Source organism: Elephas maximus, chromosome 22, assembly GCF_024166365.1.
Source record: "Elephas maximus indicus isolate mEleMax1 chromosome 22, mEleMax1 primary haplotype, whole genome shotgun sequence".
NCBI classification, from domain to species: Eukaryota; Metazoa; Chordata; class Mammalia; order Proboscidea; family Elephantidae; genus Elephas; species Elephas maximus.
The window spans coordinates 76,157,755-76,301,933 of NC_064840.1; the positions used below are offsets into that span (position 1 = coordinate 76,157,755).

A 144,179-nucleotide genomic window follows, 5' to 3' on the forward strand; every position below is an offset into this window, starting at 1 on the left:
TTTTTAGCTAAAAGCCATCATAAAGTATTTATTCTTCATCTTACCTGCTCTTTCTAAAGGCCAAAGAGAGCCCTCGTTAGATTTGTTACTTCTACAGTTACAATGAGGCTCTGTGAGCTTGATCATGAAGTAATTTTCTCCAAGTTACATTGAAAACATTTGACAGTTCTTGCAAATACTTACTAAAATTAGACATTTAAAAATCATTGTGTTTTTGTTTTGTTTAGTTTTCAGAAGAGGGCACCTGGAGCCAGAGCTAAGGTGTGTTTGTATAGGCTGCTGGGAAGAGCATATTAAACCCACCTCCTCTCACATCTGCAGAACAGAAACCCAACATGACTAACCTAGCCTCCAGCTTGACAGACGGAGCTGAATACAACCAGTTATTCTCCCAGCGCCCTCTGTGACTGTCTGCTTGACCAACAAAATAGAAAGGCTGCTTACGGCCATTGGATGAAGATAGACGGTTCTGTGCTTCCACGCTGGAGTCACCCGGGGACAAGGGTGTATCTCTAAGTGCTATTGGTTTATAGGAATCTGGGTGTAACAGCCTGGTGAGTTTCTCCCTATGTACACTGGACTTCTCTTTGAGAGCAATCATCTGTGCACAAGCCTCAGGTTGAATAATCTGCAGTGTTACCTCTCATGCCTCTGTTAAGATTCAACGGGCTCCTTACTCTTCAGACTTACGTCTTCAAAGAAAGAAAGTTCATGATGCAGTAAACCTAAAAGTGTCAACTTCCTGTTACCACCAGTTTTTTGTGTCTATGGAACAGTAGAGTTAGAATTAGAGAGAGTTCTTTTCCCCCTGCATTTATAAACACAAAGCCTACCTTATGAGTAGCCAGAGGAGTCCTGGTGGTGCCAATGGTTAAGCACTGGGCTACTAACCAACAGGTTGACTGTTCAAATCCACCCAGAGACACCTCAGAAGAAAAGCCTGGCGATCTGCTTCCGGAAGTTCAGTCTTGAAACCCCTATGGAGGGCAGTTCTATTCTGCAATACATGGGGTCACCACGAGTCAGGATCGACTCAACGGCAGCTGGTTTGTTTTGCCATTTTGTTTGGTATGAGTAATCAGACAAGGTAAAATGTCTAGTCGGTGCCATCCAGCAGAACTTCCTGTGAGGATGAAAATGCTCTAGATTGTCACCGTCCAATAGAGTAGCCACTAGCCGCACGGGGCTATGACTGCTTGAAAAGCGGCTAGTGCAACAAAGGAAATAAATGTTTCATTTTAACTCATTTAAATTTAGATTTAGTAACTGCACTACAGTGCAGGTCTAATGAGTGTGGCTTGAAGGGCACCAAGAAAGTTCTTCCATCCCCAGAAATGCCTGTATCCCTATTTCTGTTCAGACATTAGCTGTCCAGCCAACCCTTTAAGATGTAGGATGCAGAATGAAATTAAAACTATGTGCCAGTAAGAGTTCTTGGTTGTAAACACAAGTTGACTCGAGTTGACGGCTACAAAAATGTGTTTGCAGGTAAGTAGACATCCCACAGAATCAACGGGAAGCCTGATGAAACAGGCTTGAGCTGGAACACAGGAAGCTGATGCACAGCCAAGATCCTGCCAGGAAGAACAGTCTGCCACGGATGTCATTGCTGGCCTTGACAACACTGGACACTTGCCACCACACGGCAGGATTCTGCTGCACTGGGTACCTTCTGCTAACCACTGAACACTCAACAACAACGGCTGCTTCTAATTATCTCTTGTGGAACCTGTGCCTGTGTCACCCCTTAGTGGTCCACTCCAGGGCCGCCATTTCATGAAGAGGAGCATCTGCCTACCTTTGGGGATCATAAACCAAAAAAACCAAACCCATGGCCTTCAAGTCGATTCCGACTCATAGAGACCCTATAGGACAGAGTAGAACCACCCCATAGGGTTTCCGAGGAGCAGCTGGTGGATTTGAACTGCCATCCCTTTGGTTAGCAGCTGAACACTTAACCACTGCGCTTCCAGGGCTCCTTTGGGATTATAGACACAGCCTTTTCCCAGTTTAGGGGTAGGACGGAGACGGGTCACTGCAGGCAAAAGCATTTACTTAAATAAAAATTTCCAATTTTACTTCCAAAAGTATTAGCTTTATGGCAAACTCCCAAGAAGCGGAAGCAGAATTAGAGGGATCTGTGTTACGGAAAGATATTCTTTAAAGCCTTTAAATTTTGTTCAATATTATTGGTATTTTTATTAATTAATCATTAGCCAATAAATTATAATATATAATTTTGTAATTATAGTATAATTATAATTAGTTATGATTATGTATAATTGGCCGCGAAGTTATAATTTATAACTGACTTGGCTATTGAAATCACTAGGAAAAGATGTCAAGAGAGGTGCACTGCTTGGTGTACGCCTGCCATCTAGTGGCAAGAGGCATTAATACAATCACGGAGAGCGCCCCGTGCCTGAAAGGCTAGGTAGGTCAGAGACAATTGTTCCAACTTCACGGTTTTCCCATTGTTTTGACCCAATCAACTGTACACTGAGGCATCCTTACCAAAAAACAAATCCGTTCCCATCGAGTTGATGCTGACTCATAGCGACCCTATAGGACAGAGTAGAACTACCCTATAGGGTTTCCAAGAAGCCTCTGGTGGAGTGTACTGCTCTTAACCACTGCGCCACCAGGGCTATGGAGGCATCCTTCATTCTTCGAAATTATCTTTTATTCTATTCCACTGTGTTCCAGATTACTTGCAAAACTGTAAATCAACTGCACAGCAGCTGGTTTGGCTTGGTTTGATGCTCCCAAGACATAGGGTGGGCCCATGTCGCCCCAGGCTTTGTTGGTAAGCCATTCTTAGTCCCTATTATGAAAAGGAATAAGTGAAAACTGTAGTCCATCTTGAAAAGTAGGAGGAAGATTTTGATCCTTAACGTGATGTGAAGATAGATTTAAGGTTTGGGGCCTTTAGAATCTGTAGGACTGGTTTAAATGAGATCTTAGCTAGAGGAGAGGAGGAAGACCAAGTTTCCTTCATGGGAGCATGTCTGATCACCGGGGGCTTGAAATTTTGTGAATTTTGTGAGTAACGTTGACCAGCTGCTGAGCAGTTGGAACATCCCGGCAGAGCCCCCCTAAGAATGGAGTCGGGATTTTCAGGAACTGGGAGGACCACGTAAGGGAGTCTTCTCCCCTTCGCCGTGCTCCCCTCACCCTCCTTCTTGTCCAGGCTGGCCCCTTCCCTTTACTTTATTGTGCTTTAGGTGAAAGTTTACAGCCCATATTAGTTTCTCATTCAAAAACTTACCCACAAATTGTTTCGTGACTTTGGTTGGGACCCCTGCAATGTCAACACTCCCCGTTTCTAACCTGGATCCCATTCCTCCATTTTTCCCTTTCTGCCTTCTTGTCTTTGCCCATCTGGTCTCATATACTTGATTGAACTAAGAAGTATGTACCTCACTTGTGTTGTTGTTTGTTTTATGTACTTGTTGTTGTTGAGTGCCAACGAGTCAGTTCCAGCTCATAGTGACCCTATAGGACAAAGTAGGGCTGCCCCATAGGGTTTCCAAGGAGGACCTGGTGGATTTGAACTGCCAACCTTTATGTTAGCAGCTGACCTCTTAACCACTGTGCCACCAGGGCTGTTTATAGGCCTGTCTAATCTTTGGCCGAAAGGTGGGCTTCAGGAGTGACTTCAGTTCTGAGTAGCAGGGTGTCCAGGGGCCATAGTCTCAGGGTTTCCTCAGCCTTTGTCAGACCAGTAAGCCTGTTTTTTGTGTGTGAATTTAAATTTTGTTCTACATTTTTCTTTCGCTCTGTCTGGGACCATCTATTGTGATCCCTGTCAAAATGGTCAGTGGTGGTAGCCGGGCACCATCTAGTTCTTCTGGACTCAGGCTGGTGGAGGCTGCAGTTCATGTGGTCTATTAGTCCTTTGGACTAATATTTTCCTTTTGTCTTTGGTTGTCTTCATTCTCCTTTGCTCCAGGTGGGATGGGACCAATAGATGTATCCTAGATAGCCACTCACAAGCTTTTGTCTCCTTCCCTTTTCTTTCCCTAGCGTGGCCCCCTCTTTGTTGTGGCTAACTCTTTCTCATAAATGACCATGACAGTTTTATCACAGTTATTACATGGAACCCACAATTCCTTGCAGTTACAGAATATCTAAATTAAAACTGGTGAGTTATGCCTTCTCGCTAAAGAGCAAATCTCCAGCCAAGATTTTTCTTGATTGTATATGATCTTCAAATTGTTTTCTGTGAATGACAGCCCTAAAAAAGAGGGGAAAAAAATCAAAGGCTCTCTATTCCTAAAATAGAAGTTATTCTTCCACTCTCATCAAAGCCTGGATTCTAGAGATTGGCTACCCACCAAAGAGCTTACCTTGGTGCCTGCATGCTTATGCCTGTCTGATTAGAGACTGTGCAGAGATAAACTGTCAGGTGTGGATTTAGCGACCATTCTTCCTGAGCTAGGCTTTTTTCTTTTTTTTAAGATAAGAACGATACCTTGGGAGAATTCAGTAATATTAAGTAAAAAACCCAACAAAACCCAGTGCCGTCGAATCGATTCCGACTCATAGCGACCCTATAGGACAGAGTAGAACTGCCCCGGAGTTTCCAAGGAGCGCCTGGCAGATTTGAACTGCTGACCCTTTGGTTAGCAGCCGTAGCACTTAACCACTACACCACCAAGGTGTCCTAATATTAAGTTTAAAAAAAAATTAAGTAGTGCCCTTAAAATGGCTAAATATGTGTTGAGATCATTCCATAAATATTTGCAGTAAATACCTCTGAAAGCTGGAAGGCGGAAACCTCTCAGAGAAGGAAAGCGCAAATATTTTCCACTAAAACCAGTGATAAGAAAGTGGCAAGACTGCATCCTGTCAAAGGCTAAAACTTTTAAGACCCGGAAAAAATAAAACAGTCGAGTTCTGGCTCTCAGGTTTCACTGTATTATAAATACGAACAATTAAACAACACTTTAGAGGAGTAACAAAAGCATAGTCTCTTCAAAGATGTTACACCTACATATGCCTCCAAAAAGGGTAAAGATGTGGAAAACGTGTAGGCTCGGCAGCCGGTGAGACTGATAGAAGAGGAGCTGCGCAGAGCACTGTTGTGCCTGGTATCCACCGAGGCACAATTTGTACCTTCTCCGCGGGCTCCAGTGTGGAAATCTGACCCCTTACTTTTCATTCCGTAATAGTCTCTATTGACCTTCAGTCACTGATTTGCTCATCTTCTTTGTGAGATTATTTCAGTCCTGGTTGTTGTTGTTCTCAGCTGCCTTCCAGTTGCCCCAGTCGTGGTGACCCTACGCAAACCTGAACCAGAAGAAATGCTGCCCAGTCCTGCATCACACCTATGACTGATTTCGGGTCAGAGTTTTGTGATTCATAGGCTTTCGTTGGCTGATTTTCAGAAGTAGATCACCCAGGACTTTCTTCCTAGTCCGTGGTGGTCTGGAAGTTCTGCCGAAACCTGTTTGGTGACAGCAACATGCAAGCCTCCGCTGATAGCCGGGCGGTGGTCATGCGTGAGGTGCATCGGCCAGGAATCAACCCAGGTCTCCGGATGGGAGGCAGAAAATCCTGCCACTGACCCACCCGTGTACTCCCAATCCTGATAGGGATTTTTAATTCTTGTTTTTAGTCCCTTCTGATTGGCTACCCAATAAAGTCAGAGTATAAGGGTTTTGGGTTTTTATAAGGATACACCAAAATAAAGTATTATAAATAAAGTGATACTTCTCTGGATCAGAGATTCCCTCATTTCAATTATATAAAGTCCCACAGAAACGTAACTGATATTTTCTATGCGTTTTTTAATAGGTAACCATTTTGGGGATGAACTATAAAGAGATTCGGCGTGTGTGTGTTATAGTAGCAATTTCAGGGGAGAAGATTAGTTTACTGTTTAATCCAGTCACAGAAAGATAATCCCAAAGACATAAAATCTTAGATTTCTTTGAATTCATACAAATAAGGACTTTATTTTTTCCACTGCCCTCAACATGGTTGTGGTGTGAGGTAATGTAAACATGGATATTCATTAACGTTAAGTGAAATTGTGCCCATTATATATAATAAAACCCAAACGAAACCCATTGCCACTGAGCTGATTCTGACTCATAGTGACTCTAGAGGACAGAGTAGAACTGCCCCATTGGGTTTCCAAGGAGCAGCCGGTGGATTCGAACTGCCGACCTTTTGGTTAGCAGCCAAACACTTAACCACTGTGCCACCAGAGCTCCATTATATACAGTAATTATGTATATAATTCAGGTATACTACATTTATCTTAGGTGTTCCCATGATTTCCCGATTAGATGAATGTGGGGAAAACAAACATTCGATTTTTTTTTTTTTTTTTCCGTTTTAAGGGTCACAAAACCAAGTGTATGTTCCAACTATATCTTCAGGGTCTCTTCGAGGATTTTATGAAACCACTTTAAAACCAACTGCATGAAGTTGTCAAATCGGAATCTAATCTGCTGCGCAAATTTTCACCAAAAACACAATAAAATACTAAAAACAAACAAACAAAAACCCTACATGCTAAGTTTAGAATTGCCACCACAAAAGAATACGTGGAAGCGAAAAGCGAGTCAGGGGAAGAGCACATGGAATGAACCACGGGGCTCCTGCGAGGGGTGGTGAGAGTGTTTACTCTTAACAATGGTTATGTAACAAGAGTTAAAATTCTCAGAGCAAAAAAAACCCTGTGTGGCTGACTCTGATCGCCCCTGTTTCTCCCTCTCTGCGCCGCCTTTTCTCCGCCAGAAGATGCTCCGCACCCTCTCTTAGTTGTGTTTCCGATTCCCAAACAATCCTTGTGGTCAAGTGGGCTTCCTTAAGGCCCAGCCGCGGCTGTCCTCCAGGTACGGAAAGCCGGCCCTGACCTCGCCGCCCTCAGCCTGTTGACCCGGGAGCGACAAGTTGAAGCCAGAATTTCCAAGCGCAGTGCAGGGACACTGGCCCCGGCCCCTGAAGACTTTCTAGGGGCGCGTTTATCGGGGTGGGCAACTCGCTCCGCACTAGTCCCGGACACGCGAGGGTCCCATCCGCCGCCACCCTGCTTCCCAGCTCCGTCAACCCGGCAGGGGACAACTGACGGCCTCCCTCCCCCATGTGCGTCTCCGCGCGCAGTGGGGCCGCTCAGGCCACCAAGTGCCCGGAGTTGAGGCGCCGCGGAGGGGCCGCCCTCGCCCCCAGCTCCGCACCGAGCCGGCCGCCGCCCTCGCCTCCTCCCGGTACCCGACCCCGCGGTGGGCCTGGCAGGGTGGGCACGTGCTCTCCAGGGCGAGCGAGGGGCGCGCGGGCGGGAAGGGCCCCGGCGCCGCGGAGACCGCCCAGGGCGCAGCCGGGGAGGTGCCGGGGGCGGGCGGGCGAGCAGGCGGGGCGGAGCGGCGGCTGTCGCCTCCTCCTCCTCCTCCTCCTCCTCCTCCTCCCGCCGCCCTCCTCCTCCCCCAGCCTCCGCCTTCGCTCCGTCCTCCCGGTCCTCCGCTCGCAGCCACCGCCCGCGCCGGGCTGAAGAGCCGGGAGTCCGCGGCGCTGGCTCGGGGCTGCGGGATGGGGAGTTAGCGCCACGGCAGCGGCAGTGGCCGCAGCGCGCCCGGCCGCCGTCCCAGGGCCGGTTCCCCCGGGGGCGCGGGGCGCGGCCAGCCCGGCACGGAGCCAGGCCCGCGGGCGGCGGCGGCGGAGCTGGGCAGGTGGATGCGGCTGGAAGATGGCGCCCTCGGGCCCGGGCAGCGTCAGGCGGCGCTGCCGGCGGGTGCTCTACTGGATCCCGGTGGTCTTCATCGGCCTCCTGCTGGGCTGGTCCTACTACGCCTACGCCATCCAGCTGTGCGTGGGTGAGTGCGCGCCCCCCGACCCGGCCCGGCCCGGCCCGTCGGCCCCGGAGACGGCACCGTCCTGTCGGCAGCCTCCCCTCAGCCCCTCCGCAGCCCACCCTGACAGTCCCGGGACTCGGAGAAGCGGGGCGCACAGTCTCGTCCTACTCCGGGGACTCCCTCCGTGCGCCCCGGGCACTGCCGGCTGAGCTGGCTCTCCGCTGCGCGGCGGCCAAGAGTAGCCTCCCTTCGCCCTACCCTTGCCTTCCCTGTGTCCAGTCTCCGGTTACGGGGTCACCTCCACTCCAGCCCAGTAGCAGCCGAGCCAGGCCACCCCAGCCACACCCCCTCGCTGGGCAGGACGGTCCCCGAGACAGAGAGCTGTGTTCCCGGTGCCAGCAGCCTCCGCCGAGGGCTGAGGCCGGGGAGGCTGCGCTGGGGGCCGGAGGACTCGAGGCTGGGCCCAGGATCCGAGCTGCGCCAAGCTCTCGCCGGCATGGCAGCCTCCGCCTCGGGTGTCGGCGACCTTTTCCTGCCTGTCCATAATCCACTTTTAAAATTTCGGTGACGGGGATCAGGGGCGTTTTCGTTGCCTTTATGGTCTGAGGATTGGACACTTTCTAGTTTAAGGGCGAGGGTGGAAGAGAGATACTAGAAAGTGTTTTCAAAGACATATGCAATATAACCAAAAAAAAAAAAAAAAGCCGTTGTCGTCGAGTCTACTCATAGCGACCCCAGAGGACAGAGTAGAACTGCTCCATAGGGTTTCCAAGGAGCGGCTGGTGGATTCGAACTGCTGATCTGTTCATTAGCAGCCGAGCTCTTAACCACTGAGCCACCAGGGCTCGGAGACCATAATTTAGATATTAGAATAATGGGGGGGGGGTGACCGTCTGAGGTTTTTTCGTTCAAAGAGCCAAATGGCCCAAATTCAAGTTTTCTGCTCCTGACGTGGTGGGGAAGGGTACTGTCAATGATGAAAAAAAAAAAGAAAGTGATTTTGCACAACGAGTGAATACAGTCACATCCTTTAATGAAAGCTGGCTTCAGCCTTCAGAGGTTTTGTGCAAAGTGACTGGGCCTGTGAGAAAGGCAGACCATTCCATCAGTGACACTGGGACGCCGGGAATGCTTGTCGTGTTTGGCGCTCCACCTACGGAAGTGTCTGTGTGTTTACCCTACCAAGCATTAGCCCTGGGTGGGACAAGGAGAAAGGTTAAATGGTTGAACCTTCCCAACTTGAGCATTTTCAGAGCCTCCAAGATCAAGACACAGAATCTTGTCTGAAAACATCGTGTCTCAAAATGCTCCTTGTGAGAAATAGTAGGTGCCAGAACTATACACCGAAATAAGGGCTGGCACAACTTTTAAGGGAGTTGATACTACTGATTTCATATGGGTTTTAGTTTTACTATCATTACTTTGTTTATTGCAACAGAAACAATTTTTCCGTACAAAAAATCCATCTGTTTATTGTAAAAAAAAAAAAAAAAAAAAATTGGACCGTACTGAAATCTTCAAGGCAGTGCATCTAGATAGGTGATATTTAAGTCACCTAAAGTGTGCAGGAAGGAAGAATTTGAAGCATTTCACAATTATTGTATTAACTTGTGATATCAAATAGCTTGTCTTGCTGGGATGCATACGATACGTAACTATTAGGAGCCTCTGCTGTGTTTTATTCCTTAACCTTCTTAAAAAAGTGAACTTTCAATTGATGTAACCAGTGGGAGGAAGGGAAGACCTAGAAGGCCTTGATTATGGAAACAGGCAGCTTAGCCTCCTATATTATCGCATTAAGTCAAGAAGCTTAGCATGGGGCAGTGCCCTGTGGCCATCAGGAGGAAGTGCTTGAAGGCAAGGGGTGCTTTCTCCCCTTCCCAGGGCCTCTCCCTCCTCCGAGGGGCTGCCCACGGAGGTCTGACTGTATTGGGTGGACAAGTGGCAAGGGTAGGAGAAGTGGCAAACTAGACAGAAAATTGCTGTTATATCAGTGTCACATTTTAATATAGATTTTCTGTGAGTTTAAGACATATGTATGTAAAATATCCAGAAAATCCACGGCGCTATTTTATCAAGTGGCAATTTGGTTAAGGGGGAGAATACCTCTTTTTTTTAAACTGCCTAAGTGACGTGGCCTATTATTGATACTTAGCTGGCAATCTTGGAGCAGCTGAAAGTGAAGTCGAATATCACTTGCTGTCACTGCCTACCTGGCCTGGCACAATGCCTGCCACGTGAAAAGCAATCGATGAATGGTGCTGAATAAACAAATAAATGATTCAGGAGCCATATGTCTTACACTGTCAGAAACTGGTTTTAAATATTCCTATTGCTATAGAAAAGGAGTCTGGTGGCACAGATGCTTAAGCACTCGGCTGCTAACTGAAAGGTTGGCGGTTTAAACCCACCCAATGGCTCCAAGGGAGAAAGAACTGGCAGTCTGCTCCTGTAAAGATTACAGCCTAGAAAGTTCTATGGAGCAGTTCTACTCTGTCCCATGGGGTCACTATGAGTCGAAAATTGACTCGATGGCACCTAACCACAGCACATGACTATAGAAACACGTGGTAAATAATCTGTCTAGAAGACAGAGCAAATTGAAAATGAATTTAAATCTAGAAATGACGGCAGTTTAGACGTGATAAACTTCAAAAATCTTGGATAGCTTTAGTTGGGGTGTTGTTAGCTGCTGTGGTATTGGTCCTCATATTATGGGGACCCCATGCACGATGGAATGAAATGCTGCCTGGTCCTGTGCCATTCCCGTGATCAGCTGTGGATTGGACTGTTGTGATCCATGTATTGGTCCTCAACTTATGGGGACCCTATGCACGATGGAATGAAATGCTGCCTGGTCCTGTGCCATTCCCGTGATCGGCTGCGGATTGGACTGTTGTGATCCATAGGGTGTTCACTGACTGATTTTCAGAAGTGGGTCACCAGGCCTTTCTTCCTTGTCCCTCTTAATCTGGACGCACCACCGAAATGTGTTCAGCATCATGGCTACATGCAAGCCTCCACTGACTGACATGTAATGGATGATGGCTCTTTGGCCAGGAAATGAGCCCGGACCTCCTACATGGAAGCCAAGAATTCCACCCTCGACCCACCACTGCCCCACACCTTGGTTGGGTTGTTTGTTGTTGTTAGGTGCCATCAAGTTGGCTCCAACTCATGGTGACCCTGTGCAGAACAGAACGAAACACTGCCCAGTCCTGGCCATCCTCACAATTGTTGTTACGCTTGAGTCCATTGTTGATCTACTGTGTCAACCGATCTTGTTGAGGGTCTTCCTCTTTTTCACTGACCCTGTACTTTACCAAGCATGATGTCCTTTTTCAAGGACTGATCCTTCCTGATAACATGTCCAAAGTATGTGAGACATAGTCTTGCCATTCTTGCTTCTAAGGAGCGTTCTGGTAGTACTTCTTCCAAGACAGATTTGTTCGTTCTTTTGGCAGCCCATGGCATGTTCAGTATTTTTCGCCAACACCACAATTCAAAGGCATCAAGTCCTTGGTCTTCCTTATTGTCCAGTTTTCACATGCATATGAGGAGATCGAAAACACCATGGCTTGGGTCAGGCACAGTTGAGTCCTCAAGGTGACATCTTTGCTTTTCAACACTTTAAAGAGGTCTTTGCAGCAGATTTGCCCAATGCAATGCGTCTTTTGATTTCGTGACTGCAGCTTCCATGTGTGTTGATTGTGGATCCAAGTAAAATGAAATCCTTGACAATCTCAATCTTTTCTCCATTTATTATGACGTTGCTTCTTGGTCCAGTTGTGAGGATTTTTGTTTTCTTTAGGTTGAGATGTAATCCATACTGAAGGCTGTGGTCTTTGATCTTTGTCAGTAAGAGCTTCAAGTCCTCTTCACTTTCAGCAAGCAAGGTTGTGTGCTCTGCATAATGCAGATTGTTAGAGTCCTCCTCTGATAGGAAGTTGAAATTAACAGTGCAGTCCCTTTATAGGCACTCAGAAAGACAACAACTAGTGTGACACACACACAAAACCAACCTCCTTGCCTTTTCACAGACAAAAATGGAATGCCAGCCCCCTGCCTCCCGCCCACCCCCCATCATTAATTAACGTTGTGGACTGCCTTGGCCCTGTGGATTCCTTTTCTCTTGAAAGTTGTATTTACAATCAGATTCTGCGAATTTCACCTGTGCAACTTTGGCCCAAAGTTGACACCAGAACATGGGGGTTAGAAGCTGGGAACTGCAGTAGGTAAGTGAAGGCTAGAACTCTGGTCCTCCTCTTCCATCTGCTGTCAGCTAGGGATGACCCTGAACATAATTGACTCTGTGCCCTTAGCGGAATGAACTGCAATTTAGGAGTAGTCCTTAGCCTGGTATCCTTGGAAACTGGAGATAATGATTCTCATTCCAGTTCATTTCTATATTTAACATCCTGGATGTATGTGGCTCGCTAGGCACTCTTTCAGTTATCATAATTTTTGCTTGATGTTTGTATTTCATAAAAATAAACTCATCTCTCTTTTCAGAGTGTGTGTATATAAAATGTATAGGGTACAATTTATAGTATGATAGTCCAGTGTTTTGGTAGGATTGTCCTGCTTGTAATCATTCAGATCATGGTTATCCATTTTATTATTAACTGGATCTTTTTATTCAGATTATTTCTGCCCCTCCTTCCTTCCCTCCCTCGGGCTCCTCTTCTCTCCCCCTCCTACCCCTCCCTCCTCCCCTGGTTTCTTTGTGTGTTATCTGTATTTGGTTGCTGTAATTATTACTAAGCTCATTTCCCATAAAGTAGGGTAAATTCGAAGGGTAAAATCTGCACTTTAGGATGGAGGTTAGAGGGAGCAGGGTAGTCTGCAGCCACAGGCGTGGTGATTCAGTGGGTTTCCTGCACGTGGTTTGTATGTTTTACAGGTCACTTAGGTTAGGGCAGTTAGTGCATTAAATTTGCATGTTGTAGAAAGTCACTGTATTTTCCCTCTGCAGTGCTAACATTTAAAATTATTTAACTATTTTTTCTTTCTTTTTTTTTTTTTATTATTGCACATTAGATGAAGGTTTACAGAACAAACTAGCTTCTCATTAAACAGTACACCTATTGTTTTGTGACGTTAGCTACCAGCCCCACGGCATGTCAGCACTCTCCTGTTTTAACTGTTTTCTGCTACTATTTATTTTGTTATCATTTCAAATTTACAGAAAAGTTTCAAGAATAGTATAAGAAACGTCCCCCATGTCCCTTTTTAACCACTTTGGTCATCATTTTCTGAGATATGTTAAAGCCTTCCTTCCTCCCTGAGGCGGGTGCTACAGAACGTTTGCGATTATATTCTGTTGTAATACAGTTCCCAGTTTGCTTACAGTTTTACTGAAGTCATTTTTAAAAAATAATAAAGATTGAAAAGCTTAGAGACCATCTAGGCCAACCTCCTTCCTCATCTGTATATGAAAAATTTATATGCCTAAGAGATGGCTAAAAGTTCTGTATTCTTTCACCAAGTCTCCCAGTTCAGAAGTCAGCTGTGATTTTAAGCGCTGTGGTGTGGAAGTTTAGAAGGTCTCCACTTTCCAGCCAAACCTGTCACTAAATCTCGCTAGCCCTAGGAAGTTGTTTAACACCTTTGCTAAACATTAGCACTGTTGCTTAATAAGAGTAAAATAGAGCTCTGGAAAATAAGCCAAGATCTTTTACACAACAATTTAAGTTTTAGAGGACTTTATCCTTTGGCCCAAATAGTGAATATTTGGGGCTTTGCAGGCCATATAGTCTTGGTAGCAACTACTCAACTTGGCAATTGTAGCGCAAAAGTAATTGTAGGTAATACTGAAACGAATGGGTGTGAGTGTTCCCATAAAACAGTTTGGCCAGATTTGGTACTTGGAGCATGTTAGAAGTTAGACCATTGGAATACTGGGGTTTTGCTCACAGTTTTGCAGTCTTCATGAATACACGTCCCTCAAAATGATTGTCAACCTCGTATATTCCATAGTGATCATTGAATTAAAAGCATTAGCACCTATCCTTAATGATCAGTTTGTGAGAGAAATGATCACGTTTTCCTTCCTAGAAGCGAACAAACATTCCTAAGGATCGAATATATGAAACCTCATACTTGGATTCTGTTAAGCTATGATCTACCATTAATTCAAGGCCACTGCAGTCTCAAGGACAGGGACTGACTTATTCCCTAAGTTGCTTTTCATCATGAAATGAATTCGAGCCACACAGAGAAAGAAATGTATTCGAGTTATTTGTAAACTGTCATTTAAAAATTATGTAGAAGGGCACTTAGGACTTTAAAAAAAAAAATTATGTAGAACATTAAAGCTTAAAAAAAAAACCCAACAAATAGATGATCCAGGAATAAAAATGTTACTACCTGTCATGATTAACATTAATTCCACATCCACAGAAAACAGATGATATAAAAAACATTTAATGCCTAAGTCACTTTGGAAATTATTTCTTGCTGACATTATTCATGCCAAATATATTAGTTCAGTGACTTTTCATAATTTTATCAAATGTTTTGAAGATCTGACATTATGTGAATAGGGTGATAAAAATGTAACATTTCTTCAAATCCAGAATTCAAATGTATAAAATATCAGACTCCCAAAATTCTGGATTTGTGCTGCCATTTGACTTTTATACAAATGGTCCCTGGGAGAATAGGGGAAAGGAGAACCTACTGAATGCTCTCGTGGTTCCATCGAGCGTGTCCTGGAATCCTTTCTCTTTTATGTGTTGGACAATGCAGGGTTACTGCTGCTTTTAAATCCTATTGGAGAGAAGATATGTAAAGCAATTAGCGTGTGCCTAGCATGTAGAAGTGCTCAATAAATGCTGAATGAATTAATCTCTGTGATTTTTATTTAGTTTATTCACCCCATTTTATATATGAAAACATCCAGCTGTGTCATGGATTGAATTATGTCCCCCCCAAAAATGTATGTATCGATTTGGCTGGCCCATGATTCCCAGTATTGTGTGGTTGTCCTCCATTTTGTGATTGTAGTTTTGTGTTAAAGAGGATTAGGGTGGGATTGTGACATCCTTACCAGGTCATATCCCTGATCCAATGTAAAGGAAGTTTCCCTGGGGTGTGGCTTGCACCACCTTTTATCTCTCAAGAGATAAAAAGAAAGAGAAGCAAGCAGAGATTTGGAGACCTCATACCACCTAGAAAGTAGTGCTGGGAGCAGAGCGCATTCTTTGGACCTAAGGTTCCTGTGCTGAGATGCTCCCAGACCAAGGGAAGACTGACGGATCACAAGGACCTTCCTCTAGAGCTGACAGAGAGAGCCTTCTCCTGGAGCCGGCGCCCTGAATTTGGACTTCTAGCCTACCAGATCATGAGAAAATAAATTCCTCTTTGTTAAAGCCGTCCACTTGTGGTATTTCTGTTACAGTGGCACTAGATAACTAAGACAGTAGCTATAAATAAGCTAGAGAATATTATTTTAGCAGTCAGAGCTCAATTTAAACTAAGGCTTGTTGTGGAAAATCTTTCTTTTAAAAATGCTTTCTGTGAGTGTCATCCATGCCATTAATACTTGCATGAGTGTTGCCAGTAATTAAACATAAGCTAAAAGGATGGTTTCTTAAATGAAGATAATTAATTATCTCTAGAGAAGGTGTATTTCCACAAGGTTAGAAAGAGGTCAGCTTCTGAAGGGCTTGAGTAGGGTTCATTCAAAATCATTTACTGACTTCTCATTGTGTGTTAGCCACGTTTCCCCAAAGAGATGATTTAGACAAGAAACTTTCTAATAGCTTTTTCTAATAGCATTGGGGGCGTGGGTGGGAGGGACATGCCTCCGGAAAAAGACTGACGTCTTCTGTCCAGCTTGGGCATGAGGAGAGGGTTGTTACCTTCCTGGTTGCCACCTGCACAGCAGAGAGATAGGAAAGCAGAAATGGAAATAACCCACTCCTAGAACTCGTGAATTGGTTGCTGGCCCAATGCAGGATCAAAAAAATCATCAACAAAGCAGGGAAAAATAGCTCTGAGGGGAGCATTTCAGGAGTAATGAATTTCAAATCATATAAGTCTTACCACGTATAATTATCTCACAGTAAGGTTATGACCTGTAATTTTTGCCCCAGCTGCAAGCTATGGAGCCCTGGTGGCACAGTGGTTAAAACCTCGGCGGCTAACCAAAAGGTCAGCAGCTCACATCCACCAGCTGCTTCTTGGAAACCCTATGGAGCACTTCTTTGTCCTATAAGGCCGATAGGAGTTGAAATCGACTCAGTGGCAATGGGTTTGGTTTTGGTTGGCAAGCTAAATGGTTGTTTCAGCCCTCTCACTTCTCACCTGATGCTTGGGCCATCAGGTGTCTGCTGGCAGCTCAGTGTCTTTGACTTAGTGAGGGAAGCTAAAGAGGGACAGGGAACACCTCACTGAGTCCATGGGAAGACTGAAGAACTTGCTTAGTAAATGGACAGAAACCAAGAGAAGGCGGTTGAAGCAGGGCCAACATGTTACTGGAGGAGCTGCCACCCTGTTGACTGGCTATCATGGAACCTGGAACCCCCACTTTCCCTATGACTTTGTAAAGATGGGTCCCTTGTCAAAGACTTGTGTGGAAGGAAGCACCCAGCTGGCTGAACTGAGGGTGTCTCTTCTAGACACCGGGGTTCAGCGAGAGCAGGCATTTGATCTTTTTGACTTCCGCGGTGTGAAGAAGTGTCAGGAAATGAAAATGATAATAATAGATAAAATAAAGTAAAAAAGACAAATACGTTCCTGAGATTAGTAGGCAGGTGAGGAGTTCTCAGTGAGACGATCGTGACTGATTTCTGTTTCTTTGTTTTATTTGTTCTTATTTTTCATCTTAAGAGAAACTTTCTGGTTTTTCATCTCAGAACGATGGGACCGTGACTTCCACTTAATAATTTATACTGCAGATTTCATGTATTTGGACAGTTGTATCACATCTCCCAGCCTTCTTTGCTGTAGGAAGTGGTGGGCTGACAGGTCCCCTGAGACTCCGGCCCTGTGTTTGTGATGTCTGTAGAAACAGGATCTGGTCTAGATAGCCAAGTGGTAAATGAGAACATGGTACAGACCCTTAATGCTCTCTGCTTGGGAAGCACTATTCCAAAGACCATTTAGAAAGACGTTTTTAATATTCTGTAGAATCTTATGATTTTGTATTACCCTTCAGAAATATGACAGATAATTAATAATAACAGGATAATTGAATTAAGTTTTTCAGTAGTCCACTAGAAAATTGTTGAAATATTTTTTCTAATTCTTCTAAGAGTAATTTTATTGTAATACCTTGAATGTGATTGCAATAAAATGCTGTTTGTTAAGGGCTGAAAATGGTGGGGCAGGGGTTGATGGAGGTTCAGAAGCATATGGTAACCCTAAAGAACAAGCTATGATTGCTTCAGAATTTTCCTCTCAAAATCGTATTACATTTGGTAACATTGTGTACCGTTTTTCCTAATTGGACTTTTCATCTGACTCTGACTTTTAAATTCAATTACAGACATTAGTGCCTCAAGTCTTACAAAATCCATTTTTATTTAGGAGGCACGCTTGAGCAAAAATAACCGCTACATTTATTACCTTAGCACTTCTCTCCACTCTAAAATATGTACTTGGTAGTGGTTCATTTATGTTAACTACATTTTAAAATGAAAATGAAGAAGTGCTTTATAGATGGCAGAGTTCTATTTCTTTGCCAGCGTTTCTCTGTGGGATCCTGGGATTTTCCCTCATGTGAAGTGTACAGTAAGTGTTCCTCGATACCTAAATATTTGACCCATTTGGGTTTGTTCGCTGGCCTGCTGTCTCAGAGGAGCAGGATGGTCTAGCAGAGTACATCAACTGAATACAGACTAAACGATAAACAAACAAAAACCTTTTTCTCCACGTCTATTAAAATCAAATATTCAAAGAGTAGAATAGTTTCAAGGTTGTTTGTCTATCTTCATGATCATCTTATAATAGTTATGATCCTTAAAAAAAGGAGTTTATGTAGTTTTAAGAACTGTATAGATTTATTCGACTGTAATTCAGTGAAATTTGGAAAACCAGAAGGCTTTGTCATGGTTACCTATTTTCTTGTATAAATACATTAGATTCTTGTCTCTGTGATTATTGTGTAACATGCATGTAAAGTTCGGATTAGAAGTACTTCAGGAAGAAAGCCAGCTTTCTCCAGAGCAGTTTATGTTGAAGCATAGTAAGAGATACCTAATGCCATTTATAGAGAAAGAAGAAGATGTCAGTTATGAGCTTCGAACTGACAGTCATAACTCTGTTCTGCATTACAGGGGCTTATTTTTGATCAGGTTTATTCATAAGTGGGCAAGTCATGTGACACGTTTCAGAAAGAGAGCCAGGAAGGGATTTATGTACTTAACTGTGACTCGTGATTCTCCAGGCCATCCAGGGAGACCAGTTAATATGAACAAAAGGCAGAGACCAGTTCTACTTAATAAAAGTTTTCATTATAGCATGTTTTTAATGAGACACAGCTTATTCCAGGAATAGTGCATACTGAAAAAAGTAAGGTATACAGAACTGAGAGCTGTATGTCAGTCACGGGGGGACAGGGGAGTCAGTAATGATTCACCATAAAAACCCATTGCCATCGAGTCGATTCCAACTCATAGCGACCTTATAGACAGAGTAGAACTGCCCCACAGGGTTTCCAAGGAGTGGCTGGTGGGTCCGAACTGCTGACTTTTTGGTTAGCAACCGAAGCTGTTAACCACTACGCCGCCAGGATTCTTAACCCATAAACTTGCCTTTTTAACACGTAATTACCAAATCCAAGACTTGAGCACATGTTAACTATATGTAATTTATTGGATGCTGTTTGAATTTTTTCATTCGTTCACAAATATTTATTGTCTGCTTTTGGAGCTTCCATCCTAGTTGGAGGGAGGAATGCAAACAGAATACATAGATAACAAATGTTACAACAGAAGGAAAAGCACGGAGCCAGGCAGAAGGGTCGGAATTGCCAAGGGAAAGTTGTAGGTCTAAACAGGGTGGCCAGGGAAGGCCTCTTTGGTTGGACAAAATGTCAGCAAAGACCCGAAAGAGCTGAGGGATTTAATCATGCCGGTATTGCAGAGAAAAGCCAGTGTCTCAGGCAGAGGGTACGAACCATACAAACCTCTGACCAGGAGTCTGACATGTTTGAGGGAGAGCAAGGACATCATTTCTTCTGGAGTGAAGTGAAATGGAGAGAAGGGAGTAGGTGATAAAGTCAGAGAAGGTGCAGATCAGGTGGGCCCTGTAGCCATGTGAAGGTTTCTTTCAACTTTACTTGAAATGAGGATCAATTGCAAAGTTTTGAGTAGAGTAGTCACATGCATATTCCAGGACACTTAACTGTGCTCATGAGGAACCTGTACATAGACCAAGAGGCAGTTGTTCTAACAAAACAAGGGGCTACTGTGTGGTTTAAAGTCAGGAAAGGTGTGCATCAAGGTTGTATCCTTTCACTGTACTTATTCAGCCTGTATGCTGAGCAAATCATCTGAGAAGACAGACTATTTGAAGAAGAACGTAGCATTGGGATTGGAGGATGACTCATTAACAACCTGTGATATGCAATTGACACAACCTTGCTCACTGAAAGTGAAGAGGACTTGAAGCACTTACTGATGAAGGTCAAAGACCACAGCCTTCAGTATGAGTTACAACTCAAAGAAAACAAAAATCCTACAAATGGATCAATAAGCAACATCGTGATAAATGGAGAAAAGACGGAAGTTGTCAAGAATTTAATTTTACTTGGATCCACAATGGAAGCACAAGTCAGGAAATCAAACAACATATCGGCATTGAGCAAATCTGCTGCAAACGACCTCTTCAAAGTGTTAAAAAGCAAAGATGTCAGTTTAAGGACTAAGGTGTGCCTGACCCAAGCCATGGTATTTTCGGTTGCATCATATGCATGCGAAAGCTGGACAGTGAAAAAGGAAGCCCGAAGAAGAGTTGACGCCTTTGAATTGTGGTTTGGCAAAGAATATTGAATATATCATAAACTGCCAAAAGAACGAACAAGTCTGTCTTGGAAGAAGTACAGCCAGAATGCTCTTTAGAAGCAAGGATGGTGAGGCTACGTCTCATGTACTTTGGTCATGTTTTCCAGAGGGACCAGTACCTGGAGAAGGACATCACGCTTGATAAAGTAGAAAAAGAGGAGAAAAAGAGGAAGACCCTCAGTGAGGTGGATTGACACAGCGGCTGCAACAATGGGCCCAAACATAGCAACGATTGTGAGGATGGCGCAGGTCTAGGCAGTGTTTCATTGTGTTGTACATAGGGTTGTTATGAGTCAGAAGTGACTGGACAACACCTAACAACAGCAACAACAACTTAAGGATAATTTAGAATTGTAAATTATTTGTCCCAATTTAAAATAATTGCTATAAAAAAATAAGTGAAATGCATTTTCAGCAAGTGGTCAAACTCAGCCCATGTTATTCAGAGAGGCCACACTCCATTTTAGTAGTTTCCAGATAAATGAAACCTTCCCCTTTATAATGCTGAAATTGTTACTCATTTTAAATTAAAAAAATTTTTTTCCTAAAATCTGTTTCAACTCCCCCACCTCCACCCAGACTTCTTAGAGTACAATGCTGAACATAATTTGATTTTGATTTAAGGCTATCAATCTGAGACACATACATGTATCAAGCTTGTATCCAAGTGTGTCCAAGACCCTTGGTGTCCTAGGACTTCACACCCAGTTTCATCTGTCTCTGTTGGCCGAGGAAGGTCAAGGAGACTGGCATTTGTGATTTTGCCCAGGCATTCATTCTTTTGAATCCCAGGCATTGACTCTGAAGACACTCATGAATGAGCCCCACTCATGGGTGCTAGCTCTGCCTCTGCACTTAGCAAAGCTTTTCCTTCGCGTATCACTTCCACAGTTACTTTTTTTTTTTTAATATTAAAACAACAACAGCAATAACAAAAAAAAGAAAAAAATCGTTTGTGGAAATGACGAGAGCTGAGATAGACCTTAGCTAGAGCTGAGCATTATTTGTGGTGTGTAGGTAGGCTGTGGAACACGTGATTCCAGAGAAGCCGACAGAAGCCCTGTAAACACGTCCAAATTTGAAGGCCTCTGGCAACATCCTAGGGGCTCTGGTGGCGCAGTGGTTAAAGCCTTCCATTGCTAACCCAAAGGTCAACAGTTTGAACCCACCAGCCGCTCCGCGGGAGGAAGATGTGGCAGTCTGCTTCCGTAAAGATTACAGCCTGGGAAACTCAATGGGGCAGTTCAGCTCTGTCCTATAGGGTCACTATGGGTTGGAATTGACTCAGCGGCAACGGGTTTGGTTTTGGCAGTATCCTTGGGGAATGTAAGTGTCACTGTAGCCATTTTTAACTGCCCTCTTCTTTCATGGTTCAGCATAAGAGCTGGTGGGCAGGAGATTGTGAACAATCCCTTTTTGTCCATGCAGCAGTCTCTTTTACTGGGGAGCATGTCCCTCAGGAGAACTCTGGCCATCAGGAATGGTAGGGCAGAAAAGCTGAGAGCTGCTGGCATACTGTATATAGTTAAGAATTCAACAAAAGGTTTTGAGCAAACAGTCCTGAGCACTAAAGCTAAATGCTGGACATTTAATCTTTTCAAAGAGCAACATGTTAGCAAGGGCAAATGGTACACAGACAGGGTAAACGAACTAGTAGGGCAACACCTGCTTATGTGGAAACGTCGGTAACCTGTGGTGTTAGCCATGGACTCAGTCCCCATCCACAGCACACAGACCTGAAAGTGACTCACGAATGAGTGGCAAGGTGTTTGTATTGCCTGCGTATCTAGGGTTAGTGAAAATGGTATTAGGAACAGAAAGCAAGGATCAACACAATATAATTGGCAGAGAAGTTGGGACAGGAAGTATGAGATGGTGCTCACACATTAAACAGAGGAAGAGACCCAGTCCAGGTATTAATGATTATCTTGTTCAATTTCTTAAATAATTTTTTAGAACTTCCCCCTTGCATTAACAAATACATCTGGTATATAATCAAACGGTATTTGTATAATATTGTGCTACCATAATATACTATGGAGCCCTGGTGGCGCAGTGGTTAAGAGCTTGGCTGCTAGCCAAAAGGTCAGCAGTTCAAATCTACCAGCAGCTCCTTGGAAACCCTATGGGGCAGTTCTACTCTGTCCTATAGGGTTGCTATGAGTCGGAACGGACTTGACAGCACCTGACAACACCAACAACATAACATACTGTGCCCTTCAGCAGGGGCTTCCAAAGCTTTCATCTGTGGGCTGCCCGGTGATGATTACGTCAAATTGATTTTTGCTGCAACTGAGCGTATATATCGTTAGAGCAATTTACGTCAGATTGGCCGTGCCAGTGCTGTAGGGCAAGGGTATGATTTGCAGCAGGTAGGAAGGAAAAGACATGGTGTAATTAAAGCTGGAACTGAAGAAAGATTGTGTGTGTGAGAACTTTACTTCATGAAGATACAACAGGGATGTTACAACAGAAAACAGTGCTTCCCGGGACCCAGTACTGAGCTGTGAGCCAGTGAAGTTTGGTTACCTCTGCATTTTTTAATAGATACTGTGACCCAGAGCTGTATTGCAGGAATTACTGCTGGCGCCAGCGTTTTAAATCTTTTAACCCGTCCTTTTGAGTGTGCCACTGTAAATTCTGTTCTGAGGCGAAACATAAACACAGAGGTTAGAATTACAGCTTTATACAGTTCCTTTCTCTGGTGAGTTGTAAATGTTATGTAAGTGTAAAACAATATATGAGGCAAGAAGTATTGGTTTCGTTTTAAATATGTTACACGCACGTGTATTCTGGTCACATAGCACCCAACGTGTATCTCCTAACCCTGGGAGGTAGTTTTAGAAAGCAGTCTGTGTCCTTGGAGAAGCAAAGAAGCATTAGTTTTCTACCTAGTAAATCAAACAGCCAGTGTCTTATTGTTGTTATTAGGTGCCTGCGAGTCGGTTCCAACTCATAGCGACCCTACGCACGACAGAATGAAGCACTGCCTGGTCCTGAGCCAGCCTCACGATCGTTGTTATGCTTGAGCTCTTTGTTGCAGCCACTGTGTCAGTCCACCTCGTTTAGGGTTTTCCTCTTTTCCGGTGACCCTGTACTCTGCCAAGCATGATGTCCTTCTCCAGGGACTGATCCCTCCTGACAACATGTCCAAAGTATGTAAGACGCAGTCTCGCCATCCTTGCTTCTAAGGAGCATTCACATGTCTGTCAGTTTTTCGTACTGTGGGGGCTTGCATGTTGCTGTGATGCTGGAAGCTATGCCCCCGGTATTCAGATACCAGCAGGGTCACCCATGGAGGACAGGTTTCAGCTGAGCTTCTAGACTAAGACAGACTAGGAAGAAGGACCCAGCAGTCTACTTCTGAAAAGCATTAGCCAGTGAAAACCTTATGAATAGTGGCTAGTGTCTAGCAGTGTAAAAGTACTCACAGTATTGCCCTCTCTGTGCTAATCCTGAGTGTACCAGGCAAATTAAGAGGTGGATCAAAGACAGTAAAATATACACTACAAAAGTTGTTTCAGTCTGGTCTTACAAATTTTCAAAATGAAGAAATAACCAAGAATATAAGTGAGACTTTTGCTTCCCACCAATACATACATACATACACACATAAATAAGGAAGATGAATGGTTACGTTGGGCAAGATAATCATTAAGGCCCTCTCAATTCTAAAATTTTCAATTTCTGACTGATGAGGAGAATGTTCTGAGAATCTAAAATCCCAGTTGACCTTCCCCTTGATAGTAGACAGCCCTTATGTGGGTACAGTGGATTAATTACTTTTGTGTGTGGTCATTCTAGCCATGGTTTTGTAACTCCCACCCAGGTAACTGTGTGATAGAGTGACTGTGGCCTACCAAGGGGATTGGCCAGTCTTGCCTTAAAAGAAAGCCAATTCCAGATCAGGGAGGAGAGGAGCCCACCACCACCGATGAAAGAGAGACCAGCAGGAGAGACCCAGCAATAGGAGAGGGTGTGGTGGGCTTCCCAGCCCACGGAAAGAGAAAACTGAGTGCATTTTGGCAGAAATGGAGGGCCAGGGAGAGGTATGCCTGGGGGCAGAGCTCAGGAGAGGCTCTCCTGTTGAAAAAACTGTGTCCTGAGTGTTCCTGAGCCTGAATTGTAATTGGTAGTTCCCTTATAATAAACCCCGTAATCGTGAGTGTGGTCTGTGAGTTCTGTGTGGCCAGTGCAGTGAATTATCGAACCCAGGAGAGAAGTAGAGAGTGCTGTGGGAAGAATAGTTGGTGTCAGAACTGGTAGAGATGGCAGAGAGAGGAGGCGTGTCAGGAATCAGCCTTGGGCTATTGACCTTGGTTCGCCTTCCCTCTTGTGAAGTTAGAGGAGGTCATATGCTGCCCACACGCCATTTTTACAGAGGGAACCAGGCGAACACTGCTGAGGGTGTGGTACACCACAGACTTAAGTGACTCAGAGGAGTCGGTAGCATCCTCTTTGGCCTTCCCTCAGGCCCATCTTAAAGAAAAAACCAAAAACCACACCCATTGCTGTCAAGTCAATTCTGACTCATAGCAACCCTATAGGACAGAGAGCGAACTGCCCTGTAAGGTTTCTAAGGAGCGCCTGGTGGATTCGAACTGCAGACCTTTTGGTTAGCAGCCATAGCTCTTAACCACTCTGTCAGCAGGATTTCTGTTTTAAAGAAAGGCATCTATAATGGGAAAGGAAGAAGGTTAGGGTAGAAAAGAAACATTATTGTAGGGACATGGAGTTGACCCGTAGCCACGTGTAGAAGAGGGATGACTCAACCTGGTAAGAAAACTTACCTGCACTGAAATTTGCACCACTTGCTGAAACTGTGGATCTCTCCTCCTATTTTAATTTGAGACAGAGGGCTTATGGGATTTCCTTGAGTAAACTCTGAAACGAGGGCACTAAGAGGAAGAGACCAGCTCCAAGATCAGATATCCTTGTTTAACTGCACAGCTTCGTACAGTCAGTGAGTCAGGAATCGCCTTTCTCTTTGCCAAGGGGAAAGCTGCAGTGAGTTTTTCAGGGCCACAGTCATACGACATTCCCTTCAGGACTGATACATTGAAAGCCTACACGTTCCTAATGATTTATTTATGTACAAACATTCCGTGAATGCCTTCCCAGCCTTCAGCTGGATTTTACCCTGTCTGTTTCTGAGAGTGAGTCCAAAACCAAACCAAACCAAACCCACTGCTGTCGAGTCGATTCTTACTCATAGCGACCCTATATGACAGAGTAGAAGTGTCCCACAGGATTTCTTTTTTTTTTTTTAAATCTTTACTGGTGTAGTGGTTAAGTGCTACGGCTGCTAACCAAAAGGTCGGCAGTTCGAATCCGCCAGGTGCTCCTTGGAAACTCCACAGGGCAGTTCTACTCTGTCCTATAGGGTCGCTACGAGTTGGAATCGACTCGATGGCAGTGGGTTTTTTTTTTTTTTAAATCTTTACGGAAGCAGACTGCTGCATCCTCCTCCCGCAGAACAGCTGGTGGGTTTGAACTGCCGACCTTTTGGTTAGCAGTTGAGTGCTTAACCATTGTGCCACTAGTTCTTATTTATATATTTGGAGAAATGGTTTGACCATTAACTTACTAAAGAAGTGATGTTGCTGAGGAAGGAAAAGAGAGAGCCTGCTGACTTGGAAGACTGTGATACTGTAAGAATTACCCCTCCGGGACAGATCCATGTTCCACTTCTCTTAGTACCGGTTTCTCCAGGTGAGGGATGTACCTGAGGGGCGGGTGTCAGGGCTGTACACACCTCAAGAATTCTCTCTTTCCCTATACTGCTGAGGATGGAGGTCAGGAGACCCCTGTCCCCTCTTCTAATCTTCTTCCCTATCGTATCATCTCCCTGTTGCCCTGGGAACACAGAGCCCTGTTCCTTCCCCAGCTAAAAGGATGTTACATGAGATGCTCAAAACCAAAAAAAAAAAAAACAAACAAACCCGTTGCTGTCACGTTGATTCCTACTCATAGCGACCCCATAGGACAGAGCAAAACTACCCCATAGGGTTTCCGAGGAGTGGCTGGTGGATTCAAACTGCCCACCTTTTGGTTAGCAGCCAAATGCTTAACCATCGTGCCACCAAGGCTTGCTTATGTTACCTAGGTTTAATTCTCAAAGCAGCCCAATGAGATAACTGTTGAAAAAGGCTCAGAGAAGCTACATAACTTTCCCCAGATAAAGCATCAAACAAGTGGCAGTGCCAGAATTCAAACTCCGTGAGGGACATGGAATGGGAACAAATTAATAAAAATAATCACAGGTTGTGCTGGGTGCTGAGAAAGAAACGGTGCACAGTGGGAGTGTTTGCTGGGGCAAAAGCCAGACAGGGATTTCTTCTTTGAGCGGCTGACGTTTAAACTGAAGCCTGAAGGATGACAAAGCGTGAGCCAGATGCCAAGGCAGGTGAAGAGCTTTTCGGGCAGGGAAGAACACGGAGGTGTAGCGTGTACCAGAGACGGTCAGGTCGGCGCGTCTGCAGCTCAGCGAGAAGGCGAGAAGTGAGAAACGTAACCCTGGAGACACAGGCAGGAGCCAGCTCCTGCTCCCCACTGAAGCCGAGCTAAGGAAATTAGATTTTCTTCTTAATTTAGTGCAAAGCCAGAGAAGGGCTGCAGAGAGGAGAGGAGATCCTGGTTTTCTCCTTGCAGAATGAATCTTTAAGGGATAGTTGCGGGATCAAATGAGGAAGTTACCCAAGATTGCCTGGCATGGTGTTTGTGGTAGCTGAGTTAGGACTACCTTTTCTGGTAACCAAGGGAACCCCAGCTGGAAACCAGGTGTTCTGATTCCCCGTTCTGTGCTTTGACGTCTTACCCGTACCCCTTTTTCTATTCTGAAGCTAGTTAGCTGTCGTTGAACAAACAGTCCCTAAAAATCCACTGGTTATTTTTGGCATGGCTTTTGCCCTAGATTTTTAAAAGTCAATTACTTTTTTTCAGAGCACATCAAAGTAGGATATAAGATAACTTGAGAGCCAGGGGAAAATCTTAGAGCCAGAGGTAAAGTGCAGACCTTCATCCAAACAGTGAAGTTGAAGAGCAGATCAGCTGAGTAGTTGATTGGTGTCGCAGATACTGAGAAGCTTGGACTAGAGTCCAGGTCTCCTAACACCTGGTGAAGGTCCAGCACAGAAGATCCAGGGAGGGGGCAGTGCTAGCATGTTTAAGAACCAAGAAAGCCCAGGGAAGCGGAAGCATCATGCACAGAGGAGGAGATGAGATGAGGCTGGAGGAGAAGGCAGGGATGGAAGTTGTTGATAAAATTACAACAGGTGCTCTGGGGACTTCCTAAGGGCGCCTTTCCCATCTGCAGCCTTGAAGAGCACTTTGGTTTTTACCTGTTATGTTTACTCAAGGATGCCTTCTTAAACATACATCAGTTCTACAACAAAAATCTTTCACCCTTATCAGTTGTAAGCTGGTATCCCATTGAGCCTTCTTTCTGGTGCCCACTCTGTTTCTTTGAGGAATGATTAAAGAAGGTAGGACACAGGAGAGCTGGCAACCCAAACCACCAGCCTTGCAGCATCTGTGATAATAGTACCAGATTCCTCAATGTAATTCTTGAAGGCCTTCATTTTGCTGTTGGTAAACAGGAACAGCCTTGGTAACTATGGGTAATAACTCACCATTCCCACTTCCTCTCTTCCTTTACACCATCTCTTATGGATTTAATTGTGTTCCCCAAAAATATGTGTCAACTTGGCTAAGCCATGATTCCCAGTACTGTGTCATTGTCTACCGTTTTGTCATCTGATGTGATTTTCCTATGTGTTGTAAGCCATACCTCTATGATGTTACTGAAGCAGGCTTAGAGGCAGTTACATTAATGAGCCCCAGTGACGCAGTGGTTAAGAGCATGGCAGCTAATCAAAAAGGCCGGCAGTTTGAATCCACTAGCTGCTCCTTGGAAACCCTATGAGGCAATTCTACTCTATCCTATAGGGTTGCTACGAGTCAGAATCGACTCGACTGCAATGGGTTTAGGGTTTTTTTATGTTAACAAGGCAGGATTCAATCTACAAGATTAGGTTGTATCTTGAGTCAATTCTCTCTTATTGAGATATAGAAGAGAGAAGCGAGCAGAGACACGGGTAGGGGACCTCCTACAACCAAGTAAGCAGAGCCAGTAGCAGAACGTGTCTTTTGGACCCGGGGTCCCTGTGCTGAGAAGCTCCTAGACCAGAAGACTGATGACAAGGACCTTCCCCCAGAGCCAACAGTGAGAGAAAGACTTCCCGTGGAGCTGGCGCCCTGAACTTGAACTTCTAGCCTCCTAAACTGTGAGAGAATAAATTTCTGTTTGTTCAAGCCGCCCAGTTATGGTATTTCTGTTATAGCAGCACTAGATAACTAAGACACCACCGTGCCAAAAAAAAAGTGCTGATAGTCCTTAGGTTCTTTCAACAAGTCAGGGACCCTGTTGCCTAGCTGTACCACAGTTAATCAGGGAAGAATTTTAGGTTCTGGAGGTTCCTTGGATAGTTACACAGAAATCTCTAAAGCACAGTATTTTCATTGTGGGCCATGGGTCTGAAAGAAATTAGGCTAATCCAAGATAAATCAGAAATTTTTTATATGAAAATTAAAATCGTGACCCACAACATGACTGTGGTTTATATTTAGTCACTGGGTATGCCAGGGTTTAAATATTTTACTGCAATGACAGTAGGATGAGGAAACCGTGGTGGCGCAGTGGTTAAGAGCTACGGCTGCTAGCCAAAAGGTCAGCAGTTCGAATCCACCAGCAGCTCCTTGGAAACCCTATGGGGCAGTTCTACTCTGTCCTACAGGGTCGCTATGAGTTGGAATCGACTCGACGGCACTGGGGTCTTTTTTTTTTTAAAAACAAAACAAAACAAGACAGTAGGACTGTTCCTAGGAGTAAATAGCACCTGACTTCTTTTGCAGTGAATATGGCATTTCGACCTTTTTTTAAAAAGTAGTTGTTTTTATTCAGCAAGTTAAACAGATAGTGTCACATCCTGAATAGATCTTCTCACTTTTAGGAGATTTCACACGCTCTAACTGCCTCATCAGGGATGAAGTCTTTATGTCTCATCGTCTCTCTGTGTTTAGAAGGAGAACCACCTTTTCTGTCTATACCGAACAAACTTCTGTAATGACGCAGCTTTATAAAAACAGCGACTGACAAGATACCAACATTTAAATTATTTCTTAGTTTGATTTTTATCTGTGAAGTCTGCCTCCCCTCTAAATCTAGTGTTTATTTCTTTCAGAAACCAGCAGCAGGATGCTCTGTACAGGTGCAGAGAGACGGAAGGTGTGGTCCCGGCCCAGGGGACCTTAGTGTTTTAACAATGCTGATGTACCATATCCTCTGTGGCTAAGCTTAAAATGAGCCTAGCCCACCACCTCCATGTTGTTGGGTGCCATCCAGTCGGTTCTGACTCATAGTGACCCTATGCACAACAGACGGCAACGATGCCTGGTCCTGTGCCAGCCTCACAATTGTTGTTGTGCTTGAGCGCATTGTTGCAGCCACTGTGTCAATCCATCTTGTTGAGGGTCTCCCTGGTGACAGTTAAGTGTTCAGCTACTCACCAAAAAGATGGAGTTTTGAACCCACCAGCTGCTTGCTGGGAGAAACAGGTTGCAGTCTGCTTCTGTAAAGGTTGCAGCCTTGGAAACGCTATGGGGCAGTTCTACTCTGTCCTATAGGGTTTCTGTGAGTTGGAACTGACTTGTTGACAATGGGTTTGATTTACTAAGTATGATGTTGTTCTTCTCTAGCAATTGGTCCCTCTTGATGACGTGTCCAAAGTAAGAGAGACGAAGTCTTGACATCCTTGTTATAAGGAGCATCCTGCCTGTACTTCTTCCAAGATAGATTTGTTCACTCTTCTGCCAGTCCATGGTCTATTCAATGTTCTTCACCAACACCATAATATCTATAAATAAAATAAGTTAATATAAAATGTTTGATACTGTTATTTACTCAGTGACAAGTGATCAAATTTTGCTGGTATTCATTAAATATTTGAAAATATTTATACATAATTTTATTTGCAACATATATAACAGATATGAGATTGTTGTCCAGAATATATGAAAGACTCTTATGAATCAACAAGTAGAAAATAAGTACACCAACAGGGAAATGATCTCACTCAGAAGAGAGAGGAAATACCATTCATTATGCTTTCTAAGAATCCCTGGTGGCACAGTGGTTAAGAGCTTGGCTGCTAACTAAAAGGTCAGCAGTTCAAATCTACCAGCCGCTCCTTGGAAACCCTGTGGGGCAGTTCTACTCTGTCCTACAGGGTCGCTATGAGTTGGAATCTACTCGACGGCAACGGGTACTAAATAAGCTTAGTTTCACTAATGACTAGGGAAATGAATACTAAAAAAATAATTTCTTTTGCCTGTTATGTTGACACAGTTTTTTAAAACTGATTTTATAGTTATGGGAAATTGGGCAGGCTCATAAACTTAGTGTAATTGGCTACAACTTCTCTGGAGCGTCCACATTTTACTCTATAAATGTTAAATGTTATCTGAAATATTTACTATAAGCATGTATCCATATAAAACTTGTTTCATTAAAAAAAAAAACAGCATCTGTGGATTTTGAAGTGTGTCTGGGAAACACAAGCTCTTTGAGTGGCAAAAATAGCTTTAATGAGATACCTTTGAATGCATATTCAGCCAGGATAGTCGTGACCCAAGTAAAAAGATTACCAACTCATACTAACTGCGCCTTTTTAAAGGTCATTGTGTTTCACTGTTTTCAGTTCTGACAGCCAAAGCCATGGCTTAGTAAATAACCTTTTTTTTAAAACACTAGGCCTCCGATTGGTCAATAACAGTCATTCTTACACAAATGCACAAATCCAGTCCAGTCGCTTTTCCGTTTCCTCATGTTAGCTCCACTCAAGGACTGGACGTTTTGATCCACGGAAGAGTTGTAGTCATTTTGGAGTATTTTGGAGGACGAGGAAGTCATGTCTAGAGAGAACTGCAGAGAGGGAGGTGAGAGACCAGATACCAGTGACAGGCTTGCTTCACTTTAGATGTGTCTCAAAGATCTTCCCTGACCACTTCAGAGGTTCTGTGAGAAAATGAACTCTGACTCTGTAGCCTCCGATGTGCAAGCAGATTTGTGGAACAGGCCAGCTGTAAGTCAGAGGTCATCTGGGCCTGCCTCTCCAGTTCTGGGGACCAGAATGTTAAAGGGTGTTGAGCAACTAGGAGATGCTTAAAGGAGCCACGTCCAGGTTGGTGACAAATCTGGAAATTATATTTGAGCGAACAGAGTACATTGAAGAGGGACACAGTAAATTCATATATTTGAAGTTGTGTTTGTCATCACAGTTTGAGAGCCTAGGCACCACCGGTAGAAGCTAGAAAGAGGCAAATTTCAGCATGCTGTAAGGATCGGTTTTCACATTCTTGGAGCAATCCGCTAATGGATGGGCTGCTCTCCAAGGCTGTGGGCTCCTGCCGGCCCTAGAAATGCCTCACCTGAGATCGAATAGCTCACTTAGAGAAAAGGTTGGTTGGATTAGGTAATCTGAAAAATCTTTCATGTTATCCTCTGATTCCAGTCCCTCAGATTCTAGTAGCTCTTGAGACAATGAAATTTCATTCCAGAAGAATACAGTCTCCCTTTAAAAAGCTGGGAGTCCCTGGGGGGTGCAAACAGTTAATGTGCTTGGCAGCTAACTGAATGGTTGGAAGTTCGAGTCCACCCAGAGGCACCTCAGAAGAAAGGCCTAGCAATCTACTTCTAAAAAATCAGCAATTGAAAGTCATGTGGAACACAGTTCTACCCAGACACACATGGAGTCGCCATGAGTTGAAATCTACACAAGAGTGACTGGTTTTAAAAAGCTGAAAAGGCACAAAAACACACAAAGTCAAACCTCTTTGTACAACTGAACTACGTCAAAACTTCCAAAAGACTTTGCTACAGACAGAGGCCAACTGGGACACCAAACAAATAGACAATACAGAGGTGGGAAAACTGTCAGGATTACTAAATACAGTTTCTTGGCCCAGCCTTTTCTTCTCATGGTCCCTGTCCTGATCCACCTGCTATCTTGTGAGAGTTAAAATGGCCCCTAAGGGACGGCCATTTCTCAGACGCATGGCCTGGCCCCTCACTGTATAGTAGGGAGCAGTTAGAGTCACTGGGCTTAAGAATTCCTACGTTCAGAAATTTGAAAAGAGCATGTACCATGGGCACTGCAGTTGATTCTTTCTAAAGAGCTGTGCAGGGTGGTTGCCAATTTATAAAAGGCAATAAGTATCTCTGGAATGGAATGTCCTGGAGAACGTTGCTTTTATCTGAGCTGTGTAGTTGGAAGGAGCCCTGGTGGTGCAGTGGTTAAGAGCTATGGTGAGTTACAGCTGCTAACCAGAAAGGTCAGCAGTTCGAATCCACCAGCCACTGCTTGGAAACCCTATGGGGCAGTTCTGTTCTGCCTTATAGGGTCACTATGAGTCAGACTGGACGGCGCAGGTTTGGTTTGGTAGTTAGAAAACTTACAATCCAATCCATGTAGAAGTTGGACCTACAAGGGCTATGCTTAAAGGGTTTTGTTTTGCTGAGTAGAAGCCAGAGCTGAAGTGCCGTCTCCCTTATTTACTGCTCTCCATATGGTGCTCAGCCTCTCTTCTGAATAAAGTTGGACAAACATTTGAAGAATGTTGGTCGGATGGGGAGCCAGACCATTAATCTACTCAAGCACCCTGTGCCTCTGCCAGGCCTTATGTTTGCCATAAGCATCATATAACCTGTTACCTCTCTATTTTTTTCTGTCTCTGTAGTGTCCATGGAAGACATTGGCGAACAAGGTAAAATATATTATTGTTGTAAATATAAAATGTTAGAAATAGCTTGAAAAACTATGATTAATTTAGATTGGGTTGGAATTAATAAATTATTCTTTGAGAATGTAGAGATAAAATGCAGGCATTTGGCATAGAACCTTCCCCTGAAATGGCCAAAATTGTGCCAAAAATTCTTGTGGCTTTGAGGTCCAGAAATCTCAACAATCTTCTGTTCTAACTCAGAGTATTACCCCATACCTGAGCCACCTACATAATTCATGGAAAATATCATTGGTTCTAAAACCATCGCATATTGATTTAAGTGCCAATAAGGATGGCTCATTTTTGTGTGTGTTTTATTTAATGGTCCTATGAATATGAGTATCATTATTCTTTAGAAAAATCAAAAGTTACTATTAAAATTTTAAAATACCAAATATGCTATATTTTAAATTAGCATATTTTATTCAGCTATGTCTTACAGAATTAAGTTGTACATTAGTGTTTTAAATAATCAGGATCACATTATCCAAACCTAATATTTTATATTTGTGTATTAGTACTTCAGGATTTAAAACACCACACACAGTGTGTTTATATACATTACCTGAGGAAAAAAAAATTCAGAATGCTTTTTAACAATTGGCCCATGTGATAGGTAAGACACTTGAACTCCTACTGGAGGAAATTTGTCCTTGTCCAGGTGGTCTCTGTTTAAATATGTTGTCATTCAAATCAATTAGGGCCGTTAGCTTTGACTAAAAAAAAAAAAAAAAATTTTTTTTTTTTTTTAAGCAAATCAACAAATGGCTTCACAAATAGGAACCGCTTTTGCCATTCTCTGTCAGTAAACAAAGTTCTTAGAGCCTGCGTGTCTTAATGTTTGTTTAATGCTAAGTTTATTGTTTACAGTTTCAGGTATAACTACTTAATTGTGCAATTTAGTAAAGGTCCCTGTTAGCCATTTTGCCAGTGGGTAGACCTGTCTAAGTCAGATGGGAGGGTTCCATACCCAGGCACAGAACTAACTATGCATTACTAGGGATTATTTTTGTTAATTCTTAGCTTTAGGTACAAAATTTAATTCGTTGACTTGTGCTTATTCCAATATGATGTGACTGAACTTTTATAATTTATTATAATTGCTAATTTGGTTGTTTGAGAACAAGCAGGTCTTTTTTGAATACTGTGATTTTAGAATATAATTTGCAGATTACAATGGTAATTGTGTTTCTTTTATTTTAGTTTTGTGCCTGATTGCTTATCATCTACTTTTTGCAATGTTTGTCTGGTCATACTGGAAAACTATCTTCACATTACCAATGAATCCTTCAAAAGAAGTAAGTTAAAGTATCAGTAAAGCTGTTCTAAAGATGGAAAGATTTTTATTAATGTTGTGAAGGTCCCTGGGAGCACAAACAGTTTGTGCTCGGCTGCTAACTAAAAGGTTGGCAGTTCGAGCCTACCCAGTGGAAGTAATCTGCCGATCTGCTTCCGTAAAGATTATAGCCAAGAAAACCCTCTGGAGATGAATTTTGTTCTGTAACACATGGGGTTTTTGTTTATTAATGTTGCAAACTTATTGTATGTAATCTTTGGATTTTATTTTTTTAATTAATATGTCTGTTAGTAAATAATTAAATTTTCACTTGGGAAATTGTATTTTTGTACCAGAGGAGTATTATGTTTCTAGAATTAAATCTGTTATGGGTTCCATTTCTACTTTAAAGTTAGACGTCAGAATGAATGGATGGATGAATAGATAGATTAGATAAATGGGTGGATGGATGAATAGATGGATGGATGAATAGATAGATGGATAGATGAGTGGATGGATGGATGGGTAAGTAGATAGACTAGATGGATAGATGGGTGGGTAGATGGATGAATAGATTGGATAGATGGATGGATGGATGGGTGGGTGGGTAGATGGATGGATGGATGCATGGATGGATGCATGGATGGATGGATGGATGAATAGATGGATAGACGAATGGATGGTTGGATGGATGAGTAGATAGATTAGGTGTATAGATGGATGGATGGGAATAGATAGATGGATAGATGAAAGGATGGATGGATAAGTAGATAGATTAGATGGATAGATGGGTGGATGGATGGATGGATGGATGGATGGATGGATGGATGGATGGATGGATGGATGGATGGATGGATGGATGGATGGATGGATGGATGGATGGATGGATGGATGGATGGATGGATGGATAATTAGATAGATTAGATGGATAGACGGATGGATGGGTGGATGAGTAGATAGGTGGATAGATGAGTGGATGGTTGGGTGGATGAGTAGATAGATTAGATGGGTGGAGGGTAGGCAGGTGGGCGGGGGACGGGCAGACAGACGGACGGACGGATGGATGAGTAGATGGATTAGAGGGATGGATGGATAGATAAATATGTAAATAGGTAGAATTGGAAGGTTAATATACTTCTATGATAATTATCACACTAAAGGTGTATTGCACCATCCCTGGGTGGCACAAATGGTTAAGCGGTCGACTACTAGCCAAAAGGTTGGTGGTTTGAGCCCACACACAGGTGCCTTGGAAGACAGGCCTGGCAATCTGCTTCCAAAAGGTCACAGCCTTGGAAACCCTTTGAGGCAGTTCTGCTCTGCATACACAGGGTCACCATGAGTTGGATGTGGGTCAGCATCAAATAACATCATCCACAAAGGTGTGTGTTAGTTGGCTGGCTAACAGGCACTAGAAACAACTACAGAATAATGGCTTAACTAATCTTCTATTCATTGGAAAAGTCTGTAGATAGTCCACAGCTGCCAGGTACTCAGGCTTCTTCTATCTTGTTGCTTTGCCATGTGTAGCCTTCATTCCCAAGGTCACCTTTTAGCCTAAAATAGCTACTCTAGCTCCAGCCATCACAACTACATTCCAGCCAGCAGGCTAAAGAAAGTAGGTAAGAGGAGAAGTAAATGTCTTTCCCTTTAAGGACACTTTCTGAAAGTTGCTGATGCCGTTTCCACTTATATTTAGAACTTAGTTATATGGCTGCTTCTACTTGCATGGAAGCTTTCATCCTTGACGGCTCTGTCACCCACTATAGAAGAAGGGAAGAATGGATATTGGTGGACAACTAGTAGTCTGTGCTAGAGAGCTTTTTAAGTAGGGTGATGTGATTAAATTTTCAGTTTGTAAAGACCATTCTGGTTATCTTTTTGTTTCTGGTCTCTTATCCTGGTTAATTGTTATAGAAGCAAAGGACTGTGTCTTACTGATTATTTTATTCTTGGCACTTAGTCCAGTATATGTTTGTTGAATAGCTGTAAATTTTGCTACCAGTAATAACAGTGTAGTTTCAGTAGGTCAAGTTAACAAAAAAAAAAGCAGCTCTAGCCGCAACACATTAGATTGTTTTCTGTAGTCATCCGTCTGAAATGCAGCTGTGGTCAAAAAGGCCAATAAATATGCCATATGATCTGAGGAAGGATATTAAAAACAAAGTATTTGCACAGAACTAATGGTATGCCTGGCCTAGAATGCTTCAGATTCAGCCTTTTTCTTCTTCTCCCCACTTCTTTTTCTTTTCCTCCACCTTTTTGCTCTCTCAAGCCATATTTGCTTCTTTCTATCATCTCTCTTACCTCCCTCCGGGCATCAGTTGTAGGTTTGAAGGAAAATGCTGAATTCTGCCTTTGGTGATTTTATCCATTCTTGTGGTTTAACTAAAACCTCTTTGCTGATAACTCCCAAATCTATTTCTAGCTCTGAATTCTCTACTGAATTTCAAATGTATCCATCTACCTGACAGGCGTAGCTTCTTGATCATTCCCTGACACCTTGAATGCAACACATCCGGAAACTGAGATCGCCATCCTCTCCTTCCCCAAACTGTGACTCATTTATTGCAACTACTAGTTAATAGCACTGCCATCCATCTCATCATTCAAGCCAGAAGCTTGGTAGCCATGCTTGAATTCTCTCTTTTCTTCATACCTCCCCCAGCATCCATACCCTACTGATCTTTCCATTTCTAATTTTTCTTTCTTAAATCTAACGCTTCTTTCCGTCATTGCCCTATAGCCAGGCTATAAGTGATCTCTCGTGTGTGAGACATTGTAGTTGTTGCCTACATGGTGTTGATGTGTGCAGTCTTGCCTACATTCTCTTCATAGACCAAACAGCTGAACCCGTTGCTGTTCAGTCGATTCTGACTCATAACAACCCCATAGGACAGAGTAGAACTTCCCCATAGGGTTTCCAAGGAGCGGCTAGTGGATTCAAACTGCTGACCTTTTGGTTAGCAGCAGAACTCTTAACCACTGTGCCACCAGGGCTTCTCTCTTCGTAGAGTCCCCTCTCCCCAAATGCATACTCCACCCTGAAGCTAGAGTGACTCATCTAAAAATAAATTTAAGAATTTCACTCTACTTCTTGTTTCTATCCAGAGACTCCACATATCCCACAGGTTACAGGCTAGTCTCCCTAGTTTGACAACAATGATTCTTGTCGAAATTTCTGACTTACCATTACATAATCTAGTAGTTCTTAACTACATGTAATTTCCTGTGTTATTGTTGTTGTTGAGTGTTGTTGAGTCGGTTCCAACTCATAGCAACCCTGTGTACAACAGAATGAAACACTACCTGGTCTTATTCTCACAATCATTGCTATCCTTGAGCCCATTGTTGCAGCCACGGTGTCAATCCATCCCGTTGAGAGTTGTCTTCTTTTTCACTGACCATCTGCATTACCAAGCATGATGTCATTCCTGATAACATGTCCAAAGTACATGAGACGAAGTCTTGCCATCCTCACTTCCAAGGAGCGTTCTGGTTGTACTCCTTTCCTGTGTACACAATGCCATTATTTTCTTTCTAGAATGTTCCTATTCCCTTTCTCACTTGATAATTCTTTTTTATACATATGGGCAGCTCCTTCTTGGTCTCCTCTGTTGGCGCCTCATCAGCTCCTGAACTTCTAAAACATTGGATTGTCCACGGGCTCCATCTCAGGACCTCTTCTATTACCTACATTGTTGATCTCACCCAGCCTTACTGCTTTAATATTATCCCATTGCTACGGCTCTCAAATCAATATTTTTAGCTTGGCCCCCTCTCCTAAACTCCAAACTCATTTCCAGCTACCAATTTAACATCTATTAGGCATTTCAAAGAGCCCTGGTTTCCCAGTGGTTAAGAGCTCGGCTGCTAACCAGAAAAAAAGGTTGGCATTTCAAACCCACCAGCCGCTCCTTGGAAATCCTATGGGGCAGTCCTATAGTTGCTATGAGTCAGAATCAACTTAAAGGCAATGTTTTTTTTTTTTTTTTAGGCATTTCAAATTTAACCTATCTGAAAACAAACTTCTGATTTCCCTAGCTGCCCCCCCAATCCTCCTGTTCCTATAGTTTTTCCCATCTCAGTAATGGCAACTCCAATCTTCCAGTTGTTCAGGCCAAAACCGTGGAGACATCCTTGACTACACTTTTGCTCGCACACCTTGCATGCAGTCATTCAGCAAATCCTATGGACTGTCGCCTCAGAGTATGTCCGCAGCTTAGGCTCATGCCCCCTCCCCTGGCAGCCACCCTGGTGCAGGCCACTTCCATTTCCACTTGCGTATTTGCAGTTGCCTACTAACGGGTTTCCTTGCTTTCATCCTTGCCCTCTTCTATGTATTTTCATCCTTTCAAAACACAGACAGATCATATCATCCGTATGCTCAGAACTGTCCAATGATGTCCGAGCTCGGTCAGAGTGAAATCCTAATTCCCTGCTGTGCGTTAAAAGTCTCTACACGGCCTGGCCCACTGTGACTCCCTGTCTGACTCACTTTCGCCTCTTTAATGCTGATTTTGTCACGTTGGCTTCTTTGCTGTTCCATCAGCATGCTGAACATGTTCCTACCTCTGAGGCTCAAAACCCGCTGTTCCCCATAAACCTGAAATACAGTTCCCACAGATAACTGCATGGCCAGATCCCTTAATTTCTTCATGTCTCAGCTCAGACGTTGTCTTGTCATTGCAGCCTCCCGTGACCACGCCATATAAAACAGGAAACCACCTGCCTCTGGCATTCCTTATGCACCTTACCTTTATTTTTCTCCATAGCACTTATAACCGTGTAACATACTGCATGTTCATTTGCTGTGGCTTTATTTATTTATTTTTATACCAGCACTAGAACGGAAGCTCTACAAGGGTGTGAACTTTATCAGTTTCGTTCACTTCTCCATCTCCAGTGCCTAGAACAGGGTCCGACCCATAAAAGGTACTTCAATAAATATTTGTTAAATGATTGAAAGAAAGGAACGGAAGAAGTTATGGGTAAAGATGGAGGCTTATGTTTGTGACTTTGGCAGGAAGTGGAGGTGACTTCTAATTTTCCAAATTATGTGTGAGATCATCTGCTAAGAATGATGAGGGAGATGGGTTGAGTAAGGTTTGGGAGAGTAGAGAAGGTCTGAAACAGTGCTTGGAGGGAATGGAAAAGTAAAATGATAACATTTATATTAATTGAATCATTCTATGTTTGTTCTGTAAGATGATTTTGGGGTTCAACATTATGTTGCTATGATTTCTCTTGTGCATAGTTGTAGTTCACTCGTTGTTAAATGCCATGTAACCCGTTGCTGTCGAGTTAATCATAACTCATAGTGACCCTATAGGAGAGAGTAGAACTGCCCCATAGGGTTCCCAAGGAGAGGCTGGTGGATTCAAACCGCAGAGCTTTTGGTTAGCAACCGAGCTCTTAACCACTACGCCACTGTAAATGCCATATACTATTCTGTTATTTGAATATACCATACCCTGATTTATTTATCCATTATCGTTTTGATGGCCATTTGGGTTGTTTTTAGTTTTTGATATTTCAAGCAGTGATGCAGTGAATGTCTTTGTATACGTCATCTGGAACACATTTATAGTGTCCCCATCTTATCTCACAGAGACACATTCCAAGGCCCCCAGTGGATGGCTGAAACCATGGATAGTACTGAACCATATACATACTATGTTTTTTCCTATGCATACATACCTATGATAAAGGTTAATTTATAAATTAGGAACAGTAAGAAATTAACAATAGCTGATAATAAAATAGAACAATCATAACAATATACTGTAACAAACGTTATGTGAGTATGATCTCTCCCTTGCACTTTGAGGCCATTATTAAGTAAAATAAGTGTCACTTTCAGACCGCAGTTGACCACGGGTAACTGAAACCTGGAAAGCGAAACCGTGAATAAGAGGGAAATACTATGTGGGAGTCAGACAGACTTTGCAGACTGATCTTTGTAATTGTCAACTTGGAACCCAAACAAATCTTTATTTTTCTCTAGTAAACGTTTTTCTTTTTCAATTTTTGGCCAAATTAGAAGCTTAAGAGGGAAAACTGGTAACTAGTAATGTCATGATTATCACTAGGTTAAACTCACTGAATTGCGGAAACTTGCTTGATAGAGTCACTTATATTTTTGTTCTTACTATTATCCAAGTGAAAAGCTCATCCATTAGGGTCAGATTTGTTTCTTCGTTCATTTTATCTATTAATATAACTAATATTTGGATAGAAATTTACAGTTTATGAAGCACTTTTACATACCCTGTCCTTTTGCGCTTCAAAAAGGTCTGGGAATGCGGTTATCATTTTTAGTATGGTTATTATTTCCCTTTTCTAGATGCATAAACTAATGATCAGTGAGGCTAAGAGGCTTACCCAGAATCCAACTCCATTACCTCACTGTGACTGTACAAATATATATAAAATAAACTGCTAGTATTTCATACATGCCTTTTTCTAGGAATAGTAGAATAGACCAATGTATTATTTCTTTGCAAATACTGATTAAACTTTAAATTCATTCCACAGTTCCATCTCTCCTATGCAGAGAAAGAGCTGCTGGAGAAAGAGCCAAGAGGAGAAGCCCATCAGGAAATTCTCAGGCGAGCAGGCAAAGACCTTCCCATCTACACCAGGACCATGTCTGGAGGTAAACGGTGATACTGAGCCCTTTGCTACAGGATCTGAAACCCTGGTGGTGTAGTGGTTAAGAGCTATGGCTGCTAACCAAAAGGTCGGCAGTTCAACTCCACCAGGCACTCCTTGGAAACCCTAGGGGGCAGTTTTACTCTGTCCTGTAGGGTCGATAGGAGTCGGAATCAACTCAATGGCAACGGGTTAATGGAATGATGAACTCGTTTTAACATTAAAAGCAGGTCCATATAGGGGTTACTGCCCAAAAAGAGCCTGTTGTGTTCCTAGCTTATTCCAACAGTTTCCTTTGTCAGGGGTAACAATATTAGCTAACATGGCTTTATTGGTAGTTATGTGTTGCAAGTAATTTGGTTTTACTGGGTGGGTTTAGTGGACTGCCTATTTAGCAGTTGCCTTTCTGTAGTTTTGGTAGAGGTTGCATCCTATAAGATGCTGACGTACTGAAATCATTGTTTCTGATACCCGTGCTGGGGAAGAATGGACCAGGGCTTCAGTTGCATGAATTAAAATTCTTTTTTGGAAACACTTCTTCTAATACTTACTTCTAATCTTGTACCTCAGAGAAGATGTGTGATTTTTTTCCAGTATAAGCAACTAGTGGCGTTTATTCATACATTTCTAAAATGTGTTTCTGTGGCTGTTTCCTTACCTAGTCATCCTAGCAGGGTACAGGAAATAATTTACTTAAGGGTGACATTGTGTTAACGTTGATGGCAATGGACATATTTGTAACCTCTGTGAGCCCACTGACAATTGAGAATGCCTTAGAATAATTTCCCCAAGAGGTTCTCTATTCTTGGGAAATATCTCTAGAGAACTCTGGCTGTAGGCAAGTCATTCCACTTTTGTATTTAAAGAGTCCAATATCTAGTTTTTATCAAATTTAAGCTCGGTATGCTATTTGGGGAAACCCTGGTGGCGTAGTGGTTAAGTGCTACGGCTGCTAACCAAGGGGTCTGCGGTTCAAATCCGCCAGGCGCTCCTTGGAAATTCTATGGGGCAGTTCTACTCTGTCCTATAGGGTAGCTATGAGTCGGAATCGACTCGACAGCACTGGGCTTGGGGTTTTTTATGCTATTTGGGATTGACGATAAAACCTTTTAATGGTAGATTCACTCCAGTGTTAAATCTGAGGCTAAGTAGAGCTTTTTGTTCCCAGCAATCCGGTACTGTGACAGATGCCAGCTCATAAAACCGGATCGCTGTCATCACTGTTCCGTCTGTGACAAGTAAGAAAATCTTATACTGCTTTTCTCACTGCTGTCTGGACAATCTCCTTTTCTTCTTATTTATGCTTCTCAGACATTTATTTAGGAAATATGATGCATATAATCACTCCCATCAATGAGAGCCTGGCTCAGGGCCACAGTCAGTTATGTCTTGTTCCCGAGACTCATGCTGGCATGAAGCGCACAGTATTTAGCCCTTCTGACTTGGCTGGTTCAATTTAGCAAATACTTCTTCCTGTTTTCCACTGTTATGAAGATAATTGGCTTCCTGACAGTCAGACGTTAGTATATATTTAATATACTACAGGGACAGTGCTGCTTGGCTTAAGGATCGATATTCAGGGAAAAGTTTTTTCTAGAATTTTTGCAAAGCTGATGATGTGTTTTACACTCTCTTTAGCGTAAAATAGTGGTATATTACCGTATTTCCTTGTTTGTAGAAAATGAGTCATTTGATTTGCCTTTTAAAACATGTATATTTTATCACCCAAAGCACCATAAAATTTTTTAAAAATGTGTATTTTAGGTGTAAGTTTCTATTATTATACCATCATTAGAATTGGTTATACATAGTGTTTATTTTAGATGAGGACTTTTGCTATTACTCAGTTTTTAGGTAAGTCAGTATTTTTGCAATATTTTCGTCACTATAATCTTGAAATAACTACATTTTATATATATATATTTTTAAAAATCTAATGCGATTAAAATTTTGAGGGGTGCTGAATTTTGTTTTGTTTTCTAGATGTATTTTGAAGATGGATCACCATTGTCCATGGTGAGTATGGCTCCGAATGTAAACAAGATTCTGGACCTTACAGGTTTTAATAAATTGAATCACTTATTTGTTTAACTCTTTTTGTAAGTGAAATACTGCCATAGCTGGCCTAACTGGTACGTTCACGTTTAATTTCTAAAGTTTGTTTAATTAGTCCAGAAGAGCCTTTCTTCAGGAGAATTCCCATGAAATAATTTTAAAACCAGTTGGTTACTAACATAAAAGTTAATTTCTCATATTTGTTCAGAACATTTTTTCTTATATGAACATAAGATTCTAAAACACTTCCCAGCAGTGTACACAAATACATATACATAAATTATACAGTACCTCAGTGGGAGTTTCTAATGAATAATTAAGTTATCTAAAGTTTTAACAATTTATTTTTTTAAAAAGCTTGATGTTAAGAAATAGAATAGCAAATACAGAAATACACAGATAATATGTTTAAACAGATTCCTCTTAGAATTCATTCACGGTTTGTAGTATTTATGAGTCATGAAATTAGAGGAATATTTGAAAGTCTGAATTAACTAATAAGAGCTCTGGTGTCCCAAGGGTTAAGTACTTGGCTGCTAACTGAAGGGTTGGCAGCTTGAACCCCCCAGTGGCTCCATGGGAGAAAGACCTTGCGATCTGCTTCTATAAAGAATGCAGCCAAGAAAATCCAATGAGGGTAGTTCTTCTCTGTCATGTGTACTCTTTCAGGTATCAGCCTATGTGTATGTGTACATATGTCTGTATGCCTTTTCCCCTTTTTTTCACAAGTGACTATATTATGAACGTGGTCTGTGTGGAGATTTTTCACATCAATACATACAGGATGTCCTTGTTCTTTTTTGCAGCCACGATGTGACTGTAACAGTCACTTATTAAAGGACCTTTAGGATGATCCCAGACTTTAGGGCAGCTTTTTATACAGGTCCTGTATGTGGTTTTGAAGTTCAGTATCTATCAACTTTTAGCATACGAAAGATTAGATAAACTGTGCCTCCCAGTTGTCGTGATCTCAGCGTATCTGTGGTGACCGATTAAATTACCCATCAAGGTGCAGTGGACTCACCTCACACTTGTATTTCAATGTAAATAGAGATTCTGTAGTGTTTGCTTTATTGGGTGTTTTAGCATAGAAGCATTTTTCCTTTGAATATAAAATTTCCATTTATTAGTAAACTATATTAATTCTGACATGTTTACCCAAAGGTTAGTTAGCATAAATAAAGTTTTAGCTTCAATTTATTGTCTATTATGTGTTAGAGATTATATGTCTATATATGTAAAATCTATAATTCTTGTAACAATGCTAGACATAGAAATTATTTGTCCCATTTTAAAGAGGAGGCAAGTAAAGCTCGTAAAAGTTTGAGTGGGCCCAGAGTCACATAGCAAGGCTTTTAGACTTCACAGGCCATATTCTTCGCAATATTCCAATTTTCCCATCTTCCTTTTCCATTTTGGACTCAGAAAACAACTGCTCTGAAACAGCCCAGAGCTGTACAGTGTTGGAGGGATATTGGCCCAGCATGTGTTTTGTTTGTCCACGTGAAGTCGCTCCTTTTCTAGAGGGAGGAAGCATGGGCTCAGAACAGGTTCTTTTCCTTTTCAAATTGAGTCTGTCAAGCAGCTGGCTGTTAAAATGTCTAACCAAAATCTGTTTTGAAGAGATTATTATTTTTTGAAGTAATTATTATTACTATATTTCCTCTCATATGCAATACATATCCAATGCTAAAATCCTTGGTCTTCAGTTACTGAGTCTCTCCGATGTTTCCTGACTCTGGCTTGGCAAATTATATCACGCTGCAATAGCTGTCAAACAGAAGTTAAAGTAAGCTACCAAAAACCAAAACCAAACCCACTGCTGTCAAGTCGTCGATTCCTACTCATAGTAACCCTATAGGACAGAGTAGAACTGCCCCGTAGGGTTTCCAAGGAGCAGCTGGTGGATTCGAACTGCCGACCTTTTGGTTAGCAGCCGAAGTCTTAACCACTGTGTCACTAAACCAAAAAAACCAAACCCACTGTCGTCGAGTCAATTCTATGACTGTGTCACTAGGTTTCCAAATTAAGCTCAACTAGATAAAATCTATCATCAAAATCATTATACTTTCTATAAAAATGCTAGTTATCATTTAATACCAAACCTGCATCTTGCATTCCTATACCATTGTATCCCTTCTAATTTTCCTCAGTCCACAAGAGTCGTTGTCTGCACCCATGTTGTCCAAAGTCTTAACAGCACCCCAGTCTTGTCTACCCCCTCTCTCCTCTTGAAACCGACACAAGGGAGCAAAGGGCATACTCTCTATCCTTTTGAGACAAAATACAATTACACTTGGCTTATAGAGAACCATGCCCGATATTTTTCCTTGCCATTATTTTATTACAGGCACCATACAAGGCAATCCCAGTGACTGGTTTGCTATTCACATGGGATCTCTAGAGCTGTAAACGTAACTGTTTTCATTCAATGTGTACCCATAGTTTTTGGCTTCTTTATGAATTTGTCTGCCATATAGAAGACCCTTACAATCCAAAATTATTGACTCTAGCGTTGTTCCCTTTATCTGACACTTTAAAGTGGTTGCTGTTAGGTGCTGTCGAGTCAGTTCCGACTCAGAGCAACCCTATAGGACCGAGTGGAACTGCCCCACAGGGTTTCCAATGAGTGACTGGTGGATTTGAACTGCTGATCTTTTGGTTAGCAGCAGAGTTCTTAACCACTACTCCACCAGGGCTCTGGTATTTTTTTTTTTTTTTTGGTAGAAATTGTAAACATTTTTCATGTGAACAGAGTTTCATTAAAAAAATCTAGGAAGAAAAATGTTTAGGTTTATTAGCAAAGTTAATAGAAAGTGATCTCACCAGCGTCAAAGAGGGAACAAAGACGTGTGAAGAGAGGAAAGCAGCATGTGTGTGTATTATGCGATACGTTCATTATGTAGTTAACGAAGGGTTATTTCAGCCAGTGGAGATGTCTGCCTGTTCCCACGTAGGTTTACACAGAATCATACAGTGATTGCCCTGTTTTTATGGGGGAAAAAAAAAACAAATTTTGATTGAAAGTGTGGCTATAAAATGAGTTGTATTTATGTTTATGTTTATTAATATGATAGTTTGAATTCTTAGCCTCCCCCACCTTCCAACAATAAGATTTTAGAGTAAGAACTGAGAATTCATCAATGCCCAGATTTGGAACCATAGAACATAGTGCCGGCTCTCAGAGCGCTTCTTTTACAGATAAGGAAAATGAAATCTTGATAGGCTATTTTGCTTCCTCAAGGCCATGTAATTATTTAGTGTCAAAGGTGCGTTACCAGTCTAGCTGTGTGGCTCCCTGTTCTTGTTTTCAACCTCCCATTTAATACGCTTTGACCCCCTGGTTGCTTCGTGGTATGCCGGCTGCAGGTAAGGTATAGTTTGGGAAGATATTTCATCTTATTTGAGGAACCTTGAGTGATCTTAAGTTCCTTAAGCAAAGCTGGAAGTCAAACCCAAAGATAACAGTAAACTCCTGTAATCGGCCTGACTTTGTTAGGTTTCTCACAGGTTGTGTGCTTTTAGACATGTGCTTATTGTGTTTTGTACCTGGGCATGAAATACAGTGAGAAGTTTCATTATTGGTTTAAAGCAATATTAAATGTCAAATTTTAAAGACCTAGACACAGAAATTCCCTTAGCAAAATGGATTTTTTTAAATGTTCATTTCTATATGTAAAGAAATCATATAAGCTGTACTTAAAGAAATGCAAATAAATTTAAAATGCTTTCAGTCCAAACACTGTTCGGGTTGAGTGTTTGCTGAGCGTACCTATTGTGAAGGCGTAAAATTCATTGGTAATGTTTTTGCTTTGTTCACAGGGTGAACAATTGTGTTGGATTTTCAAATTATAAATTTTTCCTCCTTTTCTTGGCATATTCTCTGCTATACTGCGTTTTTATTGCTGCCACGGATTTACAGTATTTTATCAAATTTTGGACAGTAAGTCATCACCTTAGTGACTTTTTTGGTAAACAAAAATATGTGGTATAGACTTTCAGCGGTGAATTGCTTCAGGCACTGATTGCATAGGTTAGAGCTAGTTTATACATAAGGTATAAGAAGATTTTTTCAATATTTAAAAAAGTGTTTTCTTTATGTATAAGAATTATTTTAAGTCATTTCCTCTGTAATATCTCAGATATTTATTGATTAGGCTCTAGGCAACTCATTTGTTTTCTGCACTTATAGATTTTAAATGTAGGCAAAACCAAATTAAAACTGAGTGCTTCGAATATCCAAAAATACTCCTCGTGAACACCAAATGATAGTAAAAAAACAATCTGCCCCTTGCTTGAACTGCCTTATTATTTTATATTAAACTTTCATTTATTATGGTAAGGCTTTCTGAATTGCTGGACCGTTTATGTGAGATTTGAACTAAATTCAATGCCAAAGATTTATTGAGTGCCTGCTGTGTGCCAGCTACACCATTAAGCACTAGGCACGTACTGTGAATGGACAGGCTCCTAGCATCCAAGGAGACTTGCAGCATCCAGCTCGCAGAGTGATCCCGAGTGAACGTCTCAGAGAACGTTGCCTTACCGCTCGCTCCTCGTTTCCCTGGCTGGTTTCAGTCCCAGACGATTTAAAATAGCTTGAAGCATTATTGTGGATGTGTTGTTGTTGTGTTCTTGTAGCTGACGCTGTTGTTTGTGGTAATGTAAAACGTCAATGAAAACAGTAGCTAAATTGTGCCGATCAGCCTCCATTTTCTGGCATTGTAATAAGACTAAACATTTGTGAATCTGTAGCATATTAACAACATGTGTTCAGGTAGTGAATTAAAACTGTATCTTATAGTTCCTTTTATTTTGACCCTTACTATTATAACTTCTACACATACTATGTTTTGGTTATTCAAAACAAAATAAATTTCCCAAATTTTAGTACCTTTTCCAGATATATATTTACATCGCAGTAAACATTTATTTTAATTTCATGACCCTGGTATGTGTGTATGGATAAATATACGTGTGTGTGTATATATATGTATATATTTGTATATTGTATATATACACACACAAATACACATCATCAGCTTAAAATAAATATATTTGGATATAAATATATATTTATATATATATGTTCCCCAAATTTTTAACATAAAGCCATGTATCTGTCTCCGTATCTAAATTTAAGAAAAAAAGTATCTAAGCAAAACAAAACCGTACTAACTTACTTACAAAAAAGTAGGGAGAATACTTATCCCTTTGACAAAATATTTTATTTTCTTCCTTTGTAGAATGGCCTACCTGATACGCAAGCCAAGTTCCATATTATGTTTTTATTCTTTGCTGCAGCTATGTTTTCTGTCAGCTTGTCTTCTCTGTTTGGCTATCATTGTTGGCTAGTCAGCAAAAATAAATCTACATTAGGTGAGTATCTAATTTTGTAGTTCACAGAACTTTAAATATTCACCAAAAGTTACCATATGATTAAATGCCAACCAGTCCCGATGTGGAAACCCTGGTGGCGCAGTGGTTAAGAGCTATGTCTGCTAACCAAAAGGTCAGCAGTTCAAATCCACCAGCCGCTCCTTGGAAACCCTATGGGGCAGTTCTACTCTGTCCTATAGGGTCACTATGATTCAGAATCAACTCAACAGCAGTGAGTTTGGTTTTTATGAGTTAGTCCTGCTTTGTAAGAATCATCCTTATTTCCCACATTTTTCAGTGGGTTGTGGTTTGGTGATGTACAAGTTTGTTCATTCCATCTGTGTACTGACTGTCCATTATGTATGAAGCATTGTGTACACACAGTGGTGAACAAAGGCAAACAGTCTCGTGGGAGACAAGGGAATGTCCGTCGGTGGCTGCCAGGGCCTGGGGATAGCGGGAAATATGGAGTGCCTGCCTCAGTGGGTATGGATTTCTTTTGGAAGGATGAAAACAGTTTGTAACTTGATACAGGTGATAGTTGTATGACTACCGCTGAACTGAACCCTTTTAAATGGTTAACTTTATGTTATGTGAATTTCACCTCACTCCTTTTTTTAAAAAGCCCTACAGGAAAAGAGCTAGGTAGGAGTTTTTGAGAAACTATACCTGTGACTCATAGCAACCCTATAGGACAGGGTGGAATTGTCCCCTAGGGTTTCCAAGGCTGTAATCTTCATGGAAGCTGACTGACACATCTTTCTGCCCCAGAGCAGCTGGTGGGTTCAAACCGCCAACCTTTTGGTTAACAGCCAAGAGCTTTAACTACTGCGCCACCACAGCTCAGAATCCACTTTTAGGCAGTGGGTATACGTGTGACTGGAATATAGTAAACTAAAGAACAGTAATATACAACAAAGTTGGAGAAGGAACTAGACCATATAGAACCTTCTAGGCTAAGATTAAGATTTTGGGAATGCAGCCAGAGTTTGTAAATCCTTATGATCTCCAGGAGTCCCCAGGTGGTGCAAACAGCTAACGTGCTCACTGCTAACCAAAAGGTTGTAGGTTAAAATCCATCCAGAGGCATCTCAGAAGACAGGCATGGCAATCCACTCCCAAAACTCAGCCACCGAAAACCCTGTAGGGCACAGTTCCACTCTGACACCCATGGGGTCGGTTGGGTTGAAGTGGACAACAGCAGTGGTATTTTTTATTGTCTCAAAGGACACCATCAAGCTGAGGTTTCATTACAGTAATATTCAGTGATGATTAATTGTAGTAGATGGTTAGCAAAATGTTAATTTTTAATATTCAAGTGAAATCTTATTACAGCCAATACTGTTAAAGTGAAAATATTGGTATAATGAAGTATTTTTTGGCAAGGTATCTTATTTCAAATTATATGTAAAGCATCTAAATTATAATTCATCAAAAGTGAATGATTGTTTCTGAAGTTAACTTCTAGAAATGTCTAGATAAAACTTACAGCACTGAAGGACTTCCTTTAGACAGTATGGTCCTATCCTTAAAAGAATGTTTTATAAAAAGTTATATAATGTAGGGTCACAAATGCCAGGGATCTTGCAAATCACTTTTTTTTTTTTTTAGAGTACCCTGACTCTAGTTAGATTTAATTTTTCCTTTTTAAATTATGGATAAAAAATCATACAGTTCTCTGTTGGTTCATATTCCAAAAAGGAAATTTTAGATTTTCCATTGCAGTGTTATTCAAGAAGAAAATGTAGCCTAAAAGGGGAGAGTATTGGAGACCTGGTTTGAGTCTCATCCTGTCATTTATTTTTTATCTGAGCAAGTCCCACAGCCTCTCTGGACATCGGCTTCCGTATCCAAAGGAGGCATAAAGAGATGCAGTGTACGGTGTTGGATTTGATACTCGTATTAACAAACCGGCTTTTAAGTATATACTTGAAAAAAAATATGAATAGGTAAGATAAAATTCTAATGAAATTGGAAAAGAGGGTTTATTGGTTGAAAAAAGTAAGTTGGAGAATTATATAAAATATAGCCTCGTTTTGGCTAAAAATACCATGTAGATTTGTATTAACATATTAAGAACCTGCGATACGCAGATGACACAACCTTGCTGGCTAAAAGTGAGTAGGACTTGAAGCACTTACTGACGAAAGTCAGAGACTGCAGCCTTCAGTATGGATTGCGCCTTAAAAAAGAAAACAAGGATCCTCACGGCTGGACCAGCGAGCAACATCACGATCATGATAAATGGAGAAAAGATGGGAGTCGTCAAAGATTTCATTTTATTCGGATCTGCAATCAATGCCCATGGATGCAGCAGTCAAGAAATCAAACGACACATTGCACTGGGAAAATGTGCTACAAAAATCCTCTTTAAAGTGTTCAAAAAGCAAAGATGTCATCTTGAGGACTAAGGTGCACCTGACCCAAGCCATAGTATTTTCAATTACCTCATAGGCATGTGAAAGCTAGACAATAAATAAGGAAGAGCAAAGAAGAGTCGATGCCCTTGATTTATGGTGTCAGCAAAGAATATTGAATATACCATGGATTTCCGGAAGAGTGAAAAAATCTGTCTTGGAAGAAGTACAGCCAGAATGCTTGTTAGAAACAAAGATAGTGAAACTTCATCTGGCTTACTTCGGACATCTTATCAGGAGGGACCAGAGCCTGGAGAAGGGCGTCATGCTTGGTAAAGTAGAGGGTCAGCAAAAAAGAGGAAGACCTTCAACAAGATGCATTAACAAAGTGGCTACAACACTGGGCTCGACCATAGCAACAATTGTGAGGATGGCACAGGACTGAGTAGTGTTTGGTTCTGTTGTGCATGGGGTCATTATGAGTTGGAACCAACTCGATGGTGCCTAACAATGACAACGTATCTATCTACTGCCAAAAGATCCAGATTAAAGTTTTACTTTTTTTTGCCTGTTTGTATGTTCTACAATGCATGCGTACTACGATAGTAATAAATAGATTCCTTAAAAATTAAAATAGACACAATCATATCTTTTGATTATTTAAAAACATGGAATAGACAGCTTACATTGCAGGATATCCACAGGAAGCTAACCATTGACTTTGAGAGCTTTACTCATTGAATTCAATCATTTCTAAATATGGGGGGTTATGAGTAGATATCTTCTTTATTCGTGTGCTTTCTCTACCATCTTTTCTAGAAGCGTTCAGAAGTCCGATATTTCGTCACGGAACAGATAAGAATGGGTTCAGCTTGGGCTTCAGCAAAAACATGCGACAAGTTTTTGGTGATGAGAAGAAGTATTGGTTGCTACCCATTTTCTCAAGGTACTTTATGAAAAAAATTATGAAAATTTTCAGGTTTTAAACTAATGAAAGTAATCCAACAAAAGATAATTTCAGGCAGGAAAAGTCTCTGGTTCCGTTGGTCTGTAGTTAAACTGGAAACCCTGGTGGCGTAGTGGTTAAATGCTTTGGCTGCTAACTAAAAGGTCGGCAGTTCAAATCCACCAGGTGCTCCCTGGAAACTCCATGGGGCAGTTCTACTCTGTCCTGTAGGGTCGTTATGAGTCAGAATTGACTCGAAAGCAATGGGTTTGGTATTTTTTTCTATAGTTAGATAATCGTGCATAGGAACGCCTCTTTTTTAAACACTGTTTTGTGATTCACTCTTCCTTCAATGTGGAAACCAGCCAACTCATCATCTCCCTAACCCTAAACACAATATTGAATCCAAAGTCTGATGCACAGATTAAGACTGTGATATAGCATGTTCTCTCTCAGACATCAGCATTTTAACAGAGAGTTCCACTCTATTGTCTTCTTCATGGTTCAGTTGTACGTTTTTCTTTTTACTATAGTCTAGGTGACGGCTGTTCTTTTCCAACCTGCCTTGTTAACCAGGATCCTGAGCAACCATCCACTCCTGCAGGACTGAATTCAACAGCTAAAAAGTAATCCCATATATATATTTTTTCATTTTACTTTCAAATAATGTATGTTATCCTCTTGTGTCCTTTGGTTATACATTCCTTTGGAAAAAAAAATTTTTTAAAGAACATAAGATAATTTACTACAATGGTTGCCACTTGGAGTGAGGCAGGGTGGATATGGCTAAAGAGGGATAAATAGGAAGCTTTGATTATACGTGTAAAATTCTGTTTATTAATCTGCGTGGTAGATAAACAGGTGTTTCTTCTCTACACATTTTGGTTGACTGAATAATTTCATGATTTTTAAAATGTAGTGATTAAAAGAAAAAAAAAAGTAAGTCAAAATTAGCTCCCCCAGTGCGCAGGTACGCAGACAAGGTAAAATTTCCCTCCGGTCCTCAGTGTCCCGTGGAGTCAAATGGGGTACTCATGGTGACCTCACTGTTACAGAGTAAAACTGTGCTCTATGGTTTTCAAGGCTGTGACCTTTGAGAAGCACATCACCAGGCCTTTCTTCCAAGGTGCCTGTGGGTGGGTTCAAACCCCCAATCTTGCGGTTTATAGCTGAGCACTTAACTTTCTACGCCACCCAGCGTTCTGTTTTCCCTGATTATCCCTACAAAATTTCTATGGCTAGTCTGGCCTCTCCTCTGTCCTCCAGAGGCATATATCTGACTTCTCAGCATACCCACCTGTCAAAAAGTCATCTCTGGCTGGGAACAGGTACAAAACAGAACTAGGATTTCCCACCCATCTCCACCTTACGCTGATTCTCTCCACCCTTCTATATTAGTAACTGGTGATCCCCGTTCTCCCAGGCACTCACTCCAGAAACCTTGAAGGCATCCTAGGTCCCCCTCTTTCCGTTACTTTGTGTTTACTCCATTTACAAATCCTGTTGGATGCTGCCACGAAATGTATTATATAATCTCAGTACTTTCTCTCTCCTGCTATGGCTGCTTTCCTGGCCCAAGCCATCACCATTTCTTGCATGGGTTTTTCAGTAGCTTCCTAACTGATCTTCCTGGTTCTATTTTTGTCCCACTCAGTTCTCTTCTCCATTAAGGAGGTAGAGTGATCCTGTTAACACAAACCAGATTGTGTCATTCTTCTGCTCCAAACCCTCTACTGGTCTCCCACTTCACTCAGAATAAAAGCCAATGAATATCCTACCAGGGTTTATAAGGCCTGTCTGGTTCCTGGCCCCTAACACCTTTCTAGCCCACAATCCTCATGCAAACACGTCTTCTTCCTCTCCCTCAGACCTACCAAGAGTGCCCCTTGTTGAGTGCCTTTGTACTTACCAGTTCTTCCTCCTACCTGGTCTTCCTCCAGATACCTCAATGTTCTGTCTCATCTTTACTCTCTTTCTGCTCAGGTGTAAACATCACAATAGAGGCCATCTTTGAAAACTCTTTGAAATAGTTAACTTGCTCCTGCACGTCCCTTTGTGCTGTCTGATTTCTTGTCATGGCCTGACTTACTATATCTATTTATTTTTTTATTCTTCTTCCTGAATTACGGTGAAATTTCCATGAGATCAAGGACCGTGTCATTGATGAAATGGGCACTGAATAAATGTTGTTGAATGAATGCATCCTCACTGTTTGTTAGAATCTGATTGGCAGCAGTGAATCTGCAAAAAGTCCCTAAACTGGGACCTAATTAGTATGCTGTTCCCGTTATAGGGTCCCTTTCCAGAGGAGTAATAAGAATTGGTGATTTTCATCTGAATAGATAGAAACCTGTGCAGAGATCTGCTGGAAGGTTTTTGTTTTTTTTGAAGATTTCACCTCTAAATTTTTAATATGAGGATGTTAAAAGGACACAAAGTAGAAATATCCTCAAATTTTAGATATGAGATTAATCATTAAGGAGTAAAAACGTATCCTTTAAAAAAAAAATGGTTTCATTCAACTAAAATATATTAAATTTTTCTTGTAAAAATTTTAAGTAGTTTTTTTTGAGTATTTTTATAATTACTATTTCAGGTACTCTAAAAATACCCTATTAGCTTCTATGCCAATAATTTTTCTGTCTTTATTTTAAGTGAAATGTTGTTTTAACATACATATATTTTGTCATACCATCCAATATATTAGTATCTGGCGTGTATATCTAAATTTTAAAACATAAACTTTAAAGAAATTCTTCTTTCAAGACGCCCGGCCTCCCACGTTGAGTGTTAGATTTGTGCCACCTGGTAACGTCAGATCTTTTCGACATTCCTGCAGATAGTACTCACATTTGTTCTTTCAGTTTCGCAGACGAAGACAGAGAATCCTTTGTCCAAGACCAGCTAGGCCACTTTGGAAACACGAGACCAGTTTTTCTGAAACTTGTCTTTCTACTATCACCTTATTTTTTTTCTACATCCATATACCACTTACAAAATTAATATTTTCCTTTCCTATGTGTCTTTTAATTGGCATTTACATTTCTTTTTAAACAAAACTTTGTATCACTGTTATAAATGAGACACCAGTACAATTTGCCATAAATAGAATGTAACTGCAAAAAATAAAATCACTAATAAAATACTGTTATTAGATCTAACTAGATTCCATTACCTGTTAAAGTCTGAAGCTGAAACCATTTTCTCTGTATTAGGAGTGGAGATTTCCCAGAGTTAGATTTAGTCATCTTCTTATTGTAATTGGAAGAATAGGAAGAGAACTGAAGAGAGAATAATTTTCACTTTGTGAGTCAGGGTTATTCAATATGCCTTCTCCCTGTATGCCCCAAATTATTTTGGGTACCTCCTATAATCGTTTTACATCACAAGTAGTTTGCGTTTTGTTCTTTGGGAAACACCCAGTAATACGACCCAGAGTTGACTTATTTTTATTGTTACTGTTATTATTATGCAGTCTTGAAAACCACCCATTTCCTGCAAAACCATTGAGAGAGTCCCAGAGCCACCTTCTTACCGATTCTCAGTCTTGGACAGACAGCTGCACACACCCAGCAAAGGGCAAAGTTGGTAAGGGTGTGCTTGTTTCTGCAAGGTTTTCAAAAGGTGAAAAGTGGTAAAACAATCCAGTTATAATATCTATGCAATTGTTCTTGCCTAGAGTTAGATCACCATTGTAAAATTAGAATCGTTTTCAAAGACTTCCGTTTGTGAGGCACTGTGACTAATGTGTGCTAGCAGTAGGATATGATGGTAGTGGGTTGAATGGTGTCCTCCAAAAATTCACATCCACCCAGAATCTCAGAGTGTCAATAGGGTCTTTGCAGATGTAATTAATTAAGATGAGATTCGCACTGGATTCCCGTAAACCTGTTGCCGTTGAGTTTATTCTGACTCATAGGACAGAGTAGAACTGCCCCATTGGGTTTTCAAGGAGTGGCTGGTAGATCCGAACTGCCGACCTTTGGGTTAGCAGCCCTAGCTCTTAACCCACTGTGCCACCATAGTGGATTAGGGTGGGCCTAATCCAATGACAGAAACCCTGGTGGTGTAGTGGTTAAGAGCTACAGCTGCTAACCAAAAGGTTGGCACTTTGAATCCACCAGCCACTCCTCAGAAACCCTATGGGACAGTTCTACTCTGTCCTATAGGGTAGCTATGAATCAGAATCAACACAACAAGTTTGGTTTTTTTTTTAATCCAATGACTGGTTTTATCACAAGAAAAGGAGAGGGCACTCAGAGACACACACAAAAAAGAAGGCCATATGAAAAATGGAGGCAGAGATTGGAGTGAGGCAGCTACAAGCCAGACAACACCAATGATTGCTGGGGGCTTCCAGAAGCTAGGGAGAGACAAGGAAGGATTCTTCCCTAGGGCTCTCAAAGGGACTATGGCTTTGCCAACACCTTGATTTCAGACTTTTAGCTTCCAGAACTATGCGAGGATAAATTTCTGGTGTTGTAAACCACTCAGTTTGTGGTGTTTTTTTTTATAGTTAAAGAATTACTAGGAAACCATGGCTAAGATGATACGAGTAGTGCCAGGTTCAATATATCTTTTATTATTTTGCTCCCCTGCTTCCTCGGGTATGTATCTCAAACTGTTTTTAAAGTGTTTCGTGACACCAGTTGTGTATGGCACTTCATCACTTGTGTGTGTGTTTCTATGTAACCGTCTTATAAACACCCATACTATGTACAAGGCACCCTTAGAAGTATAGTGGGAGAATTCATAGATAAATAAGCAAATCTGTATTTGTTCAACATCAACAAAAAATGCCAATTTTCATTTTCAGGTATGAGCAATCCTGCACTGACCATGGAGAATGAGACTTAACTCTTCAAGCAAAATAAGTTCAGAGTTTATAAAAGTAAGATACGTTTTCCCTGGTCAGTAAACCAAACCAGACCAAACCCATTGCTGTCGAGTTGATTCCAACTCACAGCGACCCTATAGGATGGAGTAGTTGGTTGGAATGCTTCGTATTTTTAACAATTTTCTAGTTCTCTTAGGGCAAATAGTTTCTATAAATATTATTACTTATTTTTGAGTGACTGAAATTATGTCTTAGCTGACCCATAGTGTCACATCAATCCTGCTGGGTCCTCTGGTCATGAGGCTACCTCAGAATTAACTGGTATGTAGGTTACCTGACAGATTAGAGAAATAAGTTGATGTACAAAATTCATTTTTCTAGTAATGCATTAAATGGCAGGGATTGATCCTAAAACATTGAGCTTTACATGAAAATTATCTTGTCATTTCATAGGATAAGGCAATTTTTAATGTTTTTCTGTCCTTCAGGACATACATTGGTCATACCCTTGACTGCACATTAACAGAATTTCACTGGGTCCGGGTACAAAAATCTCTGTCATCCCCATATTTTGGTCACATTAGGACCCCATAGCATGAGCTATTCTTATAATGCTAGGTGTTCCAAATCATTTTATTTAGACCACAATTATTTTTAAACCTGTAGTTCCAAGTAAATTTTTTTTTTTAACAAAACAATCTATTTATAAACTTCTGTCAATAAAAACACTACAATAAGAAACCCCTTTGGGGAAAAAAAAGCCATAAACATCTAAACCAAATAAACAATTATCTACACTGTCATATTAAACATAAAATAGTTGAACATTGAAGTTGTCAAGACAACGCTGTGTTTACAGAATTGCAAACTGAAATCCTGAAGTCTAAGGGAAGCAAGAGAGTGCCATCGAAAACAAAATGATTTGTGTAAAAATATTTCATGGACATTATGAGTTGGAACTGACTCGACGGCACCTAACAACAACAACAACAATAATTTAAATACATTCCTAAATAATACCTTCATATTTGTTTCTCCTCCTTTTGAACTACAGTAGTAAACGATCTGTGGGCTTTTTATAAAAATATTTCCTAGTTAGCGGTTCCCAGATAGTCATAATGAGCCTAACCCCATAACAGTGCTAAAGAGTGGATTGCTGGTGGTGTTAGCTGCCATCAAGTCGATTCCAACTCATGGTGATCACGTGTGCAGAGTAGAACTGTTCTGTAGGGTTTTCAAGGCGGTAGCCTTTCAGAAGTAGATTGCTGGACCTTTCTTCCAAGGTGCTTCTTGATGGGTTCCAATTGCCAGCTTTTTGGTTAGTTGTGGAGCGCTTAACCATTTCCAGAAACCCTGATGGCATAGTGGTTAAGTGCTACGGCTGCTAACCAAGATGTCGGCAGTTCGAATCCGCCAGGCACTCCTTGGAAACTCTATGGGGCAGTTCAACTCTGTCCTTTCGTTCGGGTCACTATGAGTCGGAATCGACTCGATGGCAGTGGGTTTGGTTTTGGGTGGGTTAACGATTTCCACCACCCAATCCAAAAAAAAGCCCGTGGCTGTCAAGTCGATTCCAAGTCGTAACAACCCTGTAGGACAGGTTAGAACTGCCCCATGTGGTTTCCAAGGAGTAGCTGATGGATTTGAACTGCTGACCTTTTGGTTAGCAGCCATAGCTTTTAACCACTATACCACCAGGGTTTCCTTGCATCACCAGGGACTCCAAAGAGTAGATCAGAGATTAAGTCTGCCCATCCTTCCCCCTTATACGGTCTAGATTCAAAACAACACGCACTGTGCTTGTATATGGATGCGAAGTTTCAAAATTATTTCTCTAAAGTCCCCCTTCCAACTTAAGACACCTGAACTATCAGTTTCAGACTACCACAGAAATAATGCCCTAGAAGCCTGCCACTCAAATTCTGGTCCACAGACCAGCAACGTTGGCATCACCTAGGAGCTTGTTAGAATGCAGAATCTTAGGCAGTACCCTGGACCTGCTGAACCAGAACCTCATCTTCTGCTTTTTAACAGCATCTTCATTGTGCATATTTGATATGGACGTTAAAGTTTGAGAAGCATTGATCTTAAAGCCTGCCTTCAAGAACTGATCTACTGAGACTTCTAGCACAGGAAACAGTGTATTTAATTATGAGCAAGGGATGTTATTGCAACAACCAACCAATGAGTTGGTAAGGTTTTTTATTATTTATGGTTAACAATAGTTTCATGTTTCCTGTTTCAAGGTATCAGTGCTGTCCATGGATGGAAGAAGCTCCCTACAGAAAGCGTTGGCCGGTTATTCCTGTTTCCTGTTGGCTAGATTGACAGAATGTGAACTGATTAGTTCTCTTGGAGCCATTGCTTACAACGTAACACATTTTTTATACAGTATACAGATTGTTTCAACTAACGCAAATTCCTGTTAAATATTAACACTACTTACTATGGTTTATAAATCAAGGAGGGAAATACCTTCTACTATAAAAACTTGGAATAAATTCATGGGCTAGTTTCATCCGGATATTTGGGCAGCACAATTTATCACATAAAATCTGATTTTCAGATTCTGAAAATTGAGAAGATTAAGATACTGTTTGGGATTTAAGAGATTTCAAGACACATTACAACGGTAAGCTTTATTTATGAAAACTGCTAGTTACCTATGAGAAGGTGGAGGTAGCAAACCAGACTTCTTTGTTCCTTCTGGTGTGAATCCAGCCTCAGACTGGGTGAATTGTTGCAACTCTGAATTCATTTCAAAGTCCAGGTGGCCTGCAGTGAAAGATCACCGTCCATTTTCACCAGACTTTAATCCATTCCTAGCCTTGTTCCCTGCTGGAAACGAAGTACAGACATTGAAGCTCAAGCTCATTGATAAAGCCATTGGCTAGAAGATTCTCGTCAGAGCTAATACATTTTCAATTACGATACACCGGAAATATATTTTTCTCTCTTCCAGTCTTTCTAAATTGAAGGGAAAGTCTATAACAACAATTATGAAGCTTGGTTTATGATGTTTTTCTTGTCAATTTGGTTTAAAAAATATCCTTTTAGGTTATTTCTTCTACTGAATGTAGCAAAAATACTGAAATTCTATTGAGAATTCCTGATGGGTCAATAGATTAATCCTCCAGTGATATCTGTGTTATTCCTGTGTCCTCTCAGCAAAACTATGACAGTGCTCCTCAAACGCTATTTAGATTAAATTATGCAAATTATCAAACCACAGTCACGTTCTTCTGGAAATTTAGTTCAACGTGAACTAAAGCGGCGTGCTGTTTGGAAATTCAGCTCAAGATAAAGTGGTGTGTTTGTTGATGCCAAAATGTTTGGCTTCAGTAAATATACCGAGAAGCCCTTGTGCCTTGTATGCACTATGTAAAAAAAAATGTTTTGTTCTTTTTTTTTTGAATGGAGTGTATGTAAGTTTGTAATTATAATTAGCAAATGGGATAATAGACTGTATGCTGTTTTTGGTACTGACTTTGAGAATTTAAAGCAGATTTCCTTTTGAAACTACACAGCTAAAGAACTCACATTTAATCAAAGAGAAAATAGTATTAAAACTTTTCAAAGTCTTTGTTAGACAAAAATTCAACACAAAGGAACTAGAAGACCAGAGGAAAATGGAGTAAAAGATCCTTGCAGTTAGTCCTTGCTAACAGTATCAGGAGTTTTATATTAAGTGGTTAGTTTATGGAAGAATCAGCGTCAGCCAAACGAACGTTGTAGTTATTTGAATGCAGTTCCTTGGACTATAGATACGATGGCAGTCTTTTTCAGATTTTTTTTAAGAGCTAAAGATTTTAACCTGATAATCTGCTTTAAGAAATCTCAGAAAATATGATAGATTTTTACTTTTATCTTAAAGCATTTTTTTGGTCACATTTTTCCTTACCTGAAGTGCCAGATTGGAACCTATAGCTACTGCTAGAAGTCTGAATGGCTCCAGAAGCATGTGGTTATTCAGAGTTTAATGCAGCCAGATTTTTTTCAAAGCACAGTATTACATTTCTTTTCCTGTACAAGATGCTGTTAGGTGTTCCCTCATATCACTATTTTTTTTTTTTTTTAATTTTTTAATAAACTTGTCAAACTGGAAGCAAAGAAGAAAACAGATTTTTCTCCCTTACTCACTAGGGAACCATTAATTTTTTTTCCCTTTAGATCTTTAATATAATTATTCAAAAACATAAAAATATTTTTCATTAAGTTGTAATGGCTCCCTTTCTGTTTTTATACTATGGACAACCTTTAAAGAATTTTTGTTTAGTTTTTTTTTTTTGTTCTAGGGGATTATAATTTTTTGGATATCTCATTAGGTATGACGTATATATTATACCTGAGAACATAAAGCAACAACTAAACCTACATTTTGGACATATCTATAAAATTTACTTTTAAATTATTTTAAGCATTTTACTTTAAAAAAAAGTTATTGGCTTAACTCGAAGTTGAAGGCAAATGTACACTTCAGCTGTCCTGATTATCCATTAAACTGATAATCTTTATTTTTCCTGTGTTTAAGAGAATCTACTCTACAAACATTAGGATATAAGAAGTTTTTCATTTAAAAATTATTGTACAAACTGCCTCATCTACATTAGTTAATTTTCTGCTGTTGTGCAATGGAAGAGATTTTGCTTTTTTCAAAAATAAATTAAAGAAAAAAATTGCGACTAAGTATAAACGACCAGACATTCAAGGACGTGCATATCCACGAATTCCCTCCTGTTATGTCCGAATAAAGTCTGGTTGATCTTGAAGTTGAAATTGCCTTTGCACTGACAATCGAAATTGTTTGGAACATATACTTAATAGTCTACCGGGGCTACTAATGGCAGAATTCATGTTTACAACCTGGTGGTTATATAGGGATTTTTTGTTTTGTTTTGTTTTCCTTTTTTAGGGGGGAGAAGGGTGGATTGGTGAGTGAAGTAATTAGTGGTAATTAAATGATTCTCACAACCATTTGTAACAGACTGTGAAACTTGTGTACACCGTAATCAGCTGAAAACTATTGGAAATATGGCATATGTTTGACAAAAAAAAAAAAAAACTATATTCTCTGGGGAAATCGAATACAAAGGATTTATAAACATGTGTCCAAAAAACTACGCTAGTAATACTGAGATTCATGCTTCAAGAAAAAAACACGTGAAAACACTGTTATTCCATTATATAATGAACTAGAAAATTTTCCCTATTTTGAAATACATGTAAACTTGCTGCACTGATTCTGAAGTCAGTCACACCGTAGACTTTGGTGTATACTCATTATATGATCGCGCATTTACCTGTAAAAATGATGGCTCTGGGACTTTTATGAGTTAAAAAATAAAAGTACAAACATACACAAACCACAGAAAATGGTAAATGAAAGGCCACTTTCACTGTAAACCGTGTAAACCATGTTGGCTCTATCGCCAGTACCACCATTCCCTCCATGGATTTTTCACAAATAACATACATCTCTAGGTAAGATCCACCTGCAGAAACTGGTTTTTCCTAAGTAGACAAGTACCTGACCTAACCCAGGACGTTTTCGCAGACTCCACTCCTTTTTCCACATACTGAGCCTGTCTAGATGTGGAAGAGGACCTTGTTAACACCTTACGTATTTGTTACTCTTACAAAGATACCGCTGGAATTTTTTAACCTTGTCTTGGTAAAAAACGATAGATCCTAATTTTTATTGACGTTTTAGCAATAAGATCCTGTAACTAATTATTTAAAGCATTAAATAAATGCCAACATTAAAGCAGTCTGGATTTAAAAATTGAGCAGCCCCTTCTGCCCTGGACTTCCTTTAGAATTTGTTATCTAAAGGTCTTATTTTGTTACTTGACACAGGAGATGCTTGTTATGCATTATAATGGCACTTTCCTTTTCTCTCTGCTCTGGTGGGTTTGCTCTTTCATGGTAGTATCCTGATTCATGAAGAGTAGACATCACTCAGGGGGTGAATTCAAGAAAGCTTGTTTCAAAGAAGGTCCCTGGGTGAAGCAAATGGTTTGTGCTCGAATGCTAACCAAAAGCAGCCCTGGTGGTGCAGTGGTTAACAGCTCTGCTGCTCTCCAAAAGGTTAGCAGTTCATATCCACCAGCTGCTCCTTGGAAACCCTTGGGGCAGTTCTACTCTGTCCTGTAGGGTTGCTATGAGTCAGAATCGACTCAATGGCAGTAGGTTTTTTTTTTTTTGATACTAACCTAAAGGTTGGCAGTTTGAACCCATCTGTTGGCACCGTGAGAGAAAGATGATCTACTTCTGTCAAGATTACAGCCAAGAAAGCCCCATGGGGCAGATCTGCTCTGGAACACATGGGGGCATCATGAGTTGGAGTCGACTTGGCAACAACGGGTTTGGTCTTGGTTTCTTTGAAAGAAACTCCTACAGCTCAAAAGCCGTGAGCACGAAGTATCTCTCAGTGTACTGTCCAATGGAGGCTCTGAAATGGGATATCTGTTTTTTTTTTTTTTTCTTCCTTCCTTAAACAAAATCCCTTTAAAATGTGAGTAAAGGAGCAGCTCTTGCACCCTTCAACTGTTCTTACGCCGACAAAAAGCTGAAATATGATAAAGCTGAGCAGTACTGAAGAGACGAGTTTAAATCACTTGCAGCCCTTTCTTGTTACGGGAAAGTGACATTGAAAACACAACCGATGTCTTTGGTGGCCTCACTTACAGGCAGCGCTCAGTATTTCTGGAGTGTTCTTTGACAGTTGAGGGAAGATGTCTATGAAATTATTTATCTGTTAAGTTGGCTTATTTCTGAGTACCAACTAAACCAAAGGGGAAGCTTTTAGTAATTGATTTTAAGCTCTTGCTCATGCTACGTAAGGGGGCGCCTTGCTGCTGAGAAAGGACGTACTGTTTTAGTTATAATTTTACCTGAAAAAAACACAAGCACTCATTTACGTTGCAGTTTCCAGGAAACAGTTAACAGTGTAAGGAGCTCACACCTGACCTGAATTTATTAATATTTAATAGTTCTTATTTGGTGGATAAAGTTGCTTAACCAAACTGAGAAAAAGTACAATGCTTCCTATGGGAATTTTGGTGCTGAATTAAAGAACGAGAGCAGGGAGTGTGTGTTTTCTGTTCTGTTTCTTATTCAGCTGTGAAAGCAAGGCTGCTATGGTCAGAGTTTTGCTTTCCTGTCTTCTTCCACCAGGATGACGGTCCTCTAAAGTCTAGTGTCAAAAGCATCCTAAATGACCTAAGCAAATGTTTATTGTGTGAAAGTTAAACATTAAAAGCAAGCAACCTTAATTACACACTAATCTTAGAGTAAAATGCAAACATCCTTTGAAGGTTCTTCAGAAAATATATTTAGTCAAGAAGTAGAGAATTTGAATGCCTGTCGAGAATCAACTTAAGGTATTCACGTGAGCGGCTCAGGAAGAGCTGTTTACTTGTTTGTCTTTCACGTTTACTCTCTTTGTGCGTAGGTTTTGCAGGGATATTTAGCATCTTGGTATTTATGATCTCTGAAGTCAGGTACTTCAGGGACAGGTTGTTAGCTGAGCCCATGGTGCTGACTCCACCTGTCCGTAGACAGGGGTTCTTCTAAGCCATTTGCAACAAAAGGGCATTTTAAACTAGTAACTGCCAATGACTGCTCTGTGTATTCTTGATTATCTTCTTACACCAGGAAAGCCATTGCCATTGAGTGGATTCCGACTCATAGCAATCCTATAGGACAGAGTAGAACGGCCCCAGAGGATTTCCAAGGAGCTGCTAGTGGATTTGAACTGCCAACCTTTTGGTTAGCAGCTGAACTCTTAACCACTGTGTCACCAGGACTCCAGTTAGTGTATCATTGAATAGCAGAGTCTCTGCTGCTGAAGAAAATTTAGCTTTATCTTCAAGGGAAGGAAACAGAACCCTAAGTTTACCAAAAGGACACTGGCTAGCAATAAGCAATGTTAATTCTGGTTTAGAAAAAAAAGAAAACAATAAAGGTATATAATGCCACCAACAAAAGGGTCCCCATCAAAGCCACTCAAGGCCCATGAGAATACGGATAATAAGTTCCTTTGGGTTTTTCAAACTGAAACTTCCTAACAATTTGGAAGCCAAAGGAAGATGGTCAGTCCAAAGCTGAAGGAACCCCAGCTTCTCGGTGTGGTACTGGATAAAATATCCTTCTCTTTGAAAAAAAGAGGAGCCAAAATAAGTGTGAGAAAGCAGCCACTTTTCCCTCCCATGGCAATGAAGTCAGAGGGAAGATGATATTCATGAATGTCCCTCTTGTACAAAGAAGTCCTAGGTGCTAGGAGAGTATTGGCCAGGTTATCTTCACAAAGAAAAGGTGGCTTGGTTCACTCAATAACTACGAGTTATGGCTAGAGGGCTGCTCTGAGTTGGAATCAGTTCGATGGCAACGGGTTTGGTTTGGTTTGGGCTGATGGTTGTGAAGAAAAGAAATGGATTTCTACAAGTGACAAATTGCTCATTTGCAGTAGGTGGATGGTCAGCCTATTGTCTACTGTCCAGGTAGCCTAAGCGGAGGTCGTGGGCCCAGAGCGTTCTCTGAGAGGCAGGCTGGGAGCTGGGTCTCTCTCTCAGTTTCTTCTCCTTATCAGGGAAGACTTTCCCCCTGTTCTGGGCACAGGGTAACTTTCTCTGCTCTCTCCATGTGCGGGTACCACGTGGCATCTGGCCAGTCCCCTTCTGTCTGTTCCTGGCAGGAAGGTGTCCGGTCTGTATTGCTGACTCACAAGACGGGTGGTGCATACCTGTCCTCCAGCTGCGAGAGGGAACTCACTGGCCATGGGTGATCGGTGCCCACAATCGAGACTGACCGGGCTCTGTGTCTTCTTTGTGTGTTTAGCATTGCAGTGCAAAGAATTACTTAATATGGCCCTTCTAGCCATACTTTTTGTAACTCCCACCAAACGATTGGGTAGGACCATGATAATAAGCTCTGTGGAACCCTAACGAGGGGATTGATCAGTTTTGCCATTCACTGGGCTTAAAATGAGCCATCCCAGAGGCAAGAGGAGGAGATCTCATCACCACCAAGAAGAAGAGCCAGGAGCAGAGTGCATCCTTTACCTGGAATCCCTGCACCGGGACCCTCCTAGACCCAGGAGACAGAGAGCTGTAACACTGAGGACAGCAAGAAGCAGCAGCAGGGAAATGGCAGCAGCAGGGCAGCAGAACCAGGAGACAGATGGCAGGAAACCCCCAGGAGATGGCGTGGTGGGAGTCCCAGCACACAGAGCAGGAAAGCTGAGGGCCTTTGGGCAGGAGGCTTCCTAATGGAGCGGGGTGCCTCGGGGCACTTGGTGGAGCTAGGGCTGACTGCATTCAGGCAGAAGGCTTATTGGCAGGGTGGGGGTGCCTCGGGGCACCTTGCTGGCAGAGCTAAAAGAGCTTTGTAACACTTGCCTGAGCAGGGCAGAAGCCGAGGGCCAGAGAGGGGCCTGCCTGTGGGCTCAGCTGAGAAGAGGCTGTCCTGATGGAAAAACTGTATCCTGAGCATTCCTAAAACTGAACTGTAATCTGTTACTCCCCTAAAAAGCCCCGTAACTGTGAGTATTGTCTGTGAGTTCTGTGTGGCCACTGCCATGAATTATCTTGCTAGCAAAGTAGAGAGTGCCTTGGGAGGGACAGTTGGTGTCAGAATTGGTCAAGATGGCGGAGACAGGAGGCATGCCTGACCTTTAGCTCATAGTGGTCAGCCTTGGGCTTGACCCTCCTTTCCCCTCCTGAAGTTAGAGGAGGTCAGGCACCGCCCCCATGCTGTTTCCATGCACTGTCTGTGATCTCTGTCCTTTGCGACCTTGAACCTTGACACGTTGAGTTTACTTTTACACTACACCTTCAATTGTCCAATGCTGTAGAAAATATTTTAAAATGAGCTAGGATAAATGCAAACTGTCTTGTGAGAAGGCACATGAAAGTCTATTTTCCTGGAATTTATGTTCCAGGCTGACTTTCATTTAAGCTCATTCCTACAACGGTACTTTTTTTTTTTAACTTTTAAAGCCTACAGTGATGGGGAATTCTGCAGGACTTTGATGTTTTGTATAATCCCACATTTCTACAATGTCTTAAATAATCAAAAGTAGCATTGCTATACGTTAAACACCAACCCTCACATAAATTACCTGCTCCCCAACACAGCCAATGGCCGGTGCGAATCGCCTTAATTCACTATGAAATACCTACATTTTGAAGGAATCATTGAATCGATCTTTTTTCCCTACCCCTTATAGGTTTGTTCTATGGAAGTGAAATCATGTCTAAATATTCATAAGGATTTCACCTTAGGCTGTTTACCCAAAGGAGCTGCTGCATTTGTCACTTGGGGCGACATAGCAAACAGAAAAGATACAGTCCCTGGAATTTCCGGTAGTAGAGGGGTAAGCAAACCTTTCCATGAAAGGCCAGAGTAAATGTTTTACGCTTTGCAAGAAACAAAATGGGTATTATATAGGTACTTATATAACGAGAGAAAATTTGATTGGTAAAGTTAAAAACATACTCGAGGTGTTTATTTTTGGTAATACAGGCCCGCTAATGAGAATGGAATCTAGGTGGAGGGAAATAATACTTTGGTTAATTGGGGCTCTACGGTAGTGTCCCTATCCTTAAAATTGATTGCAGCATTCTGTTGATTCTGGTCTGTAATGACATTTGGCTTTTCATCTTTGAAAATGTCTTTTCACCTTTGAAAATGTCTTTTCACAGAAAGACATCAACCCATGAGTATGATTTTAATTGACCACATTCGTCACTTGGAAGGCATTTATAGGATTCTATTAAGTCTTTTCTTGGTATTTATCTTTTAGCATGTCATCCCATTGCAGATCAATCACTTCCAATTGATGATTAGATGGAAAATCTTCAATTGTGGTTAAATAGACTTTGAAATTATGAAATCTTCTTTGCACTTACACCCAGATCAAAAAACTCTGCTGGCACTCCAGTCTGGGCTTGGAAAATACATGTACTGCAGATATATTGGGAATGGAGACCTCGCTTCTTGGTTGGATTTTTAATAGCACAGGAAGTGTAGAAAGCAGCCTGACATTCTTGTGACTCAAGTTTTTACTGAAATGACTTTGCTGGAACTTTCACATGTAAGCACCGCTTTACCTTGTAATTTTAGGCTCGATTCTCTGAGAAACATGATCAAGTCTGCAGCAAAAGCTAATTTCCTAAGCTACTCGGTGATCGAAAATAAGTAGTGGAGGATGGTTCTTCCCTTATCAGAAAAACTTCAATCTCAGCCCTGAGTTTAAAAAAAATGGCAGCCAAACTACCACTGCTTAAGCCGTCGCCCACTGTGTGGTAGCCACGTCAGGATATTGCTTGTTCCTCCCCAAATCCATGGACCTAACCAGAGTTAAATCCGTGAGTGTGAGTGAAGCACACCGTTGACATTACTAGTTCCTAACACGATACCAGTATTTTCTGCTGATGGACAGTAACAGCCGCAGTCAGAATCAACTAAACGGCAACAGGTTTAAAAAAAAAAAAACTTTTTTCACAGCTTTGGGTGTTTAACCAACTAAACCTTTTTCTGCTCCGCGTACATTTTTACCACCAGCTGTATCACATCTTAAATCCCACACTGAGTTGTAGTGAATTAGTGTTTACACCTGTAGCAGTTCTGCACAGTCTGTGAAGGACCAGTCGTTCGGTCACTTCAAACTCAGCATTGATTTGTCCAGTAAAAGTAACAGTTGAGTGATACCGGTAGCATCTGTCAACTCATCAAGAGTCAAAGATAACCACTCAAACTAATTTTTTAATTGACTATTGATGTTGCCCCAAATGTCCTCGTTCTTCAGGAGACTCTTAGTAGTCTTAAATGAGTTTGCTTTCTCCGGACACGATCCTTTAGGTTACTGAAATCCAACATGATTTAAGTAACTCACCATCGGTAAATGGCGCTCCCTGCATGGCTGACAAATGGTCAAAAAATGGCCAACAAACTTGCTTGCAGCCTCCTTTCCATTTTTTATTTTTGCAAAGAAATTATACTCTGATGAGATACTTGACATTTTCTAATTCTTGTGACTTGCAGTCCCGTGAATTGGGAATATTGGGATGAGTGATTGGTCTGGTAAGGTCAACGTATTGTATCCCTTCAGCACAGCTAAGGCATAGTGAACACAATGCTGTAACCATGTAAGTAGATAAAATACACTTCACTTCCTTAAAAGCACAACTTTCAAAGTGTTTCCTTTGTTTTGACATGATGGGGATGAACTGGTAACAGAAAAAATAAAATGTTGGGGTGCAGCAATACACACGACACTCAGGATGCTGCTGTCAGGTCCTGTGTCACTGTAATTTGTAGCATGGGGAGACCAGCAGTATGAAACTATGAGAGCCACACATGCCGTGTCTGCAGCTACTACTCAGCTTTGTCACTGTAGTGTGAAAGCTGCCATAGACAGTCTGTAAATGACGACATGGCTGCATTCCAATAAAACTTTATTTACAGACACCGAGATTAGAATTTCATATAATTTTCAAGTGTCAGGATATTGTTATTCTTTTGAGTCCCGCTCACCCCCCACCATTTAAAAACGTAAATACAATTCTCAGCTCACGGCCCTTCTAAAAACGGGCAGCAGGCTGGTTTTGTCCCCCAGGTCACAGTTGGCAGATCCCTGCTCGAGTAGATTTAATATGGTTGAGTCCAGAATAATTGGCTCAGGGACGTTGAAAAAATGCCAGCTGAGTATATCCAAAAGCTGGGCCAAGTAAAGACCTTCCTGTTCCTCTTTTGGAAATTATAAAATATCATTACTATTTCGGGACAGAAACCAAAATTGATACAAGCTATAAAATTCAGCAACTATATGGCCACTAAAAAGCTATCTTCACAGTTTCTAATTTTTAAGAAACTGAAGATCAAATAACAAGAGACTTGCTGTTTGTGCCGGCTTAAAAAAAACCCCTAAGTTATACGAGACGCATTTGTCTTTCAGGATGAATGCATTCTTGGAAAGGAGATAGAAATCAATCCTTAACACCTCGCTGCCGAGGCACTCCATAAGGGAGCCGTCCTGCTGAAACGCCAAAGGCTCAGGCTTGTTTTTCTTAAGACTAAATATCAGCTACTTAATGAAGGAAGTTACCGAGTCCTGCTCAGCTGCCCAAGTACAAGCAGAATAATATCCCCCAAATAAGTATTTCTAAACAAAATCACCAGTCATCAACATATGTGTAAGAAAACATTTCTGAAGCCTTTATTTACAAAAACTTTAAAAACAAATAATATCCTCTTTTGGAAATAATGTTTTGTTTAAAAAGGACCACCGAGTTACAGCATTGTAATATCATGAATAAAGAGTGTACAAGGGAAACAAACCAATGTGGCTGACGTGGGGAGATCTGCTAACATACTGACTGAGGTGTTGCGAACACACATCGTAGCTCACAGTCCATCATTTCAGGGTAGGTAATTTTTTTTTTTAATGGTTACCAAAACATCTTCCCACACATGCTCTGGTCTGCTCACATTTTCTGCATGTTGAAATAGTTCAGTCTCTTTTGTCAATATATATAAAATAGATTGCAAAGATATACACAAAAAAATAAACAAGCATTACACTCCTCAGGTAATTTTATTAACTATATATATATATATATATATACTTTGTATTTTGTTTTTTGCACCAAATCTCACCATTATTTAACTCTGTGGCAACCAGGAAAGCACAATGTTTTCTAATTTAATTTGGTACAAGATACCTAAAGGCTTGCTATCTTTGGACTTTAATGAAATTGATTTGTGGAATCAACAAATCAAGAGCATCATAAGTATGGCTATAAAATAAAAAAGAATAAACAGTGATGGAATAAAGGAGGCAGGTCAAGGGGTATGTGCTATCATAAAATAACCACGGCTTCAACATCTTGGATACCAGTTTCCTGGCAGATACTCAAAATATAATCACGAGGGATTTTTTCCTGAAGGGTGTAAAGCTGGTTTGAAAATTCTTCAGTCACAGAGCAGCCTGCACATGCCAACGAGAAACTGACAGACACTAGATGTGCTTGGAAGATAAAACACTACGTACAGAAACAGCAGTTACTAAGCTCCTCAGTAGTTTTCTTTTGTCTTTTTTGTTAGTCTTGATGGATCAACAGTTTGCACCATGAAAGTGCTATATTCCGTGGGTCAAAAACAAGTAAATACTGTATAAAGTTGGCAGATGGTCATTTTTTTCCAGCTAAGAGCAAGGGAAACCAAAATTTCTTTCTGATAAAACAGACGATGTGAGTCAGAGTCTCTCTCTAAAGTGCAAAATTGATGGTCCACAATCTCAAATAGCTAAAACTCCTGTAGGACGGAAAGGAGAGACAGGGAACAGGGAAATAAATTACAGTCAGTGCTAGTTAATTTAGGAAAGGGGAAAAACAAACCAAGCCCAAGTAAGTAACGTTTATCGAAATATTCAATATGGTGTAGAGCTTTCCCCACGTTCTGTCACACACGCTTGCTAACAAGTGTATTAAGTTAGGGCCAAATTCAACCTGAACGCTCTTATTTATTAAGATCTGAGATAGGAAATGTCATACTTAGTACTGAAAGGCAGAAAATAAAATGGGCTATGGAAGGGAAATTAGGGTATTGTCTATTGTCCGAGGGGTTCAACCAGAGATAAAACCTATATACAAGCATGTGTGTAACTCAAGTAAAATAAAATAAAAATACAAGGGCTAGTTCGTGTCATGACTGCTTGTTGGCTTCCTCTTCGTAGGCGTTCCCAGTGCCATTCTGCACGTAGGAGGAACCAGAACCAAGACCATACAAGTGACCACAGTATTTGGCATCATCAATGTGATCTTCAAAGAACATCTACAAAGGAATTTTGGAAAAAAAAAAAAAAAGATAATTTAACCAAAAGGAATCACTTGTAATAAATTACACTTCAGCAATGTTAGGTACTAACTGTTCATTAACCGTGATGGCAGCTCTTTTTCGTGGCGTTCCTCTGGGCCTACATATTTAAGTTCAAGGAATAAGACTGATATCTTCTATAAGTAGAGAGCTCAAATTAAAAAAAAAAAGACGACAAAAAATGTACAGACCAGTTTTATGAGACTTTTTAATCATGGAAAAATGGCATTTTTATTCCAATAGTTTAACAATACTCAACAGGAAGTATAAATGAAAACAGCCAATGATGGCAGGAAAAAAAAGTTTAGGTTTATCAGTTGCCTTGAATCTATATGCAAGGCTCCTTGGCTAAAAACAAATCATTAAACGTGTTCTGGGCAGTAAAATCTGAACATTTACATTAGGTTAGTGTCCTTGAAGAAAAATGAAGATGACAAAACAGTACCAAAGAATTTACCATTATAACTGAACCATCAAGGCATTAAAAAAAACAAAAAACACAAAGTTAAAAATTCAAAAAGTGGTTGTAATTCTCTAATGTAGCACTGGGAAGTACAAAAAAAAAAACTACTTGTCATGAAGGTACAGTCGGAATCACTTCTGAACCAATATCACCAGGTATAAGTGCTATTATGCTTTCTATTATTTTGTAGTTTAAATTTTTGATTCTATAAAGAACTTATTCTTCCATTTGTCTCAGAACTACATTTTAAGATGATTTATTTTTTAAGAAGTTCTGGGCGGTGCAAACGGTTAATATACCGGCTGATAACAGAAAGGTTGGAGGTTCGAGTCCACCCAGAGGCACCTCAGAAGACAGACCTGATGATCTACTTCCAAAAAAACCAACCAGTGAAAACCTGTGGAGCACAGTCCTGCTGACACACGAGGTCGCCAGGAGTCAGAGTCAACACGACAACCACCGGTGTTTTGGTTTTTTAATTTCTGAACACCTTCATCCAGTGTGGTACAGGTGGCCTATATGGCACCTCTAATTATATCTTCGCTTGGTATGTTCTTATCGCCCAGAAACTTTTGCCAGAGTTAAGATTTTTTTAATGTCCTAAAAACACAGCCAACTGAGAAAAAGGCATTGCTTCTTCATACTTCTCTCATTTTGAAAAAGGCCATTCCTGTGAGCAGTGAATCCGAGCCTGCCTGATGCTGCGGTCCTATCCGTTCCAGTTCCAACTGCTCAGCGACCTCCTGTAACCCGCCCTGGAAGGAACAAAAACTGCCTGTCAGGAGAGAGAGCGCAATCCCTGAATCCGCAAATGACCCAGCCAGCCGGCACACACAAGCCTTGGCACGTGAAGATGGGCCTTACGAAGACAGGAAAACCAGACAATGTGTATCACTAACCTGCTTGTTGAATGTGGGAAAAGGCTATAATGTCACAGAAAACGAGATTCTAATTGGGAAAATTTATCTTCATCATATGTTTAAGGTGGAAACCCTGGTGGCGTAGTGGTTAAGTGCTACGGCTGCTAACCAAATGGTTGGCAGTTCGAATCCACCAGGCGCTCCTTGGAAACTATGAAGGAGTTCTACTGTATTCTATAGTAGATAATGGCAAATTTCTTTCCTACTAACCTAAAGGGGGAAACAAATTACATTATACACAAGGTAACATTTACCAAGTACATTCATGGTCTACACACCCATCAATCAGTTTCAGTCTCTGAACTTTTCTTAAATTTCCCCCCAATCCAACTCAAATATTTTTCATCTAAATAATTTTTATAAAACAAAGCCATTATAATCAAACCATTAAGAATTCACTAAATGCTTAACTATGATTTCACTACTTAAAAAAAAAAAAAAAGCATACAACTCCTTAGAAGGTTCTGCTAAAATCTACGTAAGTAATAGCACTAGGAATAAAAAAGAAAGAGAATGAGATGGGGAAAGAAAAAGAATTAAGAGAGAGAAGAAAAAAGAAGGAAAGGAGGGAGGGAAGAATAAAGGGAAAAAGAAGGCAGAACAAAGAGCAGAAATAAAGAGTACCACCGCCAACAAAACAAAGAACAAAGAAATTCTCCTCCAGGTTGTTATGGCCTCTACTAGCGGGCTAAGCCTTCTACGTAACATTTTGAAAGAGTGCTTTGCACAGCAGTTGCTTCTGTGTTAAAAATAGCAGGAGGATTAGGTGTCCTTAGCAACTGCTTAGGAGGCCGGGGGAATAGGGTCATACAGTGTGGCTGACTATAGGCTACAAAGCACCTCTGTCACCGACCTAAACTTTAACACAGCAATTCACTTTGGGCATATTCAGAATATCTCACATACATACAAATCCCCTGATAATATACATATAAACCAAACCCACTGCCATCAAGTCTATTCCAACTCTTAGTCATAGCAACCCTACAGGAGAGAACTGCCACACAGGGTATCCAAGGCTGTAGTCTTTACAGAAGCAGACTGCCACATCGTTTTCCTGCAGAGCGGCTGGTGGGTTCGAACTGCCGACCTTCTGGTCAGTAACCAAGTGCTTTAACCACTATGCCACCTCAATATACATATACTGAGCAATACCGTGGCTCTCTGTTGCTGAAAACTGTTTTTATGAGGACATGTCAATTCTAAGAAGCATGGCCAAATCCTGGCCCTGGGTTCTCGTTGTGCAGCGCTCCCATGGACTGGGCTGAGTTTCAAGAGCTACAAGGACATGTCAGTTCTAAGAAGCCAGGTTCCAACATGCTGGCCTGGGTTCTCGGTGTGCAGCGTTCCCATGGACTGGGCTGAGTTTTGAGAGCTACAAGGACATGTCAATTCTAAGAAGCCAGGTTCCAACATGCTGGCCTGGGTTCTCGGTGTGCAGCGTTCCCATGGACTGGGCTGAGTTTTGAGAGCTACAAGGACATGTCAGTTCTAAGCAGCCAGCTTACAACATGCTGGCCCTGGGTTCTCGGTGTGCAGCGCTCCCGTGGAACTGGGCTGTTTTGGGAGCTGTGAGGACATCCTGTTCTTGTTACTTGAGTCACAAAGGTCTCCCTCCTCAAATTGCACAGAATTCTGCTGCCCTTAGCTGCTGCAAACACAGAAATCTTTCTTCAAGATCCTCTGGTTACATGCTGACCACAGGCTGGATTAGAGGCAAACAAACTTTGGCCAAAGACTGTTTCTCTTATGATGTTCAGTTCATTTGTTAAAAGTTTCCTTATTCAAGTTCTATTCTGTTTATTTCTGCCTAAAGGCAAAGCTCTTGAAGCCTTACCGTCTCCTGAGAGTGTAACCTTACTCGCACTTCTGAGACCTGGCGAGGAAAAATTAGACTAACTTTGGTTTCCCCGGGTAAAGAAGGGGCGATGTAGGGTTATGAAGCAACCACTTTGCCAACATTTTTTGTTGTTGTTATATTTTAAATCCGAAACTGGAGAACCACACTCATATTCCCAAGGATCTCTGAAGGAGTATTTTTCCCCCTAAAGAAACTTTCCCTTTGGAAGAATTAATATTTAGAAGTAAAAAATTATTACGCATGTGTTAAGCAGTGGTACAAGATGACTCCTTCAAGCCAAGGGAAAAAAATCCTCTTAGCTATGCGATTTAATCCTGGAAACATTATTCTATAACCAAAGCCAACAAAATAGCCTCTAGTGACGATAAGGTGAAGGGAAAAGTCTTCACGCTAACTAAAAACACGTGCCCATCCCTGGCCACTCCGGTCGCCCTGGTGCAGACCGACTCTGTTTATCGGGAGAGAAGAACCCGCACCTTCGTGCACGTGTCCCACTAACCCTCACATGTCTGTCCTGGTTCATGGTTTTCATATGGAAAGCAATAAAAAAATCTCACCCTTGGTTTGAAATTTGCTGAAAACTTACTCTGGTAATACAGGTTGAAGCTCTGAGAGAAGATTTCCTGTAAATTATTTTTTTAATGCATGAAAAAGAATCAACGACCAGCCAACGTAACTGCATTTAACATCAAACTAAAAAACAGGATTTGAAGCAACAATCCATTCTAGGACCTCACGTCAGTCACTCAGTCTGAGTAGTGTGCTGATGACAGAAACTGCCAGTCAGAACCTTACTTTGAGATTTTTGCAGCTCTTCATGAGGTACTTCACATCATAAATGACTGGAAAAAACAACCGAAGGATCTCAAAGAAGTCAAGTTCTTCTTCAGGCAAGTTAGAGTTGGTCAGGATTTTGATTAAGTAGCCAAAGTCATAACCACTGCAAAAGGGTTAAAAGAATACAGAAGAGGAACACATAAATATAAAAACAAAAAGAAAAAAAATTCTGAGCATTTGTCACGCCAGGAATCGACAACAACAAAAAAGAACACTACAAGACCAGAGAAAACAAAAATGCTTAGTTGTGATGGAAAATGACATGGTCTTACAGACAGTGCTGAGAACCTGTTACTTTAATTTTATCATCCAGAGGCAGCAACATACAGATCTCTACTGTGCCCAAGCCTGCAGTAACTAAAATACTGATTTGCTTGATCCTTTAATAAAGAACCCTTTAAGAAGGGTATCAAATTTCCCATAAATGGAAAGAGAGACATAAAGGTGAATGCAAACTTGGTCAAAAAATATCAAAAAACAGCAAAAGAACTGGCATTCTGAAGACAAAAATAATACAAATTTTATATAAAGTCATCATATACTTCAAAAGTCTGAAGACTAAATTCCCTAACAAAGTTTTTTCACTTCCTGTAAGTGACTTTATTAAGTTCTCTCTTCCCTAGCAAATCTGCTCCTATCTCAATATGGCCCCACAAAATACATTATTAATAAGAACGTGGCACATGAAAGAAGTGAAGGTGGTAAATGGTGAGAACTACAAGCCTAGACAATAAAATACCAACTCCACGCGCTCAGATCAAGATCTCCTACCTCGACCATCGCCTTTTCACTGTCTGACATCTCCTGTCCCCACCTGCTGTAATCACACACCCCTTTTCCCTGCCTCCCTGTTCTTCAAGGACCTCATCCGGGAAGCATTCCCTGGAAGGCCCAGCTCCCAGAGAGTTCTTCCGTGGCACAAGCTGTTTTCTTTGTACTACCTTTCAAAGTTACGGTTTTCTCCACTGGTTTAAAGGGCAGCAATCACATTTTAAAAATGTATTCCCTTCCTTGAAAATACTTGAAACTGATAAATATGTTATAAGAGATGCTATTAACATACCTTTTGGGGGATACAAAATACAATTTGTATTTAATGCTCAGAATGTTTACTTTTAGCAGATTAAAATCTTATATCTTGACAAATATTCACAAGTACCAGAGTTGAACTTAAGATTCTAAGCTCTAAGAAGACATGAACCTTGCCTGTTTTTGTTCACCTTAATATGCCCCATGCCTAGCGCACAGTATCTGCTGAGTGTATTTTTCAACTAAGAAAACACGTCATATATAATAAAAAGACGTGAAAATGCTTTGCAGGTCTTTTGTATCCTACTTTTGAGTAAAAATAACCCAGAAATTTTTCTCAAATTAACAGACTTCAGTCTTATCTCTTGAGGTACTGGTTCAAGTGGAGAATAGGGAGAAAAGACGGTTGGTGAGCATTAGCGCGCTCAGTACTTCCACCTCAAAGATAACTGCTCAGCATTGCAGGAAGCTTACGGAATCAACAGTCCTTCACTACCATTATTCCACAGGCCAGACGTGAAAACTCTTCAGTTTGCAGGAGACTCTCATTTAAAATGAATTTAAAATAAATGTGAGTACGAGAGCATTTAGACCTGTGTAACACAATGCTTTAATAAAATGAACAAAAGGCCACATAAAATCATGCCCAGGGTCACTCTTAGTCCCTGCACTGCCGGCTTAGTTCAGTTTACTTTGGAAAAGTCTTCCTCTCACCTTGGAAGTGGTTTCCTTTCTAAAAATTCTATTTTACAGTAACAATAATTAAAAACTAGCACTTATTAATAATTTACTGTGTGCGAAGCACTTCACGAGATGCTTTAAATACGTTACTGATCACCACAACGATTCTGCAATGTATTTGCTCTAAGTGACACTTCCCCTGAACACCCACCCAAGGCACATCTCATCTACCCGGGCTGTCCTAAGTGATGCTTCCTCTGAACACCCTACTGAAGGAATACAATGTGCCTGCACACACCCACCCAAGGCACCTCTCATCTACCTGGGCTGTCCTAAGTGATGCTTCCCCTGAACATCCTACTGAAGGAATACAATGTGCCTGCACACACCCACCCAAGGCACCTCTCATCTACCCGGGCTGTTCTAAGTGATGGTTCCCCTGAACACCCTAAGGAAAGAAAACCACCTGCCCGCACACACTCACCTAAGGCACCTCTCATCTACCCGTGGTGTCCTAAGTGATGCTTCCCCTGAACACCCTACTGAAGGAATACAACGTGCCTGCACACACACACCCAAGGCACCTCTCATCTACCCGGGCTGTTCGAAGTGATGGTTCCCCTGAACACCCTAAGGAAAGAAAATCACCTGCCCGCACACACCCACCCAAGGCACCTCTCATCTACCCGTGGTGTCCTAAGTGATGCTTCCCCTGAACACCCTAAGGAAAGAAAACAACTTGCCCGCACACACCCACCCAAGACACCTCTCACGTACCTGGGCTGTTCTGCTTTTCTCCGCAATACGTGTATCGCTATCTAACAAAGCACAATACAGCATTTATCATTTTTAAAGAATTGTCTTGCCCACTCCTACCAGAATGTAAATTCCACGAAGACAAAGATTTTAGTCTTTCTTGATAGCTTAATCTCTAGAATCTTACCACACTGCCTGGAATATGGCACACACTCAATATTTTTTAAACGAATGGTTCCCCTTCTGAAAATATTAAAAAAAGACAAAAAACTAAGCCTTAGAGATGTTAAATCCCTCTTGGCAATACTGATTCTAAGTGGCACTGCTAGATTTAAACCTAGGGCGTCCTGTTTTTCCAGCCTGTACTCCTTCTACGATGCAAACTGCCTCTCACAGGCTCAGACAGATCCCGTGTTATTAAGTTAACCTCTGAGTTCAGACAGGTCCCGTGTTATTAAGTTAACCTCTGAGTTCAGACAGGTCCCGTGTTATTAAGTTAACCTCTGAGTTCAGACAGATCCCGTGTTATTAAGTTATCCTCTGAGTTCAGACAGATCCCGTGTTATTAAGCTAACCTCTGAGTTCAGACAGATCCCGTGTTATTAAGCTAACCTCTGAGTTCAGACAGATCCCGTATTATTAAGCTAACCTCTGAGTTCAGACAGAGCCCGTGTTATTAAGCTAACCTCTGAGTAGACCAACATTAGCCTCACAGCACTAGAAAAGCTCTACTGCAGCCAGTTCTTCCCAGAAGTGAGACTGAACTGGCTGCTACAGTGACCTACCTAGTGTGAAGCAGGTACGAGCTGGTGATAGGAACGCACTTCAGCGCAGTCTTTTTACCTGTGAAATGATAACCATTTGACTCCTTCACAGAGGACCACTCCTGATGTCATGAGAAGTTCTGCAAAATACTGGGTCTCAATTCCTTCCTCCTCATGCTTTTTAAACTGGATACCAGATGTTGTGAGTAGCTCTATAGAGTCCTGGGCGTACATGTCCTCCCTGGCAGGAGAGAGAGAGACAGTGTTCAGGAGCGCCGGACTTCCAACAGACCGTGCTTCTCCACTTCACTGACACTACAGTGCTAGAAACAAGATAGAGGATTAGCAAGGACCCAACTGTTTCAATGATTTAAATAAATGCACAAGCATATATAATTTAAATATAAGGGCCATTTTTTCAGAAAAACATTCAAACCTTAAATTATCAAAGTCCAATGGTGAGATGCTAAAACCTTTTACTATGGACTCAATCTCATTAGCTGTTCACATGTTAAATAAGTTGGGTTTGAAAAAAGGGTGTTCTATTCACCAAGGGGACCACCAGAGAGTGACAGGCAAGTTCTTGCCTGGGCTCTCAGTCTCAGCAGCCTCTTTAACGCTGCCAGAGGGCACTGCAGCAGTCGCTGTGAGGGCCTATGTCACCTCCCAGGCTCTCAGCAACACCAGGAAAAGGCTAGATGGAAACTCAACTAAATGGCCGAGATAAACCACATTCCACCTTAAAGAGAAAGGAGATGCCTCCACTCACAAAAGATGAGCCTTTCAAATGGCTCCAACAGGAAGTAAACTGCTTATAGTTAAGGATTCTGCTGTGAGAGCTATAATTCTTCTTCCAACAATCCTAATCCAAGAAGACTGCCTTCTAAAACCAAGCCTGGAAATCTAGATACCACCAGTCCAAGATCTCCCTGAAGCCAAAAAGAAAGCCGCATCTAATTTCCAAGCACAAATACACAAGTATCCAAAATATTAAATAAAAAAAGGTTATCAAAATGCAAGTTATGTTTCTGAGAATGAAAAAGTATTCTGTGACTTGGCCATTGGATTTAACTTACTTTTTTTAATCGTTAACATTTACTGGTTTCCACAACGGAGCAAAAAAGAAAATTCTATTCAAAGCCTTATCAAAACCAATTAAACCAAAAGGTACATTTCATTTGAGCCAAAAAGCATTCCTATGGCTTGTTTCCTGGAAACCAATTTACTTTTAAATGTCTTTGAAAAATTGCAAAGCTGGCAACTGAAGTATTAAAAACAGGAAAACTGCTATAACCACTGAGTCAAACTCTCCCCTAGAAAATGCTCTAAGAAGATCCCACACGAGGACACCTGGGTGAATTCAGCAGAAGTTTGTTCTATGAGACAATACACACTCTTGGCCTCACTATAAAGCGTGTACCTTTAACAACTAGCTCTCACTCGGCAGGACCAGATGCTCACACTGAGAAGCACGCTTTAGCAGGACAGATTCTGTCTCCAGTCTCACGTTACTTCTGGGTCCTATGTTACTTTAGCCCATTTTTACTCTCCCAATCAGAACGGAAGCTTCAAGAGGGCAATGATTTTTATTTGTTTTGTTGAATGTTCTGTCACCATATGAAAAAGTTATATATATATATTCAGAAAGAACTAAGTGGAATAATGAAGTGCTGCACTGAAGTCGGTATTTCCCAAACTTGCCCTATGATAACAATCACCCAGAACTTACCAAAAATACCAATTTCCAGGTTCCACAGGCAAACCTACTGGATCACAATCTCTACCGGAGAGATCAGGATGAGCACTTCAAGTGTTTTATAATCAAGTAAGTTTGGTAAACAAAGGTCTGTGTGTCTATGAATTCTTCTTTCTTCTCCTTTTCTCCTGCAGAGTTCACGTAGCTCAATTTGGATAAGTTAATGTGCTCTTAGCCAAATTTCACGGATTATTTTACAGCTTGGAACCGATCCCATGCTTTCTACTACCCACCTTGCTAGGAAGCAAAGGGAAAGCTGGGGCAGGTGAGCTAAATCTCCATACAGAATGAAGAAAATGTCCTGAGCTAAGAAAACTCTGTAAATGTTATGACTCATTTTTCAAATGAACAGACTGTTCTGTTTGCACAGGGTTCATTTCAAATTTTTAAATCTCTCTACCCTGCCTTCCCCACCCTCAGAAATACTAGCAAACGTAGAAAAACCGTAAGCAATTTAAATATTGTTTAGTCAAAATATAACAACTGCTGCAGACGCTGGGTTGGTTTATGGATTGTAAGATTAATTTGTTTAAAATGCTAAATTAATGATAATCTCTCCCAATGCTAAAGACAAACTACTTAAGGCAGCAAAATGTCCAGTTATACTAAGTGAACACGAATGAATGCCATGTACAAACCTGTACGAGGGGGTTTAAAAAGAGGGCGGGGGCAGAGACGCCCAGCTATCCTTCTCAGGTAACCTAAGGACGATGACTTAGCCACTTGTGCGGAACTCAGTAAGCACACTGAAATTACCTCTCTCTACAGATACAAACTTCTTCTACACAGAGTCACGTTTCTAAACGTGAAGTTTAAAGATTTTACAATTTGGGGATGTTTTCAACCATCCAACCTATAATCATTCCTGCCTCAACACACCAAAAAAAAAAAAACAAAAAAACCCCCAAAACAAAAAACCTAAATCTATTGTTATCACGCCCACTCAGACTCACGGTGACCTCATGTGTTACAGAGTAGAACCCTTTACAGGGTGTTCTTGGCTGTAATCTTTAGAGAAACAGATCACCAGGGCCTTTCTTCCACAGCACCACTGAACAGGTCCAAACCACCAACCTTCACGTTAGAGGTCAAGTGTAAACCATTTATGCCACCGAGGAATCTTGGCTCAAAACAGACAAGCTGCCTACTCTTACATGCTAATGTCTGTAAATAAAATTAGCCTGCTTAAGAATATCAAACCAAACCCAATGCCGTCAAGTCAATTTCAACTCATAGCAACCCTACAGGACAGAGTAGAAGTACCCCATAGAGTTTCCAAGGAACAGTTGGTGGATTTGAACTGCCAACCTTTTTGTCAGCAGCAATGGCTCTTCACCACTGAGCCACCAGGGCTTCCAGAGACATGTTAACCCATTGCCGTCGAGTCGATTCCGACTCATAGTGACGCTACAGGACAGAGTAGAACTGCCCCATAGAGTTTCCAAGGAGTGCCTGGCGGATTTGATATGCCGACCTCTTGGCTAGCAGCCGTAGCACTTAACCACTATGCCACCAGGGTTTCCAAGAATATAAACTCCTGTATATTTAAAATTACGCTAAAAACCATTGATAGAGTTAAAAGGCAAATAAGCCTCTATGCAGATCATCAAACACACGTTATGCTGCACACAACTGAATTTGGAAGAAAACCGTTAAAAAAGCTCCAGTGTTAAAAATGCATGTTCGAAGGTATCCAGATTTTAAACTAACTCTAAAAACTTCAAACGGCACTTTACACAGTCCAATTCATACTTGATATCTTAGGGTCGCTATGAGTCGGAATTGACTCGACGGCACTGGGTTTTATCTTAGGTTAACAAGCATAAAGCTAATTTATTAAGAGAAGAAAACCTGTTGCCTGGAACTCAAACCCAGGATAAGTTAATAGCACACCTACCCCTCATTTATCAACATTCCCCATTGACCACAAGGATAAGAAATCTACTATGCAACTATTCTGCACATTAAGGACCCCACCTACCCGCATGCCCCCTCCAGGCATAGCTTGTCCAGGGCAACTGGAGGAAGGAGCAACACTTCCCGTGGGGTATTTAATCCCAGCCTGAGACCAGCACCCACTAGTACCTCCCCTCCCTCTTCCCTGTGAGCCTCACTCTTCACTCCCCTCTCGCCATGCACACAGGCGTCCAGGCTGCACAGGTGTTCAAGCTGGCCTCCACCAGCAGCACCCAGTCCACGCTGCCCCGCTTTCCACACTGAGAATGCCCACCTGGGACACCAGCGGCTGAAGAGGCCCAGCCAGCAGCCTGTAGCATGGATTTGTGTGCCTGTGAGCAGACTGAGGGCAAGCCCATGACTGCCGCAGGTGCAGAGGGGCCACAGCCACCCAACTGGGACGGCTGGAGCCAGAGAGGAGAGGAGGCTGGGGCTGGAAATGCCCAGTTTTTCTGCTTAACACCGATTTTTGCATAACACTCCGGTCTTTGGAACCTAACGATGTCGATGTTGGTAAGTGAAGAGTGTGTGTACTTAAAAAGCAAGCAAGGAAGCAAGCTTTCCACTAAAGTTCTCTTATAAACTGTATTAAGTAAAAAAGTTTCAAAATGAATGGAAGAAATTGTTGTAGAAGAGCTGCCTACAAAAAGGAGCTACCAGAAGTGGTGCAAGGCCCATATTTCCTGCGGTGCACTGCTTGAGGGTCACCTGTGTCATGACAGGTGAGGCCCACAGGGTCTGCTGGAAACCCAATGGTGCTTGTCACCACCCACCCACGAATTCAGCCCACCTACACTCTAAACTTCACTATTACTGCAAAGAGTTACGTGCTCTAAAACATTATCTCCGGTTATTTACTTGAGATACCTTTGTTTACCGTTTACCACAAGGAATTTTAATATGTGCCTTCTTATACAAAGGTAGGTACTAACCTACCATCAGTATTTAATAAGTCGCATTCTACCAAAAGCATCAAATCATTTCTAAGTTGTTTTCCAGTTTTCGGCAATCCAAATAGGCTCTTTTTCTACTGGATATCGTCCTATGACAATCAGATGATAAGCCAGCCAAGTGGCCAAACCATATTCGGCATACTTGGTTCAGGATATTTGTTCATCTTCCTCCTCATGGATTAACTGTCCCTTCCACAGGAAGGAAGGTTCCAAGTCATTAGTGCAAACTTCTGACTTCCATCTCCTCACCTACACTGACTCTCCTAGAGCGATGTAGACCCATCACCTGTCTTTCCCTAAGAAGTACCATTTTTCATTTTTCACATTCAGGGACAGAAAGAAGGCTAGATAGGAGGAGACAAACTTTACAGTTCTTTTTAGGCTTGGTACTCCACACAATCTTTTCTCCAATTCTTACAATCTGAAGTTCCAAGCCATTTGTAATTACCAATTGTCTATTCTACAAATTTGGATTTTCTGCATGATTAAAATACTCAGATAATTTTTTTCCCTTTCTGTGTGGTCTCTTAATTACCATCCTCAGCAACTTCCATTTCACACCTAAGAGAGTATCTTGCCATTCATGGCTTCGTACTGATCTCCAACAGTTAGCAGGCACCCAACAGTCACTTCCTGAATTCTGTTAAGACAATGCAGGCATGACAAGGCATTCTGACAAATCTAAGATTTCTAACTTGGAACTTTTCTTCTGAGGCCACAAATTCTTCACCAGTCACCTCTGCCTCTAACTGTTAAACGTAGACATTCTTGTTTTAATCATTCCAGACTTTTTCTTCCCCTAGGACATTGTGTTTTCTTTTCTCACCTCTGATTTCTTTTACACAAATAACGTTTCTAAAATAGCAGCATACTTCCTTAATTATTATCAACCCATTGCTTCTGTTCTGTTCTAACAGCGCTCCTCCACAATTTCTCCTGTTGCTGTTAAGCACAGCTGGAGCAGCTTCCATTAAAACAGCAAAGATTTGGCTGATTTTAAACTCAGATGCTCAGCTACAGCCAGGGCCTCATCTTGACCTGGCACATCTTTTTTAGTGTGAGGGCGGCAGTTGCAGACCTCTTCCTTTAAGCCTACAATATTCTTCCCCTCTGTCACTTTCAGCATAAAGCCTCACCCTACATTTCCTTTACAAAGAAATACCAGGTCATCAACATGTCTGTCTTTACATCTACTCATTCCTCTTAAGGTTTTCTTCCTTTAGTCTCAAAGACAGCTCTCCTAACCACCAAAGCCAATCTCTACCAGTGCTTAGATGCTATTCCATACCATTTTTCAAAGGGCTCCTGGAGGGGATACCCACATCATCTTCAACAACTCCTTAACCAACAACTGCCTTTCAACCTTCAAATAAAACTCTTTGCCATCAAGTTTATTCTAACTCATAGCAACCCTATTAGACAGGGTAAAACTGTCCCATAAGGTGCCAAGGCTATAACCTTTACAGAAGAAGACTGCCACATCTTTCTCCTGCAGAGCAACTAGTGGGTTCAAACCAAGGACCTTCTGTTTAGCAGTCAAGCGCTTAACCACTGTGCCATCAGGGCTCTTAACCTTCAAATACGCCTGTGCAAAATACTGCAATCACCAAATCTGACAGTCTCTTTTTTTTTTTTTTTTTTAATTAGTTCTCATCCTCTTCAACTTGTCAATGGAATTCTGTCCGCAGCTTTCTTTTCTTCTTCACAGCTCATCAACATTCTGCTTCAATTTTCACGTACTTATCAACTCCACTTCGGAGAAAATCTCCGTACACTGATCCAGGGTCTAACAATCCTAATTCCGGACTTTAGACCACAGAGCGTGGACATAAGAGTTCTGGAAACACTAAGCTATAACGACCACGACCAACTTCACACACTTCGACATCCCTAGTGCCTAACACAGCGGGTGGCATGGTCTAGGCACCCAATAAGAAAATCCGTTTTTACCTTTCTTCAGAATTTCCAAAGCTCTGTTCCTGTCATGCACTCTTTCTCACCACATTAGACTGTACCAGTTCTAGCTTCCAACTGACTTTTTTTATTTAATGTTTTTTCACTATATCCTTCTCCTTTGGTAGCAAAACTACAGGGATCCTCTATGTGTAAGAAAAAATAAACACGTTTCAAAGATTGTACTAGCCCAGCAGTTACTACAAGGACAAAGATGTCCCAGAAAAGGAAACAGCTTTTTATAAAAGCTGAGACACTAGTAGGTTACCCTCTCCTTCATGTACTAAAATCACAACACTATCTTAAAAAAATAAATTCTAATGATTAGCTTGGAAAAAAGTAGCATGAAACAAATGAAACGGTAACGAACTAATTAAGAAAAGGGTTGTTTTTTGGAAAAGGGATAGAAGGTGATTTGAGTGCTTTTTACCCTGTAGAAGGCTGTGGGGGGTAAATTATAGACCCAGTAGCTTAAAAGGAGTCAGGACAAACACAATGCAGTTAGAAGCCACACCGCTGTACCACTGACACCACAATCCTCTAAAATCATCAAGTCCTGCTTTTCATTAAATCTTATATGCTAAACAGCACATTATCAACAACAAAATGGAGCTTCTTACATTGTCACTAACATTACTTGCCCCATAGCCTATTTTTCTATTTTTCAAACCAGACGTTATACCATACCACACAATCAAAGGCTGCCAAATAGGATACTCTTAACATTCTAACATACATTAAACATTTTACTTCCCCAATGTAACAGCTTGTCTTTGTCCCCAAACACCATACACTTCACTCCTACCACTGATACAGAAGTATTGTAACTAAGGACGCTGGGTGTTTGCCCAGGGCTTGAGTTAAAAGTCTGATTCTTGCAGAGAAGTGAAAGAGACAGAAGGCTTAAGGACACTATCACTCCTCCCCTATCTGAGAGGTTTTATGGACTGACCTGGGAAAATACCCAATATATAACATTGCTTCAAAAGGAAAACTGTACCCAAGTTTCCAGGATATAAGGAACATCTCAGCACCTGTGCAATAATCTACTCGTAAGAGAGGGACTGTAATGAAATGCTCTTCACGAGGACAAACATAAAAAAGTATATATTTTAAATTGCAACATAAAGTTTGAAAGTAAAACTAATGCCATAAAACTGTTTTTTTTTTATCAAGAAGTATTTTAAATATCCCAAATTTTCCAAATTTCAAAAAAAAAGTGGCAGCCATACTTTAAAAATTACACCTCTAAAATGCAAAGTATTTGATTTTAAGACAGTCCTTCTTTATCCTAATTTTATTACTCCATAATAAAAAAGAAACTAAACTACACCTTCCAAAATTTTAGGTTTGATATGTGTTTCTCGGGTAACTATATCAAATTAAACTACAATATCATACTTTGGGAAACCCTGATGGCGCAGTGGTTAAGTGCTACGGCTGCTAACCAAAGAGTCCGCAGTTCAAATCCTCCAGGCGCTCCTTGGAAACTCTATGGGGCAGTTCTACTCTGTCCTATAGGGTCGCTATGAGTTGGAATTGACTCAACAGCACTGGGTTTGGTTTTTTTTGGTTTATCATACTTTGGGGAAATAAATTCCCAAAGTTAAACTACAAAAACAAAGTTTGGGTTGTATTTATTTTCTACTTACGTCAAATTAAATTTAAAATTAAACTGCCACGTTGAAGTTCCTGGAGGGTATTCTCCTTGCTCATTCATAAATGTCAGTCCTAGCTGAATTATCTTTAACAAGTCTACGTTACACCGCAACAGTTGGTACTGGTAGTCAGCATTGCTCCTAAATTCTCCAATGGGTCTTGCAACCACACCCGGGAACTCGGTGTCCTGTAAAACAGTTTCAAGATTCACTACTTACTAAACAGGTATAACCACAATTCACAAATTCCTAGAATAATTCGTTTTTGGTACAAGTCAAAGAATCCTGTTACAGATGATATCCTACGCCTTTAGACCCAAGTAGCTTTTAAAAAATTCTAGCTAGGAAAAACAACTGCTTTTTAGAATCATAAAATTCCTTAAATATGCATAGCTTTATTTCAAGTACTCTAACAATAAAATTTTCTATTTATAAGACACACATGACAATGTAATACCCTACACCCAAGAAAAGGAAAAGAATCCTAACTCATGCCTCCGCAGGGCTATGTTTAACTTTACTCACATTATTCCAGTGCTAAAACCCAGGCTTGTTTTTAAAAAGCAAAGCAGAAAATGCACTGTATTTTCTGTTTTCTGAGATAAAGTCTCTTAAACAACGAAATCTTCCAAAGAAGCACGTGAGCCTCCTAAAGTCTTCAGCTAAGACAACACTCTCTCTGTGCTCCACAGAAAGCCTGCCGTCCGGAATTTCATGCTGCCCACTCATTCCGTAGGGCATCATCGCTCCTCCAATGTTGCCACTCCTTATCACCTAAGAAATGAACACCCGCTACGAATTTCCAGTGGATAATAACTTCAAATTCTAATTACGATTAAGGAGCCCTGGTGGTGCTGTGGTTCAGTGTTCGGTTGCTAACTGAAAGGTTGGTGGTTTGAACCCACAGGCTGTTATACAGGAAAAGACCTGGTGATATCCCCCCTTCATAAAGATTTATAGCCTAGGAAACACTACAGGGCAGTTCTACTTGATGGGGACACAACAACGCGACCCTTATCAAGTAGAACGTCATTTATATACACACAAATCTTTAAATTTCAACTGTTCAACTTGCTCCTCCCCTCAAAAAAGGGATTTGTTTTTACTGAGAACATGATATATCAACTCAATATCAGAATTCAAACAAGGCCTAGCTAAGAACAGAAAGTATCAAGTCAATGTGAAAAAACAAGGAAATTTAAACTTCCCTAAGTTCAGTCCAATTGAAAAAACCACTTTATGGATGCTGTGTATATTTTACTAGATGCTGAGAGGGGAACATTAACCTCTAAGCTTCATGGAGCAAATAATCCAACGAAGACAGGAAACAGCAGGGTATCTGCCACAGATACACAAGGTTCAATGGTACAGAGGAAAAATAATTGGGCGGGAGAGTCTAGGCAAACTGACTGCCATGCACAAAAGCAAGAAGTCTTAACAGCACAGTGTGTTCATGGAACTCCAATGACAATTAAAAAAAGCAAAAGAAAAAATGCAGACTAATTAATGTTTTACTGGCATAGTGGTTAAGTGCTACAGCTGCTAACCAAAAGGTCGGCAGTTTGAATCTACCAGGTTCTCCTTGGAAACTCTATGGGTCAGTTCTACTCTGTCCTCTACGGTCACCACGAGTCAGAATCAACTTGACGGCAACAGGTATGGTTTTTTGGGTTTGCGAGGTCTGACTTTTTTGTTTAAAAAAGACATTGTGGAGCTCCTGGCTTCTGGAAGCTGGTCGTACAATCGACTAGGCCTTCGTGTTGCTAGGGGCTGACCTAGTGCTCATGAGTGTAAACGATTTCACGGAACTGCAGCATCCGATAAGGACATTCTATAACCATGTTGAAGCACAGACAAAAACAGAAAACAATGCTCAGACCACAAAAATGACCAATCCTGGCTAATGTGAATAACTGCTGCTTCTTTATAGCTTTAGTCTCACTATCCTGGTTCTAAATAAGATGTAGTAAGATACTCAATAACAGAATTACCCCCACTTCCTGACAGCATCCAATCCGGGGCAAAGCCCTAGTTCCTTAAACCCTCCCTAAAATCATCCACCACATGCCCAAATCCTAAAAGTCCTTTCTAACACTGTCTTAGGCAAAGGCCTCAGGGTTCCCTGTGTATTTTCCCACACTGCAGTGAGTAATAAACCCAACCTGTCAACTAACTAGTGGTCTTTGGCTGGAGAGCATTAACAAATTTTTCTTTTCACGGTTAAATTAGTCCCTAAAAATCAACCAGAAGAGTTGAATTCAACGTATTTTCAAGGCTCTCTTCCGTTTCTATAAGAAGCATTTTAAAGATTTGGTCACAGGCATACCATAGCAACATAATTGTATTTTCGGATAACTTGACGAATTTTCTTCATCTCTTCATCCAAGTTGCAAGCCCAAACTTCACAGATTCTTTGGCTGTGATCTACAGTTGCTGCTGGCATAGTGAGGACACAGGGGGTCTAGGTGCCAAGCATCAAAATGTTATACTTGATTGAAGATTTGTTTCATAAAATATTTTATCCTTTATTTGTGAACCTGTCAAAAAAAAATCAAAGTAAAAGCCAGTCATATCAGAAACTGGAATAACAGAAAAATAAGAGTTGGCAAGAGACCTGAGAGATTGTTTATTCAAAGCCTCGGATTCATAAGAAAGTCAAAGTTTAGGAAGTGACTTATCTAAGGTCACACAGCTAATCTATAGAAAAGCCAGGGCTATCACACAGGTTTCCTGGTTCTAATTTGTATTTTTTAAAAAACATTATATATACTGATCATTAAAAAAAAAAAATCCCCTAATTATAGACTGTTCTGAATTTAACTCACCTTCGGAATAAAACTTTACTAAGTCACCCATTTCCAGATAAAAATGAAAAGTTAAATACCGACAAGATCAGATGTTATAACAGCAAAGGTAGTGTTTGCTTTTTTCCCTCATTAACATTCAAAATCTGACTTACTTACAGAGCTGACAGGCATTTATTCACACCACATTGCAGGACGTAGAAATTTAAAAGTTTAAAAGCATGCTGTTTTTCAGAAATAATAGATAGCCACAGAAACTGTTTGAATGTCTGTAACTGCTAGAGTGCAAAAGAGTATTTAAAAGCGTGTTTCTAACTTCCTGAAAATTGGCACATTTGCCCCAGTTACCAATCACACATCTCAGGTTTCTGGACCATAAACACAGGGTTCATGGTATATGACAATTAATCGGATAGACAGACCAACCTTTTGATTCTTGGACACGGAAATTCCAAATGCACCTTCATTTTTCAGGCAAAAACAAGGATAAAAGAGGAAGGTCTTGTGACCCCTTCTGAACTCTGTGGAGTCACAAAGGTAATCTGGAGTGCTTCTCTAAGAACAGAAACCGAAAGAGATCCAGAGGACCTCTCCTTTATAACCTCCCTTCCCTACCCCGCTAAACACACACACACACACACCCGCCTGGTTTAACATCGCTTTCTTCCCTCTCTTTCTACAGCAGTCCCAGAATCCTCGAAGAGGGACCAGAAGACTTCTCAATACTGGAGGTAGCAGCTCAGTAATGCTGGCTCCCAGAGAAACAGAGTCGCACAGAGGCATTCAAGTCATAGATACCTCTCTTCCCTGGCAAAGAGCTAGTGCAAAGGTGACGACAGCCATTTACTGGAGCCAAGCTGACTCCCAAGCATTGCTGTGTGAAGGGGCAGAGGAGCTGCAAACCCAGGCCACCGCCCTCCGCTCCCAAGTTCCGCCCCACAACATCGAAACCCCATGTAGAGTACAAAGCCTTTACGTCATCACTAAGCGCCACCGCCGTGACATACCCCAGCCCCCCTTACCCTCCCCCCAGCCCACACACGCCCGCCGCCGAGCTCTTTCCCCCGCAGCCGCGCTCCAGCTGGCGCCATCGCGCACCCTCTCCGGATCCTCGTTCCCGCCCCTTTCTACTTCCCCAGCCTGCCCCTCCCCCGGTCTGCAGCAGACGCAACAACTACTTGTGTCGCTGAGCTCGCGCTCCTTCTCCTCCTCCTCGCCATAGAGACAGCACCCGGCGGCGGTGGCGGCGGCGGTAGCGGCGGCGGCAGCGGGTGCCCCATAGACACCTCTCACCCAGCAAGGGGAAAAGGGGAGCCGGGGCCGCGCCGCACCTCGCTGCACCGTCGCTTCCTGCACGTCCTGACGGCGGCGCTGGGTGATGACGCGACACGCAGGGGGCGGAGCGCGCGCGGGGGCGGGGCACGCAGGAGCCGGCGGCCGAGGCGGCGGCGCGCCGGGCGGTCCCGCTTCCTGACTCGCTCCCGGGCCGGCCGGACGCGGAGCGCGAGCTTGCGTGCTCCGGACGGCGAGCTCCGTCTTCCTTCCGCCCGCAGTCCCAGCGTGCCCCCCAGGAGCCCGGGCCCCCAACCGGCGGCGAGCGGCCGGGCCCAGCCGGCGGCGAGCGGCCGGGCGAGCGGCTGCGAGGTGCCCGCCGGAGCCTCCTGGACAGGCCCTCGGGCCCGGGGACCCGAGGAGGATGAGCTGGCTCTTCCCGCTGAGCAAGAGCGCCTCCTCCTCCGCAGCGGGGTCCGCCGGCGGCCTGACCAGCCTTCAGCAGCAGAAGCAGCGCCTGATCGAGTCCCTTCGGAGCGCCCACTCCAGGTGACTGGGGCCCGCGGGCGGGAGCCGAGGGGGACGGCGGCGGGGGCGGGCGGTCCCCGGGCACCCTCCGCGCCTCCGGACGGCACCCCAGGGGTCTCGGACGGGCCCCGGTCCCGGCTCTGGTCCCGGTTCTGGTCCCCGTCCAGGTCCCGGTCCAGGTCCCGGTCTCGCGCGCTCTCCGGTTCCTAAGCCGCGTTCATGCACTGCTGCTTCCTCTGCTCGCCTCCCCTGACTCATCCTGACCCCTGGCTGCCGGCTGCCCTAGCTCCCCGTCGGATCCCCTCGCTCCCCGTCGGATCCCCGTCGTATCCCCGTCGGATCCCCTCGCTCCCCGTCGGATCCCCGTCGGATCCCCTCGCTCCCCGTCGGATCCCCGTCGGATCCCCTCGCTCCCCGTCGGATCCCCGTCGGATCCCCTCGCTCCCCGTCGGATCCCCGTCGGATCCCCTCGCTCCCCGTCGGATCCCCGTCGGATCCCCATCTCTCGGGCCTTCTCCCGGATTCCTCAGCAACTTCCCCTTTGCCCTCCCCGTGGCCGCCCCAGTGGAGATCCGTGCCCGGCTACAGACAGCCATGAGAAGTCATCCCCAGGTTTCAGAAAGCGCGGAAAGCGAGCAGTTGGCACGTCCGAGGCCAGGAGGCCGGCGCTTCCAGCAGCCAGTCCTCCTTGCCTGGGCGCGCTCTGCGGGGCTCTCCTGCCCCAGCGACTCCTCCGGGTGCGCCTCCCGCGTTTTGGTTACTCCTGTCCCCACGCTCAGCGGGTGCTTTCGGCTCTGCTGGATCCTTTGGTTGCCTTCCTGTGGGTCTCTCGTTTTCAGCGTGCTCAGATGAGGAATATTTGGCAGTTCCGTTTATTTCAAGTGTTTCTGCAGTAAACTGGTTTTCTACAGGTTTTTGTATTCCGAATGCCAGTAGCCTCTAATGGAGCCCTGGTGGCACAATGCTTAAGAGCTCGGCTGCCAACCAGAGGTCAGCAGTTCGAATCCACCAGCCGCTTCTTAGAAACCCTATGGGATAGTTCTTTTCTATAGGGTCGCTCTGAGTCCTCAACGGGTTTTACTGATAGCCTCTAAATGGTTTTCAAAAATTAGAGCTGCCTCTTTATATTAAGTGGTAAGTGAATTATGCAAGCATATTTATTTAAGTTTCACAGCATGTATTTTAAGGTAAAGATGTCAACGACTTTCATTCCTACTCCTCTTTTGAAATACTCTTTTTGCATATGTCCTGAGATAATAAAATTGAATAATTCTCATTGAGTAAACCATCGTTGTTGATGAGCAAACCACAGGAGCCATTCTGTGTTACACTTCAATAATGTTTTTCAAACAAGTCTAGAATAGTTTTAAATCAGGTATATTAAGAGAAAAATTCATCACAAAATCCATTTGGTTAAAAGGAGAGCTATTGTTGACTGCACTTCAGATGTTTTTCACCTGCCTCAGTTGTTTTGCTTGTTCAGAACTTTCAAAAGGTGAAAATCTGTAGCATTGGACAGAAAACAGTAGCAGGTGATTTGATTTGCTAGTGGCTTCCTTTTTGTAAAATTAAGTTCACAAAGTTCTTAAAAGTCAACCTTAATTCAAGTTCTATATTAACCTGTAAAAACCACTTTCACAACAGATGCTATAAAATGACATATTTTTAGCAAACCTAATGAAAGTGTGTCTTCTTTGATAATACCGTCTTGGAAGTATACTGTTAAAACTGTTGCCAAAACATTTTTTAGAACCACGTCCTTGGAATTAGTTGCTTTAAGCCTTTACAGAATATTCTGTTGTATATTCTGTTAAATACTCTCAGTGGTGACAAGTTTTTGTTTTTTGAGGTTGCAGTTGAATATTTGGAATACCCCCCACCCCCAAAGTCCCTTGCTACTAAAGCTAGTAAATAAAGAAAAGGATCTATCTGAAATTTATGTATTTTTTTGCCTCCCAAATAAGGTGTGATTCTAAAGCAGGAATTCTTAGAGAGTCCTGAAATTGGCTTAAGAGGATCCATAAATACCTGAATTGAATATAGAAAGGATCCATAGTTTAATATTTTGAGCCAGAAATGACGGACATGTAATTGGACATGTGACATTATTTACAAACTTTTTAGTGTTATGAACATATAACTTTAAGGACTCAATTTAAGTTCTTTAACAGAAAATACTTGAAGTTTCATTTAATTTAAATCTTTTACATTTACAAATTATACCAGAATACTTCTGGTAACATTTAAGTAGGTCATGACATTGAGATGTCTAGGAATGGGATTGTACCAGAAAAAAAATGCCATCCACCTATTCTAGTTCAGTCTGCCCTTTTACCTAATGATAACACTTTTGGACTTTGGTCATATAGCGGATAAGAGCTACAGCTGCTAATCGAAAGGTCAGCAGTTTGAATCCACCAGCTACTCCTTGGAAACCCTGTGGGGCAGTTCTCCTCTGTCCTATAGGATGGCTATAGAGGCGGAATCGACTTGATGGTAGTGGGCTTGGTTTTTTGTAGGGATGATTTATCAGTGCAGCACCTAACAGCGTGTTGTTTGAGTAGCTAAATTCAGTAGAGCGACATATACTGAGGATTCCATGGAGAAATACACCACGATTGGTTATTCTGAAGGTGTCCTCTGTATAAGTTGAAAGAATCTTTCAATGGGATTTCAGTGAATAATACAAAAACTTCCTAAATTATGGACATCACTGTCCTTGTGCGCTGCCCACCTCCCTCATATTTCATACTCTGTCCCTTCACCAAACGTAAGGGCAGCAGCTCTTTCCTGCAGTGAAAGCATTTGACTTCTTTTGCCTTCTGCATAACCTCTTCCCACCACCTTTTCTCATCTCCCTTCCACCTCTTCTTTCACTCCTTATAACTGAGAATTCAGTCTTAGGAAAGAGTCTCTAGTTCATTTTCTCTAATGGATGTAAACTTTTTTTTGTTGTTGTTGTTGTTAGGTAAGAAATTCTTACTTTCTCACCTTCCTCGGGCCTCTCCTCACGGTTAGCTGAGTTTTATGTGTTTCCTTTTCTAAGTCTCACTGGTGACCAGTAACCAGTTGTTGTCCAGGCAGGTCCGACTCACATGGTTCCAGGTGTGCCAGTAGAACTGTGCTCCATAGGGTTTTCAAAGGCTGAATTTTCCGACGTAGATCACCCATACCTCTGGGTGGACTTGAACTTGCAGCTTTTCAGTTAGCAGCCTGCCAAGCATGTTAACCATTTGCACCACCCTGGGACTCGTAAGGCAGGGCAGATGGGAAAGGTTACTCTAGCTAATTGTTGGTTGTCCACTTCATTTCCCCTGGCTTCTTGGAAGAGCCCACTGCTGTTTGTGTTTCCCGCTCTGCATGTACTCACTGGAGGCAGAGCTCTTTCCACCCCAGAGGATGATCAGTGATTTGTTTAAACCAATGATGACGGTCTTATTGCCCCTGATGGTTGGACGCAGGACTCTTGATCTAATCCTGATCCATGCGAGTTGAAGGGGAAATCTACTGGCGGAGCTGCTAAAAAACATTTTTCTCAATAATTAAGAGAGGTCTGGGAGGAAATGTTTCTCTTATGTTGTGGATATTGTTGTTGTACCTGAGATATCTGGAACTTCTTGGACCATGAGTGAGGACAGGGCTGCCCACTGAATGTGGTAGAGAGCTGGAAAACATCTGGGTCCAGGATAGTGCTTTGCTGCTAAATTAACGAGCAGTGGAGCCTCCCTCTTTCTGAACTTGAGAGATAAATAACCCCTCACTGGGTGAGGCCGCTTTCAGCTTGGTTTTCTTTCTTTAATACTTTGTTTGTTGTTGTTGAGAATATACACAGCAGGGCATACACCAAATCGACAAGTTCTGCAGGTAAGTCCAGTGTCACTGATTATGTTTTTCAAGCAACCCTTCTCTTGCTCCTCTTCTGAATTGTTCCTCCTCTGTTAACATAAACTTTCACCGCTCCCTAAGTTTTCTAATCTTTTGAATTGCTGTTGTCAGTTTGATCCCATAGTTAGTTCTTAAAAGAGCACAATGCTCAGGTCAGACATTCTTTACTAGTTATGCTAAACTATTGTTTTGGTTTAAAGAAGACTTCAGGGGATATTTTTGGTTTAAGGTTCAGCTTGGTTTTCTGTTACTTGCAGTTGAAAACCTCCCAAGTCATACATTCACTGATCCTGGTACATAAAGAGTCTTGAGAAGTGAAGCTGTTAAATATTTCCCTGCATTTTGTCCACAATCAGAAAATATTAAAATCGAGTGACCCTAACAGTGAATAGCCTAACTATCCAGGTCTCATTATCTCAGTATCTGAAGTTAGTTTGCTCCTTTATTATTTTCTGGGCTGTAAAACAGCAACCTGGAGCTGGGTTGTGAATGGTGGTTGTTATTCGTAGTTAACTATGTAAATTCCAAGTTATGCAAATAGCAGCCTTTGTTTATTATCTTTTATTTAAGGAGATCACCTCACCGGTATATGGGCTTCGGCATTCATTTTAGTCAGATTCAATTCCATGATTATTTTGATGCTGTTTTTGTTTGTATTTGATTTAAAAAAAAAAAAATCTGATTTGGGAGTTATGCTTATCAGAATTGCTTTTTATTTTATTTTTTCCATTCTGGTAAACCATTGGATACATGGTCTCAGAAGTCAGGAGATACGGATGTGTCGTTTACTGGCAGTACAACCTTGGATAGTCACGTAACCTTTATTGGCCTCATTACACTGGTGGCTCAGTGGTTAAGAGCTTGGCTGCTAACCAAAGGTTGGCAGTTCGAATCTACCAGCCGCTTCTTGGAAACCCTATGGGCCAGTTCTGCTCTGTCCTGTAGGCTCACTGTGAGTCAGAAATGACTCCACGGCACTTAGCAGCAACAGTAACGTGGAAGTAATAGAATTGTCTAGGTGATCCCCTACTGCCCTGTCCAACTGTGAAAGTCTGTCCATCCCTCGGGCCCCTCAGCGTGATCATCCTTTTGGAGAGAGAATTGCGGTGTTTCCTTTTGCTGCCAAACCCTGGGTACCATCCCTATTTGTGATTCCCAGAACCTTTAGCCTTGGAGAATCTGCTACGCATAACCCTCCCTCACGACTAAGACTCCCTCCTCACAGCTCATGGGTTTCTAAGTAAGCCTAAATTCTATCCCTTTCTTTCTAGATTTCACTCTTCGCTCACAAGGACTCACACACAAACTTGATAACATGACAGACTGGTAGTTGCCAACATTTAGAAATTGAGATTTTTATGTTAACATATATCCAGGTTTCCAACTTTTAAAATGGAAAGATCTGGCAAGAATGTCCATGTTAACACACTTGCTTGAAGCGGCAGAGTAGCCGTGCCCTCTGCTGTGCTGATCCCACTCGGTTTCACCGCTGCTCCCTGTGATACGACAGGCAGCTGCCTCTACTCCTGTACGTTATCTAGTTCCTGCTGGTATTTGAGATTGTAGTTCCTTTATCGGAGGGAATCACCTTAACTTGTTCCAATAAAAAGTTCCAGAAGAATCTGCTATGCCTTAGTCTATTGAAGCTACAGAAATCTACAAAAGTCAACACTGAGGTCTTAATGTGAACTTTGAAATTATGTGTATTAAACAGTCCCACAATTAAGTGAATTTTAATTTGGTACATTAAATCTTAGTCTGTTTATAATCTGTGATTAAAATTTATAATTGGCGAGTATATGATACAGTAAAAGGATGTTTCCATTTTAAGAAGAGTTTCCTAAGTGGATGATAACAGCCTAAGAGTTATCTCCAGTTAATTTTTCTCTTAGCAGTATCAGTCCATAACTGCTTTAAAAAAATTTACAACACAGGCGGTCTTTCCCCATTGCCAGTTGAATCCAGTCACTTCTACCTCCGTCTACCCCACTCCTGAACTACTTCAAAGTGGTCTCTGCTGTCTGCTCCCCTAACCAAAAACCTGGGTAATCCTCAGTTGCCACCCTCACGTCTACCTCGGTCTACCCCACTCCTGAACTACTTCAAAGCGGTCTCTGCTGTCTGCTCACCTAACCAAAAACCTAGGTAATCCTCAGTTGCCACCCAGTCTTCCATCCCCACCTCCACTTTGTTGTGGTTCATTGCCATCAAGTCGACTCCTGCTCATGGCGACCTCATGTGACCCCATGTGTGCAGAGTAGAACTGCTCCGTTGGGTTTTCAAGGCTGTGATCTTTCGGAAGCACATCACTAGGCCTGTCTTCGAGGTACCTCTGGGGAGATTCGAATCACCAGCCATTCAGCTGGTAGTTGAGTGCGTAACTGTGTGTGCTACCCAGGGACTCCCTTCTCTTGCCACTGGGCTCTAGCGGTCTCTCTGCCCTCAGTCTTGTTCCCGCAATGTTTTCTTCCACATGGCTGTTAGAGCGATGTTTTCTAAAATACAACTTTGACCATGTCATTTCTTTCAGGAGTTTTTAGTTCTTGCCCAAAACAGATCCGCCTCCGTAGCTTGGTGCCTGGTTATCGCAGAAGGCAGTGATATGGAGAGAATGTCAAGTTTCTTTAATGGCCAAGGATAAAGAGACTTTTAGAAACTCTGTGTCAGTTCATATCTGAAGCTTTTTTGGTGGTGCTTACTCTGTCTACAATGCCCATTTCATTTCCCTGATTCCCTTTCCTGGGTGTTAACTCCTACTGACATTTAAATGTAGCTCAGGTATTCCCCCCCCCCCCCAGGAGACCTCACCACCACTACTCCCATTAAGGTTAGGTGCGTTCTTCTGTGTTCCCGTACCTTCCTTTGCAAAACTCTGTCATAATCTGATGAGTTCTGTGGAACACCGTTAAAAAATGTTGTAGCCTCAGTGTTCCATATCAGACACATCTAGGGAAAAAAACAAGCCGTTTACCTTAGAATGTCTCAAAGCTTTTAATATGCTAAAGGGCATCAGTAATCTTAATATGAAGCCCTTCGCAAACAGAGCACTGAACCATTTATTTGAAGGATTTATTTTAAATTTCCAGTTTCTTAATTTTACATTTTCCTATCAGCATTGCGTGTGTGCATGCAGATGCTATTTTCTTTTGTTTCTCTGAGGATGTTAATTACACAAACTTATAGTCTTCTCTTGGCTCAATATTCACTCTATTTCCTTGAGTTCTGGGGGCTTTTTTTGTTTGCTTCTTTTGTTGCATTTGATACTTGCCTTTCATGGTTTTGTTTTCTTCAGCTATCTGGTGACTGTTCATGTCTGTATTTGCGGTTCCCCCGGACTTGTTTGTGGATGTTTGCTCCCTTTTCCATAGCCTGCATCTGGTGATTGAAGGAAAGATTGCCTCCTGGATGGGGCAGGCTGCTTGTATTCTGGAAATGGAGGCTTCCTGGGTGTCGGTAGCTCCTAGGGGTTAGGAACTTCCTGAGGCACCGTTACCTTAGGGTCTGCCTCACCGTTTCGTTCTGGGTGCAGATGAGAGGCTTCCTGGGTGTCGGTAGCTCCTAGGGGTTAGGAACTTCCTGAGGCACCGTTACCTTAGGGTCTGCCTCACCGTTTCATTCTGGGTGCAGATGAGAGGTACTGCTCGGGGAGAGTTAATCAAGGCTGCCTGCTGCACCATGTATGTGCTCCCATTTATTACCATGAGAAATGCTCCTACCCCTCTCTCCACACTCTGGGTTTGCATTGACTTGGCTCAAGGGTTTGGAGGACCTTCAGACTGCTCCTGACTTCACTGTGGTCTTATGTTTTGGGTTGCGATAAGTTCCTATATTTACTTTCTTGGTTTTTTTTCCACTCCCTTCCTTAGATCTAATCCCATCTTCTTATCTTTACCTTCTTTAGTCTCTTCTGCATCTACTGTCTTTCAGCGTCTGGCACACCCATAAACATGACTGAGCTCCCCAGCACTGTGGGGACTGCATGATACTCAGTGTGTTGAAACCACTGGATTTTCTCCTCAGGCTATGTGCGCTTTCAAAGCAGGGACTATAGTATATTTCTCTCTATACTTGCTTTGCAAGATGCTCAGTATTTAATAGCTCTTCATTTGAAATGAGTTTTATGATGAAATCCCAGTTTACACAAAATACAAAGGAGGAGATTGTTTATTCTACAGAGGGAATCTTTCACCTGTAGCTGATGCCTCTGTTGCGATTCAAGGTCTGTTTGTTTACAGTTTTAGGGACTACCAAGGAAATAAGGTTGCTAATTAATTACAAATTCTGATTAACGGAGTTATCTGTTGTTCCAGCTCTTGTAGCCGCAAACACATGCAGAGCAATTGAGGTAAAACCATAATAATTCTCTTCTTAAAAAGCCTAGAGGATAAAATTAAATGTTCTCTTGTGACGTGATTACAGTATTTAAATATAAGTATATAAGATACATATTTACATCTAAAGGAGTACCACCTTCAGCATAAAAATATGGCTTCAATAACGTTTATCAGAGAATAGGTTTATAAATGGTGAATATTGGAAACAATCTCAGTATCAGCAGGGATAGGTTAAAGAATAAAAACCCGTTGCCGCTGAGTCCATTCTGACCCATAGCGACCCTGCAGTAGTATTATCATATAGTAGAACACATGCAGCCATTTACAATATTGTAAAATAACATTTCCTGATTGAGAAAGAGAATAACAACAAATTGTAGAGTGAGACAGGAGCAGGTTACAAAATTGTATGTATAGTGTGATTCTATGTTTGTCTTAAAACTGTGAAGGTAGGTTGGAAAGTTCTATACCTATATGTTAACGGTAGTTGTCTTGGGGATACGCAGCCACCAGGGATTTTTATGTTCTGTTTGCTCGTTTTTTACTATGAGAATAAATTCTTTTTGGAATAAGCTTTTTTAAAAAGTTACTAATAAGAGCAGATTTTCAAAGTCTCTTTTGTGGTGAATTATTTCCAGGGAGTGATTCTTGTTTTAATTAAGGGAAACAATTAAATATTTGCTGTGTTGCCTAACGCAGCTAGTCGGAACGCACCTTTGCATTTTGAGTTACAAGAATTCAGCCAACAGTGGTCTCAGGATACTGCACAGTTTATGGTGCTCATCTGTTAAAATCTGCGGTTTGTGTAATTTCACGGCCATACGTTTAACTTGCATGCTGACTTTAGACTGTTGCATAAACTGCAGTTGAACTGTTGCTGTGAATCCCACCACATCCAGCTTGTTTTAAGGTTGTAGAGACTGAACTTTACCACAGGGTGACTAACGTACTTGAACTCTGAAAGTAAGCAGGAATGTTAGAATCCCTCATCCATTTCCCACTTGGAATTCCATGGTTATCTTAAAGTTATCTAAAAGGCTTTGAATATCTGCATATCTAATAATGGTTGTAAAAAATAATAAATAACATTTAGAATAGCGTTCATCCTGAGCACTTTACATTTATTTACTCACAACAGCCCTCTGAGGCAGTTACCAACTTACAACAAGGAAACCAAGGCTGGAGAAGTAACCTGCTCAAGGTTACCATGTGAACAAGTAGACTTTCGCTTTATTCCCTCCTTTTAGATTTTCCTTTTAGTCCATCCTTCAGTTTTTTTTTTTTAGGAGTTCTCAAACATCACGTAAGAATTCTTGTATGTAAGCCGCATGCCTAAAACTGTGTAAACCTTATGTAGGATTTTCAAGGGTGATTTTGACTCTAAAGGATTTAATCCTAAGAACTGATCTTGAAATCCAATCGTCTCCCCTTCATAAATATGATTTTACTATATGGAGAAATGCAGTGTACAAACATACACACAAAGAATACAGAGGAAGTTTAGCGTTTTAGAGTTCAAACAGTAGCAGTGAGGGCCAACTACAGACCGTAGGTTATCCCTCCGTGCCAGAGGGCTTACAGTTGCTTCTACTGCTGGTGAATTGGATGCGTAGTAAATCAGTCTAGCAGTAATACAAGAATTTTCCTTGCCTCTTTACGTCAACAGCTGCCTCCCCACTTTCGATATTTCAGAACATTGTTGTTGTTGTTAGTTGCCATCCAGTTGAGCCCGACTCATGGTGACCTGTATATAACAGAACAAAATCTTGCCGGGTCCTGTGCCATCTTCATGATCGTTGGCATGTTCGAGTCCGTTGTCGTGTCAGTCCATCTCATTGAGTATTTTCCTCTTCTTCACTGACCCTCTACCAAACATGATATACTTTTCTAGCTATTGGTCTTCTTTGATGATGTGTCCAAATTTGCTAAGCCTTTCTAACTATGATATTTTTTTCCTTAAAGTACAAGTTTTACTGGCTGTCCAGATTGTGTGGTTAAAATTAACGTAGCTGAGCTTTAGTAGACTCTAGCATTTAGCATTTGTTTTTAGCATTAATGTTTTTATAACTTTGGATAATTTTTTTTTCAAATTTTTTCCTATAGTATAGCTGAAATACAGAAAGATGTGGAATACAGATTACCATTCACCGTGAACAACCTGACAATTAACATTAATATGTGAGTAGAATTGGGTTCTATTTTGCCATGTAACAGGTCTTCGGAAAAAAAATCTTTATTTTCTCTTTCTTAGTCATTATTAGAAATAAGTTGTGTAAAGTGAGCTTATTGCAAATACTCACTTTCTAGTAACTCAAATTTATACAGAGTTACAATAAGTGAAATATTTTTGAAAGACATCACTAATTTATATTGCTGTAAGAAAGTATAAAAGAAGGAATACAATAAAAATATGTAATAATACTCTTTAGTACTATAATCATTTTTATTGCTTTGGACTGAAGTCTTAGCTGGGGGTCAGCTGAAGGAATCATGATAATGACAGATAACCAAAGGGATCATGCATGCAAAATCATTAGCGATATATTCACCTTTATACAGAAACTACTTAAAATGTTCTCATTTGCAGCAACAGAAATCTTCTATGCGAACCAGAACATTCGAGGCTGAATTTGATCTGCTGATTATTTTTAAGGCAAAAAAATTAAAATGTTAAAAATATAATCATGAGGTTATTACTAAAGTTACAATGAAGAAAGCTTGGACAAGATGATTTCTGAAGTACCCATTTAGCCTTAAATGCAACTATTAGTCTTTAGTGTGAGAAAATTAAGTTATCATCTCAGATTGCATTAGGTGGCTGACTGTTAGAGAAAGCGCTTGAGCCGGGTAGAACGGTACCTCACTTGAAGACAGGAACCACGTCTTACTCACCTTCATATTGCCTAGCATAGTGTCTGCACATAGTAGGCCTTATCGAATGCTAGTTGAATGAACTAATTAAAACATGAACATATAACTGTGCCAAGCATTATGCTAGGTTAATTTGATACATGTGAGGTTTTAGCATCCTGCAAATTGAGGCAAATTACAGACACGTAAGTAGTGAATAGCACAGTCAGGATACAAACCCAGATTGGTTGGGTCCAAAGACCATTCGTTGGATTTTTACCCAACTAGTTTAACATCTTCAACTATACAAGTGAAGTAGCTTTCTCTCTCATGAAATGCTCCTGGCAGAGCTAAGTAGGAGAGGCCAACAAGGACCTGGTTTTTTTCTTTCTTGACAGCGCTGCCAACAAATAGTTTTCTCAGTTATCAGGGGAACAGAGAGACAGTTTAAAGAGAAATCAAATACACTTCTAAATTTTAGACGAGTTTGGAAAACAAGGTTCTATATTCAGGAAGATTCCATTTTTATGATTTTATTCACTATTCATAATTTTCCAGCAGTTCAAAAAAGTTTAAGATGTTCACTTTTTTTGTATTCAGAATTTACCGTTCTTTGTTTGAAATCCTGTGACTGACCTCAAAGTTGGGAGAGGTGTTGGTTGGGAAGTTTAGAAGGGAGCCTGGAAGGACTGAGGCGTGCCGACAGCTGCAGTTTTTCAACCTTAGTACTTTCTTTTTGTCCACCTTACTCTTTAGTAATAGATTGTGAAATAATTCTTGGCAGTGTTTTCAAAGTAGAAAACTCACAAGGAAAGTTCTATGGCCAGGTCCTGCCGTCTAGTAAGAGCCAGATGGGGTTGATGAGGTTTACCTGATACAAATGCCTGATCTAGTTTTTAGCTGAGATTTTGTATAACTTGGCAGAGTATTCTGTTGGAAAGCAATGAATTGGCGTGATGTGAGGAATATTTTACAAAAACAAAGGTTTTACTCTATTAACTCACTGTGTGGTCTTGTTGCCAAAGTGTAACCTTTTGTATGTTTGCAATCAACTCAACATCCGTAACAGAGGACTTATTAATGAATAATTAGTCTGAATGTGTGAAAATTTAATTTGCTTTTAACTTTGTTTTAGGATCATGTTTATATAATGTAACATTCACAGTCTTTGTTTTCTGGTTTCCTTTCCGTTTTGTCATTACCAGATTGCTTCCTCCTCAGTTTCCTCAGGAAAAACCCGTGATCAGTGTTTACCCACCAATACGACATCACTTGATGGATAAACAAGGAGTGTATGTTACCTGTCCGTTAGTAAACAACGTATGTATGCCAGAGAACCTATCTCAGAGGGATATAACAGCTGTACAACTTTTCTGTGAAATAGTTTAGAAATCTGAAACACACTTAAAATTTCATTTTGGAATCAGTAACTTCAAATTTTATGTTCACCATGTGTAATAGATAATACTGTATTTACTTAGCACTACAATTCTGATTGGAAGGTTGTTTGTTTTTCATTGGTCAGGACCTCTTGATGTGACAATTTTGTTTCAGAGCAGGTCATTCCCTAGTTGTTAGGAAGGAATAAAATTCCCATATGCCTTTGAGTTCTTAGGATATGTGTATGATTGATTAACTGGGCGACTGTAACTTAAATAGACTCTCAGTGTTTACCCTTGACACCTACATTCCTGTAGATAATGAAATGTGGAAACATTGCAGGTCTGTTATGACCAAGTAGACTTCTAAGCTGACTTGCTAACTACTAAACATTTATGGTGTTGATTCTGTTGAGAAAAGATTTTAATTGAAAATTTTAATTTTTAATTGACTCAGTACCTCTGCTTTTCATTTAATTCTTGACCTACAAAAGTGGATTAAGATATAAGTTTTAGAGTGACGTTTTATCCTAAGGACACTTTATGGTCTTGTTTTTCTAAAAGTTACTTTAACCGTCCTGTATTATTTTTACTTCCAGTTTACGATGCACTCAGATCTTGGAAAAATTATTCAGAGTCTATTGGATGAATTTTGGAAGACTCCTCCAGTTTTGGCTCCTACTTCAACAGCGTTTCCATAGTGAGTATATTTATAATGAATAAACACTTTTGCTTATATTTGGTTTTGTTTTTATCAGAGTAATAAAAATCTAGTTTAAAAAATCAAATGATGTTAAAAGGCGATTCTCTGCTTACCACATCCTACCTTCATACAAATACTGTATACTTAGGCTGGTTGAAGGCAACTGAGTTTTACTCTTCTAGATGTTTGTTCTAGTATTTGCCTTTGTCTTTCTGAATGGTATGTACATAAGAATACTGCTATTCATTTTAGTTATTATCTATAGATATGTTGTTATGTTAGATGAGGGGTTCAGCGTCTTTCACAAACCTTTACCCTCTCTCATCCTCCCTGTTAAATTGTTTTGTTATTTTTTTACTTAAATCTGCATTTGGTGTTTTCATAATTCTGATTCCCTTAACAATTGTCTATTGTTAAGCCAAGTACTTTATCACGATTACATTTCCTAATGGTGTGTATATATATATATATATATATATATTTTTTTTTTTTTTTTGCCATTTTCTGGAGCTCATAATTACCTGAATTTTACAATGGTTTAATTTTCTTAGAAGATCTGTTTAATTTTTCACACGTTTCAGCCGCTTTGAGTCCATTGTTGTGGCTGATGTCAGTCTGTCTCATTGAGGCTTTCCCTTGTTTTCGTTGGCCTTCTGCTTGACCAAACATGATTTCCTTTTCTAGTGATTGGTCTTTTCTCATGACATGTCCAAAGTGGGCAAGTCAAAGTTTGCCATCCTCACTTCTAAGGAACATTCTGGTAGTATTTCTTCTTAGACTGATTTGTTTATTCTTTTAGCAGTTGATGGTATTTTCAGTATTCTTCACCAACACCACAGTTTGAACTCATCAATGATTCTTCTGTCTTCCTTTTTTGTGTGCATACGAGGCAATTGGAAAGACCATGGGTTGGGTTAGACACACCTTAGTCATCCAAATGACATCTTTGCTTTTTCCAACTTTAAACAGGTCTTTTGCAGCAGAGTTGCCCAATGCGATATATCATATTTTTTTCACGGCTGCTTCCATGGACATTATTGTTGATCCAAGTAGAATGCAATCGTTGACAGCCTCACTATTTATAATGATGTTGTTTATTGGCCCAGTTGCGAGGATTTTTGTTTCGTTCACATTCAGGTGTAATCCGTTCCAAAGGCTATAGTCTTTGACCTTCATCAGTAAGTGCTCCCAAGTCATCTTCATTTTCAGCAAGCAAAGTTGTGTCATCTGTATATTGCAGATTGTTCAAGTCTTCCTCCAATCCTGATGCCGTATTCTTCTTCACAGAGTCCAGCATCTCAGATTATTCGCATACAGATTGAATAAGTGAGGTGAAATGATACGACTCTGCCGCACACTTTTCCATTTGTGGGTCACACAGTGTCCCCTTGTTCTGTTTGAACAACTGCCCATCTGCCTCTTGACCCACGTACAGGTTCTGCATGAACACAATTAAGTGTTCTGAAATTCCCAGTCTTTGCAGTGTTAACCCATAATTTGTTGTGATCCACACAGTCGAATGCCTTTGTGTAGTTGATAAAACACAGATAAACATTTTTCTGCTATTCTCTGCTTTTGGCCAAGATCCATCTGACTTCAACAGTGATATCCCTGGCTTCACATCCTGTCCTGAATTCAGCTTGAACTTCTGGCAGTTCCCTGTCAATGTACAGCCGTAGTAATTTTTTTAATTACCTTCAGCAGAATTTTGCTATCATGGGATATTAACGATATTGTTCGATAATTTCTGCATTCCATTTGATCGCCTTTCTTTGGAGTGGGCAGGCAGTGTCTTCCAAATTTCTTTACATAGACGAGTGAGTACTGGCAGGGTTGTACCCGTTTGTTAAAACATCTCATTTGGTATTCCATCGATTCCTAGAGCCCGGTTTTTTGCCAGTGCCTTCAGTGGAGCTTGAACTGACTTTATACTTGCTACTGAGTTCAAAATAAAGCAGATTGGTTCAAAATTATTAAGGTGTTTGGATAGTATAAATATTTTTTCGTGTTGGTCATACTGTTTTTAAATAACTTATGTTCGCATATATATCACTAATACCTTTAAAGTTTTAAAGTAAAAATGAGCCATTCTTTGAAATTAATAAGTAATCAGAAAGCTTTTAATTTTTGGAATGGGTCATATTCACTTGGTTCAAAAAGTGTAAAGGCATGTAGAGTGAAAGATGTCCCTGTCACTTTTTCCCTTGTAACTTAGTTTTTCTCCTCATCGGCATCCGAAGTTGTTAGTTTGAGGGGGTGTTTATATAATACATATACAAGGAAATATGTATGTGTAGTATTTTAATTCTCCCTTTTTTTACACAAAGAGGACCCCAGTGGCGTAGTGTTTAAGTGTGTAGTGTATAAGCCCACCAGCCGCTCCGTGGGAGGAAGATGTGGCCATCTGCTTCTGTAAAGGTTACAGCCTTGGAGACCCTATGTGCAGTTCTGCTCTGTCCTATAGAGTCCCTGTGGGGTTGCTATGAGTCAGACTCGATGGCAGAGGGTTTGGTTTTGGGTGTTTTTTCACAAGTAGCATCGTACCTTTTTTTTTTTCTTTTTTTCAGACTAAATGGTATAGTTACAGAGAGCTTTTCATGTTAGTATACAAGGTGTTTCCTCATTCTTTTTTATGGCCACAAAGTATTCGTTTTATGGACGTACCATAATTTATTTCAGAAGATTCATTTTGATATTTTTGTTGTTTCCAATCTTTCCTGAAAGGCCTACCCTTTGCCTTTGCCCTTAGTGCTGCAGTGAATAATCTTAAAAAATAATATTTTACCCAAATGTGAGTATATTTGTTGGATAAGTTCTAAAAGCAGTAGCCACATCTGTCGTTTTGACAAATAACTGCAAAATTGCCGTCCAGAGTAATTGTAGCAATATGTGCCCCTGTACAAAATGCCTGTTTCCTTGTATCTTTTGCCAAAATACTGTATTATCAAAATGGCTCTTTGCCAGTTTTATAGGGGGAAATGGTGTGTTAGTAGAATTTTAGTTGCTTTTATCAAACAGTGAAGTCGAGCTTCTTTTCCTGTCTTTTAAAGATATTTTCATTTCTGTTTCTCTGAATTCCTTTTATTTGTATACTCTCCTGCTTTCCATTTTGCTCTTGGGTTGTTAGTCTTTTAAGAATTTCTGGAAGTTTTTTAGGTATTATAAAAATTATTCCTCTGTCTGTGATACGAGTTTCTCATGTTTTCTTCCACTATGGCGTTCATCTTTACTTACAGTGGGCTTTGTTGTGTAGAATTTGTTTGTTGTGGAATTTATCAGTATTTTCTTGTAACTTCTGGATGTGAGAACAGAAAGTCTTTTCCCACCCTAGGACTATAATTTTCTAGTTCTTGTAAGATAATGATTGATAGCAGTGGAATTCTGAAAACTCAAGAATGGCCTCTCTGTCTCCGACCAGTTTGATTGTGTGCTTTTTGAAGCATTCATCTTCTTTTTCATGGAAAACACGATTCTCTTTCTTTTGGAGTTATATATTTCATCAATTTATATAAGATTTAATTCAGTTACATAATTTTAACGGTATTACCTACTGTAAACAGATTCCATCTATATTGCGTGACTGTTACTATTTAGAACAATTTATGAGTAATTTTATAGATATTACCCCTAAAAGCTAATCTAATCTTTCTTCTGTCTTTAGCCTGTACAGTAACCCAAGTGGACTGCCTCCTTATGCTTCTCAGGGTTTCCCATTTCTCCCTCCATTTCCCCCACAAGAAGCTAACAGGACTATCACTTCTGTATCGGTTGCTGACACTGTTTCTTCAGCCACAAGTTATGCCACAGCCAAACCCGCTGCTCCCTCCTTCGGCATCCTCGCCAGTCTGCCGTTACCCATTCCCACGACAGATAATTCAGCACCGGTTGGTATCTTTGGATATCTATATTTTTTACCTTTAAAACATTCAATCAGTAAACATTTATCTGTGCCTGCATTGTGCTAGCTGCTGAGTTAGGCACAAAAGATAGAAAGATGAAATCAGATTTTCCCACCTGAGTAGCAAACAGTACAGTAGAGAAGAACAACAGATAAGCAAATACTGGCAAACTGGGAACTTCCTATAAAGCAGAGAAACAGTCCAGAGTTATGGTGGAGACACAGGTGAGAGAGAGCCAGTGCTCGCAGGGACTGAGGCAGAACTAGCAGGGGCATCTTTTTAAAAAATGTGGTTATTTTTTACCACGTTATCCCTGGTTCCTCGAATCATGCCTGATACTTGGTAGGCATTCAGTAAAAATGAGATGGATAAATGAATGAATGAATTCATGCCTTTGAGGATCAGGTTTTGAAGGGAGGTTCTGAGTTTGCCGGAATGGCAAGGGGTCAGTACACGGCATTCTTTGAAGAGGTCGCAGTGTTGATAAAGGCACAAGACGTAAACCAGGTGGCCTATTTGTGAGTCTATCTATAATAGATCTCTCTGGCCGTTGTATATAGGCCAAAGGGATAGGCATAACAAGTGATCCTACAGGAGAACCAAAAAAACCAAACCCATTACCATCGAGTCGATTCCGACTCACAGTGACCCTACAGGACAGAGTAGAACTGCACCATAGGGTTTTCAGGGAGCGCCTGGTGGATACCAACTGCTGACATTTTGGTTAGCAGCTGAACTCTTAACCACTACGCTACCAGGGTTTCCATATATAGGAGAAGCAGGTATTCTGTTGTGGAGAGTGTGTTACATCACATTAAAGGCTTCAGGTCCCTCATTAGTGTAAAAAAATGATGTTCTTCAGTTGAGCTGGTAACTGTTGCCATGTGGGATGTGATCGAGGGAGAAACTAACACTTTGTGTATAAAACATACAAAGGGATGTAAAAGCTTTCACTTTTAACCCTTAGTGAATAGCACCCAGAGTAATGTTGAAATAGCGTAAAGCCTTATCACATCCAGCAGTACTAATTTCAGAATTTGTAATCATTTAGGAAATGAATATAAGTATACTTTCTTTTTTCCAAGCCATTTCACCGTTGTGTTTCTGAATGCTATATGAATAAGCTGTAAATTAGCAGTATAAACAAATTGCAAGAGAACTTTTCATGGCTTCTTAATTTTAAAGCATCCTCTATATTCAAACAATGCGTACTCTATTCCTCACCTACCTACTATTCTATTATTCAAACTTTTGCCAAATAATTTTTTATACTATTGCTTTTCACTTGTGGTAAATGTATTCATATATACCAATGAAATCCACAGGCAGTTCTCCACATTGTCACAGATACACTTAAGAGACTTATTTTACAGTCATACAGTTGTCCAAAAAAGAGAGCAAACGTAGCTACGCATGTGGTCCTCACCATCCCCTCCCCCAAAAAGGAACCCGTGTATACAAAGCTCTACTGAGAAAACAGCTGGAAGGAAGACGGGGAGAGTAAAGAAAAGGTGAGGTGCAAAGATGAAGAGGCGATAGTGAAAGCAGTTACAGGATGTGGTACATCTCAACTTCTTCTGGTAAGTAAATGAGTGCAGTCACAAAGATGGTTGCAATTGAACACTATTTAAAACTCTTTTTAGATAAACCAGAATGGTGTTGGTTATAAGATGCCGGATGTCCCTGATGCGTTCCCAGAACTCTCAGAACTAAGGTAAAAACCTTGAAGGGTAAGGTCGGCATTCGTTGTCTTATTTTATTTTTTAAATACAGAACAGAGTATCATTTTCATATCCACATTGAATACAAAGATTTGTCAAATCCTCACTATTCCTGTGTTGTGGTTGTCTTAGTGGAAATTTTTAATAAATCAGTTTTAGGTCTTGCAGGTTGTATTTATTGAGTGACTCGTATGTATCCAGGGATTTTTCTTGAAGCTGGGAATGATAGAAGAGTTGCCAAAATAACAAGGCCCTTTCTCTCATGTGAATTACATTCTTTTGAAAATTACTTTTGAATCCATTATTCCTGCAGATTTCAAAATATATCTTGGCCTATTTTAGATCTTTGTATTGTTCCATTAATAGAACTTTGTGTGTAGAGAAATAAAGTTATCGTAAATGATTACAAGGTATTTTTACAGAGCCAAAAGTTTATTAAATTTATGGCAGGTAAGTTTGTAACATTCAAGTTTAAAGTAGCATTTTTAATGGCACACAGGCCCTCTGAGATGCTCCATGAGAGAAGTGTTTTGTGACCCTCAGTTTAGGGAAGGATTGCATCCTTTCTACCCCCATGGAAGATTTATAATACCCATAAGGCCGTTATTACTAACGCTGTTGCATACAGTTAAAAGTTTTTGGTTTTAGCTGTTCTTTTTGGCTTTAAGATATATCCCACCAGGGATGTATGACCAAATACGCATGAGAAATCTTAAGGTTTAAAAAAAAAAGTTGTTCAACTTTACTTGACTTAATGTTTTACAATCACTTTAGGAAATAGGAGTATTAATATTTTTAATAATAATAAATTAATGAATGCTTACAGTACGCCAGGTGTATGTTACGGGTTTATATGCATTGTAATGCTCACAACAACCCTTGGAGTCAGGGACTACAGTTCCCATTTTATAGAAGAAGAAACAGACTCTGGTTAAGTTAACCTTGAGCTCTTTGATTCTCGAGCCTCAGTAAATATTGATAAAAATGAATAGTACCTTCTCTCTCTCTCTCTGATTTTCTCTTACTCTTCTTTTTTAAGTTATTATGGAAATGTCAAAAACACACAAAGGCAAACAGAATAGTGTAATGAGCCTCCACACAGCCATCATTCAGCATCAATATTTATTAGCCTCTTTGCACATCTGATTTCATGTACCCTCCTGCCCAGTTTTTTTGAGGGGGGTTTTGGGGGTGGATGCGAAGTCCAGATGTGGATTGGGATTATTGTAAAGCAAATCTCAGACACTGTCTTTTCACCCGTAAATTGTTCCGTAAATTTCTCTACCAGATAAGGACTTTCTTTTTTTAGCCATGACCGTAGTCAGTATCATTTTTATGCCTAACAAAATTAAAAATGATTCCTTAATGTTATCTCTTTTCCCCAGTGCCTTAATAAGAAAATATTTTTGTTGTTGGTTTGTTTGAATCAGGATTCAAAACAAAGTCCACACATTGCATTTGTATGCTGTATCTCTCAAGTTAAATTGCTAACCATTTCTTCACCTTTAGATTTATATGTTTTATTTGTGTAATATGTGTATGTTTATGTTATTATTTATTTAGTGCAGAAGTTGGTTATTTGCCCTATGGAATTCCCCATCTCCTGATTTTGCCTGATGGCATCCTCTGTTAATAATTAGTCTTCTATTTCCTGTAGTTTCTGCTACGGGTGGTTAGATCTGGAGGCCTGATTAGATAAGGTTCACTTCTTCTGGCCGGGATACGTCCTATGGTATCACATCAGGCAGCAGTGATACCTGGTTGCCCTGTTTTCAGTGAGATTAAGATCGGATCAGGTTGAAACACCTGCAACCATTGATCATCCGTTATTTCATTAAGAGTTGTAAATTTGATATTCTGATTCTGTCATCCCTTCTGCATTTATTAACCAGAATTCTTCTACAGAGAACGTTCTTTAATCAACTATTTAGTTTTACTGAAATACACTCTATATGGGAAAGGCAAAATAAATGCTTGACTTTTTTCTCTTTCTCAATTTTCAAAATACTGTGTTGATGCATTTGCAATCTGCGAAGTTTGTTTTGATGGGTGGGTTTTTTGTTTTTTTTTTTTGGATATATTTAAAAAATATATATTCAGTGTGTTTCAATCCATTGCAATCATTATTCTTTTTGATGCTTCACCTGTCCCATCTATAGTCAGCAGGAAGCTCTTCAGGTTGACTTCTGTGTCTTTTCTGATGAAACAAAGATGCCATGGGCTCATCGTGAACCTTTTCTTTTCCCAGACCTGGAGCCAGCCACTTCTCTGAAGGGCTCTCGTTCTTTTTCAGAATTGGAATACCAATAGTGTTACTAAGATTATTGAATGCAGGTTACATTTCTGTTTATTTGTGTTTGGTTTTGATTTTTAGGATATATTCTGTCAGAGATGTACTGCCAAATACTGTTTTTTGAAGTCACTTCAAATAACGCTTCTCTGTATGTAACTTAGCAAACACAGGTCGTTTAATTCTATCTGCTTTGAATTTTAAGACTGCTTTGTTTTTTCTTTGTATAATTTTATGTTCTAATTATATAATGTTTTTATATGGTTCCATGGTCAAAACCAAAGGATATGTCCAGAAGGGTTAGCTCCCATTCCTGTCCCTCCCAGTTCCCTCTTTCCCCCATAAGTATAAAAAAAAATCAAGTCCAGTGCCGTCGAGTCGGGTCCGACTCATAGCAACCCCACAGGACAGAGTAGAACTGCCCCATAGAGTTCCCAAGGAACGCCTGGCGGATTCGAACTGCCAACCCTTTGGTTAGCAGCCATAGCACTTAACCACTACACCACCAGGGTTTCTTTTTTTTTTCTGCTTTGACCTTCCATTATTTGTTTTAAAAAAATATTTTATGCATATATGTACCACACACAAATTCACACATACATCTTTTATTGTGACAGTCAGACACCTATCAGCTGAACAGGTACAGGGGTTAAAATGGGGAGGTCGTTGTGGCTGTTCACACACCCTAGTCTCAGTAGGCTGTAGTAGTTTGACACCAAACAGAAGCAAAGACTGTGCCTTGCTGAGTCTTGGGAGGTTTTATTGGCTACATCATGGCCCACATACGGTTAAAACCACACTGATCTGGTCTAAGCCTGAATGGAAAGAACAGTCTTCCACAAAGACTTTTTATAAACCCGAATATTTCAGTAACCACTCTGGGTTCCTTTCCAATTCTATTTCCCACCCATCAACACGGAATGAAAGGAATGGGAACAAAAGCTTCTAATGTTAACTTGTCTGTCCATTTAGCTTCCTTGAATTTACTATATTATTAATAGGTTCAGAACATACTTTGAAGAAATAGATAGCTTAAATTTTACAAATCAGCCTGGTTCCTATCAGAGAAATTGAGGAAATAAGTGATATTCTAAAGCAATGAAATTAAACAGGAAGAAAAAAATGAGAAATACATCACCGCTCTCCTATTTTAAGGAGCCTGGGTTGAATAAGTGGGAGCACTAGATTTACCCTTTTGTCTTCCCTGAGTTACATGGATCCTCCTCTTCTTGTTAACTTCAGGCCACTGCCCAGTTGTGAACACTTCCCCACAGCTGTGATTTTAGAGAAAGTAGACAACGTCAGTGTGCCCACTGGACCAGAATTCACCTCCACAGATACTATAAGAACGCATACTCTTTTATGTTCCATTCTGGTTGATATTTTATTTGCTCTTCAGGTTATTACTAGCCTTCTTAGATTTATATGTAAAAGTGGATACTTCAATAATTATTTAGAACCCTATCAGTTTGCTAAAACTGAAAAATCGTGAATATTTGTCATCGTGGGGAGAAAACTGGCTGGCTAATTTTCATTAACAAGATTTTTTTTCTGCTGTGTTTCTAGTGTGTCACAACTGACAGATATGAATGAACAAGAGGAGCTATTACTAGAACAGTTTCTGACTTTGCCTCAACTAAAACAAGTCATTACTGACAAGGATGACTTAGTAAAAAGTATTGAGGAGCTAGCAAGTATGTCTTCCTGTACTTCAGCTCAGATTTCCTGTGAAAAATGTGATCTTTATCTTGAGAAATAAGCCAGGGATATTTATCTTACAGGAAAAAATCTCCTTTTGGAGCCCAGCTTGGAAGCCAAAAGGCAGAGTGTTTTAGATAAGGTGAGTTATTATTTTGAAGAAAAATATTATGCAATTAAAAAAAATAAGATAAGACAGCATTTTTACTTTCTCTTTTAGTATGAATTGCTTACACAAATGAAATCTACTTTTGAAAAGAAGATGCAAAGGCAGCATGAACTTAGTGAGGTAAGATTGTTTAGCTCTTTACCTTAAGAATTTTTGATCTTAGCGTATGTGAACCACGTTCTGACTTTATCATCAGAAAGTATTTAGACGTCTGCGTTAATAAGGCATGGCACTGTTAAATGTAGACAAACCGCTCTCAAATACGAGCATTATAAATCATTTATGCTCATCTAAGAGCGTATTTGGTTCCAGGACATAGGAAAATATGAAAATTCTCCCTAAATAACTTGATGAAATCAGTGTAATCCTTGTAATAAAACCAAGCAACAAAAAACTTCAACTTTAGACTCATTTGTATGCTTATGTATAAATATCTTCGGTGGGAAGTTAGCAAATTGAAAAGCTGAGGTATAACCACCACAACTGGCAGGTTTTATGCCAGAAACCCAGTTATACGAATAATAAAAAGACATTTTTAAAATTCAACCCATATTTTTGAAAAAAATAAATAGAAACAGAATGGAAGAATACAACCTTATGTCTCATATCAATAACCAACATCATAGTTAATAGTATTCCATTACCTTTAAAAGCAGGAATTGTGAAAGGTGAAGCCAATGCGGTGAAACTTAGAAATAAAACAGCAGTAGCAAAAAATGATGGTGAAGGAGAATCTAACTTTATAACGAATCGTAAATAATGTGATAGTCCTTTGGAAGAAATAAGACGAATGGCTAACGTTCAGCAGTTACTGTATCTTGCTCTGCACTAAGCTGTTTATATGCATTGGCCCATTTAATTCCCCCAGAACCCTGTGAGGTAGGTCGTTAAACTGAGGCCCAGGGAGATTAAATAACCTCCCTGGGGTCATATAGATAGACAGTGTCAGAGTGAGGAGTCTAACCTGAGCAGTCCTTCCTCCTCTTAACCAGAATCCTAGAGAAGCAGCTGAAATACCCTTAGATGCACGTTAGCACTTCGTGGACACTGAGAAGGCTTTTCACCATAGTCAGCATTATTTTGTATGTAAATTCTCAGTAAACTAAGAATGGAAATTAATTTATTAATTTGGTAAAGAATAATAGAAACCCACCTCAGACATCATGTTTAATAACTAAGCATTACCCGGATCCCATCTATGTTAGGAATAAGACGGTGGTGCTCCACTATCACTGCTGTTTAACATTGCTTGGGAGGTTCTAGCCACTCCAACAAGATTAAAAAAAAAAAAAAAGTTGTTTAATATAAAAGAAGAGATGAAATGATTGTTTACCAAAAGCAAGCAAACAGGCAAAAATCCCAGAGAACTGAGACACTTTTTCCCTACGTTCCAGTAATTACTAGTTCAAAATGCAGTAGAGGAAAAAAACTAAAATAGCAAGAAAACCATAAGCTAGCAACAGAACTGAAGTTAAACCCCAGCGAAGTGAATTAGAAAACTTAACTGCATGATATAAAGACTTGAGTAAGCACAGCAATATAGCATATTCATAGCCTGAAAGATACACCATTATAAAAATTTCATTCTTCCTAAAATCTATAAATTTAATACAGTTCCAGTAAAAATCCCGAGAGTATTCTTTTTAACCTTAGCAGATTTATTCTTAAGTTCACCTAAATGACTAAATGGATAAAAGGATTTGGGAAGAGTGTGAACAAAAAGAAATAGCGAGAAAAACTTCCCATTCCTGGTATAAAACTGCACTGTAAAACCTCAGTGTTTAAAACAATGTGGTAGTTCGGTAGAAAGAGAAAAGTCGCTCTATGCGACAGACGTCAGTTCTGAAACAAGACTCGTGTATGTGAGTAATTAAAAAAAAACCAAACCCATGGCTGTCGAGTCGATTCCAACTCATAGTCACCCTATGAGTAATGGGTTGAGAAAAAGATTGAGGATTCAATATACTACATTATTGAGTAGTCATTTAGGAAAACATTAGATTCCTACATCATACTGTACAGAGAAGGGTTTCCAGATAGAGCACATATTTAAATGGAAGCCATGGAATGATGAGAGGCGACTCTCTTCAGATATGTTTTCTAAGATTATGGTGGGAAAGACCTTTCTAAGCATGACACGAAACAGGCAGAAGCATGAGGGAAAAGACTGACATGTTTGGGTACATACAGACTTCAAATGTGTGTGGTAAAGACCATATACAAAACTGAAAGCCAGGTGAAGAAGTGGGCACAGGTTTTGTAACATATGTAATACACAAATACTAACACTGGTGGTCTGTATAGACCCCTTATAAGTGGGCAAAGGAAGGGACAGGACGTTTACAAAAGAAGAAACAGAAATGTCCAGTAAACATTATAACAGTTATTCAGACCCCTGGGTGCTTTTTATAGCTTTGTATTAGAATTGCTTGAAGAGATTCTTAAAATGCTTCAGTGAAAAAACAAACAAAAAACCCTGGATTCCTGGACCCTTCTCTAGATGTACCCATCACAGTCTTGGGATGATCAATCTTCTACCCACTAAAATATGAGAACTATTTCACTAGATTATTGGTTCCATATTTTGGTCCTCATATATACCTAACAGGAGCCCTGGTAGTGTAACAGTTAAGAGCTCGACTGCTTACCAAAAGGTTGGCAGTTCGAATCCCCCAGCCACTCCTCGGAAACCCTATGGGGCAGTTCTACTCTGTCCTGTAGGGTCTGGAATCTACTAGACGGCAGTAGGTACTCTATGGGTATACATACCTAACACTTGGCACATAGTAGGTACTAATGAGTATTTAATGAATAAGTAAATGAATGCTTCTGAAAAGATGTGCAACCTTACTATAATTATAAACAAGCAAAATAAAACATCATCCATGTGAGCCAAACTTTTGAAGGTAGATAACCACTGTTGGCAAGGGTGAGAAGAAATGGTGCATTCCTGTACATCCTGTGTGACATAACTTAGTACTGTCTTAGGAAGACAGCGTTCAGCTGTGCTTCCGTCTTCTGCCACTCATTCAACAAAAGTTTATTAAGCACCAATTATTCAGGACAGCTAATGTGTCATAAAGAGTAGATTCTCACTGAATCTGAGGGTAGGAAATTAGGTTCAATTAAAAGGACAGTCAGAAACCGTCTTTCTCAGGGACACCTGTTTTCTTTTTGTCTGCTTTTTATTTACTCATATTCCGGGCATATGGCCAATGTGGCAGCCATCTCCATCTCTACGTCATGACTTCTTTACTGAAGTGGCCACGACCACCTGACCCAATGTGTCAGTGATTACGTTGTCTGTCTATTGCTTTGTAACATATCACCCCAAAACTTAGTGGCTTAAAGCAGCAAACGTTTATTATATCACAGATTCTGTGGATCAAGAATACAAACATGGCTTAGCTAGGTGCCTTGGCCTCAAGGCTGCAATCCAGGTGCCAGCTGGGGCTGTTGTCTTATCCGAAGGCTCAGTTGGGGGAGGGTCTGCTTCCAGGCTCAGTCATGGCTGTGAACAGGATTCATTCCCTCATGGGCTGCTGGACTGAGGGCCTCAGTTCTTCGCTGATGGTTGGCCAGGGGCCTTGCTCAGTTTCTTGCCATGGGGACTCTCCACAGGGCAGCTCAGCGTGGGAGCTGGCTTCCCTCAGAGCCAACAAATGAGAGACAGTGCAGGAGAAGGCACACAAGACGGAAGCGTCAGTCTTTTGGAAACCTGATCTCAAAAGTGATATCCCATTCCTTTTGCCGTATTCTGGTCACTAGGTCCAGCCCATACTCAAGGGGTGGGGCTTACACCCAGGTGGGCATACCAGGCAGGGACCATTGGGGGCCATTATAGAAGGTGACTACCACAATGCTGTATTTTCTCAATCCCCAGGAGACGACAGTGGTTTGCCCTATTTCTCACTTCAGTGGTTAGTAGCCCATGGGTTGGTTTCTTGTATGTTGGGTACCCATCCCTCTGTCCAACAACAGAAGACCTCGGTGGGGCATTGTAAGGTAGCAGTTCCACGAGAAGTGGGCGTGTAAAGTGTGTAATGAATGGCTTCTCCCCGCCTCTCCCCTCATTCTCCTTCCCTCTTAGGAGCTTTTCCGAGCATTAGAAAATCCCACGGTGCTTGATTTTCTTTTTCAGAGCTGTAGTGCAAGTGCCCTTCAGGCGAGGTTGAAGGTAGCCGCGCACGAAGCTGAGGAGGAATCCGACAATATTGCCGAAGATTTCTTGGAGGGAAAAACTGAAATAGATGATTTCCTCAGTAGCTTCATGGAAAAGAGAACAGTATGTAATACCCTCCAGTTGAGGATGAATAGCAGTGTCATGTCAATTAAGTATACTCAAAAGTAAAAAAACTTGAGCGTATTACAAACTAGAGTTCTGAGCGTCGTGGAAGAAAACTAGAGTCTCTGTTGAGGAGAACAGCGTTGTCCTGGCACTTGGAACCTCGTGGGCACGCACACAGGGAGATGAGATTGGCAGTTCTGTTTAGACACGGTGTTGTCCGTACCCTTCTGTAGTAAAGCAGCCGGTCAGCTTACATCTGGTCTCCGTAGTTGTAATACATTCCTGTATCATCTGTTTTACAAGTTATTTAAAGAGAATAACATATTACAGTTTCTGATCTGGTATTTTCATTGAATATTTTTTAAAAGGAGAGGAGGTGCTTACAATTTCTTGACCTTTGATAGAGTCCTACATATTTACCTAATTTCTCTGAAACATCACATTTTAAAAATAACCTTTCGTGAGTGAACTTTATAAAACATGTGCTGTGTATATCCCATTCGGGCAGTTGGGGTAGGTTTTATTATCCCCCATTTTCCATGAGAGAAAATGGAAGTTCAGGGACGTTAGTAACCTGCCTGTGATCCTAATATTAGTAAGGCATTGATTTCTGGCCCATTACTCTGTTGTACTATATGACTGTGTGGAAGCTTTTATTTGTTAACCTTATTGGTTAACAACAGAGAATGAAAAATTATTTGCATTATCTTTAAAACCCAGATATTTGAAATTACATAATCAGGGATAATAATATAAAGAATCAGAATTTATTTTGATTATTTTACATTCTGGGAATCTGTAGGCAAAGACTGTTTCCAAACAAAATTAAAGTTTTTTTTTTTTTTTTAAATTCTGAGGAATTAGCTGCTCGAAACATTTAAAACGTGAAAGCATGTCAGCGGGCTAAGATGGTGAGAACTCTGTCATTCCACGGGAGGTAGTAGGTAGGTCCTGTGGAGAAGTGACTGGTGTTTTGATTTATCTCCGAGGTCTGCCACTGTAGAAGAGCCAAGGAAGAGAAGCTGCAGCAGGCCATAGCGATGCACAGCCAGTTCCACGCTCCGCTCTAGGTAGGTTGTTGTATTTCCCAGCCCTTGAGCCTCCGTGGTGGTGCGTGGCCGCTTCGGTTGAAGTACCCGTAGCAGTGCCTGCTCAGTCAGCTCGCAAACGTAATTCTGTCATTATTGTTAGTATGCTGTGTAACAGGCAGAATGCTTTATACTATGTATTGAACATAATAATTTATGAATGAACATATCACAAGAAGAAATCTGTTAGATGTTTTCTCAGGATGATGTTGGCGTAAATGAAAAGTATTTATCCATGTTTGATAGCTCCTTATTTTTGCTTTTATTTAGAACTTAAGTTACAGCTGCTTCCTTTCTCTCAGCTGGTATGTGGACTGTTGCCATACCTTCTAGTTGTCATATTTCTCAGTATCTCCTTCATCATTTTTTCCTCTAAAATGAACTTCCAGGCTGTCCCTTTTCCGTCTACACCAGGATTACTCCAGAAATTTTCTGACCTGTCCCGCTGACTTCTGGGTTTCTCCTTCCTACACAACACTGACAGAATGGCCTTCCTAAAATACCACTTCGTAAATACAACTTCTCTGCTCCACAACCTGTAGTAAGCCCTAAGGAATAGTATCAACAGCGAATTTCTCTCTCCAGTTGTAAGCCCTCAGTCAGCTGGCCTGTGTTTCAGATCACCTGTTTGAATTTTCCATCTTCCCCTTCCTTAGGTCGTTTTACAGGTCGCGTCCTTTCTTCCACCACCAGTATCTTTGCTCGCGCTCTTACCTGATTTCTTCCTTTTCCTCTCCGTCTGTCTTGTTTTAGGAATGATTTGGCTACAAGGACTAGTTCCTACCCAAACGGTCTTAACTACAGCTTAGGTTACTGGGTAGACAGTGAGCTACCACTCAGCCAGAATGCTGGGATGTACAGCTCAGTCACCTGAGAGACTGAAAACACAGCCAGAAGCCATCGGTAACCAAAGCACCCGCTCTGAGGCTCCTTGTTTCTCATCTCCACTTCCCTCCTTTCCTTTCTGTCTCTCATGTACTTTCTCGCTCGCTCTCTCTTCACATCACACAGCCTTCTTAGCGACACTTGCACGTAGTCCACCTGCCCATAGGCCCGATGTCGTCATTGGACACTTCAGGTAGCCAGTGGAGGCTGACGGGAGTCTCTCAAGTCTCTCCAGTCCCGTACGATCCCCAGGAAAGATCCCTCCACATAGGGGTGAGGTGTCCATCCCGCCTCATCTGTTTGGCCTGGAGATTGGTGCCCTGTGGTCCTCTGCCCACTCACTGGGCTGAAGAGGTAGGAGCAGCTACAGGGAGGGGAATGCTAGGCCTTTCTCATCTTCAGCTGAGACTCCTGCGCCCCTCAGCCTCTGTCCTCCTTAACATCCGTACCAGCATCGTATTGCTTTGGGACTCATTTCCCAAGTTATACTGTAAACTCCTTGAAGGTTGGTTTTTAATACCAAGTTTACATTTCCCACAGCTTGAGAAGAAAGTGGACATTGAGTCATTGCTTACTTATCTGTACAAACGAGAATCCTTTCCTCATCCTTCCCCTCTCATAGCCAGGTTATCTCCTTCTCAGTAAATTTTAGCTGGAAGAGAAAGTAAAGGAATGAAAAATTATCCTCTTGAATTAAATCTCAGAAGTTTTGTTTTCATTTTTCTCTTCTTTCCAGATTTTCCTAAAAAGATGAACTGCCAGGAGAGGAATGGACAAAAGACTAAACACACTGTTTTATATTTGTGGTCTGCAAACTGGCCTCCCACACAGTGGCGGAATTCACAGACAGACTGTAGACTGTATAGAACCCAGACAGACCCTGTACAGGTTAGAGTGATTGCCATCAGCTTTGCTTCAGAGTTTTTTCCCGCACCCTTTGCACTGGAAATGTTTATTTATTGTTGATAAATCCTGTCATATTTAAGTTTCCTCTGCTACTCCCTCTTATTAGAAATCAAATACCTATGCATGGAATTTTAGTAAGTTTCAATATTTTATAAAATTATTTCATTTAAATTTGTATTTTTTAATTTGAAACTGCCTCATTTCTTTACCAAAAGTGGTTTATTATTTAGATTTTTCCCTCTCAGCCTTTTTTGAAAAAATTAGTATTTTTCCTCTTTCTTTCTAGATAAAACTTGGAAAAGCAGTTTGTTTTTAAATATTCTTAGTGTCAGGGACACCAGACCTGTCAGTGTGCTGTCTCAAAAAAATTAACTTTTAGTAAGTGCAATAAATTGAAAGGATGAACCACCTGCTCTTATAAATTGTTTTTATTTTTTAAACTAAATATGCATTTAAAAAGTAATACAAGTAAATGGATGGTTTATCTAATAGGAAAAAAAAAAAAACTGCCTTTCACTGAAACCAGTCCAACACAAACTTTCATGGTGGTTTTCTTGTTGTTTTCAAATAAGTACCTGATGGGTTTGTGGTGAGAGAAGGATGTTTTCAGAATTCATAATGTTAACAATGGTCTTTTTAGTCAACAAATAGTAAATTTAGACACAAGAAAGTCAATTAATTTTTCTGACCTTTTACTGTGAGTTAGCTTTTCATAAGAGAAAAGCTGTAGTGATAAGTAAATATTTAGTTCTTAGGAAATCCTCATTTTAATGAATTTAATTGAATCTTTACCTTGTACTACGTGCAGCGATTTACTCCTTTGTCACGGAACGGAAACATTTCACAGGTATCCTTCAATGCTAATAAAGGAGAAAGTCTTGAACTATATTTCTGAGACGCAGGAAGGTAGTCTGTAAATCACAAAACCATCTAAAGCCTATTTGTGTTTAAATTTCATCCCGTAATGACTGTCGGTCCAACACCAGCATGCAGTACAGCTCATGTTTTCTTTTTTCTTCTCTTCTTCCTGTACATGTTTTTGGCATTAGAGCTTTGGGAAAATCAAAACTATTTTCTTACACCTAAAACGTACTCAATATTTAGTCTGTTTGTGGAAGGTGAAGTATTCACATGAACGATAAAGATACAAAGTTGGATAAAGAAAATAACTTAATCACCTATCTTCCTGGCACTGCTAGGGGCATGTTGTTTTAGTCTTCAGAATGACTGTATGGGGAGGTACAAGTATTATTGCTGGTTTATAGGTGAGATAACCGAGGTAAAGGTTAGTGTTTCAAACTTGTGGCAGAGTCCTCTGGGTATCAGGAAGCCTTCTTTATGGCCCTGGCCACCGAGGCTTCAGTTTTACCGCCCAGCGTCACAATGGAGGAGCTAATAGTCCAGTCCTTTGCAGAAATCAGGTAGCTTTTTAGAAACCAAGTCTAGCCCACAACAACAGACCAGCAGACCATACCAGTTTTATTAAGCACCTACAAAAAAATAAGGCATTGTGAAGATACCGTACAGAGATGACTCAGACAGGGTTTAGGTGCTTATCTACCTACCTCTCCACAAAAAACAAAAAAAGAAAAAAGTTTTTTTTATACAGAGTAAATCTCGTCTACATGATCAACTACATGACTCATCTCAGTGACTTTTATTCTTTAAACGTGGGCCATCCCAGTTAACACAGCTAGGTTTTTCCTTCCAAAATTAATTTATTAGATAGGCTCATCACAACCCACTAGTTAAAGGAAGTGTTTGATCCCAGTTATCTGTATTCATCAAACAGGCAAATTAGTTTAGATATAAGGTATGTAAATCAACCAGGATGGAAACGGTCTGCATCTGAATTTGGGTTCTGCTTTTATAGTAGAAATTTTAATAAAAGTTACCATTTTTATAACTTTAGGGCTATCTTTTTTCTTCTTAAAATTGGCCATATTGGAGAAGTAGTGACAAAGGAAAAAGGAATGCATGTCTGAGAATTGGATTTCACTTTAACACGTGATAGAAGACTAGATGACATCAGAATGATAAAGGAAAACTCAGGAGTTATTAGATTGTTCAGGGTGGTAGTTTGTAATAAGTAGACATTTAAAAGCTAACATCTCAAAACAGAAGAAAGTTCTAGATCAATGAGAGAACATAGTAAAGATGTTTCAAGGTTGTTAGAAATTTCTAGGGATAAACAGAATAGGGAATTTATATTGGAACAGAGATTGTTTGACAGGTTTGACCATAATTTATATATTATTAAGTTGAAGAACAGCTCAGATTCATTTTAGGGGAAGAAAGTAAGTTTCCCCTAAAGTGCCCTTAAGAAATAAAAATGTTTCCCAGGGTTTCCCCTCTCTTTACCATACCTTCGTTTATTGTAAAAAAAGAAAAGTTTTTTTCTTGATTAAGAATATCAAGTGAGTGGGTTATTATGATCAACATTTTTATTATCAAATGTGAGTATCACTAAATAATAAATCACTCGAGCTCTAAAAATTACTAATTGCGAAGTAATCTGCTTTGAGTTAATTTTACAACGTCTTTAAACCAGCTCTGCCCTAAATAAAGCACTTCCCGGTTGACCTTTGATTTAAAATGAAAATGTACTCTTAGAGAGTTATTCTTGTTGGTACCCTGGCCATGATCTTTCAAGGCCCTGTGAAAGCACAAGTTTTCATGAGCAGTAAATGTAACCTGTTATGTAAATTTTAGTCTCAGGTCAACTTCCAAAAAGACTAAATAAATACATACTTATAATGTCTCGTAACAAGGCGGGGGGGACCAAAGAAAATGTGTTGCTGTGATGTAGAAGACATCACATTAGATAATTAAACTTTAAAATATTAAATATTTATACTGTTTCCTTTTGAAAATAAATGTATAACGCTGTTTGGCATAGTTACTGTGTACTTTTTTTTTTTTCTTTTCTTTTTTTCCCCTTTGGCAGAAGCACTCTGCCAAATGGAATAAATTGAAGTGACATCTTTAATAGGCAGTAAAGTTTCTAAGACTAACTACAAGAATAACATGAAGCATGTTATAAAAATGCAAAGCCAGTACGACTACATGCTCAGGGTTTGTCGTTAACCAGGTATTCTCTGCTCCATACAGTATAGTGCAGAAAATGAATTGACATTCCTTAAATAATTTGGCAGCTCTCATTAGAGGATTTTTTTTTCTTATTAGAGGATGCTCAGGTTTTATATTCTAAAAGAATCAAACTTGCCTATTTTTTACAGTAACAGTACTTTTATATCTCAGGTCTCGTTACATAATAAAGTTTTTAAAGTAATATATAAATATAAACACAATTACAATTATACTGTATTATTTCCTTTATATATACTGCAACACTCTGAATCTTTAATATTAGAGATTTCAATACAGTAACTTTCTTGCCCTTTCTTTGTTCCCATTTCAATAAAATTTAACACATTTTCCTATAAAAGAATTTCACATATTCAAAATATCGGTATACAGGTTAAAAGTTAAGTCTAAATTAATCCTTTATAATATAGAATGTACTAATATTTTAAAAGCATACAGTGTGAATATTGTTTATTTCTGTTCAAACATAGCAATCCCTCTCCACCGTTTCCTCAGATCAAAGTTTAGTTAACCCAGTAAAGTCCCATTTCTGATCATAAGATGGGGCATGATTCCGCTTCAAATGTGTATTTTAGCAAAACATAAAAACTCATGACTTTCAGGAGTCAGTGGTCACCAGGTGTTATTAGTGTTAATTGAACCATTTTCTAGTTCTTAACTGGGGTTTTCCTTCTTTGAACGTTTACCCTGGGATGTTCACATTGTTACTCCTCAAAGATCCAGCTGGAGGTTGGTCCACAAGGTCTTGGTAGTTGTAGTCTCTGGAATAGTAATATAAGTTATTAATAAACCTAGTCTGATCTGAGTTCATACGTAAGAACCAGAGAGCAAATGTTGCTTTTACTTTATTAGGTATTAGACTCCTGTTAAAGAAAAAGTCACAGCCTTAGCATTTTTTAAATGATGAATAACAGGAGAGGTTCAGAGAAAAGCAACAAAATTATAACAATGTAAAATATATTATCTAAGGAAAGGTAAAGTGATTATTAAACCTGAAACATAAGCGTAAGCCATTACAAAGCTCCTCAGTTACAGAGATCTGTCTGTTAACCAAAAGGGTGTATCTCAACAAGGTGCTCTGTTTTTACAAATACTGATAACAAAGTCAGAAAGGAAGAGAATGTCAAATGTTTTAGAAAACACAAAATATAGACCTGGAAATGAGATAAGGGGAAAGGTTAAAGATGAAAACGGTAGAACAGAAAGGGCTTGGGGCCCTGTGAGCGGATGCATGCTAAGACAAGGAAGACTTCTTTTTGTAACCTCAGGAGATGGTAGACGTAACTGCTCTGTACCAAATAAAATTTTCAGAGTCTGGAGTGACTTCTGAAATAATTTTCCTTACATCTGATGACAGAAATGGCTATTTCCTGTTCTTTGATACCTAACGAAACTAAAAGTTGGCCATCTTTTCCCTTTTTACAGCTACATTTTGTAATTCCTGATGACAGGGCCCTTTTCTTGAGATATTTCTTGTTGTGAATTGCACAGTTCCCATATTTTTGGAAGTGTTTGCTGGGTGTCTTTTGTCCTGGGACCCCAAGGGGAAGCTTCACGCGGTGAGGAACACTGCCTCGTCAGAATCCCGGTCCTTGCTGCTGTCTTCACTCGTTGCCCGCTCCCCACCGCTGGGAGACCGGCAGCTGAGGTCCTCCACCCCGGACTCCTGATCACTGTTGGCCGACAATTCTGGGTCTGAGCTCTTCAAGTTGTCTTGGGTTAGGATCAGAGCGGAATCCTCGTCTCCTTGTGAAGGGCTCCTGGAGGGAAATGATCTCATATTTCCACTGTAGTCCTGAGGCGTGTTGGCCATGCTGTTGTCTGAGGTGGAAAACCCAGAGTGTCTTCTGGGTTCACTCTGCTTACTCTTCACTTCTGAGCGATTTAACTGGACTTTCTGAATTTTTTCCAGCCTCTAAAAAAGAAACAACAGTTTCGTGGGAAAATCACAAATCATTTACCTCTTTTTTATACATGTATGCTTTCAGTATTTATTACCTTCCATTTGGGTATAATGTTAGGAACATGGGGTCTATGTGGACATGGGTTCAAATCTAGACTTGATGACCTAGGGCAAAATAAACTCTGTGAGGCCTGGTTTCCTCATCTCTAATGTAAGGATGGTAATACCTGCCTTAGCATAGATTTCTGTAAAATTTTAAAAACACAGCATAGGCTAAAGTACCTGGCAGTCGGTACTCCCCATTTATTAGAGGATTTCTGTATGATTTTACATAAATCAGGCATGAAGGGTTTACTTTATTATCTAATTTTTTATTGAGATGTAATTTGCTTTCCATTGTGCCCTTTTAAAGTGTACAGTTCGGTGGTTTTCAGTATATTCACACGGTTGTACAACTTTCACTACTACCTAATCACAGAACACCTTCATCAACCGGAAAGATAACCCCGTACCCCTCAGCAGTCACTGTGTCTCCCTTCCCCACAGCCCCTGGGAAACCCTCATCTACTTTCTGTGGATTCGCCTAGTCTGGATGGGCATTTCATGTAAACGGAATTACACCACAGCCTTGTGGGTCTGGCTTCTTTCACTTAGCGTAAGGTTTTCAATGTTCATCTGGTTGTAGCATTTGTCAGTACTTCATTCCTTTTGGGAGCCCTGGTGGCACAGTGGTTAAGAGTTTGGCTGCTAACTGAAAGGTTGGCAGTTCCAATCCACTGGCCATTCCTTGGAAACCCTATGGGACAGTTCTACTCTGTCCTATAAGGTCGCTGTGAGTCAGAATTGACTTGATGGCAATGGGTTTTTTGTTGTTCCTTTTTAAAGCTGAATAACATTCCATTGTATACATATACCAAAGTTTGTTTATCCACTCACCCCATGATGGACGTTTGGGTTGTTCAAAATACATTTTATTAAAATTCATCCTTGATCGTCAGAGGGGGAGATGTTATAAAATCAAGTATTACGTAGCCATTCAAAAAGACATTCATATTAATATGCAAAAGTACTGTGGTGGGCAATATGGGGAGTAGAAATAAATACAGATCCAGCCATAAAGAATTTGGAGTGTTAAAGGGCTATTTAAGAGGCAATGTTCATGTAATATAGGAGTTTGGAAGAGGCAAAAGTCTTTAAGAGCAGCGGGGCAGTATGGTTAGAGGGCAGAGATCCGATTTAGCTTCAGGGAAGAAGCATTTTTAACATGTACTTTGGACATATTATTAGGAGGGACCAGTCTCTGGAGAAGGGCATCATGCTTGGTAAATTAGAAGGTCAGTGAAAAAGAGAAAGATACTCAATAAGATGGACTGACACGGTGGTTGCAACAATGAGCTTAAACATGGCAGCGAGTATGAGGGTGTGAGGACTGGGCAGTGTTTTTGTTTGGTTGTACAAAGGGTCACTAAGAGCCAGAGCCTACTCAACAGCACCTAACAACATGAACAACGATGAAGGAATATCACCACTCGTCTGTCAGCTTGTTGTACTCTGGTGCCTTGCATTTTGCTGTGATGCTGGAAGCTGTGTCTCTGGTATTTCAAATCCCAGCAGGATCACCCATGGTGGACAAGTTTCAGCAGAGCTTCCAGACTAGGACAGACTAGGAAGAAGGACCTGGCAATCTACTTCTGAAAAACTTGGCCAGTGAGCACCTTATGAATACCGGCAGAACACTGTCTGATATAGTGCCAGAAGATGAACCCCACAAGTTGGAACCCAGTATCCAGTGCCGTCGAGTCAATTCCGACTCACAGTGACCCTATAGGGCAGAGCAGAACTGCCCCATAGAGTTTCCAAGGAGTGCCTGGTGGATTTGAACTGCTGACCCTTATGGTTAGCAGCCGTAGCACTTGACCACTATGCCACCAGGGTTTCCATTCCTCAAGCTGGAAGGCACTCTGCCTTCTCAAAGTAGAGCCGACCTTAATGATGTGGATGGAGTCAAGCTTTCGGGACCTTCATCTGCTAACGTGGCATGACTCAAAATGAGAAGAAACAGCTGCAAACATCCATTAATGATCTGAACATGGAATTTACAAAGTATGAATCTAGGAAAATTGGAAGTCATCAAAAATGAAATGGAACACAAAGATCAATATCCTAGGCATTAGTGAGCTGAGATGGACTGGTATTGGCCATTTTGAATTGGACAATCATATGGTCTACTATGTGGGAATGACAAAGTAAAGAGGAATGATGCCACCTTCATCATCAAAAAGAACATTTCAAGATCTATTGTGAAGTACAACACTGTCACTGATAGGATAATATCCATACACCTACAAGGAAGATCGGTTAATACGACTGCTGTTCAAATTGACACACTAACCATTAAGGCCAAAGGTGATGAAACTGAACATTTTTACCAACTTCTGCAATCTGAAACTGATCAAACAGGCAGTCAAGATGCATTGATAATTACTGGTGATTGGAATGCAAAAGTTGGACACAGAAGGATCGGCAGCTGGAAAACACTGCCTTGGTGACTGAAATGATGCAGGAGATTGTATGACAGAATTTTGCAAGACCAACAACTTACTCATTGGAAATATCTTTTTTTTTCAACAACATAAATGGTGATTATACATGTGGAACTCACCAGAGGAAATACATAGGCATCAAATCGAGTACATCTGTGGAAATAGACAATGGAGAAGCTCAATATCATCAGTCAAAACAAGGCCACGGACCGACTGGTTGCTTGTATGCAAGTTGAAGTTGAAGAAAATTAAAACAAAGTCCACAGAGCCAAAGTATGACCTTGAGTATATCCCACCTGAATTTAGGGACCATTTCAAGAATAGATTTGACGCATTGAACACTAATGACTGAAGACCAGACGAGTTGTGGAATGACATCAAGGACATCATACATGGAGAAAGCAAAAGGTCATTAAAAAGAAAGAAAAGACCAAAATGGGTGTCAACATAGACTCTGAAACTTGCTCTTGAACACAGAGTAGCTAAAACGAACGGAAGAAATGATGAAGTAAAAGAGCTAAACAAATTTTCAAAGGGTAGCTCAAGAAGACAAAGTATTACAATGAAATGTGCAAAGACCTGGAGTTAGAAAACCAAAAGGGAAGAACACACTCAGCATTTCTCAAGCTGAAGGAACTGAAGAAAAAATTCAAGCCTCAAGTTGCAATAGTGAAGGATTCTACGGACAAAGGAGCGCTGGTGACGCAGTGGATAGAGCTCAGCTGCTAACCAAAAGGTCGGCAGTTCAAATCCATCAACTGCTTCTTGGAAACCCAAAGGGCAGTTCTACTGTGTCCTATAGGGTCACTAGGAGTCAGAATCAACTCGATGTCAACGGGTTTGGTTGGTTTGGTTTTGAGAGGCTTTCATGGTGCAATGCTCTTCATGAAAAAAGGCACAGAAAATAGACTGACAGTAGCAAGTGTGTCTTACTTCTTCTAGAGTCTCCAGTTCTTCCTCCAGCTGCTGCATCTCCTCCTTCACTGCCATAAGGTAATCTGTAACTGATTGTCGGGGCTGCATCCCCTTTTCAAAGCGGTTATACATGCCACTCCAGAACCTGGAAAGGATGGCAGGGCTTTACACGATAACACCACATCACAGTCTGTAAATTCCACACTCTCAAATCCTCTAAGTATCTCTGATACCACAGTCCCACAGTTTTCCTATCAATCAGCCAAAGGATAAAATACTAGGATCCGCAGGGAGCCACACTGCTCTCTGCATACCAATATGCATAATCTTAAAATAATACTTTTCCACAGGGGCACATCACTAGGACTTGATTCAGTGGAGTCAAGAAGATGGACGTGTCATGATTGCTACCTAAATTTAGGATTTCACATTTAACTTACACAGCACTTGGTTTATTCAACTAACTTCCTTCCAGATTCCTTCTTTCTTTCCAAATTCCTTCCTTCCTTCCTTCCAAATCCCTTCTAAATCTCAATGAGAATTTGCATTTTTAAGGTACTATCATAAAACTGCGTTCTGAAAAGAACTCTACATATGGGGGCAGATACTTTCAGGCCGCCGTTTTCTGTGTGCAGCCAAGCTTACTCCACACATTAGTTACTAGTTTTCCTTTCCCACCTTTTAAATGATTACATCGATAAACGGGAACACCTAAATTGGCCACTAAGAATCAGCACTCACAAAGCCATGATTTGTTTGCTAGCTGTATAAACACAAATCCAGTGCAGACCACTCACACAGTTAACTGATGAAGTAAGCTTTACCTGCTGCACTTAGGACTGTGTATAGTTTTAGTATTTAAAATCACTGTAAGCTGATAAAAGCTGCGATGGTTTGTAGCTCCTCTAGGGTTAATTGAGCCATAATCCACCTTGAATATTTTCTTGGCTTTGAGATTTAGTATCATGATTCCCTCAATCTCTAGTCTCTAATATATGAATCAACTAAAGAGAGAAGGAGCCCTGGTAGTGCAGTGATTAAGAACTATGGCTGCTAACGAAAAGGTCGGCAGTTCGAATCCATCAGCCACTACCTGGAAACCCTAGGGGCAGTTCTACTCTGTCCTATAGGGTGTGATTAAGTAAACTTTACTCTGACCTATAGTGTCACTATGAGTCGGAATCAACTTGATGGCAATGGGTTTTAAAAGTGAAAGGGAAGGAAAGACCAGCAAAAATACCAGATCAGATATTCAAGCATCCTCTCATGTATTTTATGTCCAGAAAAGCCTTAAAGCACAGTGTTTCATGTACTTCTGCCTCCACAATATTAAGCAGTGACAGACTCTAGGTTCATAACCACGCAGTGAGGTCCCAGAGGTTGACGTACTTGTACATGAAGTTGCACGGTGTCGCAGGAAGATGCAGCGTTCCCTGGGTCTGACTGTGATCAGCTCTAAACAGAGGGTTCAGGTAGTCAGCTCGGTTCTTCCACAGGTGAGCCCAGAGAGAGTAGGTTCTTTCCTGAATTCTGTCAAAAAGACAATTAGTCTGAAAGTGACCTATCTTGGTTCTCAACAATAGTAGATATATTACATCTGGAAAGGAAGCGGCAATTGCTAGGTGAATATCAAGTGGCCCCATTCCACAGCAGAGAAATCTGCAGCCTTTGTCTGGCTTCACGGTGCAGCAGAGAAACATTGTGTAACAGTCTCAGCTCCTCTGTACTGGCCGCGACAAGATGTTTAATTCCTCTAGATAAACTGCTCGAGTTTATGGATTGTTTCCCCAAATAATCACTGAACATTTATTATTTGCCACACATTATTCTAGGTGTTTCACACGTTTTCGTTCATTTAATCCTCACTGAATTCTGATGAGATGTGCCCATTTTACAGATGAGGAAACAGACACAGAGAGATTAAGTCGTTTGCCAAGGTAACACAGCTACTGAGTGGAAGAGTCAGACTTCAAACCCAGGCAGGTATCATTAGAGTTGGCTTGTCTAGCACAAGAGACCACAAAGCTGTGTCTAGGCCAACAGCTGAGCTTATAGAAAGTACTCTGCTACTTTAAATCCATGTATCAGGGATCACTCTTGAAAATTCTTGGAGAAAGTGTAAGCTAGTATCCTCTAGAAAAAGTAATTTTCCGTCCTGTTCTCTTCAGGCAGTATAAAACTACTAGAGTGTGTTTTATCTTCACTGATAATTTGCAAAATTAAATCTGATAGTATTGTATACACCACAATTAAAATCATTTTCTTTTTGGAAAACTTCAGAACTGTTCTTGCACTTCCCACTTCACCTTGTTTCTGTTTTTTTACTTCATAATTTATTTTAAAGCCATATCTTATATACTTTTTCCCTCTGGATAAAAGGAATTCAGTTTTTTATCTGAACAAACAGTGGCCTGAGTTTCAAATCTGCTTTCCCGGTTACATTTACAACTCTTATTACAGGAATATATCTACCAAAGATGAATAATTTCTTTTAAACACAAAAATCGCTGTCTCTGACTCCAGGAATTTTCTTTGAAGTCCACCACCCTTCTGTGGGAATCAGGCAGAAATACAGAAAAAATGGAACCTGTATCCACCTGTGTCAGTCTATGACATTTAAGCCATTTATATAATGATGTCAAAAGAAGAAACTTTGAGTCAGATAGTCTTTCAGAATTATGAAAAGCCATCTAAAAGTCTCAGTCACCAATATCTTCAGATAAAAATTAGACATCAAAACACCTACCTGAGTTCTTCTCTCTCCTTTTGACTGTTACATAGGAAGTTTCCAAACTGGCAGGAATAAATGTGATGTTGAACGTGAATCAGAAACCTCTCATTGAACTCAAAGGCACAGGGAAACTGTTCCATCAGCTGCCAAACACATTCAATGAACTGGTCAGCAACTGGGGAGATCTCCTTTGGGTCGCCGTCTAGATTGCCGTATCTAGAAAACAATGTATTAGAGACTTTTTAAGGCAATTAAAAAAGAATTATTAGAAAGCTATAAATGCAAAAATAATCATAAAAGCCACGATAATTTGTAAATGGGGTCCTGGTGGTGCAATGATTAAGAGCTTGGCTGCTAACCAAAATGTTCGAATCCACCAGCTACTCCTTGGGAACCCAATGGGGCAGTTCTACTCTGTCCTGTCAGTCACTATGAGTTGAAATCAACTCTATGGCAATGGGTTAATTTCTCAATAAATGTTATAAACTTGGAAAGAAGACATTGAAAAAAAATAACTCTTTAAATTCCAATATCAAGAGAACCTTCCTACTGAAGGTCTGGAGAGAGAAGGGGCGTGTCCATGTTATGCTACAAAAGAATGTGCTGTGGACAGAGCCCTGGTGGCACCATGGTTGGTTAAGTGCTCGGTTGCTAAGCAAAAGGTTGGTGTTTGGAACCCACCAGCCGCTCTGTGGGAGAAAGATGTAGCAGCCTTGGAAACCCTATGGGGCAGCTCTACTCTGTCCTGTAGAGTCGCTATGAATCGGAATCAGCCTGACAGCAATGGGTAGTAGTAGTAGGTAGTAGTAATGGGGAGAGTGGGAAGACATATCTAAACAACTTCAGAGTTCTTGATTTTTCTACTCCAATGTTCTGAAGGGATGAGGAAGAAAGACAAAAAAAAAAAAAAAACCAGTGAAGTTACCCAAATTTCTAGGGATATTTCTATTTCTGGAGCAAAAGTTCAGCTTGTCACATAATTTATGTCCATGTTACCAAAATTCCACACATACCTTTATATCTCTTACATCTTTATTTTTCAAGAGTACATGAGAATCATCTTTCTGATGTTTATACGGATTTTTAAACAAAGACTGCCTCTAGCCTTTTATATGGTTTTTAGGAAGAATCCAGAAGGGTTATATGGGTGCCATAAAAGAGAGTAATATAAACCCTCACATTATCAGCCATGGATGATCAACCTTTGAGGAACAGAAATAAAAAGTAACGATCGATGCAAGTCTTCCCAAGCGTGGGAACATTCGAAATGATCCAGAAGCTTCTCGAACGTTTCAGTTCTGCTCACCTTTGGTAGCTTTAAAAAGATCTGCTTGATTTACTCTTTCCTCGTGACACAACTATCCAGCCAGTCTTCGGTCACCTCCTTACCCTTTGTGTCCACCTGTGTCCTGTCTCTGAAACCTTGGCTGCCTAGCAGATAGTCAGTAGAACCCCCCAAACAGAAGGTAGCCATGTTTTCAGAAGGTTCCTTAATTGTTTGGGGGCTTTAATTTTCTCATTTATAAAATGGGACTACTGTGTTTTCTTGGAAAAATAATTATAAAAATAGAATCACAGAAAACCATACGGTGATGGTCAATTGATGCGAAATGTGAAGACTGTAAACATGTATATGAGCAGTTCCATGAACTTAAGATTTATTTAAGGGGAATATACTGAAATAGTTAAAAATGCCTGTCTAATTAAATTATTAACATGCTGCCTAAATTTACATTTTAGCACCAAAAGACTAAATCGATCTACAACAATTTCACGTTCAGAGATTGGCCAACACTATGGAGCCCTGGTGGTGCAGTGATTAAGAGCTCGGCTGCTAATCAAAAGGTAGGTGGTTCAAATCTACCAGCCACTCCTTGGAAACCCTACGGGGCAGTTCTACTCTGTCCTACAGGGTCACTATGAGTCTGAATCGACTTGATGCAGTGGGTTTGCAGAGCCCAAGTCAGGCATTATCACCAACACCAACAAAAGGAGGCTGCTGGCTTCAAAAACAAACAATAGCTGCCATCGACTCCAACTCACGGTGGCCCCATGTATGTGACAGTAGAAGTCTGCTTCACAGGGCTTTCCATGGCTAACTTTTCAAAAGTAGATCACCAGGCACCTCTGGGTGGACTTGAACCTCCAACCTTTCAGTTAGCTGCTGAGCGTGTTACCATTTGCACTACCTAGGGACTCCCCCAGAATACTACTTCTGTTTATTGAGAGCCTGTTCCATGGCCCAGGCATGGAGCTAGGCTAGTTATATGCATACATATATATATATATGTATGTATTTTTCGTTTTTTTTAGTCCTTGCTACAACCTTATGGAAGAGGGAGGTGTCCCCCATTTTATAGATGAGAGACTAAAGTTCAGAGAGGATTGAGGCCCAAAACCACATAGCTGGTCAGTGCCACAGCCTAGATTTAACGTTAGATCTGTGTGTCTGCACAGCCTGAACCTCTGTCCTACGTGAGCTCTCCAGAGACACCCCGGGCAAACTTCACCTACAGCACAGATGCTTCAGAGCCAGCTCAGTGTAGCTCCCACTGTGAGAAATAAGGAGAAGCCATTGCACAAGCTTTCCACAAGGTGTAGCTTCCAGTGAGTGTCGCTTGTTACTCCGCTGGTACTTGTGCGATGGAATGTCTCAGTAAACCCAGTGTGCGTGGTGGAGGAAGGGAGAGCTGTTCCTTCTTGGCTCTAGAACAAGCATTCTGGATCTCCTCTGGAACAGTATAACCATAGTTCAAAAAAACTAAACCTGTTGCCGTCAAGTCGATTCCAACTCATAGTGACTCTAAAGGACAGAGCAGAACTATCCCATAGGGTTTCCAAGGAGTGGCTGGTGGATTCGAACTGCCGACCTTTTGGTTAGCAGCTGAGCTCTTAACCACGGCACCACCAGGGCTCCATCATTAGTTCAGTTCTACCCAGCTGATGCTAACAGTAGTCAGAGTTAGAAGTTCCTTTAGCTGTGACACAGTGTATATACCACAGACACCACTGGACTTTCAAATTAGACACACAAAGTAAGAAATCTGTAAAAAATAAGGCTATTTACCCCAGACACTCAATTGAAAACTTCAGAAACAGATTGTTTTTATCCTGAGCGTTCAAAACAACAGCTTTTTAAATATTCTTACCTGTGATTAAACTTATGACCAAAGGAAATCCAGTCCTTTTCAATTAATATCTACAAAAGAAAGAATATAAATAGCATGGAGAGAGGCAAACGAGGAAATAAAAAAAGAGAGTACAACCAATTAAAGGGTTCAGAGGTATCTGGAGCAGAAGCCACCACCCTTGGGGTATCCTGCAAACGAATAAGCACACATTATTCATGAATATGAAGCACATATCTGAAGGGCCAAGTTGAAGGTCAACCATAGGAAAAATAAGTGGTTAAGAATGCATGCATGAAAATGTAAAAAAACCTCCCACTGAGTGCTTCCTGTGTGCCAGGAACTCTACATACTGCTTCATGTACGACCTGATTTAATTGTGAAAGGCATGTTATTATCATTCCCGTTTTGTAGAAAGGGACACTGAAGCAAAGAGGCGTTAAATACACGGCTAAGTTCACGCTTCTAGGAAGTGGTGGACGCCACCTCACAACCTCGCTCCTTCAACTGCAAAGCCCATCGCTTAACCAAGATGTGATGCTGCCTCTCAGTATAAAGTAAAATACCAACCTTCATTAGAAGAAACAGACAGGAATGTTTTCCAGTCATCTTTTTATCTTTACTACACATGAGAAGAATCCTAAAATCATGAGGGTTTGGAGTGTATGAGAAGTTTCAGCCCTGCTTTGGAATTAGAGTTCAACATGAGTTTATAGTCTCAAGAAATCTGGATGCAAAAAAAAAAAATTTTTTTTTAATCAAATAATGAGTAGTCTCATCAATACAACGAATGCTCTAAGATGGACCGAGGTTTTCCCTAAAAAAAAAAAATAAGGCTTGCCCCTTAAAAAAAAGGCTGCACAGCCAATTACTGTAATTGCCGTCAATGAGGTATGGCATTTTGGGTGGGTCCTGCATGTAATGGGGCAGAATTAGAAATGACTGAGTGAGGCCTGCGTTCGCGTGTACCCAGGAACCCTTCACTCTCCAAACGTAAATGAAGGAATCTAGCCCTCCTGGCCTCAGGAGAGGGAGGGGTCTGAAGCAGAAGGGTCACTCTGAAGTCTCAATGCTATCACAGATAAATGGAAGTTCTCTGACACATCGGTAACAAAGAAAGAAAAAGCCCAAGAAGGGAAACTTGCCTCTTCTCTCTTGTCCCCAGAATGTTAGCTTGTCAGCTGAAATGACCTGATGAAGAAGCAGACCCAGTAGTGAAGACACCCCATTAGGGCTCCTCTGTCAGCATCTCTCCCTAGCATGGATTCAGGACCCACTGAAGCCCTTTCTACCGAGCCCTGGTTGAAGAGGCGCCAGGTGATCTCAGTCACTAGGGAGTACCTGCCGTCGCTTTAAGACAACACTACCGACTTAGCCACAGCGCCACCATTCTGGGCAACTACACAGTCTGCACTGTGTCTTAAATGTCTAACTGGAAGCAACACGTCACGGTTGGATGCGTACCTAAAAGAAGCAACATCTGAGAGAGGATACACCCATGTGTCATCTCAGCCGAGAACACAGAACCACTGTGAACATTTCAGTATTCTCACCCAGAGCTGTGAAGGCCTTCTTAAAGAAATAAAGGCTAGAAATGAAAACAGTTTTTCATGCAAGGACTTTGTTATTGATTGAACTGTGTTCCCCAAAGGTATGTGTTGGAATTCTAACCCCTATACCTGTAGATGTAATCCGGTTTGAGAATAGAGTTTTCTTTGTCATGTTAATTAGATCATACCCAAGTAGCCAAACGAGACCAAACCCATTGCCCTCAAGTAGATTCCAACTCATTACAACCCTATAGGCCAGGGTAGATTGCCCCACAGGGTTTCCAAGGAGTGACTGGTGGATTCGAACTGCAGACCTTTTGGTTAGCAGCTGAGCTCTTAACCACTACACCACCAGGGTGGGTTCTAATCAGATCACTTCTGAGTTATACAAAGAGCAGATCAGACACAGAGTCACACAAAAACGTGGGGGAAAACAGATACCACATGAGAACCACCAAGGAGCCAAGGAACACCTGGGACTTGGCTGAGGAAGGAATTGACGAAGCAAGACCCTGATTTGGCCTTTTGGCCTCCAGAAGTATGAGAGGACAAGTGTCTCTCTTTAAAGCCGCCCACTTGTGGTATTTGTATAACAGCAGCACTGTCAAACTAAGACAAGATTTTTGCACACAAAGTATAGATTTTTTTTCCTCCAAATATTTTTTCTGAAAAGTGTTTTGTTACACGTTCATGTCATCTAAAACGTGAAACATTTAAGAGCAAATGATGTATAAAACTCACTACCTTACAAACTACTGAATATATTGTATATCCACACCCAAATTCACATTTAATAGTATGGATCTGAATTGGTTTCAACATCCCAGAAGGCCACCTCTATATCCCAAGGTTTTTTCACCTTTTCCCCTTTAGTTATCCCCGCTGATCTCTTACTAAGAGAAAAACAACATTGATTAAATTAAAAAAAAAAAGTTGCCAACAGTTGCCCAAACAGACAGGCCCACTATGGTCTGAGCGCTGCCTGGGAAAGGCGAGAGCACTGGACGGCCGCACTCACCATGAAGCCCTTCAGCGTCCGGTAGTGCGGATCCAGCAGGAGGCTGGCCACCGAGCACACCTGTGCCGTCCTATCCCAGCCATCGGAACAGTGAACAAGCACGCTTATTCCTTCCTCGGAAACTGCCTAAAAACACAGGATCAGCAGAGTCACGGGATGGAGCAAAAGGACAAAGATCTCTCATAAGAACTAGGCTTGGCTTTACACTTAAACAAAGAAACAGGCCAGAAGAACAAAACAAAAGCCATCCGTCCATTCGTTCGTGTTTGTTACCCACCCAGTAGGGGAAGAGCCAAGGAGTTACTCGGTGAGGTGGCCAAAGCTTTAGCTATTCTTCCCATTACGTGTGGATAAAGAAAAGTGAGCTTCCCGTGCAACACATCGCCAGGACGCATCCCCTGGCTCCACGACCCCCCCCCCCCCGCCCCAGCCTGCCCCTCCCTCCAGCTCTCCGCCTTACGCCCTTCCAGTATTGAAACTCTGGAGCTGTCATCAGTCCAATCCATCACCAAAATGGAAAAGACATAAAAATAAATTATAAAACCCTGAAGTTAGAAATAAAGGGACAAGAGCCAAGTAATGGATCCTGGATGGAGAAAGAGGGAGACAACAAAGGGAAAAATTATACCAGAAAATATCCAAGAAAGGAATTTCTATTTGCTGTCACAAATGAGCGCACCATTTTTAGCATCTCGAGTACCTCGGCAGGGAACGTAAATTGGGAAACGTGGTGATTTCATCACGTTATCTATGACTATCTGAAATTCTGTGTCTACTCATTTATGCATCTTCTGTCTCTCACACCAGAATACAGGCTCGTGAGGGTTGAGACTTGATCTGACTTATTCAGCATGGTATTCTTGCGCCCAGAACAGTGCCTGGCATTCAGTAAATATGTGTTAAATAAATGAATTATCTAAAAAGGGAAGTAAACAATGTCATCAAAAAGACACAGTTCTCTTTGAGGCCAAATCAGAGGAATTTATGAAAGGACACCAAATAACCAGATGAACAATGCATTCAATAATAGCTTATATGAAATTTGCAGCAAGATCTGTCCCACGGCAGAAAGGAATCCACCTACCAGCTACAATAACATAGCTTTTGCTTATGCCCTGATTAAAATGGATAAATCCATTTACTAAGATCTAGGCAACAGGCAAGGTGCACAAGAGTTAAGCACTTGGCTGCTACTCGAAAGGGTCTGTGGTTTGAACCCACCAGCCACTCCAAGGAGAAAAGACCTGGCGATCCGCTCCCATAAAGGCTACAGCCTGAGAAACCCTTGGGAGAGTTCTACTCTGTCATACAGCGTCGCTACGAGTCAGAATCGACTCAACAGCACACAACAACAACAAGGCAACACGTAGTGTCACACCGAGTGAGTCACATTTGGTTGTTCCCTGGGAGGAAAAATTTCTTCCTTCCTCTCAGGACCAAGCCAAGCTGAAGAGAAAATATCCTGCAGATATTTTACTGTTTGACAGCTGCGCTGAGATACTATCAGCTGAGCACCATCCCAAACCCATGGCCATCGAGTCAAATTCCAACTCATAGAGACCCAATAGGACAGAGTAGAACTGCCCCCATAGGGTTTCCAAGGCCCTGGTGGCACAGTGTTTAAGAGTTATGGCTGCTAACCAAAAGGTCAGCAGTTCAAATCCACCAGCTGCTCCTTAGAAGCCCTGTGGGGCAGTTCTACTCTGTTCTATAGGGTTGCTATGAGTGGAAATCCACTCCATGGCAATGAGTTTGGTTTTTATTTTTAATCTTTATGGAAGCAGACTGCACCATCTTTCTCTGCAGGAGCGGCTGGTGGGTTGGAACAGCTGACCTTTTCAGTTAACAGCTGAGCACTTTAACCACTGTGCCACCAGGGCTCCTGCTGAGCACCATACTCTCGAAAAGCCACATCTTCTCGTGGCAAACTAGGCGGAGGCCTCCAGAGCTTGCCACCCTCTCAGGGTAGCCCGAGGGGAGGAAACAGGGCCTGCTCTCTGAAGTCAGGTGTCCCAGGGCACTACCTGAGTTTACTGTCTCTGCCACCTCATTCGTACCTTTGCGATGAAGATCCCTGCATCCATGATGGCCTTGATGTGCCTTAGCCAGCCAGAGTTCTCCAGTCCCCACAGGAAATCACTCATTGAGGGAGACTTAAGCTCACACACTGCAAGATAAATGGGGTTAGGAAAATGAAATAAAGGGGATATCTCATTTTTTTGCAGGCAGTTGATGAACGATTCTTTCCTTATAGTTAACATTTTCTGGATGGAAGACTCAAATCAAGACGAATGCCCAAACTTACCAAAACTGCTTCTATTGAACCATTTCACGTTTTCTACCTTCTAGGGGCCCTGGCGGCGGAAGAGCTCAGCTGCTAACCAAAAGATTGGCAGTTCGAATCCACCAGCCACTCCTTGGAAACCCTGTGGGGCAGTTCTGCTCTGTCCTCTAGGGTTGCTATGAGTCGGACTCAAAGACAATGGGTTTGTTTTTTTGAGTTTTATTTAGATATAATTCATATAACATAAAACCCACCTATTTAGAGTTTACAGGTGAGTGTCTTGTCGTAGATTTACAGACTCATGTGTTCATCACCACCATCAACTTTAGAATATTTTCATCACCCCAGTGAGAAGCCCCACTCCTCTCAGCCTTCACCCCCAGGCCCTCTGCCCACCTAGTCCTTGTCTCCGTGATGGAATCATACAACACGTGGGCCTTCGTGACTGGCTTCTTTCACTCAGCATAATGTTTTCAAGGCTCATCCATGCTGTAGCACGTGTCAGTGCTTAAATCCTTTTTATGGCTGATGGTTAAAAGTGAGCAAGCCCTGCTCCCCTGTCCCAGCTGGGCAGAGACCTGTCCTCTGGTGCCGCTCCCGGCAATACTGGCCAGGCCCTCCAGGCGGCAGGCTTGCCTCTTCCCCTGCACTGAGTCCAGCGGGCAGCAGTGCGTGAAATTCCAGCACCCTCTGTGAGTTCTCGCCTCTCCCAGGGTGCCTGCTCTCTGGTCTTTCTGTCCAACCCCAGGCCATGACCCGAAATGTTCAACTGAGTCCTAAAATACAGACATTCTGCCGTGTGGAGGCTCGGGACTCAACTGATTGCTTTAAATCGTCCACAGGCAGCACTCGCCTGCAAACAGTTTTTTTTTTTTTTTTTCACCGAGCCCGTCAAACTTTTGGGTTATAATTGTAGGGCTTAGAGCTAGTTTGCATTCTCGTCTATTTTAAAAAGTCCAGGGAGCCTGAGGAATATGTTGGCACCCAAGCTCTGAAGCTCAGCCCAAGAACAAATGATCCTTTTCACCTTCTCTTCCCACCAAGTGTGGAAACGACAGCAAGTTTAAAAATAAAGACACCAGACTTTCCAGCTAACCTGGAGTCGGCCTGGGCCAAAAGCAAGAGGGGAGTGGACAGCTCTCAGAACAAGGCCCTAAAATTGACTGCCAGGGAGAATGTTCCAGAGCTTTCCTTTCCATTTGAGCTTACACAGCCAGGGACCAGCTGCTGAGTTCCCCGCCCTGTCAGCTCCCTTGTTCCTGCCCTAAGAATGGCTCCTTTTTGGACATTTCTGTTTTCAGGAGCAGTAAAGTCACATGCTAAGCAAAATAATCTCACCAGGCTTTCAAGCAAGGTAACAGCCGAGAGGGCATATTCCCCTAATGCGGGCGGAGTGGCTGGGCTAAAAGCAAACAGCATTTCAGATGATTAATTCACACAGACAGATGGGGGTACACTTGAGACTGAAACAATGCCTCAATTTTTAAATATAAAACTGTTGGGTTTGTTTGGATAAACTCAGGATAAGGCAGGAATACCGATTTGTTCACTCCTGTTGCCAAACCCAAACCAATATTTACAAACCATTTTGCTGAACAAAGTTCAGCTGACGTCAGCAGCATATGCCACAGATTACAGAGAAACGTACTCACTAACCGGGAGTTTAACGCCCAATTCTACTAATGTTTGTTTTATATAAAACAGGATCCCGTGATACATATAAACCACATTTTAAAAAAACAGATGTATAATTTTGGAGTCTGAGGAAATGTGGAATTTACGTAGAAGAAGATAAGCCTTGGATGGTCTTCCTTGGATATCTCCCTCACCGAGCTCATTTCTTCCAATACAGTCACTGGGTAGGGGCGGTAAGAACACTAAGGACGTTTCTCTTTGAACCGTGTGGGACTGGACTTTCTTGGACAGTAAGAGCTACAGCTGAAATGCATGTGACCTTGCCCTTAATTACTAGCCTGACCCACACCAGAATTCTACAGAAGTTTGAACTGTCCCTCATTTTGGAGTCAAGAAGACAAGCCCGATGAGATGGTCTTCGAAGAACTGGCAAAATGGCAGTGTCCCTTCATTGAACACTCTAGCAGGGGAAACCACTCAAAGAGGACTTAATCATGGCCTATCAGATGGGAATTTTTAGTTATGCCTCTTTTGTAGTCTCTCCGTCTTACTTAGAGTCCACCATGGTGGCCCAGAATAAACTTCTGAGCTCAGCTGTGAATTGTGTTCGATTTATTAATGTTGGTGGTGCTCTCCCTCCCGTTCACGCCCACCAATACAGACCCTCTTTACAGAGAACTTCACATTAACTGCAGGGATTTGGATATTACATTTTCCATAGGACACCAACAAGATTAAAGGTTATTCTTTAAAACAATGCAGCCATTTTAAAAACTATGATTTTTTTTTTCTGGAATTTTTACACAATTAATAAAGCCATGGAACCCATTCATTTATAGCCTTGTTTTCTTTTAAAGAATGATGTTAATATAATTTTTTTTAAAGATGTGATCAATCCTAAATTCTGTATTCCTATGTTAGAATTACTTAAGTTTGTAATATAGGAAATAGTATAAATTTTTTTTTTATAAATGCACACACATATGTGTGTATGTGTATAATATACACTGTATATAATACACTCAAAAGCTCATTTCTGTTGAGTTGATTCCAGCTCACAGCTACCCTATAGGACAGAGCAGAACTGCCCCACTGGGTTTCCAAGGAGCTGCTGGTGGATTCAAACTGTCAGCCTTTTGGTTAGCAACCGAGCTTTTAACCACTGTGCCACCAGGGCTCCATTTTCCACTACAAGTAGGGAATAATTAAAAGTCAACATACAAACTCAGGCAGGATGAACAGGGACTGAACAGAAGGTAGGGTTTAAGGAAAGAAAAAGTCAAAACAGGAAACTTCAGGCAAATGGAAAAAGGAAAGTTTAGACTGGAAGAAGACAAGTGTGTCTGAGAGGCTGGGAAGTCTGGGGTGGATACAGAAGACAGTGGTAGGCCAGGAGGTAAGAAGGGAATCATGTAAGATTAAGAGGATGCTGGCAGGAAATCACTGAAGGGGTGAAATACGCAGCGTTTGCAGCCAAGGATGTGGGGTGGGGACTCGTTCCACTCTCATGACGCCAGCTGGAGAAAGCTGCCAGGACCAACATTCTCATCAAATTTCAAACCATACCGTCGCTGCCAAGCACATTTTTTAGATACTATAATTTTATGGAAATTAGCTACTAAAATTAGCCCTGTCTACCATTACCATTAGTTTCATGGAATAAGCTTCCTTCTACTTACACATAGTGAGTGAAAATCACTCATTTCTTAGTCATAGCCTACTCACCCAAAAACTAACCATCATCATTAACAAAACAAAACAATAATTCTAAGGATGAAAACTGTTTCATCAACCTTTGAGTCATCTCAGTGCACTGCAAGGTAAAGCAAACTTAGGATCCAAGTAGCCACTCATCCTCTCATTAAATTGGGTTGTTTTCTCTGGTCTTCTCCTTCAGTGATGTCACCCAAGGAGGAAGTCTCTGGCTTTGAGGTCCAGTTAAGACATTCAGCTATATGACTAACCCATGATAGCACTCAGTGAGATCACTAATAGGGCAACCATGATTATTTTTCTTCTTTCAATATTTTATTGTGTTTTTGGT

General features: G+C 41.1%; 4 protein-coding genes across 9 annotated transcripts in view; 2 read left to right on the forward strand and 2 right to left on the reverse strand.

Moving 5' to 3' along the window:
* Positions 1-7,432: 7,432 nt before the first annotated feature.
* Positions 7,433-62,171, forward strand: ZDHHC2 (zinc finger DHHC-type palmitoyltransferase 2). The gene is made up of 13 exons (XM_049866944.1): positions 7,433-7,823; positions 32,609-32,635; positions 33,857-33,951; positions 40,467-40,587; positions 41,752-41,821; positions 42,567-42,599; positions 46,461-46,581; positions 47,885-48,017; positions 51,194-51,320; positions 51,854-51,946; positions 54,796-54,908; positions 56,137-56,211; positions 58,404-62,171. The coding sequence occupies exons 1-12, from the start codon at positions 7,697-7,699 to the stop codon at positions 56,175-56,177; spliced, it is 1,101 nt and encodes a 366-aa protein (XP_049722901.1). The 5' UTR covers positions 7,433-7,696; the 3' UTR covers positions 56,178-56,211; positions 58,404-62,171.
* A 7,179-nt stretch (positions 62,172-69,350) lies between these two features.
* Positions 69,351-90,788, reverse strand: CNOT7 (CCR4-NOT transcription complex subunit 7). 2 transcript variants are annotated; one of them, XM_049866946.1, is made up of 8 exons: positions 90,604-90,788; positions 89,852-89,946; positions 88,948-89,158; positions 86,616-86,809; positions 78,425-78,586; positions 75,074-75,218; positions 72,142-72,252; positions 69,351-70,992 (listed from the first exon to the last, which is right to left on the reverse strand). In XM_049866946.1, the coding sequence occupies exons 3-8, from the start codon at positions 89,062-89,064 to the stop codon at positions 70,864-70,866; spliced, it is 858 nt and encodes a 285-aa protein (XP_049722903.1). In that variant the 5' UTR covers positions 89,065-89,158; positions 89,852-89,946; positions 90,604-90,788; the 3' UTR covers positions 69,351-70,863. The 2 variants fall into 2 exon arrangements, with proteins under 2 accessions (XP_049722903.1, XP_049722902.1); XM_049866945.1 differs by lacking the exon at positions 89,852-89,946.
* Positions 90,789-90,853: 65 nt separating this feature from the next.
* Positions 90,854-123,519, forward strand: VPS37A (VPS37A subunit of ESCRT-I). The gene is made up of 12 exons (XM_049866942.1): positions 90,854-91,246; positions 101,548-101,622; positions 103,500-103,614; positions 104,273-104,373; positions 108,038-108,260; positions 109,919-109,989; positions 113,853-113,980; positions 114,068-114,126; positions 114,205-114,273; positions 118,295-118,438; positions 119,431-119,511; positions 121,151-123,519. The coding sequence occupies exons 1-11, from the start codon at positions 91,122-91,124 to the stop codon at positions 119,509-119,511; spliced, it is 1,191 nt and encodes a 396-aa protein (XP_049722899.1). The 5' UTR covers positions 90,854-91,121; the 3' UTR covers positions 121,151-123,519.
* Positions 123,520-124,658: 1,139 nt separating this feature from the next.
* The window catches only part of MTMR7 (myotubularin related protein 7), a 115,550-nt gene continuing 96,029 nt past the window's right edge, over positions 124,659-144,179 (reverse strand). For all 5 annotated transcript variants that reach the window (XM_049866936.1, XM_049866941.1, XM_049866938.1 and 2 more), the window contains 7 exons: positions 140,274-140,383; positions 138,217-138,342; positions 135,670-135,719; positions 132,536-132,736; positions 131,179-131,319; positions 129,808-129,934; positions 124,659-126,343 (listed from right to left, as the gene is read on the reverse strand). In XM_049866936.1, coding sequence (XP_049722893.1) covers positions 125,981-126,343; positions 129,808-129,934; positions 131,179-131,319; positions 132,536-132,736; positions 135,670-135,719; positions 138,217-138,342; positions 140,274-140,383 — 1,118 coding nt within the window. In that variant the 3' untranslated portion in view covers positions 124,659-125,980. The remainder of the gene's footprint in view (positions 126,344-129,807; positions 129,935-131,178; positions 131,320-132,535; positions 132,737-135,669; positions 135,720-138,216; positions 138,343-140,273; positions 140,384-144,179) is intronic.

Bases quoted from the DNA above. Each gene is read 5' to 3' on its own strand.
- CNOT7 (XM_049866945.1), bottom strand. From the start codon at position 89,064: ATGCCAGCAGCAACTGTAGATCACAGCCAAAGAATCTGTGAAGTTTGG. The intron at 86,810-88,947 runs GTATGCCTGTGA...ACTGTTTTACAG, and splicing joins AATACAATTATGTTGCTATG to GACACCGAGTTCCCGGGTGT. The intron at 72,253-75,073 runs GTAAGGTTCTGA...TGTTCCTTCCAG, and splicing joins AGAGCTGCAAAAATCTCAAA to GGCGGGTTACAGGAGGTCGC.
- VPS37A (XM_049866942.1), top strand. From the start codon at position 91,122: ATGAGCTGGCTCTTCCCGCTGAGCAAGAGCGCCTCCTCCTCCGCAGCG. The intron at 108,261-109,918 runs GTTGGTATCTTT...AACTCTTTTTAG, and splicing joins CGACAGATAATTCAGCACCG to ATAAACCAGAATGGTGTTGG. The intron at 114,274-118,294 runs GTAAGATTGTTT...TTTCTTTTTCAG, and splicing joins GGCAGCATGAACTTAGTGAG to AGCTGTAGTGCAAGTGCCCT.
- ZDHHC2 (XM_049866944.1), top strand. From the start codon at position 7,697: ATGGCGCCCTCGGGCCCGGGCAGCGTCAGGCGGCGCTGCCGGCGGGTG. The intron at 32,636-33,856 runs GTAAAATATATT...CTTTTATTTTAG, and splicing joins GGAAGACATTGGCGAACAAG to TTTTGTGCCTGATTGCTTAT. The intron at 48,018-51,193 runs GTGAGTATCTAA...CATCTTTTCTAG, and splicing joins CAAAAATAAATCTACATTAG to AAGCGTTCAGAAGTCCGATA.